We start from the raw sequence: 144,179 nt of genomic DNA on the forward strand, positions 1-144,179 counted from the left end.
GTGACAGAGCCAGGACGGGCTCTGAAGTGTTTTATCCTGTCAAACTGCTCCATCATAGGGGTTTTTAGGCGCTTGAGTAGAATTAACTTCTGAAACTTTGTCTTCCTCATGTTTTCAGTATGTCTGTCTTCACATAAAAAGGATGTCACACAGGGAACACAGATAGACTCTCAGTCAGGGGTGTCAAACTCATTTTCACTGTGGGCCACATCAGCATAATGGTTACCCTCAAAGGGCCAAATGCAACTGTCGTACAGAATAAATGTAACCAAATATAATGTAAACTAAAGGTAACTACTCTGTAACATATTGCTAAATAACTTTCTGTATTTATTACTTATTCAAGTAACAAATATGATGCATTATAGATGTAACCTGGTCCGCGATGGTGTTTCTTGACAAACTAACAGTTTTAAAAGTCTGTATTTGGTCAGGTCAGACCTGCTCACACACCTTCAGCACTGCTTCAAAAACGCACCCTCAGAAAAAGACTTTGAAGCACGGGTGATTTCTTCAGCCACAATAAAGCGAGCTTTCACTGCAGCATCGTTTTTGGTTGTGGCTTTCGTGAACACATTCTGCTGCGATCACAGTCTCAATCTCAAGTTCACTCGTCGCGTGATGCATATACAACGATACACTGCGATCTAGTGTCAGGATGCCGTCACTTTGCGGGTAACGCAATCACCATGCATTATGGGAAATGTAGTTGATGGTCAACGCACGCCTTAAAGCAGCATAGACCTATTTTAACACAGATTTTTAAGACCAATTAATCACTCGCGGGCCACATAAAATGACGTGGCGGGCCACATCTGGCCCTCGGGCCTTGAGTTTGACACGTGCTCTAAGTCTTTCTGATCGGCTTAATTTAGTAGTCAATCAATTTATCGCACCCTGAAACAAATGGATTTCCGCTTTGACTGTTTGCAGTTTTCATTCTGTCTGGACTTTAAAGCTCCAGTCTTTTTATTCCAGATTCAAAGACTGGACGATCTTCTGCCTCAAATCGATCTCAGGCGCAATGAAAAACTTGCCCAGGTATTCCAACTTTGTCTTTGAGTGGACACTCTCGAATTACTTGAGTTTTTTTTTTTTTGTATAGTTTAAGGATTAAACGGATATTTGACACTCATCTCTGTCCCCGTCTCAGGAGATTGAATGTCTCAACCAGAAGCTGAGGTTTCTTCAGAAGAGAATGCAGGTGAGATGATTTAACAGGCACCTTTTATTCCCCTAGTGTTTCCTGGTGTGTTATCGTTTTGGTCACAGTCATTAAGACACTACAGTGAAACACGCGTACAGATGCAGGTACATCTCATTAGAGCTTGAATAGCAGTGAAAGTAAGACTTTCTATTGTATTTATATCACAGTGAAGTGAAAGTAACACTTCTGAAGATGTTACTGTTACTGAATAATGTGGATTTTTAGGTCTTTTAATTTCTTCATGGATCCTGTTGTTTTGTAAATGCTGCTGTCTGTTTTGTTTGAGGCTGTGTAAAGGCTGAGCTAATTGTATTTCAATGCATCTACTGTGTCTGTGACTAACATTCTTTAGTTGCTTAACTCCTTAAATCTAATGAAGATGGCGGTTTTAACTTTTTATCCAACCAACAAACTTTGGATTTTGCCCTTTTATGAAACTTTCACTTCATTATTTATGTGCATGTGGTCTCAGAAACTCTCCCAGGGAATAATCTCAGTCTCTGCGCTGTGTTCAGTTTCATGTTTGTCCCCCTCTGTTGCAGGTAGCAGATTCTCACAGCTGGAAGGGGACACTGACCAGAGCCCCTCTGTGGTAAACCAAGGCTCACATTTACAGCTGCTTTATCCTCAGGACTGGAGGTTCACTCACCACTGCAGGTTTCATTATGTCACTGTGTGAAGAGGGTGTGTGTGTGTGTGTGTGTGTGTGTGTGTGTGTCTGAAGACCTGGCTAATATTGGAATAAAGTGCCACATTTAAGTTTTTTTCGAGACGATATTAGCTCCAGAGACCACATCACGCTCCACTGGCTCCCTGTCCAATACCATATCCAGATCCATATCATCACAGACAAAGCCCTTAATGACCTTGCCCCCCTCTTATGTCACTGACCTTCTCCACCGCCCTTTCCCCACTCCGATCTGCTGACTCCAACCTCCTGACCCACATCACCAGAACCAAGCACAGAGACTTCGTCTGGCACTGGCGCCCCTAACCCTCTGGAATTCCCTTCCGCAACACATCATCATCACATCACTGGCATTCTCATAGCTTTTACACTCGTTATTTAATTTACTTATTTCTTTTCATGCTTGTCTTTTATTTTCTCATTTTGAAAAGTGCTATAGAACATTTAAGTATTATTATTATTATTGTTAGATTGTGCTTTGAATTGTGTCTGTATTTATCAAACTTCCAACACTGACTGAACACACTTCATTTAGTTATATTCATTCAGTTATACAGTACATTTTAACATTTTTAGTCCTTTCATATAGTTTATTCTACAGTCAGTTACTGTACTTATACGATATACTGTACATATTATAAATGTTGTAGTAACATAAATTAAGAACAACCAAATATATTTGTCATGTATAAATTCATTGGAAATTGGAAGAATGTTTTCAAAAAGTAAACAATTATAACTTTTTGGGGTTATATTCTTTAAATATCAAAATCTCTCACATCCAGCCACAAGTCATAAGATAATTCAAGCACTAAACCTATTCCCCCAAACTTTCTGACTGTCTTACAGAGATGTCCCTAACAAAGTATTTTCAGGAGATCCATTTGAATTTAAACCGTAATATTTTTCTGCCTGAAAGTGTATGTGTGTGAATCAATGATCAGAAATGGTCTGTGATGTAGCCTCATGTTGAACTTAGGTAAATAAAGGACAGAGATCAAGTCCCACCTTCTTTCTTTACAACATGTTCACACTGCATACACAGATTCTGAGTTTGTAGTGTAATTAACAAGAAACAGTGACAACATTTTCTGACAGAATACAACGGTATATTATTGCAACATAGCGGCAAAACAGCCATTCACCAAGCACTTCAATATTTGAATACGCTTGGCTCATGCCTCGAAGCACATGATTGAGACATGATTGTTTGTTTAACATGAAACATGTTAAAGAAACAGCAGGAAATGTACAATAAAATGTAAAATACAATACTAAAAATAATGTACACTCTACAGCAGCTAAACAATACTACAAAAAATGTTGGGAAACAGTATTAAATATATTTAAAATGTATTCAGTTACTTTGTATAAATTTTAAACATTGTATATTGATATATATACTAAACGCTGATTATATTGAGGAAAAGTACATTGCCATAATTCGTGTTATTGTTTTATTTCCACCCTTATTTTAACGTCATGTCCTGGTCTGGTTCACCACTAGATGGCAGTGATGCGCCTGCGAGCGGATTCGCTAACCGCGTGAAAATCAAAACACAAGAAGAGAAGAAGCAGTGGTAAACAAACAGAAGAAGTGCAGTCGGATTCTGACCATTTATATAATATACGCTGCCAAAAAGACTTAAGTTTGAATTATAACACACTAGACAGACTGTTGCCTTCATAATGGTCCAAAAACGAGTGTGTGCTTGAGCGGACAATCGTGTGTTTTGATTTGGTGAGAAGTTTCCTGAAGTTAGCTTAGCATGCTAGTTGCAGCAGCCAGGGTGAGTTCAGACTCTCCTGCTCGGTCTACATGTCGGTCAGACGGGCTCTGGTGAGCTGTGCTGTGCTGTGTGTTCAAGATGCCTGCGTGTTTTATCCGTGCTGTAAGGGCTGCTTCTCCAGGATCGATGTGGATCAGCGGGACACGACGAGGTAAAAACTCCAGCTGCTGAAAAGCAAAAACAGTGGCTTCACACAGCAGTAACCACTCAACTACACTGACTAAAGTTCAAATTATGCCAACTTGTCCAAATCAACAACACATTGTCCTATTGTGTGCAGATGTCGATGCTCCAGGTGTGGTTACAGTTGTCTCAGGGAACTGGTCGATTACAGGTACCGTCTCTCACTGAGTGTGACCCGGGACAGATGCATATTTGGAGTCACAGTATTTGGAACCTGCCTAAATCCATTCTTTGGTGTTCATGCAGGTGGATTACAGAGGTGAGCAGAGTCCTTGGAGCCTCCTTTTGTACATTGTGGTTATATTTTTCAACTTAGTTAAATTATTTAATAATTTAAAGATATCTTACACTGTCTGTTCTGCTGAATTTGAAGTACCACATCTTTTTCTGTGTGATAATAATAATAATGCATTTTATTTATATCACACTTTACATAAAAAAACAAAACAAACTAATCCCACAAGAACATAAAAACACACAAAATACTACATAGTAAACGAAATAGAAGAACACAATAAAACACCCATAAAAGCACATTAAGAGTCAATATATTCGCTATTTATGCTTTTGAGTATAGAAAGTTTTCTGTGGTGCTCTCGGTTGGTCAGGCATGGCATTCCACAGCCATGGAGCTGCTGCCTGGAAGACTTTGTCACCCATTGTGCCCTGTGATGATTTGTTTAGTTTAAATAGCTCACCTTGTGCTTTGAGTTTCACATTAACGATGTGCATTTATGTTGTATGTAACTTTGCAGGTTGGTGGAAAACATAGACGGACCAGTCTCACCATCAGTTAGAACTAAACTGCTGATGAAGGCTGTCCAGGACTGTTTCACAGGCAAACATTTCATCTTTGGCATAAAGGTACTATTGCTTCTGAGTGTTGGACATATTATGGTTAATGCAACTAATGTACAAATACTGATATTAGGCACTGAAAACAGCTTTTACTTATTGGTCAATTAGCTAATCAATTTCATGATGATTAGGCATAAGTTATTGTTTGAACTTAACTATCCTCCTCTTTTACTGTAGGTGAATGGAACAGACAGTGGGCTTTGCTTTGGAGAGTCTGGCCTCAGTGATGAAAGAGTCCAGTTTATCGCCAGTCAGATGATTCTCCCCAAAGCTGCTGGCCTGGGAGGCTGCACAGTGCTCGCGTATTATCAGCTCCTTCTTCAGAAAGCTGCACAATATGAACCGGGATCTAATGATGATCCTGGTAAAACCTTCAGAACCCCAGAGACCCCCTTGCTTGTGATTCCTTATCGTTCTCCAGTCAGAGATAATGCCGCGTTTTCTGCCTCAGGTTTTCTTTCACTGTCACCACAAAGGTAATGGAATTATTATAAGTATAAGTACTTATGATTTCTTTTCCCGCTTATTCAGTATTTTACATTAAAGAGTCTGTTGTTTGTTTTCCTAGTGTTATATTTGCTCTTTTAACTTCATATTTCACATCTTTTAGTAATTTTACTTGCTTCATGGTTTATTATTTCTAGATCCCAAGACTGCACCCTCACTCCGACCCCTCCATGGCAACAATCCCTTGGCCTGGTCACTTCATCAGCAGAGCAGGACGAAGGCAGCATCAGCCAGGATAATGGAGACGAAAACAGCCGACAGACAGATGACAACAAAACAGCACATGGTGTCCCGATCAGCTACTGGGAGAAAGAGACAGTGACAGAGGAGAGAAAACTGTCACCTCCTTGTTCTTTAGTGCACAGTCCTCATCATAGTCCATCATTTGCTCGTCACCCATGCACATCTATTGAGGAAGCTGTTGAAAATGACCCTCTTGCAAGTACTTGGTTCAGTCCCTCCCAGCCCAGCCACAAACTGGATTCATCACCCTGCTCAAAGGCAAAGGGTTTTGCTACCACACAATCCCCCAAAATGTCTCAGTCCAGTTCTGTGGTGTGGGAGGATCTGCCTTTTTCTGAGAGTCTTGCAGAGTTTTTATTCGAGGAATACGAACATTTTGACATGGAGCCACATCCAAATGTGCCAAATCAGAGCGAAATGGTGAACAATGACCCAGAAGCAAGATCACAAAACAAGAACTGGTCAATTCAGTCACTTTCTGTTCATCAGAGTAGCACACAAGCAACAGAGAGCCACTCGAGATTGGGAGACATGCATGGTCTGTCCGAGCAGATGTGCAAGAAGTATGTTGTGTGTGTAAATGAGAGTAAAGACTGTAATCAGGAAGACAAAGAAGCCAGTTCTGGGTCTTGTGAAACCAAAGAAGAGCAGCTTGAAGGAGATAACTATGATTGTTCAGTAGACCTCTTCAGTAGTTCACTCGATAAGGACATTATGACGATCGATACTCCTGCTCAAACACCAGGCAAACTGAAAAGGAAAGGTAGGAAATCCTTCAGTAGAGACAGTTTAATTCCACCTGGTATACAAGACATTGACTTTATCCCTCCGGCTCAGTCCACCCCAGTTTTAAAAGTAAATGCTACGTCAGGTTCACCTCCCTCTTTCTTCACCTCACAAGCAGACGGTCAAGTTCTATGTGCTTTTAATAGCGATCTGCTTAAATTGGAGAGTCGAAGTCCAGGCCGAATCACCTCGCCTCTTTCTAAACTTGGTGCTAACCAACTCTGCAGAAGGGAGTCTATAAAAGAAAACTTCAGATGTACCCCAAAAGGAAGGCTCTGGAAACCAATCAATAAAAAAAAACACCCACGAGCCCAGGAGAATGTGGGGGTCCAGACGGGGGTTCTGAACCTGCAGTCGCCAGTGAGGAAGAACCACAAGTGTGACCCGAGTGTCTGTGATGTGACTGCGTGTGGTTGTGAGGACAGCGAAGTAATGGTTCCTCCTACTCCTGTCAGTAAAACAGGGCTGAGTGTAAAGCTCAGGAAAAGAAGCACACAGAATGATCTCAGCAGCAGCAGGTTGGGTTCTACTTGTCGACTTAACTGTAAAAGAAATCTGTTGGAGTTTCATCTGTCATCTGTCACAGCTTCACGGAAACAACTGACACAAACGGGAGACTGTGGCACAAAGTCGGCTGATGAGAGTAGACTGGATGGATCGGACCTCTGTGACGATGAGAACCAGGCGTGTGATTGGTCTAGGGATCTGTTCTCTGACTCGCCCTGACTGATTGGTTTAACACATTTTTTTTATTTTTTATTTCATGCTCGTAACTTAATTTATGTAAGATCTACTTTAGTGTTTAAACAACACCAATACTGTCACTGCTGCTACTGTTAGGATACTTCTGATATGTGACAGTATCTCTTCACATAAACACTTTTTATTGGTACTACTGATACCTGGTATTAAACAGGTTCTGTTTCTTAATTATTTTTAGCTGGTGTATGCAACATATAACTATTTCCATTGATCAATTATGCTATAACAATCTTCAAGGATAATGAAAATCAGTTAATCTGTGAGAGAGAGAACTAGACTTTTGCACCTCCTCCTGTTGTTGTTAACTGTAACTGATCAGAATTGTGAATATTCAAAACACACATGTATCACATGTAATTCACTTCAACATAATTGTATATATTTACAATATTTTAAAGATTATACACAGGGAAAGGTGATTATTTGATTCTTCATTTACAGAATAACCAATATCATTAAACAGACCCAAAATAACTATCTAACACGACTGACTGTTGATTGCTCATACTCTTACTTTTCTGTTTGTGGGCCCTGTGGAAAGCATTTTCCCCACACATCCATGTGCTCGGTATTATTAGAGTCCAGAACTTCTCTTTGCCTCATTTCCAGGATGCTGAAGCCTTGCTCACCGTTGATGTCCACAGATCCTGCAGCAAACTATAGAATATATACTCAACAAAAATATAAACGCACAAACTTGAAATGGTGAACAAAAATAGAATGTCATGACATTTGCTCAGATTCTTGATGCATTCGTTTATGGAATGATTTGTTTTGCTCAAACCCAGTAGTCCAGTGTCACTTGGCCACTCCTATTGACTACAATCTCAGATTGAGTATTTCAACTCACGAGAATCATGGAGCATGGCAGAGTGGTGGTCAATATGCGTGACTGGTACACAGACACTCCTTATGGTCCGGTCAATAAAAGGGCACACCAAAATGTGGACTTTTATCACTTGTCAATATGCCACAGATGTAACAAATCATGAGGGAGCGTGTCATTGGCATGGTGAGTGCTGGGTTGAGCGTTACAGCTGTGGCAACACAACTGAATATGCATCATTCCACGAACATTCCAGGCCACGATCGACAACCTGTTGATACCGCTCTGCGTGAGGCTAATGGTGGACACACGTTAATGAAGTTTGTGAACTTGGATCATCGACCTCCATTGTGTTCTTCCTGACATTACTCCAGGACTTTTGTTTTGAAATTGATCCTAATGCTCGCAAATTAAAGCCACTTTATTGCTAAAGTTGTACTGTTATTTTTGGATAGTTACTCTGTTCTGTCACAAAACAATAACTACACATTTTTCTTCGTGCGTTTATATTTTTGTTGAGTGTAAATACATTATTGCTGATTCCAAATAGTCCTTCCTTGTCTATCTCTCTATTTCTATCTTCTGTCCTGTCGGTCTGTTTTTAGAATTCTCTACATCAGTATAGAGAATACACATTGAGTTTGTTCAAGTAGAGAGTAGGATGACGGACCATAACTCTTCTGTTTAGTCTTGACTGATCTGGCGTTATGTTGATTGTTACACATCAGATGTTCTTCTGTGCCATGACGGGTGCTTGAGAGCATGGATTCATCGGAACTTGATGTAACGTGAACTGCAACGAGTACATTCTGTCACTGCACACGGTGGAACGGGCATCTCAAATTCAGCTTGTGTAAAACTGGACACGTTATCAAGGTCTGGCTGCCTGAAAACTGGAGCTGCAACTGTGTTGGAGTCTACATGTGGCAAAGTGCTCATCTACGCTGGCAGCAGCTCAGATGGAGCCCAAGGGCACGGTACCTAAGATACTGGACGACGTGATAAGCTTTGTTGTATGAAAAGTACCACGACAGCTGGGCCAGTACCATCTGGGCCTTGGGAAAAGCAACTGGGTTGTCCAAAGTGTGGGTGAAAATCACAAAGCTGTATTTTCCTTGCTAGTCATGGAAAACACAGCCATGCACACAGAGCTCATGATCAGCGACGCATAGTTCACCTCTGATGAAGGGCACTGAAGTCCGTTAGCGAGATTCAAGTCGTCTACTGCTCCAGTCCAAGCTGCAAGTGATCCTGATGGCTGTGCCAGCAGTGTGTGAGTGGGTATGAAAGATGAGTGATAGAAAAATATGCTGATGTTAGGGCTTTAAACACAACAAGGAGGACTCATATGCAAAAAGGAGGAAGGCAAAAACGCTTATATGGAGGATCAAAATCTATGCTCAAAAACAGAACTATTTGGTGCCGGGGTTCTTGGACAACAGGACTGTTACAGACATACAAAAAGAACTGACACAAGACAAGGGAAATGAGGACTATTTATACATGAGCTATTGGAACACAGGTGAAACCAATGAGGGGCGGGGTTTGCAATCTCAGTGGAGGGAAAAATCCCACAAAGGGTGGAAGTCATGATCTGAAAACAGAGGGAAAAGACGAGTACAAAATAAAACAGGAAGTGCCTGACAAGACAAGACTGGACATGAAGGACCAACATGAACTAATCAAGACATGATGATGATCAAAACATGACTGCATCACAACATGAACATATTTGACGAGACACAACAGTTGCACATTGATGCAATCTAAGCGCTCTGCAGGTGACCCAACTCATGCAGGACAGAAATGTCAGCGTTACAAGTGCACTGACTGTTCTTGGGTTCACTGTAGTGTATCGGCGATGACTGACGAACATGTGCAACAGGATCATGAGAAAGATCGGCAAAATGTCCCTCTCTGCTGCTTCAACAAGTACCAGTGGTGGATTCTTCACTTCTGTACCTGACGTACTTGCTTAGATACATTTTTAACATTTAATGTATTAAGTCTTTCAAAGTTTGGCTCTCCTCTTAACTTTTTTTAATTAGTCCATGAGTGCCAACGCACATGTTTTCAGTGTTATTTGACCAAGATCAAGTTGCATGCTCAGGAAAATCAAAATAACAGAAAGTCCTTAATGCACACTGTGAAAACAGATCAAACTCAGCACTTTCATTCATTACAAACCAGAACGTCTGTGTTTGACTGAATTAGAAATCCTCCTCTGATTTTGGCTCAGCTGCAGGATGGGGAAAGCTCCTAATTAAAGTCCACGGTTTCATATTTGGGTGTCAATATACTTTTAGGGATTTATTTTTAAAGTCAATGACCTTGTGTTTCTTAACAAGGACGTGCCCATGACACATTAGTAACTTTGCCCTCATAAACACATCACTGGCTCACAACAGTTTGTTTTATAGCTGTTTAAATGATACCAGAGTGACAGTAACAGCAGAGGGATAATATGTGTGTCACTGGGTGGATAAGTGCTGCTACTGCTTCCTGTGAGGAAGTTAAATATTAAATTTTTTTCCCCGACACAGGCCTTGTTTTTAGCAATATACCCCATGTTCATATTAATAGGAAGGAGGAAGACATGTTACAATGTCCCACTGCTGGAACGTCACCAGGGACATCTTGATTTGAGTAAATACACTCGTATATATATCAAGGCCAACAAGACCCTCTGTCACTTTTTAATGCCCTCCTGTCTAATTTGACTGACTCAGTCAGCGCCCTGTTACTCCTGTTGACAGCAGAGTCTTATAGCTGACTTGCATATCTGTTGCTGCTGTGTCTGTTGTTTTTGCAGACATGTTAATAATGCAGGGATCAGAGTGTGGAGGACCATGCCAGAGAGCTAAGTATAGCAGCTGCCAAATATCAGCACTACAGTGTTGTGGATGTGTGGGTAAAACAACAGAGATGATGAGATGAAGATGATGTTGTGAGAAAGTGTGTAAAAATGGAAGTTGGAACAAAATGTAAACAGGAGTTGTACTACTTGCAGTGCATGTGTTGCTGAGGTGGACGGCAATGCAGTCAACTGGTGTCTGGTTTGTGTTCCTGCACAGGAATGTACTCTAGTTTTTGTGTCCATAAATAAATATTATAATAAGCTCATAAGCTGTATTCATATAGCACCTTTTAAAACACAGTTACACCGTGCTATACAGTTTTAATTACAACCCAAAATGTAGAGCTGGGGAAAAACACAAGCCACCTTAGTAAAGTGAGTTTTCACAATATTTAAAAACAGCAATGGAACTTGCAGCCCGATACTACACGCTTAGAAATAAAAGTGCTAAATAGAACCATATAAGGTTCTTCGGCTTGTCCTCATAGGAGAACCCTTTTTGGCTCCAAGTAGAACCTTTTTTTTAAAATAAAGGTTACACATGGAACCCTTTTGGAGGGTTCCACCAATAACCCTTTCAAAAACCTTTATCCAGGGAAGGGGTTTTAAAGGGTTCTCTGGATCAAAATGGTTCTTACTGAAACCTTTAATGTTACCGAGAACCCTAAATGGTTCCAGCCCTTGTAGAAGGACCCTTATATATAAGACCTATCTCTCATCAGTCTGTCATAACAGTCTGACCTTATTGGGGCCGGATTAAAAAGTGGGTACAAAGCTAATTGTTGACCTTTTCAAAGTTTTGAACTCTTTTATCTGTGATATTTCATTCAGTATTGAATTCCAGATGTGACTTACTTTGATGGAGAAAGCTGATCGCCCCAATGTGGTTGTTCGGTGGGATATTATACAGTTGTTATTCAGATTCAGATTCATCCGTGAAAGCAGTGGTGTATTCTATATATTGTCATGTTATCACATAAAAATGTACCACATTATGATACATATCAACACTATTCTTTTGTGCGACAGTAGACTAAACTACACCACTGCATGTGTTGTGGAAATTCTCTGCTGCTGATGAAGAATGAAATAGAGAAACTTCTGCCGGCCGACAAGGTTTTATTTTCTTTGCAAGGGAAAGGTCAATCTACACAGGAGTGATCCTTGCTGGAGAAAGACCCAGAGCAAAGTGAGCCCTTCACATTTATACCTGAGCAACTCCCCTTTCGCATTCCTCCAATAGACAAGGAGTCTGCCTTTCCAGGCCGTGTTTTCATACCTCTTTGTCTACTGTAGGTATCGGGGAGCCGACTCCCTGCAGATGTTGTAGGCAAGTGTAGGCAAGTTCAGGCTAGACATCCTAATTACACAATATAAAATACACAATACACAAAAGGACCTGGTATTCTGTGTTAGGAAAAGGGTGATGGGCGGCTGTAGCACAAAAATGTAATTTGCCATTTCACATGAGATGACTCATGATAAACATGTTTTCAATCCTTTTAATAATACACAAGATCTAAAGCACTTCATAGTTTTTAATCACTTTATCCCCAGGGTGTCCCGAAAATCTGTCAAATGGAAGTGTTGGCATAAACCACTCTGTGATATTTCTACCTGTTTTGCACACATATTCATGTTTTCCAGTCAAGATTGTAGTGGTCCGGCTGCTTCTTTAAGGTCGTCTTTTGCGTTATCTTGTTCACAAGACTGGCCCTGACTGGCTTGTGAAAAAAGATACGTGCTAAAAGGAAGTACAGAACGTGAGCTATGGAAGCGCCGAACAACTTAAGAGCCACCACTGGGACACCAGTTGTGTTGTGTCATGCCTGCAGCTGCATACTGCAGCACTGTCCCTTTGAAGTGGACAGGATGTGCCAGCCAGAGAATCTTGGCTTCAGTAGCTATAATAGAAAAAAAATGGATATAACCTTTAGTGTACCACAAGTCTCCGTTTCAATTCTTCATGAAAACCTGTGGGTATTTCAAAATTTGTATTGACGGCAGTTCAGACTACTCACTCAGTAAAGTCAGACACAATCATGATTATTCAAAAGTTGGCCTTATTTTGTGATGCCTGCAATATAACAATACGTGAGCTATGTCACAGCACCCAGTGAATGGAAACACTTGGCCAGCAAATACATATTTATGTGTGTGTGTGTGATTTGAAAGGTTGTATTTGATTATTCATACATAAGGCTATGCAAGTTAAATATAGCATTCGTTATGTAGTTGTTGTAGATGTGTCTCATGAGGGTTATTTATTATTATTGTTTACTGTATGTTGTTGTTGTATGTTTATGCGTGTCTTTAGTCTGTTGGCTGTTTGATTTTTACCTCGCACACTAACTGTGTTATGCACATTTGCAGTCTACTTTCTTGTAGACTATTATATGTGTTTCAAGGATGGTTGTTTTTCTGTCCTAATCAGCTTTTAAAAATGGCTGGGTCTTCTTTTGCTGGGTTTTTATGACTTCACAAATACTCCATATTACAAAAAAAACCCCGACAACGAATAAAAGTGTGAGTGAATGGTTGTTTGTCTCTATATGTGGCCCTGCGATGGACTGGCGAACTATCCAGTGTGTACCCTGCAGCATTCCCCCACAACCCTCTGGTGGAGGATGAAGTGGTAGATAATGGATGGATGGATGGATGTCCAGTTGGACAGTGAACCTCATGGCAGACCCATAACCCACTGGAGGTTCACTGTGACCTGACTTTGAATAAACAGAGTTGACAGTCTGTCATCCATTCATCAAAGATCTTGTCAAAGATCAAGGTTAATGACTTCAAGTCTTATTACAGCTGGCACAAATGCTAAACTTAAAAAAAAAAACATTAAGTCGCGACAAATACTGTGGTTCTGCGGTATGCAGTTTAACCATCAACGTTATTAAACGAGGATCGACACATTGGTCATTATTTTAAACTTGGCCCTCTGCTTTTAGCAGTTATATGAGGACTGTCCCAGGTTGTGATATGTTTTCCACAGGCCGCAGCTGTGTGTGCGTGTCTGAGTGTGTGCCAAGGGAGACCCTCTCCTCTCCACCACTACAGTACGTGAGCTGTGTCACCACATGCCCAGTGAATGGAAACACTGTTTCCAGGTTAGCCGACTCTCTGTCTAGCGCATCCCATTCTTATGTATTGTCTCAGTGATACTTTCGAGATATTTCTTTGAAACGGGTGCAAATGTTCACTTGTACTCAGAGACCATCTGATTAGATTCTAGTGGTCAAAAGTCACAATACCATGCAGCAGTAGACTTCTCACCCTCTCCAGGTCAAACAAATAGTGACGGCCATGGATGTCAAATGATTGAATGACCTTTTCCAGATCAGGAAACGATTGAGAGTGAACAGTAATGAGCGTTTTATTGGTGAAAAAAAAAAAAGCTTTCAACAGACACAAACATTTTGAATTTTTAGAATGCTGTAAAAGGAACACAAGAGAATATTGTGGCCTTATTTTCCATTGCAGCTTAGCTGGTTGATAATATAATTCTTTCTTAACTTTGGGGGCTAATTATGTTTGTCACAGTAACCAAAAGCACAAGATAAAAACATACATTCAAAATAAGAAGAAATACAGTAGATATCCACCTGTAGATAATATGTATAAAATTATAGAATATATACATTGAGGTACATATTTAAAACTAAATTATTATTATTATTATAATATAATAACAATCATAACCAATAAAACCTAATCAGAGAGAAATTGCATTATCAATATAGTTAGCACTGATTTATATTTTGCAAACTTTACATATTTTCTTCATACTTAAGGTTGGCACCAAAAGTCACAAGGTTATTATTAACTTATAAGTACTGCTACTCGACTTATTTTTAATGTAACTATGTGCTGCTGTGTGGCAGTAGTATTTCCATTGCACAGTTGCCAGGGACAAAGTATGAGTACCCTGTGGACAGCCAGAGAGGTGGCTGTAACATTAGCATGAGAGGAGGAAGCGTGACAAGCACATGGTGTGGAAGGGTGGAGAAATGGCTTAGTATGGAGTTGTCAACAAATCGTCAGCCGGGGGGGGCGGCTCTTACTTTTATTACATGGACGCTTCCCTGTGTAGAATTAAAGCAGATAGAAACGTGTGCGGGTACAAAGATGATTTATTCTTTAGCTCAGTGGCTGGTGTGGCCAACTGAGTTCATGAGTTCACCCAACGATATGATTTTTTGCATTCATTGCCACCAGAATAAAGTAGAGTATGCAGCATTTTCCAAAATCTAATTTAACCCCGAAAGACACTGCTCTGTGCCGGTATAACTGTTCTCGGGACCGTACCTATGTTCCCCCGGTCCTATGTTCCCCGGGTCCTATGTTCCCCGGGTCCTATGTTCCCCGGGTCCTATGTTCCCCGGGTCCTATGTTCCCCGGGTCCTATGTTCCCCGATTTGTATGTGACCGGGGAACATAGGACCCTTTCTCTAAACCTAACCCTAACCCTACCCATTTTCAAAAAAGGGTCCTATGTTCCCCTGTCACATACAAAGTGGGGAACATAGGACCTTTTTTGGAAAAACGGGGAACATAGGACCCGGGGAACATAGGTACGACCCCCTGTTTCTCTCTTTGTTTTGCTTTTTGGGAAAGTTTATGGGCTGGAACCTTATCTAAGAATCACAAGTTGATTGATGCTAACCTCTAAAGAGGACAAAAGCAGTTCAAAAACCAGAGTGAATTGTGGGTTGACATTTATGTCTACCACCATGAACTAGCGGTGTGCTAGCTTGAAGCTAACGTTACGACATTTTGATGACAAATGTAACGTAGCATACATGTCATTTAGCTGATGCTTTTATCCAAAAGCGACTTACATTGATCAATTCACACAGCTGAGAAAGGCAAGTGACTATACCACTGAGCTATACCAGCTACATGCTACATGCTACATGCTATATACATTAGGGATGTGAATCTTTGGGTGGCTCACGGTTCGATTCGATTCCGATTCTTAGGGTCACGATTCGATTCAAAATCAATTCTCGATTCAACCGATTCGATTCGTACGATTCTCTATTCAAACGGTTCTCGATTCAAAAACTGATACAATGCATAGCGTGTTAAGGCAAATTATGGCATCAAAACAATGCCAATGAGTTTGTATAAGATAATGTGATAATGTAATCACACAAAGGCAAACTTAAGACAAAAGTTAACATTTATTCATTCAAAACAAATAAAAACTTACTGTACAAAAAAAATAACCTAAATGAACTTAATATAAATAAAAGCTTAGGCTCGCTGCCGTTTTCTCCCGGAAGTTATAAAAATAAACTGTACAAAAATAACACAAACTGGTGTTTTGTGTGGTTTTTCAAAATAGAAACTTATATATATATATATATATATATATATATATATATATACATATAAAAATTGATTTTTGAAGTTTATGAATCGATTCAGAATCGTGGATGATTAGAATCGTGATTCCTATGTGAATCGATTCCCCCCCCCCCCCCAGTTTTAGGTGGTTACCAGATGGGCATGGACAGAAACACATACATAACAGATGGCCCATAACAATCAATATTCTCCATTAATATTCTTTGCCCATATTGATGCATGTTTTTTTTGCGTTTATTGCCTGCCTGTCTTTCAGTCTCAAGGTTGGCAGCTGCTAGGACAGTGACTTATCCACAGCTGCTTATTACAACAACCGCCAAAAAAGACAGCCACTTCTCATGATGGTGAATTGAATTAGACAATCTATTTGAAATGGTTCTGTGTTGTCCCGCTGGCTCTTGGTGGGCTGGTCTCAGTCTCCCTCCATATCAGGCGGTGGAGACTCTGACGTGCGATGCCAGAACTCCAAATAAGCACCTGCCCACTGGCGTCATGCTGTTCCCAATATGAAAAGCGTGTGATTGTTTTCCGAACAAGACGGTGTGCGTAGATAGTAGACCGGTTCTATATACACTCCATGGAGTTTCTCCTGTCCTTTCAATTGCAAGTCAGACCTGGTAAGACTCACACAAGGCGGATCACACTGCAAACCTCAGGATATTGAAGGTTTGCTGCATCTTTTACAATAAAACATGGAGGTAAGAAGATATTTCTTTATGATTTAAATTCTCCGTGTAGACATTTGGAAAAATATAATGACTTTACTTTGAATAATTCTTTTTAAATACTCAGGCTTTTATTTGTGTTCACTGTAGTTGCAGACAAGATGCAAACTTTTTTTCGCCAAATATTTGTCCATGCTTCATTTAAACTGTGGGATGAGAGATGATGACTTCGTGTGTTGTTTTAGTTTAGTTTTTTCCGTGATAGTCATCTCTTTAATTTAGTCATCTAAGGAAAATGTTTGTAAGCTAAACAGAAATAACCACTGGGCTCTGTCTGCTGCAGGCGTCATCAGCCTGTGCCCAGGTTGTCAGTAGCCACAGATCATCACTGCTGATGAGTCTGAACCTCCAAAGACAACAAGCTCAGTTCTGTGACTGTGTGGTCAGACAGAGACTGAGCCCAGGTCAACTGTACCCAGCACACAGGTGAGCGAGACACTGTACACTTGTTACAACAACCATCCCCGCTAATTTGTCCCCTAAAAGTTAAATTGAACGGCAATCCTTTTTTTTAATGTACGATAGGGAAGAATCAGAGAATATCAGTGTGATTGTGTTTAAATGCCTATGGTGCTTTTAGAGTAACTGAGGGAATGAGGTGATGATAATCCATCCCTTGTTATACACTCTTAGAAATAAAAGTGCTAAGTAGAACCATAAAACGTTCTTCGGCTTGTCCTCATAGGAGAACCCTTTGTGTTACCAAGAACCCTTTTAAACCCCTTTATTCTGGAAAGGGGTTTTAAAGGGTTCTCTGGATCAAAATGGTTCTTACTGGAACCATTAGTGTTACCAAGAACCCTTTCTTCTGGAAAGGATATTTCAGAAGCAAATGGTTCCAGGTAGAACCTCAGCTCTTGTAGAAGAACCCTTTTGGAACCCTTATTTCTAAGAGTGTAAATGGGGCACAGTGAGTAACCTGTGTTTAGGTTTAGGTATAAAAAGCACCTGCTTAGAACTAGTTGAGTTGGTGATCTACTGTTTGGTGAAATATCCTTTGTCTCTCATAACAACAAACAAGTTATTTTCTAACCCTAACCCGTTTGTTGGTGGACACCTTTAAATGCTACTGGTGACAGTTTTGTGTAAAATACATGTATAAAACAAAAGTATTTAGGGAGAAAACTTTAACTGAGGTTGCAGTTTATTTGTATGGGAATATAATTAAGGGCCAGGTTTGCCACACACATGTACGTATTGGTGAAATATATACCAAAAACTAAAGCATTACAGTCATAGTTGCTCTTTGCTCCTGCAGATGTGTCCTTGCAGCTTCGAGTCCAGTGCTAGGGTCTATTTTGTCCTCTAGCGGAGCCCTGGTGGAGCTGCAGGAACCCTGTCTGTCTGGTTCTGTGCTGGCACATCTTATGGACTACATTTATACTGGAACGTTGCCATACGCTCGTACCCAGCAGTGCTATTACAGTCTGCTCACTGCAGCTCACTACCTGCAGATGGACGAGCTACTCGAGGCTCTCAGGGCTTGGCGAGAATCAAATGACTCTGATGTGAACTCTGATATTCGATCGTGTAAAGACAGCGTGCGAACTACAGCAAGTTCGCGGGACAAAGAGCATAATCGACATTCAGACAGATTTGAAATATGTGATGCAGTCCAGGTGCATTCGGTAAGTGTGGACTCCTGCATCAAAGGCAGAGACACAGGTATAAATTGTGCAAATTGCTGTGGTAGAGAGGATGTGAGAAACGAAAGCAGCTGTTCGAGTTCGAGCACCAATAATTTAAACACAGTCAACTGCAGACAAGTGCATTATGTGACACCTCAGGAGTTGATTCAAAACGTCTCTCATACCGCTAAAGTGTATGGAGAGTCTAAAGTGGACAAAGAGGTGCAAAAGAATCTATTTCAATCATCTGGCATTGTAACACCACACACTTGGCAGAGGAGCACAGAAGAGGAGCGAGTGTGCAAAGTTGAGGACAGTAGGTACTCGTCCTCATCCTCATCACCACATCCATGCAGCGGGGCGGTGCCTGTCATCCGACATAGCAGCAGAGCGGCCACGCTCCAGCTGGCACGAGTGTCTCCAGTCCCTACACAGGCCTCAGTACAATCCAGCAGGATCCCAGTCTCAAGATCTGAAAGCACAGGCAATGACAGCACTGTGGCAGGTATTTCGACCAAACACACAAATCCCATACAGCATCAGGAACATCACAGAAATTGGGATAACCTGAATAGTTCAGATCAATGTTCAGCGCAGGATTTTAGTTGCATATCTGCCACGAATCGACCTCACATTCTAAAACAAAGTAGCAGTAGCAACAGTGCAGATTATTTTATGGAAGAGGATGAGAATATCCACCATCGCAGAGACGATTTTGGGTTGCGGAATAATGGTCACAGTCGTTTTATCAGCAGATTGAAGCATAAAACTGAACTCAAGTTTGATGATCTGCCCTCCAAACATCAGCATTTGGTTTGGTCCGACAGCCACGGTGTAGCGGCAGAGAAGCTTTCACAACTCCAGAGAGTTGCACTTCCACTTCCTGTGGAGAAGTCAGAGGCAGAAAGCGACGCTCACTATGAAGATATGTGTTCAGCCGATGAGGAACAAAGCTACTCCAGTAAATGTCCACCTGAAACGGACAGACAAGACAACGGACTGCGGTATAAATGTGAGACAAGCACACGACACACTCACCCCGACAACAGAGACACAGCTCAGGGAGACAAAAGAAGCCATTGTGTTGTTTTCACCACACCCGAGTCAGAGCGTGTTGATAATGACTCTGGGCATCTCTTTGCCTCAAACCACACGTCTGTAGAAGTTGAAAAAATGTCAGAAATCGCAGAGATGTGCTTGTCGTTCCCAGTGTCGACGGAAAGTGAAATGTCTGACCCCATGTATGATGTAGTGGGGCAGTCTTACTTTGGACATCTTCATTATCACTGTGTACCCCAGGAGGACACACACTTACTGCACAGAGACTCCAGAGATCACAAACACTCCCAACCCAGCCATCCTGATTATTCAGACCAGACCAGTGACGAAGAGCAGGATGGGACCTTCGACAGTTCTGGTCCCAGTTCTCACAGGCAACAACATAAAGCGGCAGAGGAGGTTCTCCTGCTGGACATTAGTGCTAAACCCGCAGAGTTGCTTGTGTCCTACAAACACCGAACGGATGATGGGGAGGAAACAAACGACCGAGAGCAAAGGGATGAGGTTCCTCCGGCAAAACTTAGCAGAGAGAGTTTTGTTGAGGGCAAGACTAAACCTTGGGATGCAGAGACAAAAGAAGAAAGAAATGTTGTGAGTAAATACCACAAAGACATAATTCCAGGTGCTGATGTCACACATAATACCGGATTAACGGAGAAGGTTTGCGACCCTGAAACAGTTTGTTCGCGCCCTGGTGTGCCAGACTCTTTACAAGACTTGATGTCATCTCACTCGTCTGTCTGCATACCCTCTGCCCTTTCAGCCAGCATGCCAAGGAATATATCATCTCATCTGTCAACGCCTCTCCACCCTTTCCAATGCTTTCTGTGCGACCGCTCCTTCAGCCAGCGCGGCTCTCTGAATAGACATGTGAGGAGCCACCTTGGTGTCCGGCCCTTCTCCTGCCCCTGCTGCCCTATGACCTTTTCCCGGCAGTACCGTGTCACTGAGCACATGCGTGTTCACCAACGGTGTCCACAGGGCAGTGACTTTCCCAAGCCCTCTGCCTCTTCAATTTGAGGACATATATAAGTTGACTATAAATGCAAATAACAAAATAAGTCCATATTTCAAAATGTTTTTTGTTTTTGTTTTAATTGAGTTTAATGCAAAATCTGCGCATGCAAAACAACTCAGAATGTCTATGGCACATTAATAATTATGACATCATTATTATTATATGATAACAAGACCTGTATTCGTATTATTTATTTTTTGAACAGAAGGCTTCACAGTATAACGAATATTACATTTGAAATAGTTCATATAAAATTATTCCAGTACATAAGGGGGTCTGCAATTTAATTTCATATGGGCTCCTTATCTGAGAATAAAATGCCAGCTTTAATGTAGGTAATGTTATAGCATGGCTACAGTATTTATTATTATTGTTTGTCAAACAATGTGGTTTTCCCCAAAAAATCAAAAGTATCCTTCATGCAGTATGTACAGATGTAAACTGTTATTTGTTCCTAGCGTAACACAACCACAGCAGCTAATGCAGTGACATCATCAGGGATCAAGAGGGTGGGCATAATACTATTTTCATAATTCTATTTTCCGATGTGTGTATAAGTATGTTGGTATAGGTTTTTATATGATATGTATATATAAGTATCAGCAAAGATGTCAACAGAAAGCCTGGTTGATGAACTGAGAAGAACACAAATTAATGCAAAAGATTTGTACAGACAATAGTGTTAATAAGATTTGAATAACATAATAATTCATTTCTCTGGAGTTTACACAGTATAATTTAAACAGTTATAAGCACTTCATTTAATAAGAGTAATAAGAGCAAGTAATTATCCAATGATGAATACATATCTATTTCTTTTGTCTATGCATGTCATTGTTTTCCAGAAATTAACACTAACACCAACAGACAGAGCAATTATTGTATGTGTTATATATTCATTACAGTGTGTATATGACTAAATTAGTTTTTTGGTTATAAATACATCATAAGTGATTTGTGTCATTGTGGATCTAAAGATGTGACTTTTTCCTCTGGTGTTATGACAGTGTTTCACTGAAAGAAACACGCACTGTAATAATAAACGTTATCTGTCCCACTTTTCAACATTGAAATGCTGTACAATCAGAAGAATAGAACAGACGAGTTTGTACATTTGAAAAAATTAATCTATAAAAGCAATAGGCGGCCGACAAAAACCTGGGATTAAACCTGACGTAAAAGATATCAGTTCCATGGAGCATTAGATTTAAGTTGGTTATTCCTAAAGCACAGTAATATTAGATCACAGAAACAAGAAAACACACATCATTTACAATATGTATTTCATAAAGATAAAAAGGTACGATGTATCCTCATAGAAAAATACTTTGATCTTCTGTCTGCTCAGCTCCTCCCAAGTCAGCCATTTTCATGCTCATGATACTCATCATTGAGTCGGAGGTGAAGTCGGATCAGTGGTCATCACTACAATGGCCTGAAGGTGTGAGAAAGAAAAGCGCTGTAATGCTCACAACAAACTATTTTTCAGACATGATCTTAGATGTAATTTCCAGAACATTCAGGTGAGGAATGAAGGCTGGTTTGATCATGCAGAATGAATCCTGTTCTAACCTGGGCTCACTCAAACTGTAGCTGGACATTTGGCTCGGGAGCTGCTAGGTTAACCCTTAGTACACAGCATATCGGCTGCTTTTTTCCATTACTATGTTAAAACATACAGTACACTCTAAGAAATAAGAACAAGGGATCCTTCTACAAGGGCTGAGGTTCTACCTGGAACCATTTGCTTCTGAAAAACCCTTTCTTGAAAAAAGGGTTTGTGGTAACGCTAATAGTTCCAGTAAAAAACATGTTGATCCAGAGAACCCTTTAAAAGCCCTTTCCTGGATAAAGGATTTTAAAAGGGTTCTTGATGGAACCCTCCAAAAGGGTTTCAGGTGGAACCTTTATAAAAAGGTTCTACCTGGAGCCAAAAAGGGTTCTCCTATGAGGACAAGCCAAAGAACCTTATAAAGTTCTACTTAGCACTTTTATTTCTAAGAGTGTGTATACAGAGTCTTATATCCTTTTTTTCTAGCACAACCTAGGCAATCTGACCAACTATATAAACACACCTGAGCAAAAAGTACTCAAAATGTTTAAAATCGGAATTAATTTGTGAAATTTGAAAATACGTCACAGTTCAAAGTTCACTTTTTATGAACAAACAGAAAAGAAAAGCAGTCTATTTTGTGACTTCTGCACAATTATTGTCACGTTATATCACTACTAAAGATGCATTATAAAACAAATCATAACTATGACTTTGACAAATTTTGACCAACTCAGAGGTAGACAAAAAAAAACAACACTTTTTTTCCCAAGCCTGAATAAGTGATCTATAAACACACAGCCCCAGGATGTCCATATAAGGAGTTGTGCATTATTCCCACAGCAATTTACCATGGGTGCACCTGCGGCACAGATCTATGCCACGTGAGCACTAAGGATTAAGTTGCAAAAAAAAGACAGCAGCTTCAGACAATCTCTTATCAGTCTTATGATGTATGTGTTTTTAATGCATGTTGTTTTACCTGGCTCTTTGTGGAACGTAGGGCAATACCTGCCAGTGTTGACATCACAATGAAAATAATTACACCGACCACAGTGTAGACCGCAAAGATTATCCCCAAGACTTTTTCCATGGTCTGGACAAAGGGACAATAAAGGAGCAGGTTGTAATGCAGTCGGACAGATTGGGAAAAATAAAGATGTGTACAAAGGTAGTCAAAACTTGGAATAAAATTGCAAATTCATATTTTGCTTGCTTTTGTGGTTTGATATAAACATTATATGTGTCATGATTTGAGATGAGTGAAAAAAACAGCCCTCACAAATAACCACACAATCAATAATTACCAAGAAATGTGACCTCAACTCTCCATACTCTGTGGCATTGTAATCCAGAGTGTATAAGTGGTAGCTGTGGCTCTTAGTTATGTCAGACAGGATTATCAGGAAACTATAAACTGCCGCCAGCGCAGTCACAATACTCAGAGCCAGCGATGCGGTAACCTGATTTTCAAACACATTGAAAATCAACAATGTTGGTAATACTTTATACAACGTTGTGCAGAGGCAGAGTAATTATGTTTAATGGTTCAATTACAAATGAGAGAGTGAAACTTACGGATTTCTTCGTTGGATTGTGCTCAGTCAGAATGTACAGAATCCCGCATATGATGTACTGTTAGAGGAGAAGGAGGAGGAAAGCTGTTTCATTACCTATCTATCTATACGCCAGTGGTCAGCAATTGATAGTCAAAATTGTAGTGCATCAGATTTAGGGCTGCAACTCATGTTTATTTTCATTGTATTCTGTCAATCAGTTAATTAGTAGTTTCATAAAATCCACTTTTCCCCATTTGAGTTTGGCAATGTCGTCAAATTATCTTTAACTCTTTTACTCTGAGGGTCATGAGTGCTGAAACTGGAAAGACTAAAACTACCATTCTCTCACTCACATTCACACCAATTGTCACTTAATGGCGCTTTTTCACAACATAGTCCTGGCCACGGCCCAACTCAGTTGAGTTGGTTTTCCATTACAGTAAAGTACCTCCTCACTGTGGGCGAAGTCATCAAATGAGACTGCAGTGACTTTGTTTTACTCACACAGACGAGTGACTTGTAAAGCAGTTGTTTTCAGTGTAACTGAATCATTAGACTCAGTTAATTAATAAGAGAAGTGAAGTACTTTCTGCATGACTGGAGCACAGACTCTGTCTGACACAGTCGCTGAACTGAAATACAGTGGCAGGGTTTGTGATGCAAGCTCGCTGCTCACAGTTGCAGGCTTTCAGCAGTGCTGTCGCTAAATACACCAGACTCCTCGGTTAATTATTGAGATTTTAGACATTTCCGTGCTAAAAGTTGGAGATTAAAGGTCCCATATTATGCAAAATCAACTTTTTAATCATTTAAATCCTTATATTTGGGACTCTGGAGGTCCTATCAGACAGCCAAGTGTGAAAAAAAGATGACACTTCCGCTCACTGTTACGTCAAAATGCGCTAACTTCCTGGAATTGTTCTTGTGAAGCTCCTAAAAAACGCAAGAGTGCTGGCGATTGTAACGTTATCCAAAAACTGGAAGTCTGTGAAAAGTTCTATTCTTAGCTCCACAATGCAGCACAGAGTTCTACACAAATGTCCAGCCTCAGAGGATTTATCTGTCCAGTAGATACATGTTATATATGACAGCAATGTGCCTGCTAGAGCCTGCTAATGATCACTTTTTCAAATGCTAACTGCTGTTATCTCCCCATAACCTCGGTGGCTGATGTCATTTCCTGTCCCTTAAGTTTTGTTTTACTTTTTTTGTTTTTTTTTAAGTGGACCTACAGAGATACTACTAAACCTTGCGTTCTGAACAGGGCTGTTTTGGCAGGGTGGTTGAACTGCTGTGGTGCTTCATCCTTATGGTATTTTGACCAAAGCATGTTACAGACATGTTCATTAGGACACCAGGGAACTAGTTTAACTTAGACTTAGTCATGCATAGTATAGTATCGGCTCAGTTTGGAACCTCGCCAGAGCAAGTAGTAAAAAAAAGAAATAGGTACCAGGTACTATCGCTGACGGAAAAGTAAAGTAACTTGTGCTGAGTGGAGCTGTGCCAGTACCATGCAAAGGGCCATTAGGGTCCTATTTAGGGTCGTGCTTTCCACATCCCTGAGTGCAGAGAGGTTGATTAATTGCAGCAGCCCTACATCAGATTTCTTATATACAGGTATTGTTGATGCTTCACTACTCAGTGATCATCAACATCGGCACATTTCGTTTTGACTATTTAGAGGTTTTTCAGGCGCCTATTCAGAAACCATGTGGATATCGGATTGTAATAAACCTCCACCAACCAGTGTTCCCTGCAGGATGCCCGGTGGGAGTTCCATGTACGCAGGCAAATGCAGGTTGTCCCAGATCATTGCGATGGAAACGATAAAGAAAGATGTGCCCAAGACCAAAACAACAATCTGAAAGAAGAACAGACACAAAGATTAACATGACATTCTCAAGTTCTTTTCTATTTTAATGTCCAATTTCATGAATGTGTTTGTGTGTTTGTCTTACACCAACAACCTTGGGCTGCCCTTTAATGAAACGATGCAGAGGTTTGTTGCCTCCGACAGTGGTTCTTGGAAGAGTGGCATCAATCCCCTCTGATCTAGGACCACTCGGTGAGTAAAGCTGCACAGACATCTTACAGACCAATCAGACTGTTGTCACACTATTTACAGGGTAAAATAAAACACAATTTGCATTGTTATGTGGATGACAGTCAAGTTTATGTACCCTTAAAGCACAATTATCAGAGTGTGTCCACCACACTCCAAAGCATGGATGGAATTAACTTCTCTGCACCCCTGTAGATTTTCATGATTTTCCTTTATAAATCATTGAAATTTCAGTTAAATATATCATATAGGAGACAAACACAGTGATATTTGAGAAGTGAAATAAAGTATTAATGATTTACAGAAAGTGTGCACGAATTCCAAAATTAGGCATGTGCATAAATTTAGACACCACAAAAGAACAATTAACTCAATATTTTGTGCATCCTCCTTTTGCTGAAATAACATGCACATGCCTAATTTTGTTTTTAACACAAACACACTCACACACCCGCATAATCATTTCCTCTATTGTTTGGTTTTATTTTTTATAATTATTCTATTCATATTTTAATGTATTTTTATATGATTAATTATTAACAAACCAGTGAACACTAAGCTCATGCCAACGTTCCTCTACAAATACAGCTCCCATGATGCCCTGCTGTAAAAACCACTCGCAGAGACTCATGGGATATGATGTCATAAAAGCTCCGTTGTGTTTAACGTGTTTGAAAGTGTATATTTATATTAAGTATCCATACAACAAAGCGGCACACACTCGATTTTACGTTCGCCAACAAGCGTTTACCTCAAACTAACAAACAATACTAATAATTATGTGAGAAAACTTTCTCCTTTTTGTTTTGTTTTGTTTTTAAACCCCGTTTAGGCTACGATGCAAAACCCCTGACAACAGGAAACGTCTTTGAATGAGACGTTACTTCTAAATAAGCTCATAATAAAATGAGTACATAGACACAACTTAATACACAGTCATTAAAAATAAAAGCGTCAGACCTGGATCTGCAGTGCGCGGACGGAGCTGCTCAGTCACATCTGGGGAGCAGCAGATGTCTCATCACTCTCACGGCTGATCTGTGATCGGTTTGTGAGCGATGGTAAGTCGTTAAAACTGTAGCCGGACCTGCTACATGAACCCCTTCAGTGTATATTTATCGTATAGAAGGACATAACGTGAAGGAAACGATACAAGTCCTTGTGTTTTGAGGGGGACTACGTTATAGCGGCAACGGCGGAGGGATTTGTTATCAAAAGTGTCGTCTTCCAGTGTGAAGTGGCTCAGGTCCACCCACATTATAACAGTCCTGGAGGAAGTTTAAAATATGCTAATGTTTGTTAGCACTGCATTATGTAGTCAGATGTTTCTGGTAGTCAACGTTTATTCACACTCAATGGCCACTTTATGAATTAGTTGTTAATTCATATAACATGGGTGGAGTGGTAAACTCACTCTTCTTCAGCCAGGTGACTTCCACTCACTTTTGAGCAGCGCCACCATGAGGAGACATGAAGTAGTGATGCCCGGTGAGTGAAACTGGCAGGGACTTTCATTTATCCATTAATATATATATTAGTATTATATATTTGCCCTGGCGTATCGATTATTGTGTAAAAACAAAACTGTCAACCAAAACTATCAGACCTGACAAGGGAGCATTTTTGTGTATACACCTCACAAAGGTTTATTAGAGGTGGAATTCACTTTTGAGACTTTTCGTGTGCGTTTGTTTGTGTTTTCAGTTGTCCTCCATCATGCTTGCAGCTGTCTCGCTTTACTAGCACAATCTTGCTGTTGCTTCCGTCCGTCTTTGGCATTAAAACAAATCACTTCCTGTCTGCAGTGGGGGAGAGTCAGTGGGCAACGCGTGATCTAAACACCACTAAAACTGAGAAATACAGAGAGTTGTGTGGATGTTCAATACAATTTACATTTTACTTATATTCACAAGCTGTGCAGTACAGCTTTAAGATCATATGAGCCAAAACCAATGAAACGGACACTTTCTAAACTCCCAACAAGCTCAGGGAATCCCTCAGGAAGTGAGCACTATCTGACATGCTTATATAGCTTCCCAACCAGGTTGATTGTTCTCAGCTGTGTGAAAACACAGGTGCTGTCAATAACTCCTGATTAACAAAGAACTCTGGTTCTCTGTCCATAACAGCTAACATGCATTTCTTACCTTCTTTATTTCTTTATTTCATGTTGACAAAAAAGTATGAACACACAGGATTTTTGCTTTTAGAGTCAAACTTCCGCTTAGGAGGGTTTAGATGAGGATTCTCTCTGTGTGTGTGTGTGTGTGTGTCCAGAGAAGGTCAGGGGTAAAATGGAGAAGTGTAAGGAATGTGCTTCAGTTAAAAAGGAAGAGGAAGAGAGGGGGAACGAGAACAAACGTTCTGTTTTCTGTGGAACTGAGACAATCCAGCGTGTTATCCAGCATGTGTCCACATTCTTGAAAAACACGGATATATGTGTAAAAAAGGAGCTGTGTGAGAAAACAGGAGGAGGATATGTAGAGAAAGAGGGACAGCAGAAATGGAAAGAAAGGCTCTGGGCTTTATGTAAAAGGCTGCTTTGTCTTAAAATGAAAAACAGCTGTTCATTTTGCAGCAAGCCAAGAGAGATGACATGTTTTCTTTTCTCCTGTCATGACATAAACATCCTTGTCTCTTCTCATGTCCTTCCCACCTCAGAGCTGGATAGTAAATGAAGTTATCTTCTTATTCTTCTTTAAATACACTAATATTTATAATTATCACCAGCAACAATATGTTCTGCTGCTGTTAATCTATTGTTTTAACATCGCTACATCTCAATTACCATTTAATAACCAATTGGTACCTGTTTATTTTGGTAAAAATGTTTATTATGTACATTAATGACATTTATATATTTAAATTTGTGATATATTTTCTGTTCTGGTGTTGCTGTGGAATTATAGCAGCTTTTGAAGGTGGTCACATATGAAATAAATACATTAACACAACTTTATGTTGTTTGGGAAACACAAATGTAGAAATATAGAAGTAAAAGTACATACTGATAATGTAAACATAGAAAGAGTCAATTAAATTAGCTTGTTCTGTGTGAATTTAGACCACAAAATCTGTTGGAAACCACACATTGAATATGTTGGGAGGGAAAACGAGGCACATTCTCAATCAGAAAGCGTTATTTACATTATTTTGTTCATTACTACGATGCAGAGAATAATGCATAAATAGCATACGATACATAGAGAGTCCATGGAACGTGAAACAACACAGGAGCAAGAATAACAGGAAGCGTTTAAAACAAAGTAGAAATCAAATTTGACTTTATTGTAAAACGCGTGTCAATGGCACAGATTTGTTCAAAGCTACGTCTGTTGACAGTGTTCTGCGCTGCACGCTGCTCCACAGGCTGCTGTCAGCGGCCCAAAGTGCCGTCTTTACGCAGGACTGCAGACTGGATCCGCATTTGTGCCGACACCGAGGCGGACTCAATAACTCCTCAAGACCTTGTAAAGATCTTTCACAGAAAGAATGAGGTGATGAGCATCGAAAAGATGTTTCACTCCAAAAGAAAACGGGAGCACTGCATTTAGAATTCTGACTTCCACATGTCATAAATAAGCTCTTGCTCTGCACGTGGCCTGATAGAGTAATAAAGTATCATGTATATTATTATAATGAAAACAGGGAAGTCACATTACTTCATCTCTTCTGCTGTTGTTTAAGTGCTTTACTTCCATTTGAAGACATTATACCCACGTAAATATGAAACTCCACATTACAAAAACATGCATTTGTCTTCCCACGTGAATTTCTTCAAATGACATTCAATTAACTCCAGATCCTTTTACACAAAAGTCAATCACAGTAGCACATCAGACAACTGCCACATTCATACACACATTATAATACAGTATTCTCATATTTAGATTTCACCCTCTTTTTTTCCCCAATAATATTGGAAAAAAAAAGTCATACATTATAGGACACGTTGTCAATTTCTAAGATTTTTTTAAAAGTCAGTTCAGATTATTTTTTTGGAACATGTCAAATATCCAAAGGTGAGAAGCTTTTCTTCTTCATGTTCCAAAAACCGGTTTGATGCTGATGTTAAATCAAGATAGAAGAAGTTAAAAATACTGCATGTTCATCTCTTGGTCAGAGGGCGCTTATTATTGGCTGTTCTATGAAGCAGTGGCATGTACGTGTCAGTAGAGGGTGCTATTCCAATACAAGTAACAACTGTCAGTGCTGCAAAACAACCCTGAAAATAGAGTCAAGACAACAAACCCTGTCAAGAGCTTCAATCAAAAAAAAAGTCAGTATTTACACACATGTAGATGAGAATCAACAATCAAAGCCTGTATACAACAGGTTTAACGCAGCTGAGGTTAAAGGTAATGGACGTGTGTGAGTGAATAAGCACCAGTAACAAGGTCTTTTTGACAAGAGCACACAAGTGCTTCTAATTTTTTTTTAAAACTTCACTTCCTATGGTGAGTGTGTTATTTATTATATACAGTGGTTTCCCCCCATTTTATGTTACAGGTAAAAACGGACAGATCAGTTCATAAATAATGTTTGATCAGAGCATAAAAACAAAAACATCTACAGAAGACAAGAGTATTAGGACCACACGTAAAAAAAAGAAATAAGTACAACAGCATGAATTCTGAGATTAAAGTCAGATTTCTGACTTTTTTCCCCAAGAATTTAGAATTTATCCTCTGATTTCTAACTATTTTCTCCCAGAAATTCAGACTTTTTAATCTCAGAATTCATGCTGTTTAATTTGTTTTTACATGTAGCCCTAATAGTCTTCTGTAAACATCAGATTGATTTATAAAATATATATGTATATACTGTATATTTGAACAACAACAATGACATAAATGGTTACATTAGTTCTGTAAAACATACAGATCTGGGCAGTGACTTTACCAAACTGAAATAAACATATATCAACAATATCCTGTGAGCTTGGACAAAGAATTGCATTGATGAGCATTAATCTTTAGAACACAGACTGTGAACCACTTATGTCCTACACAGTGTTAAAAGACGTGTTCACAATAATATAAAAACAGACTGACAGGCTGAGGTTAAAGTTGCATTGTCCTGCATTTGCCTTGAGAATAGTCACGGAACACTTTGTTAGAAAACGGACTGGAGTTGCTCACAGTAGCGCAGTCGAAAAGACCAGACACACCTTTAGGTTCACCCGCGAAGGAGTTTGGCACAGAAACTCTGTCATAGACTGGACACACTAACTGTGTGTGGTTGCATTGTAATATTATATCACATGATGTTTCTGGTGCAAACTGAGTTGAGGGGAAAAAAGGCGACAACCTCATTCCTGGATCAGATAAAATTAAAAAAATTGTGCGTGTAGCTGCATGCAAATGAAAAAAGAAAGCTCTATATAAATTATATAAATAAAAATTGTAGAAGTGATGCATCAAGAAGACGTTTTGAGATCTGAATTTTTCATATTCGTTCATCTCTTCTTGTTTTTAGTTTAAGCTATTTGGAGGGATAGACTTAACTGAGTACAGTATGATTTCTTTACCTAAAGCGGAGAATCTTTTATCATATATCACAACACTCGTGACAAGACTGAAGCCGAACGGAGCGGAATGATATTTGCACCAGTGGACAGGAAGTTGTCCAAAGGCCTGAGATCACTTACAGCAGCTTTAATTTAGTGAATGAGCGTGGGTGTGTACTGACAGCTGATCATTCAAATGTAGATGTCGTAGTTTGTATGATATTAGTTAATTCCCGACATACATTCATATCACCACTGAAAATAACAATGTTTGTGAGTCAATTCAACTGCAAATTATACAATAATATATGAGTCTCGATAAATACAGTTGTATGAAATACATTTGAGTTTTGAACGATCACTCTCTTGTTCATCTTTCACGTTGCCATCCTCAACACCCATATCACTTAATACTATTCTTATTTTTTACTCATTTTTTTTCTTAACAATACAGTTCTAATCTTATTTCTCTTGATTTATGTACATTGATTCTGCTGCTGTGTATGAAAAGTGCACTCTGAATAAAACTTGTCTTAATGTGCTTCCTCACTTGGGGTTCCACAGTGTTCTCACCGTTGTTGTTTTTCATCTTGTATGCATACGACATAAATTTGTGCCCACATGTATATATAAATATCTAGATATTTATCGTTCAAGAATAGCTTATTTGTTTGCAAAAGTTAGGAAGTATCATCAGATACATTGGGGTCTCCACACTAGGATGAGGAAATGAAAAAACACTTTCATCTACTTTGAAACAGTAGCTACAGTTGTTTAGGTCAAGTAACAACTGATCCCAGATCTGTGCTCCCCTCTGTTTTTTTGTGTTTCAGTCTAATTCTATAAAAATCTTCACTCTTCATCTGCACATCTGTGATCTGTGCCATGTCGTGTAAAGAAACTGGACCTTGATGCTAAGGGGACACAGGGTTTCCCTCAGCTCGTCTCAAGGGGCTGTGGATCTTTGTCTTCCTCGTTGGTGCTGTCTGGGATTTGTTCGCTCCAGTAGTCGCACTCACCAAGAGTGTCAGTGCAGCGGACGCCTGAGCTCTCGCCTCCACCCAGGAATGGGAAGACGTGGTCAACCATATCACAGAGACGCCCAAAGCTGAGCGTGAGACACACACACACATACATATGTAGATAATTTAATACACATACACACTAATATGTCTGTGTTCACAACTTGTTACATGGATGAAAACCAAAAGAAAAATGTAGCTTACGAGGAGATATTTGTTTTTGCCTGCTCCTGTATCAGCTCTCCTTTAGGGTTGACCGTGAAGATTCTGTTCAGTGGAACACCCACCTCCTTATAGGAAAACACATCCTGAAATCATAAAATCATAAATCATAAATGATTCCAAAGGTACAAACTATGTGGACGCATGTACGCACATGTGTAGCAGCCTTACTGTTGCTCTGTTACCAAAGGCAGCGTAGAACGGTTCAGTGTTGGGGTAGAAAAGGTTCTTGATGTCTGTCAGACACTCAATCTTAAACTTCTCCGGTTTCTTCTCAATCACCTCCCTACATGACAACACACAATTATTAGCACATTTTGTTGTTGTTTGTCTTTGTCTTGAAAGGCTACAGTTGATAGGTGCACATTTAGTTTTTTACACCAATTTGAATATGTCTTTAAGATGGCAATTGCTGACTTTCCTTAGGACTTTCCGCATGTCAATATATACCCATATTGACATGCGTTTTCTCCCTTTTTGATTCTTTTACCCCTTTTCTGTTGCTTTGAGGCAGCTGTAACCAAAGCTGGAATGTACATGCATGTACATGCAGCTGATTTGTAAAAAGAAGTCAATGTGAGCATCCTTTCTCTATGAACTGCTCTATGATTGATCAACATGTCTTGTCATGATCCAGATTTATTCAGTGATCGATAAGTACCAGTTTATATACACGTTTTTGTGTCTGACCTGTGGAAAGCAGAAAACAGACTACTGGGGCTGAGCAGCACTGGACCCATCGGTAGCATCGTTCCCCTCTCGTTGACCCAGTGAAGGTAACCTCGCGTCATGTCTGCCATGCCAATGGCCCTCGCCGAGCAGTACATGAATTTATATCCATTCCTGTGATACAGTTTGTTATAAATCATGATAATGACCATGTGTTTGTGAGATTTTAAAGGAATTTAGTACAAATAAGATACACTATTCATATCATAATTCTTTATTCAGACCATACAACTACACTATGAACATTAAGAGATATCACTCACTGGCTGACTTTGTGGTAGAGCCGTGCAATACCCTGATGTGTCCAGTCTTTACCCAACGTGGGGAGGATGTGACCCAGAGTGTCCGACCTGCAGCGTCACACAAGAGACGTAACATGAAAAAGACATTTCCCACATCATTATGAACAATCTATTTAACACCACAGCCCCATCTCCTGGTGAAAAGATGAACTGAACTTATCTTACCTGGTGATGGTTCCGTCTATATCGGAGATGATGATCTTGTCATCCCAATTCCAAAGATAGATGGTGCCATGGCAGCGGCAGGTGCCCTGGTACTGGGTGGTCACACTGAACACCACCTCATTAGGACCTTCCTTCAGCTGCAGGCTAGCCTGTCAACACACAGCACATGAAGAAGGCTCGTAAGATTGTGAAGGACTCCATGCTCCCGCTCCAGAAGGAGATTCAGGCGTCTCCACTGTAGAACTAGCAGGCTGAAGAACAGCTTCTTTCTCAAAGCTCTGAAGTCAGGACGATAATGACATCATACACACACTCGACACATAGGCATAGGCATCATTATAAACCCCGAGAACGTAGGTAAGTAAAGCTTTACATAGCACCTTTTAAAGCCACATTTGCTACACATTACATAAAAACAAAAAACAATAAAATGTAGAACAGTGTTTATGTGACCAATGATTTAATGATGCACAAAGCACTCCTGGCTCTGCTTTTCTCCCATGCAGAGATTCATGACCACAGTCTGGTCCAAATTCAAATACTTTAAATGCAAAGCTGCCATAAACTCCACTTGCCTGTATGTTTTTATTTGCATGTCGTAAAAACAATGTGAGAAAACGTACCAGCTGCTCTGATGTCAGCCGTAGAGTCTTCTTATAACAGATGCTGCCAGAACTCATGAGGAGCTCTGACTGACAGGATCCTGACATCTGATTGGAGGATCTATGGTCCTCGTCACTCGAAGATGACTCATCTTTCATTCTGAAAAAAATCAAAGGTAAGAAGAGCATCAACTATGCATTATCAGTCTGAAGTGTTTTGCTTTGTGCTTTCTTGATTCTCAATTTTATTAGCACCACTGTGTATATTTCTGTTGTATTCTTATCAGTTTTTAAACTTCTGCATTGTGTATATTTTATTACACTTTGTGTGAGTGTTTCATTTCATGTACTATAAAGCACTTAGAAAGCGTTATACAGTTGTATTATTATTTAGAAAGGGAAACAATCCCACTGTGACCCACGTGGGTTTCACAGCTGTAACTGCTGTAACGTTTCCATGGTAACAGCAATCATAGAAGTTTCTATTATAGGATATATAGTGGTTAGAGTAGTACGTCTTCACATATTAGTCTTAAAATGCAGTTTTAAGACTATTTTTTTTCTACAGGAGCATGTATCATCGTTTCACAGTTTTGAGGTGAATCGACAATAATCAGAAAACTGGGAATGGGGTTTTCACTTCCAGAACCACACTGTTCAGCTCTGTAAGATGATGCTGCGAATCTTATGAGAAAATATCACAATCAAAAATTCACCTGTCCACTGTGGCCATAGCGAGCGAGTTCCCTCCTTTGTCGTCTCCAGGCTCTGACACCGATTCCTGAGGAGCACAAATGTCACAACTGATGCCACCCATCCTCTCTGACACAAATTACTTTGTTGAATACTCCTTATACTCAAATCTAAGGACAATACGTACTGATTTGGAGTCACTGTTTCTGCTCCTCCATGAGAACCACCAGCGTCCTCCTTTCTTTGGCATCTTGTCCTTCATGATGTTCTCCACTGAGGCCTGAAGACAACATGCAAATACAACTCAAAACTGACAGGAAAAAAACCAACTAAAAAAAACCACAGATAAAAACCTGCAATCAAATAAATCAAAAACATAAAAAAATGTACAATCCAAATGCAATGTTTAACAAATCAAAGAGTCAATTTCAAGCCACAGTGAATGTAGTTACAAGGACATGCAGACAAAGAACAAGACAGAAGGTGAGACATGCGAAACAAATGGACAGGATGGAAAAAAGATGGAATTCAGACAGAGGACAACATCATGCTCTGACAGACACACTGTAACACGAAGCCAGAAAACATCATACAGGCTGTGGAGGGCTGGAGCCAAACAGACCAGGGAGGCAGTATGAGAACAGGCTGAAAACAGAAAACGCGGAACTCAAACACCAGCACTTAGTGCACATGAACATGGGACGGAAGGCGGGAGAAAATGTGTGAATGAAAGGGAAGAAAATAAGGAGGAGGACATAATTAAAGTGTTAGGAAAGCAGTTAGAGTTGAAGAAATATGGATTTCACTATGGTACAACACTGGCAGCTTTAGTATGAGCTTCCCCTGTATTAAATAGCTGTTATTTTAGACCGTTCATCCATTCATATTGAGCGATGTGTTTGGTTAGTAGACATTTATCTAATATTGTATAGATACGATTCACCACTGAACATGAAAGTGTCTGTAGTGCACAGGGGTATGATGTAAGGGAGAGCAAAACACTAGAAAGTTATCACATACCACCTTCAACACATAATAATAATATATTCAAATTACAAATAATATACAATAACACGATTATTTACAAAGATGATATTGTAAAAAAAATAATAATGTTGACGCTAACTAGGAGACCACACGTCTAACATCTACTTCATATTCCTATAAATCCCCTCCCACCTCTCTCCTTCTTGTATTCTGCCTCCCCTCCACTTCCCACCTCTAGGTCCTGAGGGTCAGAGTCAACATGTGACTATACCTGTGTCTCACTGCAGTGGTCTTACCTGCGGCAGGGGCTTCTGGTAGACCTGCATGGCCAACATGACAGGAGCCGCCGTGTTCCAGTTGTAGTATCTACATTATGTGGCAAGAAGAGAGAGAGAGACAGTCTTAGAATGTATCTGTAAAAACTGATACCATATTTGTTTCATTTTAAAACACCCATCACTACCTAGATAACCTCAAGGCACTTTATCAAGACCTTAAACAAATTGATAGCAGGAATTGTGACTACAACACTAAAGGAGCAGTTTGGAAGATGTTGTATTACTTTCTTTTCAAAAGTTTGATGGAAATATTTCACTGTCCTAATGTGAGAGATGAAATGATGCCCTTTACCTATAGGCAAAGTTGGCTAACACCTCTAAATACAGGGGCCTCAAACTCAAACAACCTTAGGGCCAATGAGTGTCCAGCCTGGTCATGAGGGGGCCTTGTCATGTGAAAAAAAGTTCAATTACGAGGGAAATTTGCTTAAAATCACATCACAATATTCCATTATGATAACACAATAATGATGTTCATGATGGTATTTCAGAATTTCAAAGTAAAAGTGTTTGTCACGATATAGTACAACATATTTATGACGCAAATTGCAATTTAATAAATAATAACAGACAACTGTAATAATAAAAAAAAACGTAATATGCTCTTAAAAATATACATAGAATTTTACTTCAAATTTAAATATTATTATAAAAAATATTGCGAACTGTTCATGACAATAGCTAAGAATCATATTTAGTATTATATTTTGTCTATAATCTAGCTACAGGTGGAGAAGGTCCTGGGCCAGTTCTCATTATAACTTGATATTAAGGGGCAGGCCACACAAAATCAGTTTGAGACCTCTGTCTTAATATCTGTGTGTATCATGTGTATATCGTCCTTCAACGCAACACAATTCGACTTTGTTAATTAAAAATAATCGCTTCAAAATCCCTGTGATGGCTCGCTCACTTGTAGTAGGGAGAATGGAGCCTTTTACACTCTCACTCTGACTGAGAGAGCAGTAATGAGAGAAATGTGTACCTCAATGATAGTCGGACACTCAAACTGCCAGAATCAACCAGCAAGTTCATTGTTTCAGTGTGTAACAGTCTGAGTTATTAAATATAGTCATACATACTTGTTTCCTATCTTCACCACCAGGTTAGGGTCATCAATTATAGAAGGGTTTTCAGAGAACTGCTGGTAGGAAACTGCCCTTTCCTGGAACTGCTCTGTGTCAGGAGACATACACACAAGGACATGGATGTTAAACATAAATATTAAATAGCACTTTTGCGTTTTTTTTTGGAGATGTGAGACCCTAAAATCAACAATGACAGGACAATGCTCCATTGCCTCTGCACTGCCCCTACTGTTCATGTGAGTGTTGCAAATGTGTCTGAGAATGTGAACAGCTGACGCACCAAAGTTACACAGGATACGCAAGTAGTTAACAGCAAGTATCATCACTGGCCTACCTCTTGTGATCTCCCTGTTGTCAGTGAGTCCTCCACACAGAGATATTGAGACATGTGCAAGGTCCCCCGACTGGTCAGAAAAACTGTCCACACCACTGTCCATCCCACTGCTGCCCACTGACTGTGGGGACTGATTAGCACTCCGCACTCCCACCATCACCATGTCTGAGTCTCCTCTCACCGAGCTGCTGCCTCCATCACTGTGGAGAGAAACAAACACTGCTGAGCACTGACGAGGGCCCTCATCATCACTCATACCCAGAGACTGGATCAGGACTGATTTTCATATGTGAATATGTTTTACATAACACAAAGTTACAGATTCAAAAGAAAATGTGTTTTCAGCCAGAAACAAAATAGTATTACCAAACCACAATGACAGCCTCAGAGACACTGTTCACAAACACATTTCCAGTACCTTTTGGGGAAGTAGAGAGCAGCCACTTCAGGCTCTAGCTCTGTAATATCATCCAGGTATATGCCATCTGCGCCCAGGTGTTGGCTTCTCTTTTCTAAGTGGGACAAGAATGCACATCACTACACATCAGTAGCAGAAATAATACATGCATAGACATGTTATATTTCTATTGCTTACACATACCTTTCTTTTTGGATGGTGAATCGGTTATTTTGATATTTCCATCTTCCTCCGCATGATCAGTAAGCATCCTGGAAGACACTGAACAAGCACTTAGGCCCTCCATATCTGCATATGATGGCCCTGTGTTTTCAGTCAATGTCACTAAGGACAGAAAAGACAAAACAGAAAATCAGTTAATGCATTATATCAACAGCATTGGTCACACACTGCACAGAGTTAAGTTTTGGAGCACCCTGAGCCATGCTCATCCATGGAGAAAAACATCATGCACCATGCACCCATCCTTTATCTTTACCACTTTATCCTTTCTGGGTTGGGGAGGAGCTGAAGTGAATCCCAGCTAACATTGGGTGAGTGACAGGGTAAAACCCTTCACACATGCATTCAAATTAAAATGCAGACAAAGGGAGAACATGCAAACTCCACAAAGAAAGGCCCCAGATGTAACACAATTCAAACTGAGAACTGTCTTTGGTTACTATTTTGCATCTTTTACTTTGGTCTCTCCTACGATCATAATCATTTAGATAATTTGATCGATGCAATAAATGACACTAAAGTAAAGATTGCGAGAAACATTAATCCTAATGGGAGGCACAAATCTAACAACACCAGCATGATACCCTCAACCATTCAGGAGATGTGTTTGCAAAATATGAACTTTCAAAAAATGACCTCTGGAGGTCACTCAAGCACAGTTTCTGAGTTTTGTTTTCAATACCTTGCTCTTTTCCCGCCTCGTCTCCAGTCTTAGCACCGAGTCCGTCTCTGTTTCCATTTTTGCATTCTTCTTCATTCTTGCGTCCACCATGAGCAGTGCTCTCCCCTGGCTGGGAGGAATAAATGGTAATAGAGGGAGGTCCATTGTCACTGATTGCTCTGAAGTGAGTGCTGGTTGACACTGGAATGGAGACGGTGTTGGCAGAATCCTGCCTCTGGTGATAAGTCAGGAAGTCTGGCTGTAAGTGACAAGACAAAAGACAGACAGACAATGATTCCTGTGCCACCAAATCACAACATCAACACCCGCTGGCCACTTTGATTAGGTACATTTGTTCAACTGCTCCGTGCAAATATGTATATGTATATGTTTGAATCACTTCACAGCAGCTCAAAAGTACCTAAACTAACTATATATGTATAACATAAAATAAATGATCCCACTTTCTGTACAATAAATTAGTTTTGTGCATAATTCTTATCATTTTGATATTCAAAATCCCTGAGTTTGCTCTCCTTAAAATACAGGGAACAGCCTCACCCTGGAATGTGCTGTCCCTCACACACTGGGTTGATGCATGCACGCCTGTTGCTGTCTCTCTATATACGTCACCAATATAAAGTTTGCAGACATGCTAATGCTGTGTTTGTGTGTGTGATACCTGGGCAGCTTGCGGCAGCTCTCCCCACGTCCACAGCATTTCAGGGTTTTCTTTATTCTGATTATGCAGCTCTGAGTCACTCTTTGGTGTTGATGACTGTGAATCATCAGTGCTGCCGGGAGAGAGAGAGAGAGAAAGTTATACATCCATTATTCACATTCACGGCTGAAATAATGTAAGTAGCAGAAGTCAAAATATCCCAAATTCAGTATTGCGGAAGAGTAAAACTGAAGGTGATACCTAACAAGAGAGGAGAAGTGAGAAGTCGGCTGAGGACAAGAAATGGACAGACCACAGGGTGAAGGGATGGAGAGAGTGTCCTTTGTCACTTTACTACAGGAAGATAAAAAAAGACTTAGAGTGAGAAACAGAGAGGTTATTATTTGCTCGTTGTTATGATGACATAACAGATAAGACATTAACAGAGTGAAAGCAAGTTTACAAGACAGATAAAGTGTGCTTTATGTGCCTACAATACCTCTGTGAGTGTGACCAATCAGTGCCAGGGTGAGCGTGTGTCATGGCTTTTGTCCCCTGGTCACCGTACATAGACCTGACGACAAACAGAAATGCAGTAAGGTGTCAGTCATTAATGCAATCAATCAAACACATATGCTATTTAAGAACATCATCCATCATACTGTTAAAAACCCCAGAGTAATTTATCCCGCAAAGCCCCGACATGAAGCAGTCACATATTTGTCATGATTGTAAGGGTCTCAGGAATGTTCCCATCATCATCATCGAAGGAGCCTAAAAAGTTTGGAGCTGTTCAGCGAGGACAGAGGTTTGAGACACTGTTTCAGAGTTATTACAGAGATCACTGTGGGAAACAGGACAAATCCTTGGCACACGTCCAGAACACAGCGCTGCCTCTCACAAGACACTCCACACATAAACATGCTCACACATGCAGACTCATGGAAGTAATAATAGTTTTACAGGCCTTAATGGTATATTGTTTAATAACAGGAATTATAATTACAGGTCTTTTGATCATAAATGTCTCTTGCCTCTGAATACTAATTAAAGGAAAACAGTAAGAGATAATGATATTGAGGTGTAAATGTAAATGTGATATCCAAGTAATCCTGTGAGTGCACATTTGTGAAAGATGCCAATGTCAGTGCATTCTATAGGCATTTAAAAACATTTTTTATTTCATATTTATAGGACAGTGAGCCTCTATTCCACAGTATTAGTATTTAACAACCTTGGAATGAGACTCAATGAGTTAAGTGATCAGTCTGGACAGTCATGTTGAGAACATTAACATAGTGTTCTCAGTTTATAATGCTTTCCCAGTCTTTAGAATCCAGTGGTTCACTTCTCTCTCTCTCTCACTCACGCACACACACACACAAGTTCACCAGGTTCAGGATAATGTTATTATATAATCTTAACCAGTTGCTCAGAAATGAGGTTCTGCCTCATTAGGATCAGGTTTTGGTCTCCACGAGGACTACTGGTCCTGACAAGGATAGTGTTTATGCCAGAAAATGTCCTCAAAAGGTAAGTACAAACATTCTCCATAAGCACTGCAGCACTGTTGACACAGGTTGTTTATAACAGCAATAGACAAGATTGACTGGAATTTTGTGAATGTTTCTCCCTCTCTGCCTCACTCACTCACTCACTCACTCACTCACTCACACACGCACACACACAGGAAAATGTGTGTTTTTTTTACGACGAGCAACACACACACACACACACACACACACACACACACACACACCTGCTGTCGTCAGCCTCTTTCTCGTCATCCGAGCTCAGGTCAATTGTAAACATGTCCTCGTCCTCAGAGAACTCTTCGCCACTCTCCTCTCTCCTCCCTCCCGCACTGCCTCCCTCTGGTCGTGCTTTCCTCCTCCTCTTCCTCCTCTTCTTGGTCGCCCCTCCGTCACTTTGCTGTGGCCCCAGGTTCTGGACAGGAAGTGAGGTGCAGGGGATGGCGTCTGTGTGATGACGTGAGACATGATTATAAAAACTGAGCACAGTGACATTTTTCATTTTACACATTTTATCATTAGGACCTACCATGGTGACGAGAACTGCGTCTGCCCAGCTGGGACTCCATTAACTCCTCCCCGGTGGACATGATGGGTGATGTTGCCAGGTAGGCTGGAACCACTTCCTGTCAACAGAGAAACAAGAGATTATTACACCAGCATGATTCCCATTCGGACTATAGTTTCGCTCAGAAAACTTGAACGTGATATGACTAAAACAGTCTGCGTTCACATCAGTTAAGCAGCATCTAACTTCCACCACCCTACGTGATTAATGACGGCCGTTCCTCCTGCAAGTTTTCTACAAGAACAACTACATGTTCATCATGTTCTTCATCATTTTCACTGGTTTGTTGTCCTTCCTTCTTCCTTTTCTTTCGTCTATAGCTTACATTGACACACTGATGGTGTAATAGTTTGCCAGTATATAGTTTAATAATAGTTTTTTGATTCCCACACTATTTATTTTTAGTGTGAATGTGCCAGTCGTTTCAAAACTGTGCTTGGGACCTGGGACCTTGCTGGTGTGAAAGCCTTAAAAATCACGCCACGTCATATTTCATGTAAAATATTGGTAGCACTGAGCTATGCAAATAGATGAGGTGTTATTGACATTTCAAGAATAAACAATGTGGTTACAGTTCGCACAACTTTCTTGTAGACTTCTAGATCATGGACAAAAAAGCAAATACAATGTTAAAGAAAAACATGTTTTGTGAGGCTAACTTAACCTTTGGCCACCAAAATATAAACAGTAAATCTCTTATTCTAAGTTAACGTATGTGGCAAATTTATTTCTAAAAATGTTCTTAGTCTAATGGGTTTGCCAAAATCTAAGCAATACACCCTGTGCGTTCAGGTGAACATATCTATACCAAATTTGCAAAAAAAAATCTTACAGGTGTTCTTAAGATATTGCGTTAATGGGAAAGAAACAGACGGGCAGTATAATAAAATATAATAAAATGCCTCCGACTTTCATCTATTAACCAGGAGGAGACGCAGAGAATTTTCGGTTTGAGCTCTGTTTAGCAAAATGTCTCACTACAAAGAGAACCCACCCCCTACACAGAGTGCAATAAGTAAGTAAGATAAAGAGATGAATGAGACACATTTTTTGCACTGCACGTCATGACACAGTCCAACAAAGTCAGCATTCATTTGCTGCGAGAGGAAAAAGGGCGTGCATGATGTCAGGTCACAGCCCACCTGCTCCGTGCATTCACAGCGCAAAACCACAACATTTTTAATTCATGTACATATGTTTCCCTCTAAGCTATACTTTCTATTTTTAAATGGATGACATGATGTCACATCTGAGACTTTAACACCACAGTTCCAACATCCCACGTCAGGTCTGCAGTGTAACCCACAGTGCGATTAGATACATGGTCCATGACACGTCTACAGCTATTCTGTGATTATCGGTACAGTGTAAGACAATCATTTAATTATGTGACATTGGTTAATCAACGCTGGCAGGTTTAACTGTTAAGAATGACATGTATTTTGAGCTTTTACTCTATACATGTTTTGATTATCCATCTGTGTGTAATTGTGTTAGGACAAAAATAAATACCAGTACCAGTATCAAAAGCAAACACATCATTTGCGTTTTTCTTTCAGGCGTCCCTGATGCTCTAGCCTTAAGATTAATGTCTGCTGGAACAAATGGTTAATGTGTCATGTGCAGGATCCGTTTGCCAAACACACAAGTCACAACAAGCACTACACCCTGAGGAACAGAGAGGGGCGACGGAGGGAAAGGGATCGGTTCAGGGACTCGCCTCCATGCCAAATAGTTCCAAAGAAATGTCGTTAATCTTTTTTTTTCATTCATTCAGATCAGTGAAATGAACATTAATGTGCACCAGTACAACTTGTGTCTCCTCCCGGCCTTTACTCTTTGTCCAGCTCTCACTGTGTGGACGCTACACAGATTTGTGTATTTGTGTTTCTGACAGCAGACTGTGTGAGACAGTGGATTCAACCAAGCTAATAATAGCCCTCTGGTGGTTTTCCACTTTGTGCAAGAAGAACTACGATTGGGGGCAGGATTTGACACAAACCCCAACAGTTGAACACACAATAACAGACACAGTCCCAAAGAGCCCTATCCATATTCATTAAACCTACAGACTTCCTCAGATTAGGAATTACATGGATTATTACACTTAATAATTACACTTATCATACACCCTAGTCATTGCTAAAGAAAAAAAAAAAAAGTACAAACAAAAGGAAATGACTCGACATAATGATTTCCTGCAACAGTTGTACTATATTTGTGCTGCCCACTGTCTCCTTTCTGCTGATTTATTTCCAGAAAGGTGAATTTCACCCGGGCCAACAGGATGCCACAAAGGGACAGAGGTTCCTGTTCCTTGTTTTTGCCCAGCTTAAATTTCAGAGTCTATATTTGAAGTCGTTTGTGCAAGCAGAGTCTGAGATAAACAAACAGCAACAGACAAACGCAACTTGTTCATACAGTATTGAATTTCGACTATTTTAATATTGCATTTAAACATCTTTGTTTCTTCCTTTATTTCTTCTTATTATTAGTTTTCACCCATAAACTTTCTGCCTTGTCCTTTTTCCGTTCTTACTTTTTGCCAATAACATTGAATTGTTAAATATGTAACTATCAATCTGCCTAAAGAAGTCTGGTGAATCTGGCTGTATGTTACTTTTTCTAACATGCATTCATTATACTTTGAGATAATTAAATCTTGGATTATGGTTTACGCTTGACATTTCCTTCCCTAAAACAAAAAAAGTGAGCAGGGGTGTTTAAAAGGCAAAGAGGGTGGGATGAATTAGAATTACAGGGGAATAGGATGCTATGTGACAAAAAAAGACAATATCAGTTTGATGTCATTATGTAAGAGTAAGATTTTTAAACTTAATTTGTGGTTCATTTTGTGTCAGCTGTTGTTTCCGGCTGTGACTCAAATAGCAATCAATGAATTAAAATAGCAATATGTCTTTGTGGGTGAAGAACTACAAACAACAAAGCAAGAGTTGAAAGCACTTACTGTCTCCGGCCGCAAGACCTTTGTGTCACTATGTTCTGTACTATATTTGTTTACTGACTCACACTAATGACCCTGTCGGTCAAACAGTATCTCACCAGCATGCTCTCTGTCTCCTTGACGAAGAAGGCCTCTCCATTTTCTCCCAGCTTCATGTGCAAACTCACTGGCTCGCCATTGATCTCAATGTCCACCTGTAGGACAGATTTGGGGGGCATTTAGCACCTTTTTTAAACAACAGATTGTCAAGATATTCACTTTTTTTCTTTAAGCTCTGTTTATCAAATATCACGTGTAAAGCCTTTGCTGACTAACTTAATCTGCAAATTTCTCTCTTTTGTTTGCCACCTGTCACTTTGAATTTACTCACAAAGATGTCGGACCAGTTTGCAGTTTGCCATGTATCATTCCTTTTTTATGTGGCATGATGCAGTTCTGCATGAGTTTATGGCTGGACTCTACATAAATAATAGGGATGGGAATTGGTCCGATACCAGTCAAAATATTCACTATAATGTTGTGACAAAGTAATGCTAGGAGAATTTTCTGGAAATCAAAAGGGAACGTTCTCTAAAGGTTGTATGAAGTATGTATTGCAGAAACGTAACATTCTAGGAACCAAAAGACAACATTCTCTAAAGGTTGTGAGAAAGTAACGTTCTGGGAACCGACTGTGCAACCAAAATTTTCAAGGAATGTTCCCACAAACAAAAGGTAACGTTCTGGGAACCAAACATTGTTAGCTGGGCATGCGCAGACTATAAAAATGTAAACAAAAGTCAGCAAAACCCTCTGAGTCATGTTCGGGCCGTTAATTTATTATTTATCGGAATAATATCGGTATCGGTAGATACTCCAGTTTTTGATATCAGTATCGGAACACAAAAAACATTGTATCTTCCCATTCCTAATAAATGATGGTCACAGTCTCTGGGTTGAGGCTTCAAAACGGGTCATTTGTAAAGCATATTTTTACACTTATGTTCTCCAATATTTCCTTCAGGTCATGGGAATACTTTATACTTTATGTGTACCCACAAATACACTGGACATGAAAGAAGAGCAAACACTCACCACTTTCTCACGTGACCGCAGAACACCCATCTTGCCGAAGCGGACATGGAAGGGCGAGCAATGCAGCGAGCCATCAGGCTGCCGCACCACGATGACATCTATACATCCAGACAGCGTCGCAGGGTTGAGTCCTCTGTACAGCTCCTTGACTTGCACAAACACCTGTCCCGCCAACTGACCCACATAGTTCATGGTCTGCAACTGGAGACAGACAGGGAGAAATTGAAAGGGGGTTGTTTCTTCTTCTTTTTATCCATCCATTAAACATAGTATGCATCTCACATCAGCGTGTAGAATGACCTTTAATGGACCACAAAGGCTCCCTGTCTTCCCACTACATTAAAATACATTATTGCTCCACTGAGTCCCATCCATTAAAGCAAACTCAGAGCAATCGATCTCAGGTTGAAGCAACCAAACAAGTGAGAGTTTTCATATTTATGTTCTATATTCCCTGGGGTGTTGCCAAACTTGTGTTGTATTTTTTCTGCATTTGTACAAGAAAGGTTTGTTTGTTTTCTAGGTGTTTCTCGGTGTGTCATCAGACCAGCATTTCTAATCCACAGAATCTAATTCTCTCTGTTTAGAATGCCAAGCATGGAGGAAGGCACAGGGAAACACATTCACGAGGCTGAGAGACGGATGGTTCTTGATTCAGCCAGGAAACAAAGAGAGGCAGAGAGAACACATTTATTTTCCAAGAGAACTTAATAATTTCACTTTATTTCCTCGTCTCTGCTCATTCTTTTAATTTACAGGAACCGCTTTGCTCATTAATCCTGAGCCTTCTTTAATCTCATTAATAACATTTCAGCAGACCATGTAAAAACACACAGCTGACGAGGGTGATTTGATTAAACCCTTCAGTTCCTGTGAATGACAGTTTTGTTCTCTTCCAGTGAAAACAATATAATAAACATTGTCACAACTTGTCCTGACTTACAACATAACACAGTATTTAACACTGTGGCTTAGGTAATAGACCTACAGAGGCAGAGGTCACATCTAATGTCTGCAAACTTCTTTTTTCTCTTCTTCATAAGGATCATTTCTTCAGGGGAGATTAGGTCTATGGACTAATGGAACAAAAACACATTATTTTATTAATAATTTCTTGCAATTTGAGCAAACTTATCATTTAATCCTTCAGTGTGACTTATTGCTCAACTACTGGGAGTGGATTTGCTTGACAATGATTACATAACTAGATGACCCTTTTGTCTTACTCGCACTCTCACTCCCTTATCTTTTTATCTTCTGTCTCTTATGAAGACACACGGGTACATGCATGAGCACAGACCTGATATCACTGTCAACACAGGCCACGTGCACTGGGAACCATTCACATGTTTATGCTTCATTCATAGTGAGGACCCTCATAGACATAATCATTCCCTAGCCCCTTACCCTAACCATAACCATCACCATCACAACTAGATGCCTGACCCCAACCTTTATCCTAAACCCAATTCTAACCCGAACCCTAAAACCACATCTTAACCCTGAAAAAGAACTTTAAAGACGTGAGGACCAGACAAAATCTCCTCACTCCTTTGGTCCTCACAAAGCCACAAATACAAGAGCACACAAACTCGGGGTGAGGACACATCATAGACATAATGTCTTACCTTAACCTCATCCTTCACAACTAAGTGCCCAATCCTGACCCTAAATCCAATTCTAATCCTGAAAAAGCACTTTAAAGTTGTGGGGCCAGGACAAAAATGTCCCCACGAGGTCAAAATGTCCTCACAAAGGTTTGTAAGTTTTTTGGACCTCACAGAGATATAAGTACAAGCACACAGTGCTCCTCCAATTATGTAAGGAGAAAACTCATAAGGTCACCACTCATGGTCATTCAATAGTGTTCCTGTAGTGTTTTACAGAGCAAAACAAATGAAATACAAGCCACACAGACAGAGAGAGTAAGTCAAGAGTGAGTCAAAGCATTACATATAAAGAGAGGTGCTGAGGCATTTGCAGACAAGATAATGATGATGAAGGTTTATCCACTGACTGTCACATCTGGCAAAACACACACACAGTGCACAGCTATTTAGCAATGACATGCATTTATTTGTACAGCCTAACCAAAGCCCTAATATCCAAAACCTTAACCACAAGCAGGTTAATACCAAATCCAAACACTTACATAACCACCATGTATACCACATTTGACCAGAGCCTCTAAAATTAGGTTCTGCCTCATTAGGACCAGGCTGTAGTCCATATGAGGGCATGGTGGTCCTGACAAGGTCAATGTTTATGCCAGAAAACAAACAAACACACACACACCACAATACAACAACAACAACAACAACAACAACAACATGTGTAAGATATGATATCATGATATTTTCTGAATGTAAATCACGGTGAACATTTGCTGCATCATGTAAACATGTGCGCACTGATCACAGGGTGAGGCTCTGCAGTGTGTGTGTGAGTGAGTGTGTGTGTGTGTGTGTGTGTGTGTGTGTGTGTGTGTGTGTGTGTGTGTAGCTCTGCGCCCATTCAAACAGCCGCACATTTAAAAAACAAACCCACGCACATGTAATATATTAAAATAACGACAATAATATTAAAAACTAACAACAATAATGGTATAATATGATGGCTACGGCCTCAGTGGCAGCAGGTCACTGTCGTGTTTCCGTCTTCACTTACATTATTTAGTGTCTCGTCTGTGTCGTGGGTGTTTTTTCCGCCATTTAAACGTTATTCCTCGTCACGTGTTCTCTCTGCGGGTTAATTCTGGTCATTATTGTTATTATTCACATGTTGTTGCTCTCTAACAGAGTCGCCTTTCGCCGTTTCACTCACAACTGATGTTCACACACTCAGAGCTGCTGCTTTGCTATTTACGCCGCGGTGAAACGGTTCCCGCCCACAGCGTCACCTGATTGGCCGAGAGGGCGATGACGTCACGTGCTATTGAAATACTATCCACGTCATGGCAGTTTTATCACATGTCTGTGTTTACTACACATACCTCTTTTATTGTGAGTTTATTCTGTGGCCCTGTGCTGTAGCTCTGCCGTCTTTCAAAGGAATTTTTTTTTTTTTTAAGATTTATTTCATTTATGAAAATGGAAATTACAGTTATATGTAAATATTAACAGTGTTGTACAGTACTTTCACTCCTATTTGCTAAAGAACATGGGTACTTTTACTCCACCGCATTTTCTCTTACTATCTTTGTTACTTGTTACTACCAAATAAAATCATATATAGCACTCTGCCCGACAGTTTGGCCATTCACTCATTCACATGCTTCAACATGGGGTTAAGTGTCTTGCTCAAGGACACATAAAGACCAGCAGAGCCAGAAATTGAACCCACAACCTCCCTATTGAAGGAACAACTCGCTCTACCACTGAGTACATTTTATATCAGAGAATTACTTTTGATACAATAAATGTCACATACTTTAAGACCTTTACTTAAGTAATTTTATAGACAGTGACTTCTACCAAAGTCATTTTCTGGTAAGATACTTGTACTTTTACGCTCAAGTATCCCGTTTAGGTACTTTATACAAGACTGAATATTATGTACACAAACTCAAAACATTTCCAAGAATGTACACTTCAAATGTTTGCTGGAAACTCTCTGTTTTGAGCACTTTTATAGTGTCGACTAACCTTTCATTCATTCATTCATTCATTTGTTCATTCATCTCCTACCACTTAACATGAGGGTTGTGGGAGGTGCTGGTGCCACAGGGCAACATAGAGACACACAACCATGCACTCACATATTCACACCTACAGTCAAAATCAATTCATGCATCAATAACGTATTGACACACATTCACACACTTTGACTCTGTTGTAAGAACCCTTCATTAATGATCTGAGCAAGGATAGGCCATATTTAATAGAATGGCAAAGTTTCATGAGTGAAGTATTTATGAAATGTGCCATTGAATGCATTAGTTAGGCTACACATTCTTATTTAAGACTTATCTATTTCAAATAAACATTCATATTTATTACGTAATTCTATAGCATATAGATTTTAAATCTAGATGTCACCTTGATTTTGCACATAATAGACAACTGTCCAGTCTACACACATGAACTACATAGTCAGTATAAAACTAATATAAGTGAACTCTTTGTTAATCGTACACATACTGTATATTATTAATTGTGCGTATGACTGAGAAGAAAGCAACCCTCAGTTGAAACAGCCTTGTTTATATCCTGAAACAAGTAGAGATAAGAATAGAAGAGTGACATTCAGACGTTTTAAGGCATCTGGATTTTGCAATGCACCGACTGTGTCTCAGCTGTCAACATGTGACTCCGCCCACCTGCACTGATGCGGTCAGGAGTCCAGACCTGGACACGGCCTTTAATGGCTGTTTCAGTGTAAAATTATCACTTCCCACAAGTATAATGCCACCCCAAACATAGCACACCAAGTCTATGTACAATGCATCACAAGAGCAACCAGGTCATAATTAAGAATAGGACACTGCAATGGGACTGATTTTAGCCATGTAAGATACAAGCTATCACTCTTACAACTGTATGGTAAATACACATCATGCTATAGGAACAGGTAACGCAATCGCCATGCATTGTGGGAAATGTAGTATATGGTTAACCCACGCCTTAAAGCAGCATAGACCTATTTTAACACAGCTTTTGAGGCCAATTAATCACTCGCGGGCCACTTAAAATTACGTGGCAGGCCACATCTGGCCCCCGGACCTTGAGTTTGACACATGTGGCCTAGGACAACAATGTCCTCATTGGGGATTCGTGAGTGTTTAAACCAAAGACCCAATGACCAATGAATTACAATACAACAATCAACAACATTAATTATTTTTTTGTCAGTGTAACAAGCTGGATTCTTTAATATATATAGTACTGACACTTTTGGGTTATAGATGCAGAATAAAGAAGCCTGAGATGAAAGTTTAGCTGTTCTGCTGTACATTAAAATGTATGTACATGCATGTATATTATATTATTGCCCAGTGGAGAAACAGGAGAATGTAAACCTGCAAATCATCAGAACATTAGTTCTATTGTAAGGACCTGAGCATAAACTGTGCAGGACAGTTTATTTATTATATGACTTTAAACAGAGAGACAGTCAAAAAACATGTTTGCATGCATTACAAATTAAGTTTTCATTGGGGGTAACAAACACGAAAAAAAGCTGATTTGTTAAAGCAAAAGTTATTCATGTTGCTTTTGACTCTTTGACTCAGGTTATATAAGGAGGTTCCCTAATGTGGCTCTCGTGGCTTCTTGTTTTTCTTTTCCTTTTTTTTCATTGTTCAGCGATTCTTAGAAACCATTTTGGAGTTGCACACACATCCAAATACTCCTGACCTCTTAACACACACCCTCTTAACGCACACCCTCTTAACACACACACACACACACACACACACACACACACACACACACACACACACACACACACACACACACACACACACACACACACACACACACACACACACACACACACACACACACACACACACACACACACACACACACAGATCAGGCCACCATGGCGGGAACAAGGAAGCACGTGTGAGGTTTTCTAAGAACTGACTCAATCGTCAGGGAGCAACAAGACGCCAACTGGGTGAGAGAGGGAGGGAGGAGAGAGGGAGGGAGGAGAGAGGGAGGAGAGAGGGTAGAGGGAGGGAGGACGCAGAGAAAGATAACATGTGGAGAGGAGAGAGGAAGAGAGAATTTGCAGAATGTTAATGTGTGCATGGACCTATGAGACATGTGACAGACTTCCTTTCATGTGCATGTTGGACTCATGGTTGCAAAAAAAAGTCATAGCACGATTATACACTTTTTTTTTTTAAACTATCTCTTACTTTGCTCCTTACTATATGTATATGTTAAGATAAGTTAAGCTGGACCTATTTTAATTCTTCACAGGAAAACCAAAATGTACCTTCGCTTAAATGTAATCTATTATAATCTATATTTCTTCTATGTAAAGCATCTTTGAGCATTGTTGTTGTTGTTTGTCATGCCTTTCTGTTTCTGGATTTCCACGTGCAAGGCTTAGTCATCATTGAAGTCTGGCTCCAAACAAATTTCTGCTATAGGAATAACAACGTGTGATAATGATGACGATGAAGCATTCCAACCACCACAGCACACGTGTGGCCATACACGAGCCCCGTCTGTTTATGTGGTTTGGGTTAATATTTGCTCTTTGCCACTGTGTGTTTCTGCATTGACATGTACAGTTCAACTGTATCTGTTTACTGTGGGTGTGGGGTGGGTCGATGCTGGCTGATAAACTCTGGTTGTTGCAGCTGCTGTCCTCATATCAGACATGTGAGAGCAAAAGAGAGAGAGAGAGAGAGGGGGGACAAAAAGGAAGGAAGAAGTTAGTTCGCTGAGAAGGGGCTCGACCAGCTCTCTGAGGTCAAGAATGCGGTTATTCATCACCACGGAGACGGGGGGGATGGGCCGAGGGAGCCAATCGGAAGGCGACATGAGCCACACACACCACAAATGAACCACTGGAACTCGGCTTCGAATGTGGAGTCCTCGTGTGTGTGCTCTGCTGTAAGCTGTAACCCCAATCATCCGCAATAATATTCTGATTATTAGAACATATTGTAAAGACAGTTTGGGTTAATATGTCATCTTTTACCCAGCTTAGTGAACCCCCCCCCCCTACCCACTGTGGTGTCTCTATGTGCAATATTAACTAATGCAGCTGGAATTAACCAATTTTATATACTATTTATAGTATTTTGAAGGTTCATCTCTCATTCATGCATTTGTGCATCTATCATAAAAACTAACGGTTAAGTGGCTTATTCCAAATGAAGTAAAAATCCAACATTACATGAGGACAGGCACACTGTAACACTGTTCAGTGGAACAACACAATGGCAAAAAAGAAGTGTAAATGCTGTGTGAGTCCACATGGCTTCTCTTCCCCAGCATGGTGTGACTGTTATGTAACAGCTTAGCTAACTGTGGTGCACTATGCTGTAATAAAGAGAAATGCAGGCCTGGGGTCATGCATGGAAACTTTGTCCCACTCGTGTGTGTGTGTGTGTGTGTGGGAACTGGTTGTTCAAACCAAACCATTGTACATCAGCACAGACAAACAAACACACACAGCACAAACACTCGAGGGCAGAGTGAGTTATTTGATCACAGTGTTTCATGGAAACGTGTTTCCTCGGGCCTCAGGTACAATTTTAAGTATAACCTTGCAAACAGTTTAAGGAGGACGTCGATAGTGTGCAGAAGTCTGGTTGTTTGCCCTTATTTTTAGTGCATTATTTCCCGTTGAGACCATAATATGACTTCCAGCATCAGTCCTGCCACAAAAATTGTGATTTATGGCTTGGTGAAAAAGGCTATCGCTTCAGAATGTGTCTTAAATCCCATTTTTTTACATACCGGCTTTCGACCCAGTATAAGACACTTTACTTGTTTTATCATTTTTTTATTGTTTTTTATTGTTTACACAAATATCTATCTACTATTCATTAATATCAGATCAGTGGGTTGATAACAATCTCAATAAATGGATTTAGGGATAGGGTCAACGAACCTCTTCGACTTCTTCACAGGCAGAAAACAACAAACAGGAACATAAACATTATATAAGTGAGGCCAGGGTTCGTGAGTGTGGAGAACTTATTTTGCTTTAGAACTTTTATTGGATGTAATGATTACCAAGCATTGCATATGTTATCAGACACACATCATTCTCTGTTATCTCTTCATTCCTGCTTTCACATGCACATTCTGAACATTATTCCCTTACTAATTGATCACGTTTTAGTGCAACAGTGGTTGTTATGCAATATAATAGCATGTTGATAATTCATTTGAAGAGATTAATTTTCCACAGTGAATCACTGCAGACTCTATGTCTTGAATTCCACCCAAAGCATGACACAATTCACCTTAAAATGACCAATGAACCCAAAATGAACCTCTCATGCATTTATACAGTACATGTATTATGTTTTAATTCTGTTACCCAGGACCAGGAGTCATTGGGGCCGTCGTTCTCACTGTGGCTGCAGAACTCTCTGTCACTCTCCTGTGAGTGGATCATCGCACCATAGCTGCTCTGGAAACTCATGTTGTTGTTGTTGTTGTTGCTGTTTACAGTCTCAGAACATGTCAAACAGAAATCTTGTTCTGGAAGATGAAGCCGATCAGTGTAAAAAAGCAAAAAAAACAAAACTGAATTGTTGACTTTCCTGGTCTGTTTCCTACTAAAACTTTATTTTCAGTCTTTGGCAAATACAAACTCTTCTGGACAGTCGTAGTTCACTCCTTTCACCTTGTTTCTCTTCATCATCATAGGGTAAGAACTCTTCTGGATGATTCTGGATGAATCCAGTGGGTCTTGAGACGTGGTTTGAGTGAGAAGATGGTGCTTGTTTGACATGCAGTGACTTTTTTAGGCTAAGATTATCAACAAGTGTGTTCTGGGAATGGAGTATACTTGGAGGAAATCTGAGAGGGCACACACGCGCATGCACACACACATGTATGCACACACACACACACACACACACACACACACACACACACACACACACACACACACACACACACACCAATACACACTGTGCAGCTCTGAGAAAATAAAAAGTGAAACATGAATTAAGACGGTGATTAAAATACAATTAGATTTGCCCTTTTAACCTGATCTGATTTGCTTCATCTTTCCACCATGTTTGCACCATGTAGTCCTGCTGGCAGACACATGTGTGTGTACACTTTACACACAAATACACACACTTCCATGTTGAGGACATGGAGTGCATTTGAGGCCTCTAAACACAGGGCTAATTTTGCCTCATGCCTCTGACAACTTGTTATGCTTTAGTTTGCTGACGCATCCAACTTTTTTTAGTGTAAAATATCCCCTGCACATGTAGAATATTGTTGTTGTAAATGGCTACTGTTTTACTGTCCATTTGTTTCATGTCTCATTTCTCAGTGGGAGATTTTAAGTTTTAGTAAGTAGTAGATTTTACAAAATTACTTTAAAGTATACTTTTTTGTAATACCCTTACAAAATATAACAAGCAAACTAAAATTCACTACTATGTCTTTTTTTGGTCTTTGTTTCAAGAAAAACAAACAATGTTTAAAAAGTGTTATAACGTCACACATTTTGTACTTGTTTTCAAAATTAGATGGATAAATACTCTATAATGTCCCAATTGTTTTCATTGTTTGTGTTACTCCTTGGTTCATAGTCGCCATAAACATAACGCACACAACAAATTCAAAATGTCTGTACATTTATACATTTTAAAACAAACATACAAAACTATACAGGGTAAAAAAAAAAGCTGCCAACACACAGCAAATACAATCATCACTGAGCTTGAAAAAAAAAAAATGCTTTTCATCCAAACAGAGAAAAATCTTCCTTTCTTGTACACAATGAAAATAAGTACTTATTTTTTCAACATAAAACAAAATATGTTTAAAAATATTTATATGTAAAACATACAAGCGAAACAAGCATCTACAAACACTGCGCTATGAAAACGTCTGTGGCCAAAAATACGGCTACGACTGCACACACATGACCTGTGCAGGGGAGTTTAACAAGAACCTTTAAACTGTGAAATATCATCTAAAAAAACTACAAAATGAGAGTCAGCGATAACTGAATGACTGAGGAGTGTTTTCATTTCCATCTTTGATTGAGTTGCTCAGCTTCTCATAATATTTTTTGTAAACAAACGACACTGAGTGTGTTCCTCAGAGTCATGGAACTGTGTCTTCACACGAAAGTTGTCTTTTGTCCCTTTAATACGGACATTAAAAGGATTTCAACATATATAATAAAAGGAGTTTCAGAAATAATTTACAGCAGCTTTAACAAATACTGTGTTTTATGGAGTTTGATTAGAGATTTATGCAAATGTGCAGATTACCAAAACTTTTACTGTGACTTTAATGTTAATGTCCACGTTAGTCTGCAAACCACTGACGTGTAAAATCGACTGTCTTTTGAATACCCTGAATTGTCCAGCATGTCTTCTCTTTGGCATTCAAAGCATTTTCTAACACTCGACTGTGACTCTATTTGTCACTTCCTGTGTCCGGTCAGTCATATGTGTTTCCCCGTCAAGAAGAACAGCGGTCGGTCCTCTTTGGCGTTGGCCGTCTGGAATTCGTCGCTCAGCCGGAACCTCCACTCCTCCTCAAGCTCCAGCCTGCTCACCGTCTGCCTCAGTGAGCTACGATCTGCACTGATGACACACAGAGTCGCACCTGCAGGGAGGCAGACAGGACAGAGAGACACAGAGACTTTACCTGCCGCGCAGAAATTACAACGATTGAAGGAGTCGTCATCCATCCACCCACTGTCTACCGCTTTATCCACGTTATTCACCGGTGGAGGATTTTGTAAGACTCGGCTGTCGGAATAATGACAAAAAAGTGCATCCTTCCATTCCTTAAACATATAGATCCTTCCTGGCAAAGTCGAACTGTGAATTCGCTGTGCGCTGGACCCAAATGTTTACAGAGGATAATGGTGGCCAACAACAATACGATCAGAAGAACACACTTTTAAATCTAAACACCAGACCCAATGGCAAAAATGATGAACTAAAATGATGAAGACTATTTTAGTTATGGCCATCGTACTGTTATACTACGGTTATACTATGGTGGTGTGGTCCATATTCATTCAAGTGAAAGTGGATTTACATTGAATGGCCTAATAATCAATGTAGTTCATTCGTTTTTGTTGTTTTTTTTTATCTAAAAATACCGCTTTTCTGACTTCTGCAAATAATGTTATTGATAGTGCTAAAAACTAAGCGCAAGCTCAAAGGGGACCATATGTTTGCCTCTTCCCTGTCTGTTTTAAAATCTCCTCTTAAAACTCTTAAAATCTCTTTTCATTGGTATCTTATCGCCTCGAGCTTCTATGCCTTTTATTTATTCTTCTATAGCACTTTGGTTTACAAACAAAGGTGGATTGGGTTGAATATCCCTAATGGAAGTGGAGTAGAGCTAGACATGTATAATGGAAAAGCCCTTTTTGCATTTAGGGATTTTTAATGGTGACAAAAATTAAAAAAGTAGAACCAGATTCAAAAAGCTCCCAGTTCCAAAGAAAAGTTGCCTCATTTGTCTCACGCACGGCAAACACAGGAGAGTCCTTATATTCGTAAATACAGAATATTTTCTAATGTATGTGTTTGACCTGCCCCTCTTCTTACCTTTGAGGAAGGTGAACTTCTTGAGGAACCCGGCTGTCACAAAGGAATCCGTGAAACAGAGGAGGAGGCCACTGAACAGCATTCCCGTGGTGCTGATGTTGACAGAGTGAGGTCTGGAACTCACAAAGCACACCGTCACCTGCAGTAAGGAAAACACAGAGTTGAATTTAATCATCTGCAGGTTAATTACCCGTTAAATAACATTATTGTGTGTGGAAATGTATGTGCTGTGTACCTCAGGCCCCAGGTTGAAGTAACAGTCCACAGACAACACGGGGTGTGTGTAGTTCTTGGTGCTGTGTGGGAACAGTTTCTGACTGGTGTGGTGGAGGTATTTCTCCAGGAGAAGCTGAGCTGGCGTAGCTAAGAAAAGGTGCTTGCTGTCTGGGGCGCAGACGTACTGCGAGGGCCCCACCGAGGTGGGAACATCCGTCATCTGGAGAGAATATGGTTTTTCAATAAGATGATGCATAGCACGAGCTTATCAATGTGTGATTTCTTCAATCTACCTTGGTCTTGATAATAAATGTCCTGTATCCTCCGATGGCGATCTGCTTCTTCATGACACTGAAGCTGTTGAACCTGCACACGAGCATTCCGGCGCTGTGCAGCCTCAGGGTGAAGTCCACGTCGTGACACGTGAAGCGGTTTTGGTCGTACTGGATGTTCTGACTCTGGTCCACATTGAGGAGGAGGAAGTCGTGGAGGTGACCTCTGGAGAAGGGCTCCCTCTGTCTGATACCTGGTGAAAGCACAAAAAGCACAAGCACGGCCACGAGAACGTCAAACGATTTGACTCAACGCAAACCAGAAAAGTTTGTTTTAAAATAGTTTACATGCTTGTGTTGAAGATTTATGAGGATGTTTTTTCCTGTCTGCATGTTTCATGTTAGTGGTTGTAAAAGGTTGCGCAGGGTGTCAAGGCTTTAAAAGGGAATTCCCTGTTCAGTCTCAATGCTTCCTGGATACAGCTTCTGAGCTCATCACAAAGACCACATTTGGAGGTGGTTTCCACTTGTTTTTGTCCCTATGATGCATTAGAGACCACCTCCTAGTTACATGCTCTCAAACCAGTAGTTTGCAAACTTTTTATACCAAGTACCAGCTGAGAAACTATTGAGCTCTCGAAGTAACACCATTATCGCCAACGTTAAAATACAGTGATGTAAACAGGCCGATGAAGTCAGCGACAGACTTTTCACAGGGGGCAGATTTATTCCCAATAAGATAATTTGCTCTCTCATCATCCTCCTCTTCCTCATATACTTCTGACACTGTTATAGTGAAATTAGATTAAGATGGAATGAGAAATAAGGTGACTTAAATTTTTATTTTTTTAAGTACTATTATGTTTTGATTATCACATACCCTGGTATATACAGTAGAACAGTAATTCTGATTTCCACAAGTACCACAACTGGAGAACCATGTCTCTAAACCATTATTTTATACAAAGATCTGATGACACACAAGAATGATCTCCACTGGATGTGGTTTACAGAAAGTAAACAAAAGCAGAAGTGTTAACTACATGATTTCATTTTGTCGTAATAAAGACTTTGTGATTTCTGTGACCCCTGACCTGTGATTCCACGGCCGCTCCACTTCCTGATCCCGCACAGCCCGAACTGGGCCAGATCTGGACAAGCCTCCATGTGCTGTAAGACCTGCTTCAGTGACACAGCATGCTCTGTGGGGCCACTAAAAACAACAACAACAACGACCAACAAGAGAATTCAATATCAATATCAGCTCATAAAGCAACATGCATCATTTCTTAAACATTTCTTACGTCGGTGCATCGAGGTCCACTGCGTTAAACATCACACACGAATCGTCAGACAGAATAACGAAGGGCCAGACGTCGCCCGCTGGGCCGCCTCCTTCCGACCGCCGACTGCGCTCCAGTTCCAAGTTGTGATACGAAAGCTCTTTAATCAGGAAGTGAGCGGCACCTGCAACAGAGGTCGTGTTAAAACAGTGGGCTACGAAATCAACAGCGAAATGACATTCGAATTAGTTGCAGCAGTTTGTACCTATTCCTGCTCCATTGAAAATGGTGGGCAGCACCAGCATGATGTGGTTGGGCCAGTACTTTTTATAGACGGCCATCTCATACTCTTTGATCACCAGGATATGTAGGTGTGAGGCGCCGTCCATCGCATGGTACAGGTTAAACAGACCGTGCTCATGTCGGCCAGTGGTTGGAGTGAAGATTGGACTCTTGATGGAGTCTGGGCTCTGGAAAAGAGATAAAAAAACAAGTAAATAACTGGTGAGATGATTAAAATCGACATAATCTTCACATAGCAACCTTCGTGATATAATAATCATTTCATAAATCTCCGGTGGAGGATAAAGCGGTAGATAATGGATGGATGGATGGATTGAAGTCTTGGGTTAAGGAGGGTGAATTAGAATTTGAGTCATAATTTGGTCTGCAGCACCACCTTGTGGAAGAACCATATGTTGCACTGTACTGCCAGAGTGCTAGATAAAAACTGTTATAAACATGAGCTGAATATTTCCTAAAATTATTGTTTCATTCTGGATTGAATTGAGCTGAAAACGGATGAACATTTCTCCTTTTCCATGTCCATAAGTGATATACATTATTTTTATTATCAGACTTTGTACAATTGCCTGTCATAATTGAACCCCCTTTTTAATTATTATTAATTCTTATATTTTAATCAGTTCTATTTTACTGGTAAATCCTCTTATTTTATTGGATTTATTTATTTACTGCATTATCAATTGTATTTATTATTTGCACTATTGCTAATTTATTAAATCGTTAGTATTTTTCATATAATGCTGGTATTTTCTAAATGTACGTTGCAGATTTATGATGCCATTTCCTCAATTCCTTAGTTTATTTTTACTCTCTTGATGGATTAAAGTAGACGGTTTTTAATTAATCATATGAAAAACTCAAGGTTACATCGGGTTGTATTAAATAAAAACTGATCTGACTGACACACTGACTGTCATACATCTCAATAAGACAACAACATGTGGGTTAATGTGACATCTGTTCAGATTCAGTGTCTCATGTTCAGTGACAAACAACTTACCCAATCAGAAGTGAGCGGCAGCCTCATGCTCTCCAGCTGGCCGCCTGGTTGGCTGAAGCTGAAGTAGTGCTCTTTAGACTTTGGGATGATGAAGTAGAGCTGGATCTCTTCCCCGAGCAGCAGATGGGTGAATGTGAAGGCATGCAGCGTTGACTCATACATCTGAATTATGATCAGAGAGGATTGCTGTTTAGAAAGCGGCTGATAAAAGTGCCATTTATCACTGACGCCTGTGTTTACACTGTAGGTGCTATACGCTGACCTGGTATCTGGGGTTGAAGCCCAAATACTGATGACACTGCTCACAGTGATGATAGGTGTTGTATGCGGCATATTTAGAAAGCTTGATCCGAGACGTCCGCCTGCGTAGGTATACATCCTCCTGACGCACAGCATTTCCTTAGGAAGACAAGAGGACAATAAATGGACGATATAGAGGTAGCATTCAAAGGTGGGGTCGGCAGAAAAACAGTTGATTGATGAGTCTCATCGCAAGGTGGTTTTAAGACGGATGTTTTGGATCATCTGTCCCTCCCAGCAGATGAGCATGGACAGACACATGTTACAGATGACCTAAGGTTAACTATCTACATCAGACATACATCACTCATATTAACACAGGTTTTATTGTGTTTATCAGGGTAGTTTCACTTATATTCCATATTAAATGAACCAAACTCCGTCCTCCTAAAGCAGGGGTTCTCAAAGTTTTGATACCTGAGGGCCAATTTAGGAACCCAACATTGGACTGAGGGTCGCCAAAGGAAAAATGAAGCATTAATGTAATTTAAGCATTAATATAATAACTGGGTAATTACCCAGTATTTTGGCCATCGTTCTTACCTTCTAATTACAGGTTAATACCAAGTAACACATTTCTGTTACCATATATTTACTGGGTAAATAGCTAGTAATTGGGGGCTGTAGCTACCTGCTTATTATCAGCTTATAACACAATAATACACTAAAAGTCACCATATAGAAACCAGGTAAATACCCAGTATTTTTGTTTACACTTATTGGTCTGTATCCAGTAATGTCCAATAAACATTTAACAAGCTAAGTCGCTCCTGGATTAAGACTATCAACTGTAATTCATTGCGGGCCGCCAGAAATGTTTCTGCGGGCCACCATTGGCCCCCGGGCCGCACTTTGAGAACCAATGTCCTAAAGTGAACAATTCTAAATAAACTCCTTTGACATTTTCATTTGAAAGTGGACTCAGTTCACCGACTGGTCCACTTCGGCTCTGAAGGGACCTCTTTCTGTTCATAATCTGGACATTTAATGCTTCAGATTATGTGTAGTATTCACTTGGAAAATGAGAATGTATTATGTTGATCCTATTGGTATAACTGCTGTTTATTTATTGCATACATCTGACAATATCTTGAGCATTGTAGGCAGCTGCAATGCTTCTTTATCCAAGAGAACTTTCTTTCTCACACCAAACAAAGCTCCCCGTGAGCTGCAGCTTTTGCACTGCCTTCGAAGCTCTGTGAATATAGCCGCAGTTCTACGGTATGGTCACCGATTGACTTGTGTGTGAAGTGTGTTTCTATGACTACCTTACCTTCAACACTGGGTCTATACCCCGGGCTGTACACAGCACTGATGTCATCATATTTCGGGTCATGGATGGTGTAGTCAAAGGGCATCGTCCTCATTATATCCGGGTTAGGCCACGTGGCATTGGGTGAGTGGTACTGCACCCCCTCCGCCTGGGCACCTGAACACATGAGTTTAAAGCACTAGATTAGAAGTTATTCTGACAAAATCCCAGTGTGGCATTTATGCCATGGTGGCTACTGTTGCAGAAACACTGACTGTAGTTGATGTCCTCTTCATCATAGATATCCACCTCCATCAGCCTTATCAGCATCCGAGACAGAATACCCAGGAAGTGCAGGTATGCTCCTGTCTTACCCACCTGACAAGGGGGGAAAAAAATCACAGAGTATGATAACAAGAGAGATACTGAGGGTCTTTTAGAAACAAAAAGGGAAATAAATACCTGTGGGGGTCCACTGAGCAACAGCCTGCGTGGGTGAAAGTTGTCACTTCGTCCTTCGGTGCGATTGCTGCTGTCCATGTGGTAGGAGTGAGGGAGTGTCCACTGGCGGTAATAAAGTGACTGTTCTGTACATGTCATCATCTTACTCAGCAGGGGCCTGTTAGAATGAAACACGGTTTAATAAGGAAGATAAACAGATTCAGAGTTTGATTATTGCCAAAGATTTTTATTGAAGCTCTTTGTGTGTTCTTCACATTACTAACAACAGAGCAACCTTTTTTTTTTTGGTATAAATATATTAAATCCAGACTCGTTTTATGAGTGCTTGTTGACTTCGAAGGAATTTGAGGTCAAAGAGACCAAAACATTTTGTTTTGTGATTCCACTGTGAATTTGTGAGTCTAAGTCATTTTGTGCCAAATAATGGAAAACATTCTCTCTTTTACACGCAGTGTCGCAATAAGAACTCACACAAGCTAAAAGACAATATTACTTGCTTGCCAAGATGGAGAGGTGCCAGTCAGATGTTTGTAACTGTTGGTATTCTGCCATAATAAGAAATGACATCTATCTACAGTGTTTTATGTGCAGGTTGACAGCTTGCACTTTCTGTTCTTCTCTCATTAATTTCGTCCTCTTTCCTCCTCTTTAGGAATTTTAACTAAAGTGCCAGAGTTTTTCTGTTTGTTTTGCATCCAGGGAAGCCACAAATACATTTCAGCTATTGAGCAAACCAAAAGCAGTAGTTGTAGGAGCAGGTGCATTTACTCTCAAGCGAACGGTAAAATCGTGATAAATCTTTTTATATCATTCCATACATTACATTTTATTTAAGGAAGAGTTATGTTAACTATGGCTCATGTTCATCGTCAAACCATATTTTAGATATGCCTAAAAAATCCTGAACTGAACACTGGAGAGAAATATTTTTTTATTCTATACTCCATCATCAGTTCTCAGTTTGAAGGGCAGAGTCTCTGTATTTGTCTTCTTAATATATAAGCTTTGTAAAACAAGATACCAGGGTACTAAAACGTGCGACTGTTACCTGAAGCTACTCGCCCAGGCGACGGACATGTGCGGCAGGAACGAGGTACACCGTGGAAGCCCGCTGCTGTCACTGGCCGTGATAATGTCGTACAGGGCGCGAGGGAGCAGCACAGACGGTGGGCGGCTCACTCCGCGAGCCCAGGAGCAACTCAGGTGAGGAGAGGAGGACCGGGGCGACAAGGAGCCAGAGGAGGTAGATTTGGAGTGCTGGCGACGAGACTGGGAGGTGGGAAGCGGCTGAGTTTGAGGGTTGGGTGCTTGCATTTGTGAAAGGGACTGAGGTTGGGCTAACGTTTGGGTGTACGGTTGGGTAGTTGTTTGTGACGACGGCTGGGTTTGACTCTGAATTTGAGGTTGCGGATGCAGCTGAGAGGTGGGTTGGGCTTGGGGGTAAGTTTGTGGTACAGGTTGAGGATGGGGAAAAGATTGAGATGACAACTGGGGTTGAAATTGAGCTTGTGACACTTGTGAGGACGACTGCACGGAATCCACGGTCCCTTTCTGGGCATTTGGAACAGTGCTGCTTTGAGCCGAAAGTGCGTCTAAGGCTCCACTGTCTGGACATGACTGAGTCTGCTGACTGGACGACAGCGGGGAGTCGTCTGTAAAAATGAGAGTCAGAAACAAACAATCTATGAGTCTTCTTGAAAACAGCGAGTTCAGTCAGGGACAAATTTCATCATAATCAAACAATTCATCGCAACACATGGAAACGTAGGGAGCTCAATGCAGGAAACCTCGTACAAAAGTAGAGCCCAAACATAAGACATTTGCAACTTCTGAGCCTGTTAGACGCTGATCTGAGGCAGAATTGGTTTTAGTGAGAAATTAGCGAGTGACTGTGTAATGGACCACGTTGGTGTGAGAGTGGCTGTGACGGGAGAGCGATTAATAGACAGTGGTCAGCTGGTTGTCAGAAGGTGCACATGACAGCAGTGTCCTGCAGGGACGAACACAAGGTTTCATTAAACAGTTCACATGGTTAAACTCCATAATAGTGCAATCGCTCCCAACACAACATTAATTGGTTTTATAAAGGGAGATTACATATAAAGTCAAGGCAAAGATGTGAACAGATCATGCAAAAACACTAAATTTGCATTCTTTACTCAAGGAAGGACAAAATTAGTCAATGAGGAAGATGCACGACCTAGTATGAAAATGTCTATTATTGATTCAAGCTCTTGGTCATACGTAACTACAAATCCCGTAAGCTCTAGCACTGGTATTTAAAGGTTGTGTTTACATAAACAGTTCTATGGTGAGTAATGCAACGTGAAAATCTATTAATTTGGACAATACCGGATCATAAGGATCTCATCTCACCATTCTCCTGTCCCTCCTCCTCTTCATTGTCAGTGCTGCTGAGTTTTTCAGCATCGCTCTCCAGCAGGTCGCTGCCTGGGCCAGGGTTGTGCGGCGGTTGTGACTCCTGCCTCACCAAATAAGCAGCCAGCCCCAGCTCTTGTTCGAGTGTAGTTCGCTGGAGGTAGGAGCAGCTTATCACGCGGAGGTCGCAGTACTTCAGCGACCTGTGGGCAGAAGCCGTTCAACATATCCTTATTTGTGACTCGATGTAGAAGATTGAACATTTTTGTCACCCAGAAAAAACCTTTTGCTGTGCAGTCAAATATTGGGAATAAATGTTTGAGAGATATTGTTCAGAGATGTACCGAGGCAGTGACTCCCCCAGTGGCTCTGCTCCAGAGAGGATGAGGATGCACGGAAGGGATTCCAGCTCCAGGTAGGTGTGAGGAATCCAGTTGGAATCCTGTATCTGCAGCCATGTCTGCATGTCACATAAAAATAAAATAAAATTGCTTTTATTCCATTCTAGATTAATTATTCTTTCATTATTTTTTTTTATTCTTATGTCCCGATAATCATTAGTAAATATAGTATAGTAAAGTAAAAAGTATAGTATAGTAAAAGGGCAGTGTCTGTAGCTCTCATGATACTGTTATAATATTAGAATGAGTATTTTTTACAAAAACACGCCAATTAGTGATAGTGACTTTTCAGTGTTTGGGGGAGGGGATGCATTGTATCAGTTGCTTTAAACTCAGTCACATTTATATGATCCGATATTTCATGCTATAATGATCTACTCTGCCACTTTACCTTGATCTGATCAATGAAGATCTGTCCGATTATCAGCGCCTGGTTGGGATTTCCAAGTATGATTTCGAAACTCTCCTCCAGACCCAGTTGTCTCCTCACTCGGGACAGCCGCCGATGGGCCCATGCGGCCAAAGCCAAAGAGGGAATCCGCAGCAGGACCATGTGACCATGGTGGGCGGGACACTGCTGGGCAGCAGTGAGTAGTGCTTGTACAATCTCCAGGGTTTCCACAGAGGTGTGCTTGTGCAGACTGTGGGAGCCACCGATTCTGCCGGATGCAGCCATCAGAGCGACACAGTAGTGCTGGATCAGGACTGTGGTACGGATCACAACGCTGTGCAGCTTAGGGAACCTTGGAGAGAGGGGAAATGGCTTCTTTGAGCATCTCTGTGTAAGTAATGCATCGATGTTTCTCATGCGTTATGTGTAAACAGAAGTATTTGTGAGCTACCTTTCTTCCAAGGCAGACGCCATGCTCTCAAAAGAGGAATCATGGCGCATCAGAGGCAGGCTGCTTCCTGAACGGGTCGACTCTAAAAGCTCTGACACGCCAAAGTACCGTGTCTTCTCATGATACAGGTCCACATCCTGCAGATACGCAGCGTTATGGAAAAATACAAGGGGATTAATATGACGTGTCATGATGTCCAGATATGGGATGCAGAGCATCGGAATGGAATCTTACATTGCTGAACGCAGAGGGCCAGTGGATCTCATTGTAGGGGCTGATGCGGGTGTACTGTGTCTGAAGAGTGAAGGGGAAGGAGGTGACGTGAAGGATCAGGATATTTGGAGCATCTCTGACCTGTCTGGAGTTCAACAGCTGGTCAACCAAACCCAAACCACTATCGGAGCTGCTGTAAGACGCGCTGAGAGACAAGAAGACTGAGTTAACACACAAACAAAAACTGAACATCACATTTTTCTTTTGACTGCTCATACGTACCTGCTAATGTCCCAGTGCGCGTGGTCATGGACCAGGATGTACAGTGTATAAGTATTGCTGTGAGCCTCCTGAATGAGGCTGTCAATACGGGCCTGAGCACTCTGGTCCATCTTAACCACATAATGCTCTGCTTCCCGTTGAGACACACACTCCTGGTCTAAATTCCAGAGGTCCTGAAGGACACCTAAGAGATGCAGACAAGGAGAGCGAACCAAACTCATCGGGTTATAGGGACAACACCTTTCTGTGTGTTTAAAGTACATGTGCAGTACTATGTGACTAACCAGAGTTCCTGAGGTGGAGCACAGTCTGTTGAAATGTGACCTCAGAAGGTGGGACCAGGATGAGGAAGCTGACTCTGTCGAAGGATCCGAGGTCCAGGTTCTGTGTGCTGGAGTCTGCTATGGCACAGACATGGGACAGCAGCTTTCTGGCCACTGCCAGCTGGATGGGACGGACCTCACGCCACTCTACGGAGTATTCTACGTAAAACACAGAATTCACTCAGTCAAACGTTGGTAGAAAAACTGAAACTGATTGTTGAATCTCATCACCAGGTGGTTAAAATACAAATGTGTTGGTATAGAGGATCTCTGCGCTGAGTCCCTTCCACCTTCCAGTGATTCTCAAGACTTGATGTCCACTCAAAGCACTTTACACAACAGTTACACGACATTCAAGCTTTCACACTTTTCCACAGTGGATCTATGTGCAGTGACTCGCTGAGCAGAAGGTGAAACATCTTCAACTAAATACAAACAAGTCCAGTTGCCCAATCCTACATTCATGAGGACACAATGACCTGAAGGACTGAGAACCTTCACAGACATTTTCAATTTCAACAAATATTTATTTCAGCTTTGTTGCTTTTCTGTCTGCCAAATGCTGCGATCACTGGCATTTGTATTGGAAAGAAGTGACTGAAAGTTGGTCTTAAATATGAACAAGCCGTGAATGACTATAACTCATACAACATGTATATGTAATACTCAAGCATGTCTTGAATAAAATTGGCTGTATTAACCTAATTCACATCTTTTTTGCCACGTTATAAGCAGGCCTAGGGGAAAAACCTGATAGCAATAAGAAGGTTTATTAAAAACAAGCGCATGTTTGCTGGCAGTCTGGCTGCAAGTGGCTCAAGGAAGTCCACTGTCTGCAGCTGCGATAATCAGGTCCCAGGATCCACACACAGGTCATTCAACCAAAACACACACCTGCAACTCATCTCACACTCAAATGCAGACTCGACACAAGGAAAGGTATCCATGGCCCTGGCATCGTAATACATGAAATAGTGGACACAGGTTTTACCAGTGACATTAATTTAAAACTGCAAACATGTTTCCCATTTTTTCTGGATGTGTTCCAATAAAGATATTCATAAAATATACTGTATGGTCCAATGGTAGCTTATGAGTTAAGAACATTATCAATACTTCATACAGTATGTCTTACCTGAACAGGTTTCTTTGGGACTTGAAGCTCTCTCTTTCGGACTCTGTGAGTCTTTTGAACTGTGTGTACTTTTCAGATTTCTGTCTTCAGGTGACTCCTGACTGCTGAACACAGGAGACGGCTCACTGCTCTCCACAGTGGCACTATCCAAGATGGAATCCATATCGCCATCTGAGAAACAGACATGAAAAAATTATTACATTAAACACGGAATGTATACTGGACTGCACTCAATTTGATCACACAAGCATAAAGGCAGACGATCAGTTAAACCTTGTCCGAGTGAATTGCAGAAGTGGATGAGTTCCTGGGCACCACCAGTGGAGAGCTGGTGGTTGATTTCTTTTAGGCCCTCGCTGGGAGAAAACATACTCTCTGCCAACGCACGACATTGGTGTTTTCCTGCAGAACACAGTGAATAAAATCTGCGATATAATATCAGAATTTAACAACATTCATACATACCTATAAAAAACAAAATACCACTCTCACCTGTGACGACCACACAAGACTGCGTCTCCTGTCCTGGTGCAGTGACAATAAGGACCACGTAGTTAGTGTTTTCAAGCTGTCCTTCCATCAACCTGGTGAAGGTTTGTTGGAGGCCTTGAGCCAAAGATCTTATGTGCTCCCCTAACACCACCACAGCCTCTCCGCAGGACGACGCAGCGAGCTGGGCGAGCCAGGGAAGCTGGCTGGAGGTCACGGGCTGTTGGCTCTGGTGAGGTAAACAGAGGTGTTGGGGCAGGCCAGGCAGGGTGGAAGGAGTCTGAAAGTAAAGATACATTTTTTTTAATAAATTTATCCAGTTTTAGGATTAAGAACTCCTCACAGAAGTTCTATAAATCTTGAGTTCCTCTTATACCATTCCAACATTGGTTCCTCTGACCTCTATGACGTAGTGCCTGCCCTGGGTGGCTGGTGTTTGAGGCTGCTGGTACTGTCTGATTTCACTCAGGTGAGACTCCCTCCATGACCTCATGAATATCTGCTCCAAATCTTCGATCAAGGGCACTTGGTCCGGGCCTTAGAAAAAAAAAATCACCCTATGAGTCAAATCTGAGGCCAAAGCTTTGGCAACATAACTGTTTTACACTGGAAATAGACAGTTTTTGGCTTAAACTTGCGAGTATGACGTTAAAACAGTGTCATGACTCCAGAAAAAGGACACCATCCCTGCTAAGACCGATCTCCTTTAAGTCTTGGCTTTCATTATGTGATTCTCTTGGCCACCATGATGCAGTTTTTGTGGAAAAATTCCAACTTGATTTCTAGCATAAAGGAAAAAACACCAAGCAAACCTACATTTCTCAATAAACCCATATAATAATGAATTCATGGTTTTGTTGTTTGTCTTCTAGTATCAATTTATCATTACATCAAAAAAAAACCTCTGCAGTCCTACTGAACTGTGTGTAGTTACAGCTTTTACTTTGAAGGATGATTTCAAACTGACCGAGCTGAACAAGGTAGTAAATTGTGAGTAGAATCTGCATCTCGGTGGACAGCGGCTGAATGGGCGACGGTCCGTAGTGCTGGTACACTCTGGGGAGCGCCTGCGAGCTCAGGTAGCAACTCTGCAGCAGAGAACTCACCAGCACTTCGCTGACATTACCGGTCAGCTGGGGCAGCGGGCCGTGACCTGTGTCAATAAGAGTGAGACAGACGAACATATGGTGAAGACAAAGGCAGCACCATGCATATTATATGCATACGATAAATTGGTTGGACATATGGATATATGGAAGAGATTCAAAACAGAGACAGAGAGTTGTTGTGCAGGGTCAGGTGCTGGGAAAACCCAGCGATGTATCTTCCCAAGAGAGAAGGGGGAAATAGCAGGGACTGAAATATATGATGGGAGGAACAAAGAGCAGTCAGAGTGGAGGGAGAGAGTCCGTGAAGAGCTGATAGATAATGAATGGTAGGTCAAATCAGAATGGCAAGCAAGCTTTTTGAAACAATTGTTGTATTATTAAGAAGCCATTACTGATACTGAAAGAACTTTCTCTTTTGACCACCGATTGGGAGTAAAATCTCCCAGTTTTCTCTTTGTCTTGTGTTGTGTTTCTGTTTTGTCTTATCCTGAAATCAAGTGCTTCATTTCAGAAATTGTACATTTAAGTGAAACTAAGATCTCCCACTTTTGATTGACAGTTGATAGAAAAAGGTTTCTCTGATGTATCCATCTATTCTTCCTCTTATAATCTATATCCACCGGTTCATTTGTCAAGTGGCATCACATAAGCTGATTTAGAAATAGTCCAGGATAAAAAGCAGTGAGAAAAGCTGCACCGTGTTATAACACAACTGCAAGATAATTCTCAATGATGGGTTCAGGTCCCAAATTGGGTTAGGGTTATTCTAAATATACTAGTGACCTCTGGCCAAGAAGACGACAAGGAAAATATGTTGACAAGTGACACAAGGGGTTGAAAAGGGTGGAGGAGAGGGAATAAGGGGAGTGCAGAAAGCCTGAGAAACAGCCTTGGGCGTTGGCCGACCTCTAACCTAAGAGAAGAGGCAGCGTACCACAGCCATCTGCTGTATTTTTCCTGATAAACCTCACCTGTTCACCTGCTTGAGAAAGTCTGTTACTGAGGAGCAACTATTTTCACGTGCAGTAGAGCTGATGGGTTACATAAAAGGTGCATTTTATTATTATTGATCACTGATAGAACGGGACGGCTAACCTTTGAAGATGACAGGCTGCAGTCTGCAGGTGTGCAGCAGCTGATTGGGCACGGCGACAGACGGCGCTGGGGAAGAGAGCTGTGTTGAGGAACTCAGCAGTGCTGCAGGCTCTGGAAATAACAGATGTTTTTACAATTAAAAAACGCATGATTGGTGGAAATTGCTGCTACAACATCATCCCTTTATCATTTATCTCCATATGTTGTATGTGGCTCCAGTTTTTACCCGATCTGTTTCCATTTGTGACCGCAGAGGACACGGCCGACGACGATGGCAGAGTTTTTAGCGTGCTCTCTGACAGACTGCTGGCAGATGACTCGGGCGACCAGCCTTTGTGTCTCTTTTTTGGTGGTCCAGCATTTGCATGTATCCCTGGAGTATTGAAAAAAAAAACATGACATCGTGACTCTCTCCCTCCATCCCTCAATCGATCAATAGGTTATACCATTTATCCTTTCAGGCTTGTGGAGGGATCGTTTCAGCCAATTGATCCCAATTGATGTTAGGAGAGAGAACATGAGAATTCAAGTCATAAACAACATTTAGCTCCCCTTATACTAAGCATGCACACCCATGCGAGTGGGTGATGAAGAGAGACCACAGGTGTTTCATAATATTACATTTAGAGGTCACACTGATAAGTCTAGTACAGTGGTTCTCAGATGGGGGTCCTTGGAACCATAAGGGTCCATGGCACACTGCCAGGGGGTCTGAGAAAAGTGACTATATTTTTTTTACTTTTAAAACCTAGGGTAATTCTTTAGATTAGGGAACATATATTCACCATTAACAAGGTTCTTACTACCATGCAGAAAAGTAGCAGACTAGCCCCTAATTAGCAAATATTAAGCATGTATTAACACCTTGTGTAGGAAAAATCTTAATTAATGTCGTAATAGAGGTAGAATAAGGTTATTTAGAATAAGGTGTTAATACGTGCTTAATGATTACTAGGCTAGTATGCAACTTATATATGTTAGTAAGCACCTAGTTAATGGTGAATATATGTTCCCTATTCTAAAGTGTTACTAAACCGAGTAATAACACTTCATAGTCAACTTTTCCCAAGGGAAATACATTGCATTTTTCAATGTTATTCATACAGCCCAACATCAAAAACACAATTTACCTCAAAGAGCGTTAAAGTTTGTACAGCAAGTGACCTACCTCTGTCCTTAGACCCTCACGTTGAGTGAGGAAAAACTCCACAAAAAATATTTTTACAGGGAAAAAAATGGGAGAAACCTCAGGAATCCCTCCGAAAACACTAGAACACCAAGTATTCTCTCAAAAACAAGTAATGCAGTTACTATCATGTATAATTGTAGCTCTCACAGGAACATATTGTATAGTTTCATAATGTCATAGCTTGTGGTAAGGCGACCTCAGATGGTTACAATAATAATGGTTGGTCATTAAATTCTCTTTCCACAGAATTACTTCCAGTACCAAAATTTTGAGCCATATTTCATTTGTGAGTTGATTTTTTTGGATTATTACTTGGTGACGGCATAGTAACGACTGTACCTCAGTCATAAATTGACCTGTCTTATGATCCTCTTCCTCTCAGCGCTCTGTTGTAATGCGACAGCGAGGACACATAAAAGCTCCACTTGTTAAAAGAGCAATGAAAAAAACAACAACATTGACAGGAAGGAAGCTTTTCATTCAGTGAGAAAGCAGGAAAGAAAGGGAATGGGACAGAGAGGGTACTTTTTTTTTACGACACTAGTTTATAGAGGTGAGAGACCAACAGAGAGGGAGGAAGACACAGAGACAGGGAGACATTTAGGACCCCAAAGTGTTGGAAAATGAAAGACGGGAAAACAAAGGACAACCCCCCCAACACACAATGCAGCTGGCTCGCTGCATAGCAGGGATGTTGTAACACACACATAGTGGAGACTTACACTAACATTAACCATAATTATTACTAACCTTAACACTAACCTAGTCACAACTATGTCTTCTTAAAATGTAAAAATGTATGTGTTTTTGTCCCCATGAGGAAGACAAGCATCCACAATGTGACTGTGCAAACAAACAGGTCCCCACAACATGAGTTATACCTGGAACACACACACACACACTGTGAGAGGTGTGAAGAAAGGGGGATGGGCTAACTGACAACAACTGATCTGTTTACACACACACACACACACACACACACACACACACACACACACACACACACACACACACACACACACACACACACACACACACACACACACACACACACACAAACACACAAGGTGAGATAAGAGCAAGAACCTACTTTTAAGGAGGATATTGGATAATGATATAACACACTGTGAACAGTAAGATGTAACTTTCCTCTAAGGATCCAAGGAGCTTAATTCCGTGTGTGAAAACCTCACACCAGAATACGCTGACGTTGTCATGTACAGTATGAACATCTTCATATACAGGACATACCTGTAACCGAGGTTCTCCCAGGCCCTGATTGATTTGGAGGTGGCTGGGTGACGGAGGGAACAGCATGGTTGCCATTTGGCAACGACTGAGGAAGGTCAGCTATTTGTGGCAGGCCAGCAGGGTCCACGTGTGATCCCACTGTAAGCCAAGAGAGACAAGACGAACATGAATATCTGTGACTATTCATGACGCACAAACACACAAAAGCTGTGGTGATCACTTACTATATACATGTTTCATGTTATAACCAAATGCTGAAACCAAAGAAATACTTTTTTTGGGGGTAAAATCCCTGCATTCTTTGCATTCCTGAGTGTGTCCACATTTGCGTGTGCTTTTCATTACCTGTGTAGCTGCCTGGGGTGTGTGTTGCCGGGTTTGGTGGCTGTTCCTCAGCGGCCACTTGGCCTTCTGTGAGAATAGACCCAATGTGTCTCATCCTTCCATCTGAAATTCACCCAGAAAAACACAGAGGATGGACATTTATCTAGGATTAGGATTATTTCTTTGCTACGAATCCACTTTTACACATTTGACAACTGTTGTGAAGAATAATCAGTTATTGTGTTTTATTCAGTCCTACAGTTGAAGGGTATTATATCATCTCTAATTACCGTGATATTTAAACTACTATTTTGATTATTGTACAAAACGTTACAGCCTTTTAAAACAACTTCTGTTAAGATAAATATTTTTTCCCTTTTGGTTAGGAGAACTTTTGATGAATGAGACCCAATGATGTGAGTGAGAGATGCAACTCACTAATAAACAGACTCTAGCTAGCACTTTACCTCACAAGTGCAGGTGCAAGTCCCTCAGAAGTAGCAAATCAAGAAGGGAAGGTAGATGTTGGTATTTATGGGATTGAAACAAGAGATGACTTTTAGCTTCACTACTGTCCAGCTTGAGGCATGGACATGCATGCTTCAACTGTCCTTCCTTTAGTTGTAGATGCTTAAAACAGAGTATTTCATAGCGTACATTGCTAAAGAACACTCACCCCATGCACCAGTAAAAAAAAATAATCTTAAAGCTTGGCATCCCCTTCAATCAAAGAAGTCTAGAACTGGGCCTGATGGTGTTTTATTAACAGATTTAGAGTCTGATATAAAAAGACATTAAACACAAAGGTGGCATCTCTCTACACTATACACTCTTAGAAATAACCATATAAGGTTCTTCGGCTTGTCCTCATAGGAGAACCCTTTTGGAGGGTTCCACCAAGAACCCTGTTAGAACCCTTAATTCAGGAAAGGGGTTTTAAAGGGTTCTCTGGATAAAAATGGTTCTTACTGGAACCATTAGTGTTACCAAGAACCCTTGAAAACCCCTTTCTTCAGGAAAGGGTTTTTCAGAAGCAAATGGTTCCAGGTAGAACCTTGAGCCCTTGTAGAAGGACCCTTTTGGAACCCTTATTTCTAAGAGTGCATGCTCCCAACTTTCCCCTCCCGTTAGGGTTACTTATCTGCTCAGAAATGTACACTGTATATATCCTAAAAATAATACCAGATATCATTGCTCTTGTCCAACAGAAAAGGCAGCCTTATAATTTCTTTGTACTGCTGTTCATCATTTTCTTTTCCAGTGATCAGTCCATCCGCAATCCACTGTAACCTCTTTAAATAAGCATGTAAACACTGCTAAAAAACAACAGGTGGCTGACTAATTTCCCATAGCCAGGCCAGCCTTTCAGATATTTTCCTCCAGTGAGTCATGTTCACCATCACAAATGTGCCAGAAACCAAAGTGTTGCGAGAAGGAAAGACAGCACATGAAAAAACAAGGCAATCAGAGACGGCAGACTTCACCCCACTCACACAACAAGCCTCTGGCGGCCCCTGTTGGTCATACTGGCAAGTGTGGAAGCACAAACAAACAAACATCTAGACTGGTGATGACCTGGGTGTCAATACGATTGTATCTGTTCACATTGCAGACAATATCTAGATGTCAGTGGGTGTTAGTAGACTTTATGCCCAGTAGAAAGGGGGCTTCAGTTTGTTACAATCAAGAAGAAAAAAGCTGCCACAAACATTGTAATCCCAGTAAGCAACTCACCGTGTCCCCTCCAGCTGATAGTCGCTCCTTTGATGAGCACGCCCTGGTTATTTCGGTACAGATGATACCTCAAGTGCTTCTGCTTCTTGGGCTGGGAGCTGAGCTTCAGGTTGATGTGGTTGGAGAACTCGGTAAAGTAGCGGAAGCCTTTCTCTCCACAGCCCATACAGTTCCCCGAGAAGCCTGGAAGAAGCACACACAGAAAAGTGCATGATTACAACAAGTGTTTCGACACACCCAAACATTTAATTCACTAGATAATGTCAGATTATTCGTGTGCATCTCTGCAGCCTCACCCAGCAGTGCGTTACGACCGCGCTCATCGGGGAGAAAGCGGCGGTCGACAGCGCATACGAGCAGGGTCTCAGGGAGGGAGGGTGACTTTATCCCGACCAACATGAACCCAAGAGGAACATCCAGGGAATCTGATGCCAGCGAGGACAGACGCAGATCCCTGCCTGCCTGACAGAAGCCTATGAAGACAATGTTTTATTTCATTTTTTAATGATTGGATAAATAAAATGAGAAATGACACATTAATGCAGACAGCTGACCTGAAACCTGGAGTAAGTTACAATTCCTCCCCTATGACTGTAGCATAGAGCAAATAGAAAACTGTTTTTTTTGTCTGTGTATACAAACCATCTGTAGTGCAGCATCCCTCAGGTGGGGGCTTCATCTGGTAGGGAATTGGGGGACTGTTGGACTCTGAGCCTTCTTCGTCATCCTCATCATCATTCTCTGTACGGCCTGATCCAGACACACAGTTCAGATGGTAAACATGAGGAATTGTAGGTTGATTTAGCTTTTTCCCCCCCACCCAGTCCACTCAAAAAGCAACTAGGGGACACAGAAGACAGAATTTTGCACTCATGCAACCCACCATCATGTGCCAGTGGCTGCTCTGTCTCAAGGTAGAGCTGCGAGAAGACCGGCCTGGGAATGACAGTGTTGGAGCGAAGCGAGGCCTCGATGGAGTTATGGAGAACCTCCTCGAAGCGCGTGGCTTGCAGTTGGCCCGCATAGGAGTTCCCCATTGGTGTCCTGCCAAAAACACATAGATCTTATTTAAGCCTCAAACGACGCATTCCAAACCTCAAGTGTGTTTCTCAGTTTCAGTTCGACCCTATTTAAAGCGTGTGATGTCACGCTCTGCTGTGATAAAAGTCATCCATCCGTGTCTGTGAGGACTAATATAATAGCAGCAATCTGTGCAACACACACAAATATCCACTGTTCATATGCACATGGACACACACAAACACTGAATTGCACAAACACATCTTTCCCCACAGGCCCACACACACACACACACACACACACACACACACACACACACACACACACACACACACACACACACACACACACACACACACACACACACACACACACACACACACACACACTGTAGTTAATAGTAGATGGCATCTGTCCAGACAGCATGCCATAAATTCAGCTTTACTGACAGAGTCAGGACACCCTGACCTAGACGCTCTCCCCTCTCACTGTGATGTTTTTTCACTCTCTCACTCTCTGTATCTCTCTCGCTCTCTAGTTTTCCCCCCTCTGCTTCGCCTCTTTCTGGTCTGGAAATGAAGAGAATTCTCACAGAAAAGCACAGAAACTCTTTCGAGTTATCGGGTCTGATTTATTACCTCCACCGCGGAGGTTTTATTGTCACTGTGTCTGTTTGTTTGTCTGTTTGTGAGCAGCATCACTTGTGAGATAGAGGAGTGTATTGACACAGTAGGAAACCAACGACTAGATGAAACTTAAAGTGAGCGTTACGGTGCTTTTCCATTATACAGTTCGATCGCTACTCGGCTTGGCTCAGCTCGGCTCGGCTTTTGCTTTTCCATTATGTGTAGTACCTGGTATCGGAGGTTCCAAGTGAAGAGTCATGAGTCGATGTCCGACGCAATAATCAGACCTGACATTTTTTAAAAACTGGCGAAGGCGTTCAAGCGTGTTTTGTCTCGTCGCCTGCAGCCTTACGATGACGTAATAGAAAATGTGAAAAGTGCGAGCCGAGTAGAACTGAGAAATGAAAAGTGCCAATAAACCTGTGGCTGATAAGAACCATTCCCTTTCTTAAGGACCCGTGCAGAGTGAGACATTTTTAAACTTCTCTGTGCATGCAGTTTAAGAGCAGTTTCTGTCCGAACCAAAGAGGTTTTGGTTGCACAGGTAACAAACTGGGTCAGTGAGGAAGAACATATAGCAATATGTTACTTTTAAAAAAAAAACAGAGTAATCCAAAAGACCTCAAACTGCCTATATGCTGATAACCACACACAGGAGAGGCATTGTTAGTCAGAATAAGCAGCAGGTCGGCTTCCTGGAAAGACAATCTGTCAGATTAGGGTTAATGGGGCTGTGTCTTCCTCATTGGCAGAGTTTCAAAACAAGTTTTGAATTTCCTCTGTGACTGAGAAAATAAAAACTATTTGACTCAACCATGAAGAAAGTCAGAAAATGTGCACTATTCTCGTTTAATCGCTGTGTGCCACAGATTTGTCACACATTTGTAGTATATTTCAAAAATAATATGAGCCACAAGACTTGTCTGCTGTTCGATATTTTTTGACACTTTGTGCATAGGTTCCGTTCAGCAACCCACTGCAGTGCATGCAGCGTGTAAGGTAAGAACATTAAAATGAACCAGGACTTAAGATGTACTCGACAACAACAACGCCACCACCACTACTACGGCAAATAATAATAATAATAATAATAGTAATAATTATAATTATTACTATTATTTTTATAGAGGACTTTTCAAAATCTAGTCACAAAGTGCTCTTTAAAGCAGCAACACGTGAAAAAATGAATAGACAATAGCTCTAAAAATCAAGCAAGTACACTAATAAATGACATGTGGTTCTGTGATTATGCAACAAAATCAGCACAGCCATCAATCCAAGAGTCAAAGCCTCAACAACAGACCACCAGCAGCAGCAGCAGCAGCAGCAGCAGCAGCAGCAGCAGCAGCAGCAGCAGCAGCAGCAGCAGCAGCAGCAGCAGCAGCAGCAGCAGAAGACAGTTCAGATGGTTCAGCAGCCACCTTCTCCTTCCATGCTTTCATATGTAAAAAACAAAGGAAGTGCAGACATGTAATGATTTGCCCCACTTTGTAGAGAGACAGAGGGTGGAGGACAGGAAAAAAAAAAAGAAGTGCTGTCATAACACAGCCAGGCACTGACAGGAAGTAATCACATCTCCAACCAAAGAGCAGACTGATCGTTTTACAACCACAGGAGGAAAACAAGGAGACAGGGAGGGAAACAGGGAAGAGATGAAAGAAAGAGGTGTGATGCACTTTTTCACTGATACTCCACTTCACATCAAACGAACAAATAACACAATGTATTTGATTATGAAGCTGGTTTAACTGACACAGGTAACAAGAAAAGCAGGTGACTACGTCTGCTCTTGTATCGTATAATACAAACCAACATTTCACCTTTTTCGAATAAAAATTGCAATGTGAACTGCTGCAATTTGTGGATATTTCATATCGTAAATGTTGTCAGATTTACTATTTAATGACTGTAAATGTGACTGTAATTTAGTGTTATTTGTAACCCTGCCTAACATGTGCCTGTTACCCTGTTTCTTGTAAAAGTCTCAAAATCTCAGTCAGACTTTCCTGGTTTAACACAGGTTATAAATGTCACTTCTAATCCTTGCATGAATATAGTTTAATAGTCATTAATCATGTGGTAATGCTACACCTCAGTTTAAAGCTCTAATTTAGCATGGAATTAAAACTTGGCTTAAAGTATATGTATATATATACACACATGCAAAGTTGGACTTTATATATCCTGGATTTTATTCTTTTAAAGAAATGCAGTCCCATAATGCGCAAAAAATAGATCAATAAAATAAAATAAAATAAAAGACACAACGAGCATAGCTGACAGAAGTAAAACTTTTCCGGCAGAAGCTTTTTTTTTTCTCCCCCTCCTCCTCCTCCCTCTCTCCCTGACATAGACGTGGGAGATCCTTTCATCTCCCCCACCTCCTCTCCTTCTCTTTCTGTCTCTCTTTCACCCTGGGGAGAGACACACTATTGTGGTGTTTTATGACCCCTCGGACCCTGCCCCCCCCCCTTCCTCCGATCTCCACCACCGTCACACAAACCCTCAATCAACACAAAGGTGGATCCCTGAACCTCCATCCACAGATCCTGTTAGTGTCAAAACTCTGTTAAGTTCTTCTAAAACAATAAAAAAGTATGACTATTTTTTTTTTTACAAACTCACAGGTTAAAAACTAATCACCGGACGGGGTTATCGTCGTATAAGATCCTATATATAATTACATGTGTGCAGTTGTGTAATGATACATGCAACAAACACACGGATACACTTTTTGTTGAGAAGGCATGAATGTGTGTGGCTGTACCTTTGCAGGGACGTCTCATGACCACAGGGTCAAAGGTGAACTTGTGGTCACAATGTTTAAATAAGACTTTGATGTGGCCTATACTTCTACTACACACACACACACACACACACACACGCACACACACACACACACACACACACACAAACACACACACACACACAAGCTCAAATCTATGCAGATGCACACACACGCTCTCCCATGGCTCCTGCTCCATGGACACAAAGGGCTTGTCTTAAGGGGTGAAAGGTCATCGTAGGAGAGGTCAGATAAGAACCCCAGGCTCTTTCTGAGTTAGCCAGGATCACATACCAGCCGCACACACACACACACACACACACACACACCCACCCGCGCATGCTAATAAACCTGCAAACACACAAAACTGAACTTAACTGTTTTTGTAGTGTGTGGGTCTCAGTGTGTGTGTGTGTGTGTGTGTGTCTCAGAGAGAAAGAGAGAGAGAAGTTAAAGGAATGTCAGTCAGTGTCAGCTGGTCAGTGGTGCAGCATCTTTTTCAGCCCTAAACAGTGGAGTGAATAGAGAAAAAAACTCCTCCAACTCTACAGATGCTGGGGGGGAGCGCTGACCCACACACACACACACACACACACACACACACACACACACACACACACACACACACACACACACACACACACACACACACACACACACACACACACACACACACACACACACACACACACACACAGAAGTGGAGCTATCAGATGGACTCATCACTGACCAGTGACCCACAGCCTGTGCTCTCGTGCTCCGTTTGTTCAACAGACAGCAGAGGGTCGATGGACAGCAGCCAACTGACCAACTGCTCGGGCAAACCCCCTCAACCACGCAATCACACACACACACTGAACATTAATAATGATCCCATATAATGAAAATGTTCTTTGTGATTGTTCTATTATTATTATTATAATAATAATTTGCATTGTCCCTGAAAAAAACACAGAAATAACAAAATGTACTATCCTATACAATTATATAGTTATATAGTATACATTGTGAGGTTCTCTACTTTTTCAAGCCTGTGAGAGCACAACATGTGTGTAATTTATGTATTTTTATACTATATATTAGCAGACATTTGAACATGTTCAAGTTGTCTAGTCTAGTCAGGGATTTCACCTGGAAGAGAAAAGCTGTTTTTCAATCACATGGATCTGAACGTAATATGTTTAAGTACATCTAAAATGCAAGCGTTTGAGCTAATGGAAGCAAATTGTATTATAAATATTTCTTGATCACACGCTGAATTCATCACGCCGTCAATTTTGACTGAATTCCCTGAGCTGCTGCAGCTCACACGTGACCACAACGTCCACAATCTTTCTCTCTCATAGGTTTTTTGCTGACTCACAATATCGTTGTGATCATTAAGTTGAACTTTTGGCCACTCCACTCCTTTACTTTGTCTGGCACGTTTGTAACGGGGCCGTTCGTTGGTGCTGTCATTTTCTGGCAGCTGACGTTTTCCTCAAGCTTCTGAAATCTTGGATCTGGAAAAACAGCTGCACCACATTTTTGCAGCGAGGCCTGAAATCCAAACAAAGCCGCTGCTGCTGGATTAGCGACCAATTTCCTTGACAGTTGTGGCTGGAATACTTCTCGGTATAACTGATCGTGTCTCCTTATATATCAACAGATCTGCTACTTTTTCCTAATCTTTATCAGAGTTTAAATACAACTGATAATCAAGTCTTTGAATATCTACTTTCTGTCATTTATTAGTGTCAACGCCCTTTTCTCACACATCCTTTGACAGCTCAAGAACAAATAAACACACAACTATAGAGACAACAAGCCCCAGAGACACAAACAAACAACTCACAGGAGTAAAAACCTGATCCTGAACAGCCATTTAAACTTGTGCGTTACCACATGTAAACTTTTAAACACGATTTCAGGCATCATTTTGATTTTTAAATCGTATAGTAGTATCAAATAGTAGCTCAATCTGACCACAACACCTAAAGAGAACATGTTACGCCTGCTCAGTCTGTCCCTGCACCTCGTCCTTGAGTGGATTGTTTTAAATTTTTTTTTTTCTTCTTCTTCTACTTCAGCTCTTTCTGTCTCACACAGATCCTGGGGAACTTGTGTCGTCTACAGTCGCACAAATCTGGCTCAATATGTTAGACGATGGGGTTTTAGCAGCAGCAGAGATATCACAAACATAAACCACATCAGGAGCTGAAAGATCCCCCCCACACACACACTGTTTATGGCTGACATTTACATACAGCTCAGCAAGTTTTATATATATATATATGTATATATATATATACATATATATGTATATATCACACGATATGTTCTTCTAGGTGTATTTAAATGTGTATAAGCCCTTCCATAACCCTCACTTCTGCTTTTTAATTTTCTTTTATATTTTTATCTTATTGTACATTTGTTTTCAATGCATATACAAAAGTGTTAAGGTCAAAAACACTGATTAATGTAATAACTATGAGCACAAGAGCTCATGCTCATGCAAAAGTTTATGACCAATTCTTAAAATGTAATAATGAAGTATATTTTAATTATAATTTCCCAGGCACACATTTATATGGTGAAAATGCGATTGTTACGTACAGTATATATAGCATATAATATCTGTACATGCTTGTAACAATGAAGACCTAAATATAAATACATAATATGAGTTAATTGGGAAGTTAGTTTATCAGAACAGGTAATAAACACAGTTAAAACCACAGTTTAAAGCCTCTGTGGAACTGAAGTCTGCTTTTCATCATCATGAAGCCACAGATTCAAACGTAAATGTGCTCAAACTGCAGCAACAGATGTCACCGTAAAACATACATACAGACAAACATACAAATAAACAAACAAACAAACAAACAAAAACACTCGCCTCTAAAATCCAGCAGAAGATCCCGGTAAACTTCTCTTCACATAAATCCTGCGTCTTTATCCGACGCGCTGTCACCATCTCCAGCGCGAGACCTGCGGAAGGAAGTGTGTGTGGCTGCTGTCGCGCGTGTCATCATCGTCTGTGTGTGATGATCCTCAGCCAAAAAGTGGAAGGGTCCTCCTCCTCCTCCCCCCCCCTTCCTACACGATAATGGTATGGTCCAAGCGGTGGTTGACTCCATAGACTCCTTCACGACCATCATTTACCACGTTTTTAACCGTTTGTTTGTTTGCTATTAACCGTCTGTTCGACTGTCACGTCGTCATTGATTATGAAACCATGTTGTTGATACATTTATTTATGCTAAACAAACAGCTCTAAAAATATATTAAAAACAAAAAATTAAATATTATATGACTTATTAATATGGTTTCGATGAGCTCTGGCTCTGTTAATTCAGCTTCAATGAATATGCATTTTTTTAAAGGTAATAAAGAGTGAGATGGTAACTCTCTTCCAAGGTGTGACAGAAAACTTTGGTGGCCTATGCATACCAGAAAGAATGTTGTTCTTCATTCATTCCTTAGTAAACCTCCACTAAAAGCAAAACATTGCACTGGTTTTTATTTTTTATTTGGGCTCCTGTAGAAAGATGGCGCCACAAGATGGTGGCCTCCATAAAGCAAGGCCCCTATTTACCTGAAGTACATGTAATAGGCTTCTTCTTAGGCCATAAATCTAATTATTTTTATTTTAGAGCAATTACACTGTTAAAGCAACATATTTATGGGCAATATATTACATTTTTGACAATAAACCCTTCTAAATATTACATACTGGACCCTTGGGCCTTTATAAACACGAACACAACTTTCATTTCATTCTTTATTTTTTTCCACAATCTGTTTATTGACAATTTCAGATTAAGAACAAATAATTGATCACAATGACAGAGACCACCGACAAAAAGCCGTTTCATTTTATTTAAGTGGATGTTGAATTATCTTTCACACCATTTGCATTTATAAATTTACAAAACTTTCCATGTTAAATGTGAAGATCTGAGAAGAAACCAAAGGATCCCTTTTCTGTAAATCTTAATCTCAAATAAAAAATAAAAATAAATAAATAAAATAAAATATTCAACATTAATCCTGAATAATCTGACATGAATACAGTCACTAAAAAAGATGCCTGCAGAGTCTGATAGATGTGTTATTTCTTGCTGAAATGCATCACCTGAGTTTTTATCTTTATTTATCTTCAGTCTCCATTTCTTACATCATAGTGTTTCTTAGTTCATGGTGTTTTTGAGGAGGACTCGATAATCTGTGTACAGATGAGCGCCAACTATGAGGTCACAACCCACTCTGACACCAATAGCTGCTTGCTTAACTGCTAAGACTAAATCATTTAAGTAAAGCTTAAACAGTGTGGATGAGAGCACGTCACCCATCCGGTTCTATACTCATTGACTTGCATGCATGCATCTGTGGTTTTGGTTAGAGAACTTTTAATTCCTTGTAAAGTTTTTTTCCCCATCTATGTCAGCTTCTATTAATTTAAAACGGAGAAAGTCATGATTTATAATGACATGCTTTGTGGAAAACAGCTAAATATGAGTTTATGTTGTTGTATTCTATCATGGACTATGTAGACAAAGAGCACATGTTGTCAGTAAAAGCCCTTTTTATCAAAGGTAAAAAGTAACGATACGGTCACTGATTCAAAATACTGGAGTCCAGTTTATAAGCACAACTAAGAAGATCTACCTTGCGATCATCTATTATTTAGAGTAGTGTTTATAAATCCTGGTCCTCTGGGACCCTCTGTCCTGAATGTTTCTGATGTTTATGTTTCCCTGCTCCAACACACCTGATTCAAATGAATGGTGTCATTATCAGGTCTCTGCAGAGCTGGTTGACGAGCCGATCATTTGAACCAGGTGTGATGAAGAAGGGAATCATGCAGGACAGGAGTCCCCAAGGACCAGGATTGAGAAACACTGATTTAGAGGAAGTATGATCACTCGTTTTACACTTGGGGACAGACTCTACTATAGGTTTTTACCAAACAGGGACAGATGAACACAAATTATGAATTAAAATAGGAAAAAACAACATTGTGATGACGTAATAACAGAAATGCATATAATGTGGCTTCTATTAAAATACTGATAGGTCATTATTCTAGGTCTATTTTATAAGATATGTATCTCCTCTCATTAACTGCATGTTTAAGAACTCAGTAGATCCTGTGGCGCCCTCTCCTGGTCTTTCACTGACAATGAAATTTCACTTTCAAGGCTGTGGAAGAAAGAGTACATGCTACTGTTTCTCCTGCTGCTGTATTATTTCCAGTTATGAGTGTTAGTTGTTGCAAGTCTTATTTTACAACTCTCACAGTGCAGTATGTGGTGGGTATGTAAGGCTGCTGATCTGTGGATTTATGACCTATTTTATTTCCACACTTTGCATATATTGATAGATTGTGCAACCTCTGCTTGGTTCTTTTGGTTCTGTTGTTTGTCCAAAACACTATAATAATATTAAACTGTATATTATACAGTATAATGATAATAAATACACTCAGACAGTGGTCATTTATTGGTGTATGTTGCCCTCTTCTGGACTAAAAGTGGACCTACAGTGCACAAGCACAGGGAAGGGAATGTAGTTGATCAATAAATTAGTTTTCTGAAACAAACAAACAAAGAAATCAAAAATGATTTTTAATAGTGTATTGGCAATGAAAGACATAAAGGCATAAAAAAGGCAATGACAATAATGAATGTGTTCTGTTCTGAAAAGGCCGCTCCATTGTTTGACCCCTTTCTCTTTGTTTACCAAACAATGAATGTGACTGAGTTTATCCCACATCCAGAAAAAGAACCCACCTACCCATCGACAAAGAAGATAGACTCTCCAACCAACGCTAAATGTCTTAACAGACAAACTGGCAGGCAGCAAAAACCCATACAATTTTACATTTCTATTCTCAAGCAATGTGAAAAACACAGATTGCAGTGTATATTCACGAGGGCCCTCCCTCCTAAATACAGCGTACACTTTGTCACCGGGAAACTCATACTTCATCCTCTCCACTGCCCGAACTGGGCAGTGCCAATCTGTACAGTGGCATAGCCATGCCACGCCAACACAACATCCCCTGATGGGAGAACAGGTGTTGGACAGGGTCCAGTGGAGCAGAGCGGAGCGGGCTGCCATGATGTATCTGATGAACAGGCCAGCACAGTCTCCCCTGGCCCGAGGGAGGGGGACCCAGCCATTTTTAACTGTGTGTGTGTGTGTGTGTGTGTGTGTGTGTGTGTGTGTGTGTGTGTCAGAGAATGAGAGAGAGCAGAGGTTCTGTCGGGGCAGCAGCTGTACAACAATGAGCCCCAACAACAGACGCGGCAGGGAAGTGGGCTAATCTGGGAAATCCCTAAACACAAACTATACAGTATAGGTTTGCTGGAAGAAAACTTCCAATCCACAAAGTCCACACTGATTTTGACTTTTCATATATAACGTGAGACACAATTGGGTTGGAGGTTAAGGGTTAGTGGGCTGAATTTTACTTTTTCTTCTTGTCCTTTAATATATTAGATGTAAATTAGAACAAGTCACCTCTGTTAGAACAATGTGAACAACAGAGACGTCATATAATGTGTAACTCAGGGGTGGAGGGACACATTTGGAGGAGTAAAATGCAGAGGCAGTGCCTGAAATGAAAGTATTGACAGGTCAATATTAGGAATGCACAGATCAAAAATCCCTGGCTCAACAAAGAAGTACAATCCAAAGCAAACCCATTGTACCTTTGTGGACCAAGGATAGGGCAGCAAAATTAAGCAATACAAGATTATTCACCCTGGAGTACATGAGGGAAGACGCCTGAGTGGGTGAGTGGAAAATACAGTGTATAATGAGCTAAAGAGACAACGAGAAACAGGTGAAACTACACCGCACAGGTGATACACAACGAGAAAACAACCAGGGAGAAAGGCACACGCACATGCGAGGTACAAAATATAAGAGTTTGTGTGTGTGTGTGTGTGTTCTTGTACCTGCGTCATACTGAGGACCAGTGAGGGTTTTTAACCAACAAAGTGAGGTCATTTTTACGAAGTGAGGACATTTTGGCCGGGCCTCACTTTGTTTTCATTGAAATCCCCTTCCTTAGGTTGCAAACATGCTACACTCTGTTTTTTGTTTACCCGTTTTCCAGCCCTGGTGTTTCACACACTTTTTGCTCTGGGGCTCCACCTGCAGATATTTTATGGTGCTACACCCAGTAGTTCTTTGTAGATGTCATTCGCAAAGTAGATATTTGTAATTGTGTTGATTTGTAAAATGCTGGTCCTCAGTATGCTGCAAGTACAAAAATGTGTGTGTGTGTGTGTGTTCTTGTACTTGTGGTATACTGAGGACCAGTGAGGGTTTTTAACCAACAAAGTGAGGTCATTTTTACGAAGTGAGGACATTTTAACCAGTCCTCATTTTATTTTCATTGAAATCACTTCCTTAGGTCTTAAACATGCTATAGTCTGTTTTTTCAACAGAGGTCCTCAATTTGGTACAAAACCCGGTTCCACCTACAGACAATTTATGGTACTGCACCCAGTAGTTATTTATAGATGTCATTCATGAAGTAGATATTAATAATTGTGTTGATTTATAAAGTGGAAATGCTCATCCTCAGTTTTCCGCAAGTACAATAATGTGTGTGTGTATGTGTGTGTTTTATGTCAATTATGTACATGATAAAAACAATACAAGTTAATCACAAAAACAAAAAGGTATGGACGATGCAGGGAACTGGAAACGACTGGAAAGTGAAGCCAGAGAAGTGTTGTAATCAGGATGATGGACAACAGGTGCAGCAGCAGGAAGGTTAAGGTGTGTAAGCCAAGCCCAGCCAAACAAACCAGGACTTAACTTTAATAGTTGTGTGCTGTTTTTTGGAACTCACAAAGACATAAATACATATACACACACAAATGGAGAAGTATATAATCAGTAGTCAAATTTAAAACCATTAAAACCCCATCTATCTATCTATACACACACTCATTTTGGATGGCCTTAAAACAGGTCCCAGTAAGCCATATCTACGTCTTGACTCGCATCATAAGAAACCAGTTTATTGGGTTTTAGATGTCCCTTTATTGCTAATTTTACAGCCCAAAATGACACGGCATATGATGATTTGCTAAGTCGCTGCGGAGCCATATTGGCCTAGGCAAGGCTTGTAGTCCCCGTTAATGGGTGGAGTATAATATTTTATGTCCCGTTGCTATAGCCACAGTGCTTAACTTGTGATGTAAAAATAGTCAGGCCCATTCATTTCGGCATAAATACTTCACTGTGCTTCGAGACAGAGAATGAGCTGTATGTGAAAAAAAAAAAAAAAAACGTGTCTGTGTGAATGTGCCCCGGCAGAGAGAGAAGGTATTGCTGCTTTACACATAATGACGGCCCAGGTCGTTTGGCGGAGAATAATGGTGGGTTTTCGCTGTAAAGCGTATCACTCTCATTAGGTTTTTACACGGTGGATATACCTAACTGGAGATGCACTTGTCTGGACACACACACACACACACACACACACACACACGCACGCACGCACGCACGCACATTCTTCTCCAAAGTCATTAAATCCCTTCAAAAAAAAGAGGCCTCATTTGAGAGAAGCAATAAAATTTTTAATCATTTTATTACCAAAAGAGTATTTAACAAGTGGGCAATGAAACGCCAAAGGCAGGTTAGCTGAGTTTAACCTTCAGAGAGGAAGCCATGTATCACATGCTGCCCCGAGGCATGGTGGGACAGAAATGTCATCCTCCATTATCCAACATACCTGAAGTGTGGCGTTGCGCGGCTGGCAGGCAGGCGTCTTGCTCTGCAAGGCGAGGCTGAAGGGAAATTAGGTGGAATTCAATTAATGGATGTTTTTTACGCACCAGGGAGAGGGCACAGCTGCACACACACACACACTCGCGCATACACACACACACACACCTTAATTTGTGATGCACACGTAACTGATGAAACACACTTGTGAATGCACCCACATGCACCTCAAATCATGTCTGCGATGCCTCACAATACTGACGAGACAGCAGAGCAAGGAGAACACATGTTCTTTCCTCTGCTGCTTTTCCGTTACTTCCTCTCTTTTTCTTTGTACCTGCTACTTAACTTTCCACCTCCCTCACTCTGCCATAAGAGAGTGTTTAGTCTCTCCCATTCTCCCTGTGGCAGTACAGCAGAGTCGCACCACTGCTCTCCCTCAGCAGGTCAGTTAAGGAGAAAATGAGGCAGAGGGGGACACTCTCAGGCTGTCACCATAAAAGAACCATACCTACCTACCTACCTGGCTGCCAACTGCTCATAAATATCCGTTAAACTGCAGCACAGTCCGAGCAACGCTGTACGTGTCTATGAATGTGCAAGGAATGTGGATGCATCGTACAGCGAATGTCCCTTTTAGAGAAATAAAACGTGATGTTTCCAGAAAAGCAGGCCCTGAAGGCAAGTGAAACACTACGTCCACCTCTGAAAGCACGAAATACGTGCATTACATTTCACAATTTCTTTGGCACTCAGGTATAATTTATGTTTTGTAACGCAAAAATACTCTATTTTCAATAACAAGCTTCTGTGGTACTTAGAGGGACTGGCCCGCAAAGTTAATTGAAAAGTGTCTGGGTTCTCATTTGCATAAGAAACACATTTAAAGGTGAAAAATTATAAATAAATATGCGGCCACCTGTGAAATATGGCTTTTGGCCTGCTGGTCATTTATAACTTTGCCTTTAATTATGTGACAGACTGGGGTTCTGCAGCTGTAATGAGAGGCTGGAGTGATGGAGAGGAGTGTGTGAGCGACAGAGGGCTATAGGTCATTCACTGTATGAACAGATACACACAGATGGACACACACACAGGTAGGACCATTTACAGATTGTTAAAAGATTAGCGTTTGATTTTTTTTTTATAACTCGAGATAGCAGATCTGACCACAATTTGATTCTAACAGTAATATTTAATCACCATTTTGTCTATTTATTGTATTTTAATGTTTAATGGTCAGGCATTTAGAGGTTTTACTCTTTTACGACACTTTGTTGTTTGCATGTTATTTTGTTTGTTTTAACTTTAAACTTAAACTTTTATTTGGGAAGTTGTATAAAGTTTAATATCAAATGGATTGTTTTCATGTTTATTAATAATACATTCAGGTTTTCCCTAATTTCCCTCAGCTCAGCCATGTATTTTCCCTGATGGGAAACATAGATTACAGACAGGCTTAAAGAGACATATTACAATAATAAAGAAACACTCACATTTATCATACAGTGTTCAAGACGTGAGCCAATTGGACAAAAATAAAAACACCAAAACAAACGAGAAAAACAACACCCATGTGCTTCAAACCCAGTTGCCAGGATAATATGTTGCCATTGTTTGTTCCTGCAAACCACAGATGTGTGGAGCATTTCTATGTTTGTACTTTTCTACGTACTTTTCTACAGTGCTGAACCATTTCTTGGTTGTGAAACACGTGTTTAGGTTTAGGCAAAAAAAAAAAAAGAAAGCACATAGGGCCAAGAAATATGGAGGATTTTCTGCATGATAATGTCCTCTCCATAATAAAACACATAATAAGTCCTCATAAGACTACATTGTTCTTTTTCAGTCAACTCTTCCTCTTCCAGGACACTACACTGATATACTACATTGTCTGACTCTTTGACTCTTTGCATTTTTTCTTTGTTCATTCACATGTTCTGGAAATGATGCATTGGTAGACTCCATAAAGTAAAATGTCAACCCGCCGACCGAGCTTGTGTCGATGACAGACATATTGGCAGTGTAAGTGTCACACAGGAGACAGGCTGTGACAAAAACACAGACACAGACACCCGTATAAGCATTTGCAGAACATCAGACAGACACTTAGACAAAAGACTGGGTGGTGGTGGATATGCTGTGTGTGGCACTTCTCCGTCTCCCCCTCTTTCACCCACTCTCTCTCTCTCTCTCTCTCTCTCTCTCTTTTATGCATAAAGACAACAGCTTGCATTGCCCTGCAGGTACCAGAGCGCTGTGCCGCCACACACCGCTCTCTTTTTCACCTTCACTCCTTCTCTGCGGTCACTTCCCGGTAGAGCTTGCGTCGCCCACTTCCCCGGGTGTTTTCTCTCGCTCTCTCTCTCCCCTCATCTAATTTTTACCTCTCTTTCTCCATCTCTGTGTAGCAGTGGAGGGAGGGGGGAGGGAGGGAGGGAGGGAGGGAGGGAGGCATAGGCAAGGCCTAGCCCAGCCCGTAGTCGTATTAGAAGAAGGCCATATTTCACCATTTCACCCCCCAGAAATATTAGAAGATAGACAAGCAAGCAGGGGCTAATCCCTGGGATGAAATTAGCAGCAGAGGGGTTAGCGGCAGGATGGAAGGATGATAGAGAGGAATGGGAGGGTGGGGGGGAGTCACTGAGCCCAGCTAGAGGCAACTCGTCCACAGGGATAATTACAAGATGCTCCCGGGATCTGTCTGTCTGTAGGCTGTGCTGGGCTGGCCTTCATTTTTGATGGCTCTATTTTCAACAAGGGTGACTATAGTTCTCACCCTCACTCACACACACTCTCTCTCTCTCTGTGTGTGTGTGTGTCTCTGTGTGTGTGTGTGTGTGTTTCTCTTTCTTTTCGCGTCTCCAGTGCTTCACAAAGGCTACATAGTAAAAGCTATTAAAATTGAAATTGTTCTAGGGGCAGTGAGCAAATGGGGGAGAGACGCGACACACTCAACCCCCATGACAGGCTGTTTAATAATGGGTGGAGTGTGTGTGTGTGTGTGTGTGTGTGTGTATGTCAAGTCTATGACCCAACTACCAGGCCTGCCAGAAGAAATATAAACTCCATGGTGTGTATATTTTCTCTTATTCCAAGCTTGTGTGGCTTCTGGAAATGTCTTTTAAATGAATTCTCAAAGGCTTTAACTTGAAATTAACTCAAAATATAAATATTAAAAGTCATACTTTTTTCAGGTGTATCTACCTCTACATGCTAATGTTTCCTTGCTGCCCCGAGGAATCACTTCAATACAAGCGTGTGATTCACAGTAGAAACAGTCAAAGATCTTGTGAGATTATAATTTCCCTACATCACACGTTATAAGTGACTAAGTCTCCTCCTCCCTCCCTCAGTGCGTAGGTGAGGGCGACAGCAGAGCGCTTTGACCAGCACGCTGACCTCTCTCCAGGGAAACAATGACTTTGAGAGTGCTGGAAATCACACACACATTTGCACAGGATTCTTTGTGAGGACATCATAGACAGACACTAGCCCCTTACCCTAACCTTGACCATCACAGCTAAGTGCCTAACCCTTAGCCTAAACCCTAAAACCAAGTCTTAACCCTCAAGAAGCTATTTAAAGTTGTGAGGACCAACCAAAATGTGAATCAAAATTGCTCCTGACAGCCTTCTGGAGACATGAACTCTACACACACACACATTTAAAATATACATAACAACGACTGAGACATAACATTTTTCCATAATATTTATATATGTATAAGTTTATTCACAATAAACAATACATTTTCCAATATATTTCCCTTGTTCCCTTATATCCAATATAATTATAAGGGGATTATAAGGGATAAACAATATTGCATATACTACAGAAAGAAAGTCCTATTATTTAATCTCAATATTTTGTTTCATATTTTATTTTTCTAACAACCCCAGCATTATTATCATGACCAATTTATAATTTATAAGTCTAATGATAAATTATACATTTATATATATATATTAAATATATATATATATATAGTATAAAATTATGTTGTTGCTAATATTTATGTACTGATGAGTGCATAACATAAAACGGTTTGTCTCCTCTGACACCGGTTAATGGGAGTCAGATAATGAAGCTGCAGCTGAGCTGTTCCATGTGCAACCTGTAGATGGCGCTCCAAACCAGGAAATGGTACTGGACTTTGATGGAATGTGGCCCACTGCGCAGAATAAATGTGTGTGAGAGGGAGAAAGTGAGAGGGTGGAAAATAAAATTAGAGCAAGGAAGATGGTGTGTGTGTGTGTGTGTGTGTGTGTTAGAGAGAGATAGCAACAGAGAGAGAGAGGTGTACAGTACCTGATGCTACAGAATAGTCTAATGACCGTCCTTCTTTGTCTTTGAGCAGGCAGACAGAGTCATCGAGCACATTCAGCACCAGAATAGCTACTGAACAACTGCACATAAAGTGAAGTTATAAACAAAAAAAAAGAGAGTGCAGTATAGATCATCGAGACGTGCAGGGGCCACAATGACATTTTCCCTCTGATGACGACAGCCTCTCACATAATTCAAAACAAATTAATCCGAATGGTAACTTCTGTGGTTGCAGTATTGTTGTCTGCAGTTAAAATGTGATGCCGAAGCAAGTTTTCAACGTAGAATAACAGAAAACAGGTCCGGAGACACAGAGGACGTTATAAAAAGAAGCAAGCATGCATGGACACTGAGTTAAATTAAAAGTTCAGGAGGATTTTGATAACACTTAGGCTTTGTTTGACAACTAAACAAAAAAAACTCAGTGAATTATGTCAACCATATGGTATTTTTTTATAATGCTGACCACCCTTTCTCTCTCTCAGTAATAACATTTTTAAACATTACAAATGAAAACCCAGCACAGTGTTATTAGTAAATTCAGTTAACGTCACATCTTCATTGACCTGACGGTCAAAAGCAGCTGCGTCACATTTTTATTACATGCAATGAGGTTGTAATTATGCTGCGGTCATACGGAGGGAATAATGGTGTTCAGTGTTGAAACCAAAACAAATCAAGTGATTTAATTCTTCCTCACGTTGAGTCACATCAGTTATATTAATGTGGGAAAACTGCACCAAACCATTGAATTCACAAAGTTTCATGGTGAAATCCATTAAAAAATATTTTCATCCACATTTCTACTCTGCCTTTCTATCAATAAATAGAACATTTAAGTTATATTAAATATCATTGAGGTGCAAACTGCCTCATAAGACAATGTCTTCAGTAAGTCGTATTAACACAAATGACGTTTTGTTGATATTCATGCAGAGATCACATGAAAAATATTCAAATACAGAAGCTTAAACAAATCCACTTCTTCACATTTGGCTTGAATAAAATATTCACCTATTATGGATGTCAGATATTTGGTTTTCACGTCCTTAATTTAGTGAAGTGTATTTTTTCACCATTAATAGAGAAGATGTAAAGTGGCATTTGTCCTATAACCTTAATATTAATAAAGGTTGAACAAAAAAAATCACAGCCTTTCTTTATTGTTGCTTTCTATCTTTATTTAATTTAACTTTTGCACTGCAGCAATTTAGATGTAAAGTTACACACATGCAAATGTGTGTGTGCGATTAAAAGTCTTTCAAATAATGTGCTTAAAATTTTGATTATTTTTCCAAATAATCAAAATTATTAAAAGACTATTCAGATTAGTATTGTCCATATTACCGATAATATATGCCGCCGTTGATCCTGCAGTTTTGTGTTAAACAGTATAGTCATTAATTATATAATTAATGGAAATGGTTTCTATTTTAACTTTTCATTCCTTTAAAATAAGTTCTGTTATTTGGTGCCTACAGGGAGGTCAGAGGAAAAAAGCTGGCTGTAAAATGACACTCGTGGGAACCAGTGAGGGTCCAGTATTTTTTTTCAAGGACACTTCAGCAGGATTTATATAATATAATATATTATACGACATATTGGATATTTTCTTTTGCATAACATAACATTTTCGATATGTTCAAAAAGGTGTTCTTATGTTATAATAATAATAATAATAATAATAATAATAATAATAAAGTGATGCAAATAATGTTAACATTGTTAAAATTAGCTTCATCCTGTTCATAGTGTAAAATGGCATTAACTTCATCATCATCATCATCATCATCACCATCAGCAGCAGCTACATCATCCCCACAAGGCGTCTCACACATATATGCATCTCCCACTCAGCGATGGACGGAAATAAAGACAGTGTCCTTGACAAAGACACCAGAATGTTTGCGACTCCACTTCCGCTTTCTTTCACATTTTTCCTGATTACATTCTTTGTTCGGGGGAAACTACAATGTTCGCTGTTGATACACCAGCATCTTTCGCCACTGGAAGATTTTCATGTATTTTTTTTTAACATTACAGTAAAAGTAAAACTTAAATTCAACAATTTTGCTGCACACTTACTTATTATATTACCCATATATTATTATATATGGGTTTTAGTTATTACCAAAATTGTCTTATTTTAATTACTATTTTTATTACGATTAGCAGTACTAGTGTATGTCACATATCAAATGTGGTTAGCGTGAGGATTCGCTAAATAATTGATTTTAATGCTAGAAATCTTACAATACATTTAAATATATATCTATTATTTCTATATTTTTTCTGATACATTGTTTGTAGTACTATGTATGAACTATGCTGTTTTACATGTTACTTATATATAAGTAATTTTACTTCATATTCTTACTGTAGAGTTTATTTGATAAAGATTATCTCTCTCTCTCTCTCACACACACACACACACACACACACACACACACACACACACACACACACACACACACACACACACACACACACACACACACACACACACACACACACACACACACACACACACACACACTCTTCCCCTCTGCCTCAGCGCTCTGACTTTGTTGTGGGCGTAATAGTTCATAACGGTTACAACTAATGAATTGACCAGCCTCGGGGAGGTATATATAAACCTATTAGCTTTAATAAAGTCTGAAGGTATAAAATGACTCTCTGAGGTATTTCACTATACACTTAGTACTCTTCCCAACCTAATAATACCAGCTTCTCTTCCAAGCACATTGTCATGCTCTCTGATTGCATTCAGTGGGTCTGTCTGCACAATTATTTTCAATTTAACCACTTAGAGGACAGAGAGTGTGTAAAGGAGAGAGAGAAAGAGAGAGTCTCCATAGAACCTCAGTGTCAAGGAGGAAATGGAGAGTGATTGGAAGCAAAACATAAGGTAAGGAAAAAGACAATGAGAGGCACTGAAGACAGACGGGTGAAGGGAGAACAAGGCAAACGACAAGTGAGACAAACATGAGGAGATTTGACTTACCTCCAGTCAGCTACGTGTGTGTGTGTGTGTGTGTGTGTATGTGTGTGTGTGTGCGCTCATTTCATTGCCACCTAATCCCTGATTCAATTTCTAGCCTTGACGAATTACTTTCCTGTCCTTACCTAATGCTTTTAACACATGCCTATAAGAGGCCTTAATCAGGTGAGATGGGCCACAGAGTCACACACACACACACACGCACGCACGCACGCACGCACGCACGCACGCACGCACACACATTCTCGTATTATTACCGATGCACATTTGCAAACATGTAAAGTGTAATTAACGCACACAGACACACACACACACACAGACAGAGATTAGCCTAGCCAGAGTGCTAACCACCCCGGATAAGCCACCAGGTGGATAATGTGCTACTTTAGTGCCTTAATTACGCCATAATCTGTTCAGTGCCTCAACCCCCTGCACAGAAGGACACAGAAGAAGAAGAAGAGGGGGAGTCAGAGTAGGCGGTGGGGGAAGGACTTCGATGCGAGAGGAGCAGGTGGAAGGAGTGAAGGCTCAGAGTTGGGAGAATGGGAGGGAAAAGGAGCCTGGAGGTGTTCTGCTTCTTAACCTGAACCTCCGTCCTCCTCATCATCACATCTCAAAAACTCTCTGGTCCAGTGGGGTTCTGGCTTCTTTTCCTTCGTGTTCTTATTTTTCCCGTAGATTACCTAATCCACCACCCCCCAAACACACATTCAACCTATTTTATTACTTAAAGCCCCATGAGTTTGTCTCTCAGTCTCACTCTCGTTATGTTGCATGCATCTTGATGCTAAAACGCCCCGTCGCCCTGCTCCCCTCCCCCGGCTGTTCTCTCTCTATCCACCTCTCGCCTTTAGTTGCTGTGAGTCTTGGTATCTCGGGTCTTCCTGTACCCTGTACCTGTCACTGTGCGTAGCCCTTTGACAAATCACATGAAGGGCAGACTGAGTTTTGTAGGACGAGACAAAGCTTAAACATATGGCTGCCGTGTCCCCAGGTGCTCCGCTGTGCTGTAGCGAGTCCCTGTGAGTCCTTATATATAACATTAGCTACCTGTCTTTCTACCTGGCTATAGCTGCATTTCTGTCTGCCTGTTCCGGAGTGTTTGTCCGTCTAGATATTTCTGTGCACGTTATCTGATTCTCTCCTCTCTGTCTTAATGACTTTTCTTTTTCTTTCATCTTTCAAGGTGCAAAATTAATTGCTAAAACAAAATACAAAATTATAAAAGTAAATAGTACAATTGTGATGTTTCCATGCAGGCCGTCCTTCAACCTGAGCTATGTACTGTACATTACATAAACCAGATTATCTTTATTATTATTATTGTTTTGTTGAATTATGTCAGTGAGCTACATAAATATAAAAACAACATTAAATTGTAAATGTATTGCCAGACACAGGTGGAAAACTTTAAGACCTCAAATAACTACTATTTCCTACAAAAGTTCAATACTTTTATTAGTTTTACTGTAGACTCTTAGAATTTTTCAATTCTAATTTACAAAATGATGGTTGCATGTACTGAACTAGACTGATATATACACTATTTATAATGTATGAATAATAATTTATTCAAGCACTCAGAATATAGAGCTATTTCACACAGATTTTCACAAAAATATTTCACTGACTTGTTGATTTTACATAATCTCTTTTTTTATTTCTTTGATCATAACTATACAGACCAAACCATGCATATGCAAAGGCAACAGATTTTGTGACAGATACACATCTATATTAACAAAATAAACACATGCAATGCAGATTATGGGAAATAAAGTCACATTTCCAGGTTGACCACAGCACATGGAGTATAAATGAAACTAATCAATATTTGATGCTACAATAACACAGATGTTTAAAAAAGGCATTGCTCGTTTTGACGAATGTAATTATCACACAACTGCATAGCCCCTTTTAAATGTTAGGGAGCGTCTGAGGCCATTGTTTTGAGAGTGGAATAGTGTTTTTAACGCTGTCATCATTAGAATACAAGCTGAAAAGTGCCACCAAGTCAAGTCATGTCATCTGTATACACCAGTAAACTCACTGTGCTTTAAAATAAAATCATAGACAACATTAACAAACAAGCAAAAATAAAATGGTTCTCGACCGGAAAAAAAATAATAAATAAAATGCACACACTTTATAAGGAGAAACCACTTGCCAGAAAGAAAATTATTAAGTCAAAAAGAGCTAAGCAAGAAAGAAAGAAAGAAAGAAAGAAAGAAAGAGAGACATTGGCAGTGTCCTATACAAAGTTCTCTCCCTCACAAACTTTTTTTTGTGTTTGCTGGCATGCAGAATAATTCTGGGCTTTGCCGGTCTCAGGGGCGATGGCCTCAGGGGCAGGCAGAGCCCCATGGGGGACAGGTGTCAGGCAGGTGTGTACTGTGTAAGCGTGCATTTGTGCATGAGAGTGTGTGTTTGTTTGTCAGTGAGTAATGGCGCTATCAACTGGCCTCCACGATCCATCATGCGCGTCCCTGGCCTATAGCACCTCCAGGGCTGCAGTGCACACTCACACGTGCACTTTTAAATGATGTGCACACGGGCAAACTTTTAAGTACACAGATGTACTTAAAAGACGAGAAAGCAAGAAAACACAATCAGACGGTGGAGCCGCATGCTTTCTCTGTCCTCTGCAAACAGACACACTTGACACACATTGGTGTTGTGTCTCTGTCACACATTACTGTACATAACTGTTTACAAACTGCTGAAAAGTTGAGAAAAAGTTTGATGGCTCAAGTTTGCTGTTTTGCGTTTCATTCGCCTGTACAGAGCTGTTTAAAAGCAATTTAAAAAATACAAAGGTTTAGTATCTCTTATTCTAAGGTTTATGCATTGTGGAAACACATTTTAAGATATAATATATATACTCAGTTGAGCTCTTCTTTCTACCCATAAGTCTAAAAACAGAATGAAATGGTCTCTCAAATTTAGTATTAATATTATCGTCACTGATTAAAATCATAATAAGATAATAAAAAATCTTCATTTATCACATTGCACTGATGCAGTACTGTTATTTTTTTTTAAAGTAGTCTCTAAAAAAACTCTCCCAACCTCAACTTTCTGCTATTTTTTATGACTTTTGTCTCATTTGTTTCCCCCTCCCCTCCTTCTTTAGCTTTTTCTCTCTTCAGTCCATCATCAAAATCTTTCTGAACAAATCACTCTGTTCAGTTATTATCTCAATAGGGGAGGGTGGTATTATAATTAACAAAACAATAAAAGTTTATTAATGAACATTAAAATGCAAAATAGCAGGAAGAAATGATGGCGGGTGTGCTATCAATCTAAAGGAAGTGACTCCCCCGTTTTTTTGAGTCTTAATTAGCCATCCCCTCATTAATGGGATGAGTGTGTTTGTGTGTGTGGGTGTAGGGGAGGTTACAAAGGACTTTAATTGATCAGTGGCCCTTAAATGGGCTATCGGCAAGTTGGAGATGAAAAAACTAAAATTTATAGAATGGTGTCAGTTTTATTTCTACACCCAACTAATTATGAAGGCCAAGGAGTGCAGAGTGTACTTGGTAGAAGGTCTTGTCCAATCAGTGGAATCAAAAAAAATACTCAACCAGAAGTTATTATTACACATTCATTTGCACTTTATTGAAAATTGTGAATAAACAAAGATCATTTTTGATCCATCTAACTATCGCCATCTATATTTTTTCACTGGATCATCCAGCCACTTAAAGGGTAATTCTAACACACATAGAAGGGATTTCAGTTTGAGAGGACTAAATTATTATTATATATTTTTTTTAAATCTGAATGCACACATCGCTGTCAGTGTGCATATGTGTCTGCCCAAGGGACCAGTCAAGAGAAATAGAAAAAGTGCCAGGAGGAGCAGATTTAATCAAAGCACTACTCATGCTGTTGTAACATGAACTTTGATTTCAAACATTTGAATGCGGTGATCAATATTAAAACTAAGTAATATAATAAATTAATGTGAAAATCCAGGGAAACTGCAACAGATCTGAGAACAATGACAGAGGTGGGGTTTTGTGTCTGGATCTTCAAACAATCTCAGGATGCATTGGACACATTTAGACCTGTGCTTAGTGCTGTCCAGGGGCGATCAGATTACTCAGGACATAATGTTTCGACCAGATGTGAAATTGGTCTAAATGTTCTCTCAGAAATGTGGGTAACTTGGAGTCATTATGTGATACTGAAAATGTAAGTGACGTAGTCAAATCCCACATTCCTCTTCGGTGTATTCATAGAAATTAATCTGTCATCATCACATATGTTTCCGGACCTTTCAGAATCACGACATTGCTGCTGTCACCAAAAAGAGGCTTGAGAGTACAGTCATGGCAGAGTTCAGAGTATAAATCAACCTTCATGCACCGTAAACCACTGAGACTTGACATTGCCCTGATGAGGCTATATTTAAAAGTATACTTTGAACCAATAGAAGCTGCCTCCATTCCTTCTCCTATATGCACACACACACACACACACACACACACACACACACACACACACACACACACACACACACACACACACACACACACACACACACACACACACCGACACACACATTCTCACATTACTTCACAGACACACCTGAACATAATATACCAGCACAATTTAAAATAGTTGGCATGACCCTGTGCCCTCTCTCTGGGAGGAACTAAGAGAGTTCAAATTGTGACCTAATTATGCCCGGCTCCGCTTCGCTCCCTCCGCCCAGTGTGCTCAGAAAGTAGAGCGCATGGCTGCATCACACACATACAGTATAGGAACCACTGGGCACACGTGCTCTGCTTTGAGAACAGACGGCCTGTTTCAAAAATAACTCCCCTGCTTCTGTCTCTTTCTCTCTCTCACTTTACTACACACACACACACACACACAGGAAAACAGACAAAACAGTCTTCATACTAAAACTTTTTGCTTTTATGTGTTTTAATTCATTATCTTAAGGCACTGCAGGAAAGACAGAAACCTTCACAACATTGTAGAGAGCAGAGAAACCCAACATTTCACTCAATGAGCAAGCACTAACACTTCCTTTTTAACAGGAATAAATCTCTGACAGAACCAGACTCAAAGATGTGCAGCCATCTGCCTCGACCGGTTGGGGTGAAACAAAAAAAAAACCTGTAAAGAACAAGCTTAATGTGTTGAATGAAGTCATATTCATACATTTACAAACATAATAAATCATGTTCAGTGACGTTTCAAAAGATTATTACATAGTGGTGATAAAAGAGTGTTAAAAAAGGACATGTGTGAATGAGTCATTGAAATCCCTGCTCCAGTCAGCAGGGGCACTGCTGAGTTGTGTTTTTATTTTTCACACACATGCAGGACCCCTATTGGCAAAAAAATTCCCCAGAGGATCTGAGACATCATTTTAGCATGATTTAAAGCATGACCAACAGGGGACCTGGAAAATGTCCCATGTTGCCATGGAGGTCCCCTGTTGAATGGTGAATGTTTAACCACACCAAAGTCCACACACAATATGCTGTGTTTGCGTGTGTTTGATTGAGGGGGAATGAGACATAAACATCTGCTGGCAGAATTTACAATGTTATGCTCCCCAATCCTACAAAGTTTAGACAAGACAATTCTGAATCAATTATGACATGTTTATAGTATACAATGCCATTTATTATAATGTACATTGTACATTCTTTTTTTAAACCTATCTTTATAGTCAGTGTTAATATCTTTATATATTGTATTTCTTTTTGGTAATGCATGTTTATTATTTATTATCCTTATCTTTATTGTCTTGCTGCTGTAACACTAGAAATTTCCCCACTGTGGGACTAATAAAGGACTATCTTATCTTATCTTATCTTATAATACTACTGCTAATGATAATAATAACAGCCTTGAAACTGGACCTGTATCCTGCAGCCTGTAAGATGAGGACAGGCAGAGAAAGAGAGGACAGGAAGGAAAGACAAACTAGTTAAAGAAAGAACAAGGTTAATGGCATATAATGAAGTCATATTCATACATTTACAAACATAATAAATCAATTTTTAAAAGTGGTGATAAAAGAGTGTTAAGAAACGACATGTTTGAATGAATCGTTGAAATCCCTGCTCCGGTCAGCAGGGGCACTGCTGAGTAGGGTCTTTAATTTACACAGGTCCCCTATTGGCAAAAAAAATCACCAGAGGATCTGAGACATCATTTTAGCATGATTTAAAGAATGACCAACAGGGGACCTGGAAAATGTCCCCTGTTGCCATGGAGGTCCCCTGTTGAATGGTGAATGTTTAACCACACCAAAATCCACACACAATGCTCTCTCTCTCTCTCTCTCTCTCTCTCTCTCTCTCTCTCTCTCTCTCTCTCTCTCTCTCTCTCTGTGTGTGTGTGTGTGTCTTGTGTGTTTGATTGAGGGGGAATGAGACATAAACTTCTGTTGGCAGATTTGACAAAGTTATACTCTCCAATCCTCAAATATAGTCAGATGATGTAAACCAAAGCTTTGTGTCTGAAGAGTTGTGACATTGGGAAGTCTGGAACATTTTATGCCTCCAGTGATTTCAACTTCTTTTCTTTTCATGACTGGGAAAATCCTAAGTTAGAACCAGAATATTGTTTTTGTCACCTGGAAACATTGGTCTCTCACTGACCTGTTAAAAGGGCCTCATCGCTTTCAGCTGCCAAACATTTTTCTATTTTTCTGTCTTTATGGTTTAATGACAACTATCTCACTTCATGCATTGAAGCCACAGTAGGCAGGAGCTCAAAAAAGTTAATTGTTCAGTGTCATATTCAGGTCTTTAGGAATTGAGGCTCTTGTCTTGAGCTGCTTCCACCAGATGAATATGAAACTGAGACAATCTCTCCATCTTACCCACTTATATTGACATATTTACTCATATGTTATGAAAGTTCCCTCTCTTTTTGAACTTCTCTTTGATTGGTCAAAACTTTCCTGCCACTAGCCAAATTACCCCAAGCCTGAAAACAGAGTCTTGAGGAGGTTTAGAGGTCTCATTGTAATGATTAGTGGCGTGGACCCGAAAGCAGACGGAGACGGAAGTGGCTATTTCAAAACAATTATACATTTATTTACAAAAAACATATAACACAAAACGACTTCCCAAAAGTGGGAAGTGATAGGGGATAGATGGAGAGATAGGTGGAACAAGAGTGGAAAACAACTCACGAACGTGGCACAGGAGATCCCAGGAGTGTAGGGAGACCGGAACAGCCAAAGAGTTGAAGACCAGCAGGAGACGTGACGACCTGGAGCGGAGACGAACGGGTAAGTATCTTTTTAGGTAAGTACAGCGAGAGAGCTAGCAGCATGTCTTTACCCAGTAGGATTGAAAACGATCTGACACCGGTGAGGAGGAAAGGCTCCGCCTTTAAGCCCCGCTGATTACTCATCTGGAGCAGGTGAGGCGGAGCCGCGCAGGTGTAGTTGATCACCGGTGTCTTGGAGGAACTGGATCAGCCACGCCCCCTGCTGAGTCAGAGTGAGGAAGAGAAAAAAGCAGCAGCAACAAAAACAACACTAATAATAAAATTTGAGGAGAAGGTGCAGGTGAGATCGTAACAGTAAATCCCCCTCAAAGAGCGCCTCCTGGCGCTAGGCCAGGCTTATCCGGATGGGCCCGGTGGAAATCTCTCAGCAGGCTCTTGTCCAGAATGAAGTGGCGTGGGACCCAAGACCTCTCCTCAGGACCGTACCCCTCCCAGTCGACGAGGTACTGGTGACCTCGACCCCTGCGTCGGCTGTCCAGGATACGCCTGGCGGTGTAGGCCTCTCCCCCATCGATGAACCTGGGTGGAGGAGGAGGGTCCAGGTCCGATTCCTCCACCGGTTTTAGGAGGGAGACGTGGAAGTTCGGGTGGATCTTTAACACCTTGGGAAGCCTCAGGCGGGCGGCGGAGTTGTTGACCATCCTCTCGATCATGAAAGGCCCGATGAACCGAGGCGCCAACTTCCGGGACTCGACCTGTAAGGGGAGGTCTTTGGATGAGAGCCATACCTTTTGGCCAGGTCGATAGTCGGGAGCCTGGATACGGTGGCGATTGGCCTGTCTCTGGCTCTGGAGGGAAGATCGTTGTAGGGACGAACGGACCTGTCTCCACACCGCGTGGCACCGGCGAAGGTAAGTCTGGACGGAAGGGACGGCGACCTCTTCCTCCTGGAAGTCGAAGAGGGGTGGTTGATAGCCCAGAGTCGCCATGAATGGAGAGATGCCAGTAGATGCGGAGACCAGGGAGTTGTGCGCGTATTCCACCCAGGGAAGCATGGAGCTCCAGGAAGCGGGGTGGCGGGCGGCGACACAACGGAGGGCACTCTCCATACTTTGATTGGCCCGTTCTGTTTGGCCGTTGGACTGCGGGTGATAGCCGGATGTGAGGCTGGTGGATGCCCCCAACGCCGAGCAGAACGCCTTCCAGGCCTGCGACGCGAACTGTGGCCCTCTGTCGGAGACGATATCCTGCGGGAACCCGTGAAGCCGGAAGACGTGTTCGACTAGGAGGTTCCCCGTCTCGATGGCAGTTGGGAGCTTGGTTAGCGGTATATATACACCGTCAGGACCGTGGTGTTGAGGCGAGACGGTGGTAGACCGGTAACGAAGTCCACCGCTATGTGGGACCAGGGACGACGCGGGATGGAGAGTGGCTGCAGGAGACCAGCTGGAGGACGGTTCGAGGTCTTCCCCCGGGCACAGACGGGGCAGGCTCGAATAAACTCCGCTGTGTCCAGAGGCATGGAAGACCACCAAAACCGCTGGCGAAGGAACCGGAGAGTGCGATTGTTGCCGGGATGACTGGTGAGTTTGGAGCCATGCGCCCATTGTAGCACCTCTGATCGAGCCGCGCCGTGGACGAAGAGACGATTGGGAGGACCGTTCCCTGGGTCCGGTTCCTCTCGTTGGGCCAGTAGGACCCTCTCCTCCACAGGCCAGGAAGCAGCCCCCATAATGCAGGTTGGGGAAATGATTGGCTCAGGAGACAGAGAAGGTGGATCAGGTGAGAATTGTCGAGATAATGCATCCGGTTTAACGTTCCGTAACCCTGGTCGGAAGGTGAGTGTAAAGGTGAAGCGCCCCAGAAACAGGGCCCAACGTGCCTGTCTGGAGTTGAGACGTTTAGCGTCTCGTAAATATGATAAGTTTTTATGATCAGTCCAAATGATAAAAGGAAAAGACGCACCTTCCAACCAATGTCTCCATTCCTGTAGGGCTAGAACGACTGCCAACAGCTCCCTGTTCCCCACGTCGTAGTTCGCCTCGGCAGGAGAAAGGCGTCGGCTGAAGAAGGCGCATGGGTGTAGTTTCTGATCGATTGTGGAGCGTTGCGAGAGAACAGCCCCAACTCCAGTGTCGGAGGCGTCGACTTCGACGACGAACTGTAGGGAGGGATCAGGGTGGGAGAGGATTGGAGCAGTAGTAAAAAGTACCTTGAGTCTTTGGAAGGCCGTCTCGGTGTCGTCGGACCAGCTGAAGGGTTGCAGAGGAGAGGTGAGTCGAGTGAGGGGCCCAGCCACCTTACTGTAGTCCCTAATGAATCGCCTGTAGAAGTTCGCGAACCCCAGGAATCGCTGCAACTGCTTCCGGTTGGAGGGTGTGGGCCAGTCCTTCACCGCGCTGATCTTGGCTGGGTCAGGTGACAGCTTCCCCTGGTCGATGACGAATCCCAGGAAGGGAACTGATGACGCGTGGAAGGTGCACTTCTCTGCCTTGGCGTAGAGCTTGTTCTCCAGCAGCCTTTGCAGCACCATACGGACATGCTGGACGTGTTCCTCCTCGGACTCCGAGAAGATGAGGATGTCGTCCAAAAACACGAACAGGAATTTGTCCAGCATGTCACGTAGAACGTCGTTGACTAGGTGCTGAAAGACTGCTGGAGCGTTCGTTAGTCCGAAAGGCATGACCAGATATTCAAAATGTCCCACCGGCGTGTTGAAGGCAGTCTTCCACTCGTCCCCCTCCTTTATACGAACCAGATGATACGCATCATGAGATCCACAATAGTCAATGCAGGGCCGCAGGGTACCATCCTTCTTTTGTACGAAGAAGAAACCCGCGCCGACAGGGGATGACGAGGGGCGAATGAGTCCAGCGGCCAAAGACTGGTTGATATATTCTTCCATACATGAGCGTTCAGTTTGGGAAAGATTATACAGCCGTCGGGACGGTAACGTGGCCCCTGGAAGCAGGTCGATGCCGCAGTCGTATGGGCGATGGGGAGGTTTGGGTGTCTCGAGCGGAATCGTGGGAATCCCGGCCTGGTGTGCAGTGTCCAGGTCGAGGAAGCAATCGTCCGCACCAGAGTCGACCAGGCAGGAGAGTGGGATCGATCACCTGATTTACAATATGTTGACCAAAAAACAATAACAAAAAAAGAAAGAAAAACAACTGGACTCACAAGTGAGCTTGTCAGGACCAGGAGTCCTCACAGAGACCAACACCTCATCTCTAAGAAACGGTTTAAGTTTAGGGCTAAGAACTGAATTGTGGTTGATTAGGGTTAAGCATTTTCTCAAACCTGTATGCATCTGTGTGTGTGGAGATGGGGAGTGATTTGAATTAGCCCGGAGGAGTCGCAGCAACTCACTGGCTCTCTTCTATTTTTGCCTCTTTTTTTTGTCTCTGGTCAGACCCACAGGCCTTTCCCACAGAGCTGCCACATACTGTACATGCAGAACCTCATGTGTGGCTCACTGTGTGTGTGTGTGTGTGTGTGTGTGTGTGTGTGTGTGTGTGTGCACGCGTGACTTTGACCTGTCCTTGGGAAAATGTGACTTCAGCTGAAACTGCTAAAAGAAAGAAAAAACAGAAAGGAAGCATTAAATTAACACATTTTATTAAATTAAATCTCAGACATGGTCAATGGTACAAAGAAATGAACCTGAACATTCTATAATGTAGTTACACTAACTCTTAGTTTGTTTTTCTTTTGAATGTGTTTCCATGTCTTGTCACTTTCTTCCATGCCATGCAATCAACTCATTTCCCTCACCTGGTTTTCCCCGCCCATCTCCTCACCTGTGATCCATTTGCTCATTAGTCCCTCAGTGTGTATATACCAGCCCAGTTTCATTTGATCGCTGCCACATTGTTCTGTCATGTTCCCTGGTACTGGGGAAATACAAAGTCCAAGAAAGGCAACACATCAGAACAAGCAGGCTTATTAGAAATGCTGGAGAGCTTGGCAAAAAAAAAAAAAAAACTAACACAAGACAATCTGGTAGGGATCAAATGTGTTTCAAAAATTAAATAGAAAATCAAACCAAGCGTTAGTACGTTACACATCCAAATACACCACATGAGTTTGTGGTACTGGCCTCATAGGAAATATGATATCAAAGATGTCAAAATTTCAATGATAGGAACAAGTATAGAATCTGGTAATCAACCTACAGCTCAGTGGTTCACCTAAAACAAATGCTTAACTGTAATACACTATTGCACATTATTACGGATAACAACAGTGTTTTCAGCATCTTTAACTGGTGAATGAATTACCTAATGTTGACTTTCATGCATGTAACTTCATCTTTGGAGGGTTTAACTTCTCAGTGTCAAATACAGTGGATTGTTTTCCATCTTTTGAACGTGTTTGACCAGGGGTCCAGACATTTTGGACACTTGCATACACTCTCTGTTAAGTCATTAGTTGACAGACAGTTTATTTTCTTAATTTTAATATTTTGGGTAAATTTAGATTAGTTCATGAAGCACAGAAGGGCAGTATCAGAGGGTAAGTGTGGAGACTCAGGTTTCAGGAGAGAGACAGACTAATCAGGAGAGTCAGATCACCTGAGGAAGCTTTGATTAGGAGGAATTCTTGGGCAGGTGAGGCCCTTTTTGCCATAGTCAAGCTGGAGAGTTGAGATGCCATTGGTGTGTGTTTGTGTATATATATATATATGTATATATATATATATATGTATATATATATATGTATATATATATGGCAATGTGATGAGATTGTGCCATGTTATCAATTTGAGTTGGGAAAGTATTCTGGGATCTAGTGTTTGCTTAAATTTGGAGTGGTTGATATCACTATTAATACTTATGAATACTTATTAATAATTATTATAGATTTGATTGAATCTGATTTGATTCATTTTCTTTGTTGTTTAAACATGGAAGTAAAAGTGAGGAGGTTAATTCATTGCAAGTACTAAATATATTAAAAGGTTAATAAATCTGTTTTGAACTAGATCCTAAAGATACTGATCATACTTGTTCATACTAGCTCACTTAATAAACATCTTCTTATATAATATTTGACATAACATGAAATTGATTGGTAAAATTAGAGTGATTAATACATATTTTACCCCAATAGTGGGTATATTCTGCAAACAGACAATGCACTGTATGTTATTGAATGACATTATTTTCACTCTTTAGATTTATGATTTCACTTAAGTAATGATCATAGAGGATTTTGGTTCACGTGATTATGCTGATTGCAGTCATTTATTTGATGAACTAACTTAATTTAGTTCCTTTCTAGGTTATCAACCAACATGTATTTTATTCAATGATGTCAATAAACAGATGAAATTGTACAGCGTTGGTCAGTGTCCTCTGTTGCCCTCTATGCCTGGTCGAGTTTAGGCATCGATGTGAAGTCCGGGATAAACTTGACACTCTCTATAGATTGTACTTGCTCTCTTACCCATTCAACATGAATCAAATATAGCAACTTGGGGTTAAGTGTCTTACCCAGGGACACGTTGGCATGTAGACTAACAAAACCAGGCATCAAACACATCAACTGTACCACTGATCCACTGCTGCCCCAAACGTAATGTAAAGAGCATAGATAAGTCTATTTGATGAAAATATGACAGGACAGAAAAATATAATTTGATTCTCTTTTTACAATCCTTCCCGTGATGCCAGCGACAACTGCAAGTGGAGTTGATGATATGACACGTCACTCTGTGTGTGTGTTTTTGCTCTGTGTTGACAGTGCACTTCAAGGAGCACAGAAGACCTGAGTGAGATAAATGAATGTGAGAGGAACAAGAGAGGAAGGAGAGTTCACAAAGAGGGGAGAGAAAATGAAGGCAGTGTTAAAAGCTGATGCAGCCCTGAGTACAGTGCATGTATGCATGGTGAATGCATACTGGGTGACAAAGAAAAAAATCTGATGAATGAGTGTAGGAAGAGGATGAACACCAGAGGATCACTGAAGGGTTTTGGTAGTTATCACACACTATGACCTGATCTGAACCCATTTTGAAGACCTACAGTATATGGACGATTACATCTAACTTCCACCTCATGGCAAACACGGGGGAGATAAAATATCCACGCAGAAATATATTGTTGTTGCAGCACTTTAGTGAAAATGGGATCTCTCGTTTTTTTTATTAGGTTCACATGCTAATTTACGGATCTGTTTCATCTCTCTCTCACAAACACATACACACTACATGGATTCTTTTGGTCATTTGGCATTGATTACAAAAGCACTGCAAATGTCTTTTTAAGATGCTGGGGTAATTACTGTTTGTATAAGTGTGTGTATCGACCCCCACAAGACGATGGTAGCATGTGTAGTGAGCTTTATGCGTGTGCAACCCTGAGGGAATTTTCTCATGTTGAAAATCAACTGTCTGTCTCAGCAGCAGCCAAGTCTGTTGTGTAATTAATTGTTTATTTAATATACTGTGTGTGTGTGTGTGTCTGTGTGGTGTTGGGGGACAACGTTATTGGTAATAATTTGGATGAGGGTGTCCTGTCTGTCCGGCAACAGAAGTTGATCATCTGTGTGGTAGCGGGGGAAAGCAACGCAAGAGTCAACTAGTTTGAAGAAGAAGGTTTCTGAAGGTTTTGTTCTTCTCTTCTGCAGGAACGTTTGGAAACACTAGTTCAGAGGTGGATCCAAAGGCAAAGGGTATATGGCTGAACTCTAAAGCCTTGAGTATACTCGCGCGTGAGTCCGTGGCGCGGGGCTCCGCAGACGGAGTGCAACCATCGATGTATGTAAGTGGCCGTTTATGGGGGCGCGTTCAGCGCATTGGTTGTTGCAGTATTCGCCTCAACAGCAGGGGGCGTACACCCAAAATATTCAACTTGTACTGCCGGTAAACGTCCGCTGCCTAGCAACAGTAGTAAACAACAACTTTCCGTATATCGCGTATGTTGGTCTCAAAATGACTGTCTGTCTCTCGGTGTTTCACGTATTTGGACAAACATCCCATAATCCACCAGAATCACCGGGAGGGCTTTTCCCCCTGGGTCACCATTCTTTCTAGGCTTGTCTTTTGCCTTCCACAAAGTGATCCCCCTCTTTTTTTTCACGTCCCGCGGCGTGAGTTGCCACACACCGTAGCCAACAAAGTTAGAAAAATTCAGCGGTGCGCGCCCTAGCGCCGCGCCACCTTTTGGAGCTCACGCACCCGGTGCTACATAGGATATGACGTCATTTTGGGCGCGCACCCTGGGCGCTACGGAAGGTGTAACACACACTACGGCGAGTATACTGAAGGCTTAACTTGACCAGTGAGGGTGAGACTGACACACAGTATAAAGTACCTCCGATATCCACAGGAGTTAGATTCAAAGGGAAGATTCTGTACCTTACTGTACCAAACTGTTCCACGATATACACGCCACAATATGCAGAAGGCCCCCTTTGGTTTATTATTATTATAATAACATTACATGGATGCTAGTAAAGCAAACTGAATACAAGATGGAAAGGGAGAGTGATGTGACAGAAGGGATTAGCCTGGTGTGGCAACAGTAGCATTGCGTGTGTGTGTGTTTCAGTTAGTAGTGCAGACATAGCTCATGCATTGTCTGCTGATCTCATCTGCCACAAAAGTGGAACGCGTTGGTCTGTCGTGTGTGTGTGTCTGAGAGAGAGAGAGGCGTCAGTCGGAGTGAGGGCCTGCATCACACTACTGATGACCTGTCCGTTGCAGTCAGACCCCAGTGGGTATGTGTGTGTGTGTCTGTTGGTGGGTGTGTGTAAGGGGGGCAAGAGAGGGTCTTAAAATGTCACTTGGTACTTGTGCCTGCAGCTGCATCTTTGACCTAATAGTGACCTCAGCACACACACGTCCACAGACAAACAACTATTCTTCTCAGGACACTGCACTGATTTCCATTCATCTGGAAAGCCCAGTCAAAGCATTATTACCAGTTAATGCCTAACCCTAACCATAAACTAACCACACTTCGAATCTTAGCCCTACACTTAAACCAGTTCCTCAGAAATAAGGTTCTGTCTTGTAGGGATCAGGACATGGTCTCCTTGAGGACCACTGTTCCTGACAAGATCAGTGTCTGTGCCAGAACAGTTCATAAAAAGTCAACAAATACACACAGTGAGGACACATATAGACATAATGCACTCCAGTTATGCAACAATATCTCCATAAATAACTATGAGACGGTGTTATGTATTTTATACACTATCTATAACTGTCAGTGTTATTTGATGACCTGTGTTTTTGCAGTTTAACTGTAAATCATTGACACAGGTTTTAAAGTAAGAGTATTGATGTTGTAAAGGTAGTAATGGGCTAATTGATCAGCTGCATGCTTAATGCTGACATCATTAAGTACATGTTGGAGGTCCATTACTAAGAGTCTCTGAACTGCTTGACAGGAAACATGTGTATACCCACACACACACACATGCTGGTTTTGCATGCTTTGTGTGGACATAATGCATTCCCTAGCCCCTTACCCTATTTGAACCGTAACCCTAAAACCAGGTCTTAACACTCAGAAAGCCTGTTAAAGTTGTGTGCACCAGCCAAAATGTCCTTAGATGGGTTTGCTTGACAATTTGTCCACACTGCCTTCTTAGGACATGTAAACTTTTATAAATGACTCAAGCAGAGTGCAAAAAACACAGGGAAGCAGTTAAATGACTGATGTGGATGATGTGGTCAATATGTATGATATGTGAACATCTGATAATAACAGGAAGTGTACTTTAAGACAATGTTTCAGTGTTTGGTACTGTACACTCTTAGAAATAAAAGTGCTAAGTAGAACCATATGAGCTTCTTTGGCTTGTCCTGATAGGAGAACCCTTTTTGGCTCCAGGTAGAACCTTTTTATAAAGGTTTCACCTGGAACCCTTTTGGAGGGTTCCACCAAGGGGTTCTCTGGATCAAAATGTTTCCTATTGGAACCATTAGAGTTACCAATAACCCTTGCAAATGGTCCAGGTAGAACCTCAGGCCTTGTAGAAGAACCCTTATTTCTAAGAGTGCATAATTTCTCAAAGGAGTCAGCTAAACAAGAATGTTTAACAGTCTGATATCAGGATCAATACAAAAAAACTTTATTCTCTCTTTTTCATCTCTCTGAGATGTTATTACAAGAAAAGTAACACAGTGGTGTTGGTCTGCTGTCAATTCCCTCCTCATCTTTGTCTGTCTTCCTCTTTTACTCTCTTTCTTTCTTTCTTTCTCTCTATCTCTTTCTCTCTCCCCCACCTCCCGCCCTGATGCCAGCCACAATGGCAGTGCCAGGCAGGTGATGGTGATGCCAAGCTGGAATGACACACACACACACATACACACACATGCACAGGCATACAAAACCGTCTCCCTACGGACGCTCTTAATTAGACTCCACCCGTCCCCCACGGTCCTTGTGGCAGGCGAGACAAAGGGAAGCTCACTCGTTTGGACGTGTGACTGTGTGTGTCTCTCTGTGTGCACATTGTGTGCATTGTGTGTTTGTGTCTGAGGGGCCTATCTTTAGCAGATGCTCATACTCTCCTGTCTCTCTCTGTGCAGAGCAGCAGTGCTATCATTAAAGTGTCATTGAGAAGTGGCACCACTTAATTTTAGCTGCTTTCACTGGGGGAGCTGAGGGAGACGCTGGAGACTGAGAGGGAGGGAGGAGAAGAAGGAGAGAGGGAGGAGAAATGGAGACTGAGAGGGGAAGTCGGAAGATGCAAAGGTTAGACATAAGGGATGAGGGGAAGGGTTTGGAGAGTAACGCCAAAGGAACAGAAAATGACAAAAACACACACACAAAAAACTAAATAAGGTGATGTGACATACAAAAGGAATGAATGAAGGGAAAAAGTGAACATTGTGATGAACAAGAGCAACTTACTGCCTTGAGATGAGTTACATCACACACACACACACATACACACAGAACCTTTGTGGCGTCAGGCTCAGTAATGAATCCATGTCTCAGGGACGTTTTTGAGAAGCAGAACTTCCTATGGAGAACCCAAAATAACCAAGTGGTCGACTGTTCAGAAGAGAAAGGAGACAGAGATACTGTCAATCTGTGTTGTGATAGATAACTCGGCCTATTGTCATCACACGATTCAGATTCAGAATCAAAGAGGAACGAGGAAGAGACGAGTCAAAGACACGGTATAGGCAGAGCTGCGTCGTATGAGTGATGTATATTTGCACAAAGACAGCTGACTATGGTCTGTCTGACTCTTCCCATTTATTTATTGACCTTGACCCTGATACGTTGACTCGGCCCCTCCCCCCTGCTCATTTGTCTGTCTGCCCGATGTGTCAGTTAAATGTTTGCACATTGTCGTTGTCTTCGCGAGCAGGTACAGACTTGTTAATACTGCTATTTAGACTTTGTCCGCGAGGCAAATGGGTTTTCATACGGCAATTGCCAACACATGTAGTACATTCATCCCACACCTCCACAAACTGTTAATTTTACCGGAGGGACTTTAAGAAGTTTTTTTGGATTGCCTATTCCCACAAATTCTCCTGCCTGCCATCACGTCCTCCCTTTCTGCCATCACCTACTACTCAAGGACTTTCACTTTTTTAAAGCTTTGTGAGGCTCAACAACTTAGCAGCCACAATATATCGACTTGATCAAACATATCTTTTTTATGATGACTGATATCGGATAAGACAAAAAAGTTGTAAAATTCAAAGCAGAATCCTTGGTTTTTGGTTGGACAAATGTTTGGTGGTTATCAATGCATGGGTGTAATCAATTAAATACATTGGTTGCAAGTGTAATTCCTGTGCAGTACATGTGTCCAAGGCATGTTATTGAAGTACCCTCTTAGAAATAAAAGTTCTGAGTAGAACCATACAAGCTTCTTCTGCTTGTCCTCATAGGAGAACCCTTTTTGAGGGTTCCACCAAGAATCCCTTTAAAACCCTTTATTCAGGAAAATGGTTCTTACTGGAACCTTTAGTGTTACCAAGAACCCTTGAAAAACAATTTTTTCGGGAAAGGGTTTTTCAGAAGCAAATGGTTCCAGGTAGAACCTCAGCCCTTGTAGAAGGACCCTTGTGGAACCCTTATTTCTAAGAGTGCACTGTCAAGATAATTTGGTCCTCATGAGATATTTCTAATCTTGGTACCAGACGAGGGTTATTTTTCAAACCCCCCCGAGACTAATTCTCCAATGATCTGGCCCTCACTATGTTTGATCTTGAAGCCAAATGAACCGGTTTCTGTTTCACCCAATCCAAAATTAAATTTCCAACGATTTGGCTCCTCACAAGACATACACGACACGTGTCTTACCTTTTTGATTGTTTGACTCCCTGGCTGGTCCGTCACCCCTCTCTGGTTGGTCACCGTCACTGTCCCACTCTTCAGGGGACCTGGCCTCCCTGACCAAACGGAGCTTTAAGAGCCCCGAGGTGGAGGTCTTTTCTGGAGAAATGTTTCTTTTCTCCGCCTTGCAAGGTCTTCAGGTCCACCGTTGTGAAGAGAGGGACAGGTATTGGGGCCCCACGTTTGGCGCCAAAATGTCAAGATAATTTGGTAAAAGATGGATGTTGGAGCCAGCTCAGAAATCAAACAAGAGTTTATTTCTGTACAGAAAGAGCAATCACGAAGCAACTTGCAGATTCAGTCACCCCGCGAAGACTGCTGAATCAATGGAAAACCTCTCTAGTTAACCTGTCTGGTGGGTGTGACCCCCCCACACAGACAGAGCAGAACAAAAGGTTTCCTCCCTCCCACGGGAAGAGAGGGAATCAGGTAGACACCCCATAGGGAAAGAGGAAGATAGGGTGTTTACGACTCAAACCCCTGTGTAGCAAATGGTCCCTTGATCTTAGGTCACTAAAGTTCATACTTTTACATTTATACAATATCAATACAAAATTTCCGTAACATGCACTATGAGGCACACACCACAAACCTGGGGAAAAGGACTAAAACAATCCCAACCCGATCTTCAAATGTAGTAAATAGGTTAAGTGCTGTGTTCAGGATTTGTTAGGGAATAACAAACAGGAGTAGCCAACGTATAAAGTATAAATATTAATGTAAATTAGCCTGTAGCCCAACTAATGTGACCCAACCATACCCAAAGCAGAATAAAATTTAAAAAACTTTTTCCAAGTCTGGGCAAATATTGGTTGTATATCCACCCTCTAACATCAGTAAAAGCAAGTATATCCCTGACTAATATGATTCTGCCTGAAAACACTGTCATTGAGTTAACATCTTGAAAATGATGGTTCATCTCAAGGGGCTCATCATAAGGAAATACGTGTTCATGACTTGTTTATTATCTACCAAGACAAACAGAGTTTAAGCATGTGCACTTTTCCTTGACACGCTGTCCTTTCTAACTTTTGAAAATACATTTCCCATGATCGCTTCAAATAACTCTCCTTGCCGCCACCCACTGATCCCTCCACCCCCCACGCTCTCCTTGTTTGACACTCACTGTCACACAGCCTTGGCATCGTCTCCCTGAAACACAGCTCTCACATGTCCTCCTACCCCGTCCCATCCGTTGCACCTCCCGACATTCTTTGACTCACTTTACAGCGCTCCTCCGTCCTTCCCCTTTTTAATCTCTGTCTGCATGCTGTGTCTGTGTCTCCTCTCATACCATGTGGTGTATTCGATAGGGCAGCTCACTCCAGAGTCTTCATACGTATCTCTGTGTGTTGTTGGCAGGGGTTTGATTGTTGTGTCTTTTAGCGCTTTCTTCTCTCAGCATGGGGACCGTTTCTGTCTGAAACCCTCTTGATTAACTTTGTTAAGTCCTGGCAGTGTCGGCATCCACCTTTACATTCAACACTGCAGCACAATCCGGCTGACTACATCACAACATAACATTACATCATTCATTTCAATGGAAATGCCATTATTTGTGATCCATGTTATTAGATTAGATAATAGTAGCACTTCTGTCCTGTAGACTTTTAAATAAAGGTATCAAAGCATTTAGCCAATGCTAAAGTGCCTAATACCTGTATTTTCTTGAATGACCACTGGGGGACGACTCCACTGGTTTATGATAAAAGTCGGTTTCTTGCCTGATTTATAATCTCATTAATTCTCAGGAATTCATGGCCTCATTCACAAGTTTCAGTTCTTCTTTGATGCATCAAGACATTTTGTTACATAGCTCTATCTGAAGTCAAATAGATGATAAAGCAGGGTATGTATTAGGGTGTACCTATGGTGTGATTGTGACAAACTGCAAACTGGCCTCTTACAAACAGACGTCACAGTGGATTGACGCTTGACTAAATCTGAATAGGCTATCAAGGATGTGTTGACCTTGATTCAAAATGATGTCATTGTTTCAGTCAAGACTCTTAAATAAAGTTTCTTAGTTAAGAAAGTTTTAATAAGCACCTATTCATCAGACATCCTGCATCATTATTAGAAGTTAAAGTAAACCCAATAAAGATAACTGACTAAAACCCTTTATGGTCCTTTTGCCAGAAATTCAATGAGCTAAAAGCATCATACCGTTTCAGGTGTTGGTCTGACATAGATAACACAAAAAGTAGTGTGTCCTTTTTAATGTGACAGTCCATATATAACAGTCTTGTATCTGTCATCCAGAACACACCTGACCCTGCTCCTGTTGCATCTTTCATTGAGTGGAAAATGACATTTTCCTCAGTCCATGTCTGATAGACCTGGTTACGGTTGGCTAAATTGTTATACTGCAACACTGATGACATTAAGGAAATGTAATGCAGTGTCTCTTTAGCTGTTGTTTGACTGCTATGGTGGTGCATTTGCGGCGCAAATTAATGGTCCGTCATGTTTCTATATTCTACCCAGAAAAAGCAGCATTTAATCACAGGTGATTTGTCACGGCTGCAACATCTGTCCCTTACAAGTTTTACTTCACTCTTCATCCTCCGAGTGTCATGTACAAAGCTGGATATGGTCACTGGGTTTGTGTTAATGGTAGCTCGAGATCACAGTGAGAGAAGAATGAAAGGGCATTGGACAGAAAAAGGAAAACATGAAGAAAAAGGAAACCTGGAAAAGAGTGAGAAGACATGAGAAACATTCGGAGAAAATTGGAGATCAAGAAAGAAGGACAGGACGAAAAATGAAGAGGGGGGAGGGGTGAGAAAGGAGATGTGAGAGGACCTGAGGAGGGGATGAGAGAGGAGAGGATGAAGAGGAAAAAGGAGTGAGGCCCTCTTCATTTATTGCTCCAGTGGAGAAGAACGTAGAGCTCTCTAATGGCGCTGCCGTGGTAATAACAATAAAAACCAGGAGAACAAGGGAGAAAGAGAAGGAAAAGAGAGAGAGAGAGGTTGCGATAGAGTGGGAAACATCAAACGTGATTGTTCTCTTTCTACATTTCCATATTTCCCCATCTCTTTCTTTTCCCCTCTCTGCCTTCCACTCACACACTCTTTCTTTCTGTCCCCCTCTCCTGTGTTTCTGCTGTTGGCGCTGTGTGTCCTTGCTCTATGCTTTGTTAGGCAGGGCAGTGGCACCGCTGTAGTTGCTGTGTCAGGGCTTTCTATTGGTGGTGATTAATGTATGGAGATGGACTGATCGTCACCAGCCACCAACAATATTTTCACCACCGGTGCAGTGGAGGTGCACATATGCGGGGGGGGGGGGGGGGGGGTAGGTTAGGGGACAAGGAGACACAGCACCGACGTGTGGGTGTCAACTCCAAAATGATTGCTTTATTGGGGACAAGCTCATACATATACAATACTTTAGATTATGATGAGATAGACTTCTCAACTTGATTCATATTATGAGGAAAAATTCAAGAAAAGTTGAAAGGTTTAAATGTTGACGAAACAACGCTCAAAATTGACTGGTTTATTGATGAGAAAAAAAACGTCCAACTTCTAATCAATCAGCAGTCAGTCATTTTGAAACAGCTCATTTCAATGAATTACATTTTCACTGTTTTATATAGAAAAGTGACCAAATGCAGGCAATGTGTCATGGATTATGAACATAAATGTATGGGAAAAAATAAATGGCAGATGAATCAGAAAGTAATTATTTAAGACCAGGTTTGATATTGCTCTGTCCTTTCTGTGTTGGAGAGCTCTACAAGTTCTTGAGAACACAATATCCCGACCATCTTGAGATCACTGTGAGCAATCAAACATTTTTTAATATGATATCGAGAACAAGTTTGTAGTAACATTCCCTTGGACTCAAATTGGGCGCCCAATGTTCACTGTTACCTAATAAATCATGTATTTGTCCTTTTAAAAAGTGTATAAACAAGTTTACAACCACTGGACACTGGAAAACTACAATTACTGTTCAGTCGTGGAGGATTTTTTTTGACCTTGGTGGAAGCACCTGCTCTACTGCGGTGACAGGGTAACTTTGAGACACAAAAATAATACATAGAAAAGAAACATGTTATTTAATGAGTGCATTTACTCAGTGAGATGTGAATATCTGAGTATACCACATGGCAAAGCCACTTTTCTGCCCACACTACATATGTGTGTGCTTTGATTAGGCCACTGAGACGCTAGATAAATTAGCTTTGGGAAGGAATTGAAAGTGCAACATACACTGGATTACCCTGTGAGGGTTCATGTAAGTAACCACTCACACACACACACACATAGGAATACACTAAAGCTCTCCTCCCTCCCTTCCATCCTAACCACCTTCCCATCCATCAGGCCATCTCAGGGAGCTGCCCGCGGTTCCACTGGCTGGTTTAATTGTTAATGCTAATTGCTATTTATTGGCTCAGATGCAAATGATAGGCTGGCCAAAGTGAAATTTTATGAGGAGTGAACTCCCCCTCTCACACAAATTGAAAAAGTGAAACAAGAGGAAGAGGGAAATGAGGCGCGGAGAGAAAAGCTTAATGGCGGCTCTTTAATGGCAGAGAGCAAAAATTAAGACTGATTTAAGATGCGCCGCTAAACCCCCCCCCCCCAAAAAAAAATCCCTCCATGATCCCCCACTCAGGGAGAGTTCCACTTGGCCCAAGAGAAGAGATTTAAAGACTTAATTTCATCTTATATTACATGTTTAAATCTTAAACTCTCTTATAGATAGATAGATAGATAGATAGATAGATAGATAGATAGATAGATAGATAGATAGATAGATAGATAGATAGATAGATAGATAGATAGATAGAATAATTGCATTAGAGGGGAGCATATGGAGAATGACACTGGGCTGAGGTCAAACTTAGCTAGAGGCAGCCTCTCGCTGCCTCCCGATACACCAATCCCAACATCGTCCCCTTTCTAATACACTCTAAAAGGCAAAGCAGTATTTGCACAGTACATTATCTTAATGTAAGCTGTGTGTGTGTGTGTGTGTGTGTGTGTGTATAAAGGCACAGGACGAGTTTCGGGGCCCCTACGTGACTCAACAGTGTCCTTTTTTTTTTTACGCTTGCTCATTTGTTTTCCATCCATCCATTACTCCCTTCCTTCCTTCCTTCCTTCCTCCACTCCATCCCTCCCTCAATCACTTCGCCTGATTGAAGGATCTTCTCTCCATCCTCAAGGTGTGATCCCCCCCAACCTCCGATCCCCCCCATCCCCCCACACACACCCAATTAAACGACAATCCAATTGCGTCTGAGCGTGTGTGTGTGTGTGTGCAGGTATTTGTGCATGTATATGTATGAGAATCCGTGCACACATTTGTGTGTGTGTGTGTGTGTGTGTGTGTGAGATCTGGGAGGTTAATGCAGTTAGGGTTATTTCACAGTCCATTAAGAAGCTTATGTTGACCTCCTGACCCTAAAGCCAACAACACAAAATTCATTATTGTGACAATAGGATTGTGTGTGTGTGTGTGTGTGTCACTATTTGACATGGTTATACCATATGGAAAAAGTGAGATACCGCGTGTGTGTGTGTGTGTGTGTGTGTGCGCGCTAATCAGAAGAAGAGACAGAAATATATTGATAACTTCCATTCTCTGTGTGAGGGTTTGATGTTTGGACCTGTGGAGTAAATCTGTCACTTTATAGTTTACAGAGCAGAGGAGGAAGGACAATCAGTAGAAAGCAAAAAAAGAAAGCTAAGAAAAAAGCTGACACAGGAGACTGGTGTGTGTGTGTGTGTGTGTGTGTGTGTGTGTGTGGTTGACAGATGAAGCCATTGTAAGGAAAAAAATAGAAAACTATGAAAAAACACATTAATACAATGTGTATTTTCCAACTATATACACAGTGCAGTGTTGTCCACTGTATTTAATATAGAATATAATATTCTATATTAAATATTTAAAACATTGTATTAGAACTAGTGCTGTAAAAATGAATGCATTCATTGTTGCAATTATTTTTAAAACTAAAAATATAAATGCAGCAAAGCAAAAGCCTCCGCAACAGCCAAAGAATACAAACAATTTTAATAAATATTCTAAGATTCTAAGAAGAGAAACTGAATGAATGAATGAATGAATGGAGTTGCATGTAAATGTTAATGCGCATGTGAGTGGGAATTTTGTAACTGCAAAATATATAAAATGTTTATTATACTGTACAACTGGAATGCTTCATTATTCTTCTAGTATTTTATAATATCCATAATAAATAAGTACTTCCTGTGTTTGTACCAGTCACTAACAATGTGTTCCATACTGATATTATACTGTATTTTCCATGTACGACAGCATGTGTAGTAGAATTTTTTTGTGTGTGTTAAAACTAACACTGACAAAACTGTAAAAATCAATGATAAATCCACTTCTTTTTTTCGTATTCTCTCCTATAATTCGTTCACTTCACATCTCTCGGACACTCTTTCTCACCTGGTTATCTACGTTCTTCCATAAGACTCGGTGACTAACTCTGACCCTCACTGTCCACACGTGATTATTGATCCACACACGCGCACACACACCCCCACGCATGCACACACACACACACACACACACACACACACACACACACACACACACACACACACACACACACACACACACACACACACACAACAGACGCCTGGCCGCTCTTGTCCACGGGGCTAATAAGACAAACAGGGCCCATCTGGCTCTGGATGTTACAGTGAGGAGACCAATAAATAAACGTAAAATACCTGAGGGAACTGCTAGATTTAATTTATTACACTTTGGTCACAGCTACAGGGGTTTTATTTGTGAAGAACAAGACGAGCGCGTACATGAAGGAAGGGAGAAAAGGAAGAGATTGTTGGTTTTTTTTAATACTATCAGGGAGACAAAAGTGAGAATGAAGGTAGCGAAGCTAAAATTAAATGATGCAAAAGCATTGACCGTTTACACAACTCGACACCATGAAGCGTCACAGAAGACTTTTGGAGGGTGGATATTGAAAACGAAAAGGAAAATAAGACTTTTTAAAGAAAAGTAAACAACCATTTACACACATATGCATATTTTTACTCTTCCCTTTCCTCTTCACGTCCACCCTCTGTTTAGCTGTTTAGACGTGTGTGTGTGTGTGTGTGTTACAGTACGTCTTACACCTCACCTCACCTACATGTACCTGACAGTATGTAGTTGTGTGACAGTGTGTGACAGAGAGACAGTTGAAATTGATATCCTAGCTCGTGTCTTTGTGTCTCAGGCAATATGTTGCCTGTTCAGGGATTTATCAAACTGATGGATGGGGGGGGGGGGGGGCAGAGCCCTCGGGACTCTTGCTTTAATCAAGCACACACACACCTACTGTACACACATGCACGCACAATTTAAACAACCACGTGGCACGTGCATGTTTCTACCTCAGTGTGTTGAGAATAAACAAATTTGAGAGACGATCGTAAAGAAACACACAAAACTTTTTTTAAATTTTCGTTTTCTTTTTTACATTCTTTTCCAAACGCGCAACTTGAGATGTCCTTATGTACAGATATAGAGGCATATTTATTCACACACATGCAGACAAATCCTCTTTGAGAAACGAGCAGAGAAAGAGACAAAACAGAATACAAAAAAAGTGGGTTAAAAAATGTCAGCTAATTTTGAATTTAGTTTATTTCAATTTAAAACTAAATTCAACTGCATCCATGATTTTGGATTACAGTCATCCCCAGATTATAACCGGTTTTATTCCAGCATTATCGCTTATATTGGTTTGCATTACTGTTATATATTAAAAACACACCATGTATATTAAGATGGGACCTTTTTTCATTCAACCAATTTTTCAAAAATGTAGTGCTTTTCATATTCATCTCATCGTGCCACTATATGAACAAATAAGTTCTTTCTTGTAACTCAATATAGAAAATAAAATCTAACTGCACATTAATAAAAAAAAAAAAACCTTTACCTTTTCTAACCTGATGCAGGTTACCCTATCTCCGTCTCACTGTGTGTGTGTGTGTGTGTGTGTGTGTGTGTGAGTGAACTCTGTTTTAATGACTCTCAAAGCTGTTTATCAGTGACGGGTATACAATGCTGTGTTGTCACTGTCCAAAGAAACACCAGGACAAAGAAGACACACACACACACACACACACACACGTACACGTACACACTCACATGTGGATGATGACGCTCTCTAAATTGTCCTTCACATGGCTCTCCCTGTGTATCGACTGCGTGTCTTTCTTCTCGAGCTGATGTTATTGTCAAATTGTTTCTCAAATGAGATACAATTGAAAAAGGTGGACAGTTGTTCAATGGCCTGAGTTTTACCATTGATTCCCAATAGGGGCCGTCTATAGTCTGTCGTCTGCAGGAACAGAGAGAAACTCTGCTCTGCACTCATCCGACGACTGCTCTCTCTCTCCCTCTCTTTTTACTTTCACACACACACACATTCAGTTTCATTTAAATATTGCCCCTGTCCCAACGCATTCTGTTACTTGATACAGTGCGATACCCACAGATCAATGGAAGCCAAGGAGACGCCACACACTAGCGCACGCACACACACACACGCGCGCGCATGCACACACACACACACTTGCAGCCTGCAGGCAGATGGTATCTACAGTAGATGCTTGTTATTCTCAACAACTCTGATATGGAGATCATTAGCACCTGAAAACACTAAAATACGTTAAAGCACCTGAAGCGCAGACACACACGAGATAAATCTTTAAAAGCTAAAAAAAAAAAGAAGAAAAATCACCATATTAAAGCAGATGTGTGTGTGTGTGAGTTCTGGTATGTATATCTTTGTGAGGACCAAAAAACAAAACAAAACAAAAGGAAGCGAGGACATTTCAGGATTTAGAATTAGGTTTATTTTAGGGTTAGGGTTCGGCATTTAGGAGTGAACGAGGGAGTGTATAATTTATATATGTGTCCTCACTGAGACTGCTGAACAAGAACGTGTGTGAGTGTGTGTGTTTCTATCTGCTCTATCTCTCAGGTATTAATGTTGAATCACTAATGCACACATATGCCTCAGCTAAAAACAACAGATATGGAGATTATTAAGATGTGATAAACACATTTAAATTGATGGGGGAGCAGAGACACTCAGGCACTTGTCATTGAAAATATCGAATATTATCATAAAATGGTGGAGACGGAGCACCTTGAGCCCCGTATTACTGCTGCTCAGCACAAGATACGGCTTTAGTCCTCAATTTTGTGTTATTATTATCCTTTAGTGGAATAATATTCAGCAAATATTCATGAAAACTTGCTCCGAAAAGAAGGCGCAATGCGAATAAAAATAAAGAAATTAAAACGCAATGAGATGTCACCGGTGTCTCTAATTATACTGTCTGCCAATTAAGAGATGGTTTAATAGACATGAGGAGAGTTTTATGATGATGTTGACGTTTATGTTCTGTGTTTACTGATGTTGGCTGACACACGGCCTCCTAACTGTATGACCCAATGTGGCTCAAATTTATCACAACCTGCTCAGGTCAAGAGAAAGGATGGATGATACACAGATCCTTTTTTTTTTTTTTCACTTTCTTTGACATTAGACATATGACATTTTTCTTCATGCCTGTGCACTTTTCAGGCAATAATGCAGAGATAATTAAAACGTCAGTTATATGGGGTGTTCGCTACTGTATACAGGTGAAATTGTATTATTGGAGAAGAGAAGATAAGATTATTTTCTCCTAATTTGTCCCTTTCACCTTGGTGGCACTTTGCATCAGTAAATAAATTAGACACGTAGATATGTGTGTGTGTTGTATTTGTTACCTCTTTATGACCTTTACTTGCAAAAACATTGACCTTGTCAGGACCAGTAGTCCACATGGAGACTAAAACCTGGTCCTCAGGAGGCAGAACCTCATTTCTGAGGAGCTGGTCAAGTTTGAATTGTGGTTCAGTTAAGGTTAGGGGTTTGACAACTGGTCATGGTTAAGTTTCTGGACACAAAAGATAGCTGCACGGATGTAGTATGTGTGTACTTGTACGTGCATCTTTATGAGGACCAACAAACTTTTTTAACTGCAGGAATAAAATAGTTTATGAACTTGAGGTCCTCACCTTCTCTGTTTATGGGAAGATTTGGTTTTAGGGTTCGGGTTTAACTAAGATTAATGTTTTGATTAAGGGTCCGTACGGGTGTTAGGCATCTGGTTGTTGTGGTTAAAGTTATGGGTAAGGGGCTAGGGAATACATTATGTCTATGAGTGTCCTCACTAAGAATGCTTTTCAAGAAAGTGTGTGAGTGTGTGAGCGAGAGGCAGTATCTGAGGGAGTGTGTGCGGTGCTAGATTGATGTGTACCGCCAGCATGGTCGTTTCTGCTGAGAATGGCCACACTCCTCTGCCTAATGATGCCACATCCATCCTGGAATGCCGAGCACGATGCGGGAAAGTGTGTGTGTTATTTGTGTGTGTGTGTGTGTCCATGAGGCATCTATCCTGGGGGCTACAATGCAGCAACTTACCCAGCCTCTGATCACTCTTTATTTGGCACTGAGCATGTGTGCGTCCATATGCGTGTGCGAGTGTGAGAGTGAAGGGTCCTCTGCACCCATTAATATTAAATATAGATACCCTTGTCAGTGAATTACATCCTCTGATCCTGTATCCTCCTCTCAGGGAGGAGAGGTGAGAAGGGAACAGACCTGGGACGTGGAGGAAAGGAGAGGAGGAGGACAGAAGTGAAGTGGAGAGACAGAGAGAGAGAGAGGTGGAGAAAGGAAAGGAGAGTCGGCGTAAGAACAGAGGGTGAGGATGTGGAAGGTAGAGGAGAATTTAGAAAACAAGGAAATGCAAGTAAAGCTAAATAAAAAATGGCTAATAAATATTTATCCTTGACCAAAGATAGAAGAAAGAAAGACCAAGAAACTATGGGAAGGTAATTAAGTAAAAAGGAGAAAAATGTGTAAGTGATTACATGGAGTTGAATGAGGAATGGAAGAACTGGAGGAAATCCGGGAAGAGGGATGACAGAAGGGAATAAGGGGTTTCGCGATGGGTGGATGGAGGGAGAGAGGGATGCCAATGCAGCGTTGGAGACTTGAGAAAAGAAGGATGATGAGAGGAGGGGAAAGGGAAAAGAAACAAGAGGACTGAATCCATCACTTTCAAAGGAGGGGAGAAAAAACCACAAAAGACATAGGGGGGGGGGAAAGAATACAAGACATGGGGAAGGAGAGGTAAGATGAAGTCATTTGCAGATTGTTGGATGAAGATGTAGGAGAGCAGGAAGTGATTGAGTGATGACGGATGGAGGAAAAACAACGGAGTGAATGGCAGCAGCTTTGACCTGTCATCTGTCTGTAATGAAGGAGAGAAGGGAGGAAGAGAGGAAAGGAGGAGTGACAGTTTGATTTTCCTAGCCGGGCATTCATTCCCATATTCCCTAGCAAGCTCTCACCTGATGGAAAGATGGCAGAAAATCAATAGTCTATGTGCGTAATGGAGTAATGACTCTGAGTGTGTGTGTGTGCGCGTGTGTGTGTGTGTGTGTGTGTATCTGCATCTGCCCGATCCCTAAGCAATCACACACAGCTTAAGCCAGTCCCAAGGGGGTGGGGGTCACTTTAACTAACAACTTCATTACTGTACCCACTCACACCACAGACACACACACACGCACACAAACTGTTGATCATTTTCTCTCTTTTTTAAATAATTACTACAAATATCATTAAGAGAAAGTTTTACAAATTGACTTATCTAATTCCTGAAAACGGGCAGGTGTTTTTTTTTCAGGTAAAATCATAAATATAAAAGTAAAGAAGAGCTTTAAGCATGTTTGTAACAAGTGTCTAACACAGGTCTTAACAACGTTTTTAGCCTCTGAACCCAAAAACAACTGGACTAGAGTCTCAGGTCCTCTATGATACCAAAAGGACGTAATAATGTAACACATGTTTCCAGTGCTGTGCATTGATCTGCTGCAACGGATGCTGTCAGTATGTGTTAAAATCAATCAATTTATGAAATAAAAAGACCCATTGTATAGTAATGTATATTTTATCTTTTCTAAGAACTATTAACTAAATGTAATATTTCTAGTTGGTTTTAAAATGTCTATGACCTCCCATTGGGTACTGACCACTGCGAGAAGAAGTTGTCCGTTTACAGTTCCTGGGCTTTTCCTTCAAATTGGGCTGTTGGGAAATGTGTTGTCTCACAGGTGCACAACATGTATAAATAGCAAAAAGGGCAGTGACACAAACCTGTTAAATTTGAACGTTATTTATTTAAAATATGACAATTCAAAGAAGTCATAAATCCCACAGGAAACAAACATGGGTTTGTACACAAATGTAGAAGAGATCAATTATGAATTTTGTCACTTTTGGTTGTGAAGGAGCTATAATATATTGCATAATACTTCATTTTTATAAGTTCATGATTTGGTATCAGGTCAATTTGACATGTGAGGTTGTCAAAATTGACACAGGAGTAGGATTAAACACATGCTTTAGACCAGGGGTCTCAAACTTGAGGAGTGTTTAGTTTGGTCTGTAGGCGGTCGGTCCAAATTTGAAAAAAATTTGACATCAAAATAATAATACGTATGATGGTATTTCACATCATTTCAAAATAAAAGTGTTTGAGTTGATATGGAACAATACGTAGTTCGTAACATAAATGTGCGCCGCGAGTTTGAGACCTCTGATTGTGTAGGTTTGCCGTCAGCTGACTACTTCATACCCGCTGATGATTCTGATAGTGAGAAAATTAATTACAATTTCAAACTTAAACATTGCATTAAATGCTGGTTAATACAAACTAGGTATGTCAGCATGGAATCCCTTTCTCCCTCTCTCTCTGTAAGTGTGTCTCCAAACAGCTCTCAAAGTGTCTCCAGTCTGCCAAGTTTTTCTGAGGCTGTGAAAACATTCCCAGCTCTGGGAATGCTAAGCCGCTGGCATGCACACACACACACGCACACGAATGCACGCACACAGACACTCACAAAGATGCACCTCAATCAACCTATTAGGTCATCAAGGGGATCTCTCATCACAAAACAGGCTCGTTGCCATGTCCAAATGATGGGGTGCTCACACACTCACTCACTCTCTCTCTCTCTCTCTCACACACACACACATACACACACCAAACTCAAACATGCACGTGGCCTCTAGTCATTATGGGTCCACTGATCAAAATGAATGATGCTCCCTATAACTATGTACCAGAGGAGGATGGAGAGAAAAGAGGAATTTGGACAAAAGGCGGCCCATTGCGACTCGGCGGCAGCGCAGACCGGCAGCTCATGGCGGCAGCCCCCTCTGTTTACTAGCGGCTAATTAATTCGCCACATATGCTGAGAACATCTGTCGCTAGTGACCTGCCGGGAGAGCAGAGGACGCACTGCTGCGACGGCCTGCTCCCCCCTACTCTCATTAGCACACACACATACAGTTTCATACACACACACACAATGTGACACACACACACACACACACACACACAAACATGTAGATGGAATGTGTGCACATAGCTTTACCCGGTGACACAGAGTCAAACTTTGATTTTTCTTAAGTTTAGGCCTCGTCCTGTTTGTCATGTGTCAGATATGAGATGAATTAGACAAACAAGTGGGCAACACTTACACAGTAATTTGTTGTTGTTTTTTTTGCATTCATTTACATGCTTGCTGTTCATTTTTGTACGTTACAGAACAGAGCAAGGACCCTTTCTTTTCAAGGCAATCATTGTTTTTTGGTAATAATTGCACTATATGGAATTAACAGAGGCTCAAAAAAAATGAAATGTTAAATTTAACCTCCCAAAATAAGCCCAAATGTTAATTGTAGGTATTTATTGTAAAGCCTGATTCAACAAAAATGATCTGAATAAAACAACACAACCAGTGAAGCCACATGTATATCACAACAAAATACAACATAAAGTAAATGAAGTTATTATTAAATGTAATACAAGTATTACTACAATCATGACAAAGGTTATTTGTATTGGTAAAATAATGAAATTAACAAAACAGTAACAGTTTGTCTGTGTTTACTCAGAAGTCAACCTTTCAAACACGTCTTTAACATTTACAGATTACAGTTACACACACATGTACCGAGCGTTTTGTCTGCCGCTGCCCTTCAGACTACACACAAGTGCACAAGTGAAACTTTCAAAATAAAGAATGGGAAGTTCTGTGTGCGAGTGTACAAATCGCAGCACCAGCAGAAAAACTCCCGTCATCCAATCACATTCATTAACCTCCACTATACCACAGTTCCCCCCCGAGGGAACCAACAGAGACAAAGACAAACTCTCTACCCCCTGTGTGCCCACCCAGCCCCCCCCCCCCCCCCCCCCCAGCCCCAATTCTCCTCCTCCCAAATCACCCACCAGTCCTTCTGCCCTCCTGCACACGGTATTCAAGAACCAGGTCTCCATACAGAAATAACTAACAGGGACACAAGTAAGAAATTATAACTACCAAACATATACAACCTGAGAGTCTCAGCGTTAGTCTCATTATTATAATCCAACATTTCTGTTAATGTTATTATCTTTCACATGCACAATCTGCAGATAGAGACGAGTGTGACCCTCACTGTCTAAGCAGGATTTCCCAAATCACTGGTCACTGGCCTGAAAGTATCATTTTTATTTAAGCTTGGCACGGCTCGGAGTCATCATTGCACGGCTGCGTGAAACTGTGTGTAAAGCAGTTGTTTTCAGTTTACTGAATCATTAGAATCAGTTTATTAAAAAAAAAAGATTTGTTCACAGAATCGTTTAGTACTTCCTGCATGACCGAAAGGGGTTGTGATGTGGCTCGCCACTCGCTCACGATAGCGGATTTCAGCAGTGCTATGTACACCAGACCCCTCTGTTAAATATTGAGATGTTAGACATTTCCTTGCTAAATGTTGGAGATTAATGCATATGCTCCTTTTTAACTCATCTACAGTTTGGTTGGATTCTTGTGTCGGACGTCTTGCTCACGACTCTTCCAGTGACGACACTCAGTTGACAGAAGTCTGTCGACGTCACCCATAGTATCAGCTCAGCTCGCTTGGAACCTTGTCGGAGAATATACAAAAAAAAAAGTACCAGGGACAATCACTAAAAAAAAGCAAAACATGCTGAGTCAAGCCGTGCTGGAACTGGGTAGTGGAGAAGCGCCAAATGACTCTGTAGAATTCAAAGTAGGGTACAAATCTGTCTCGTAAAAGTGTGCTATTTGTTTTTGTGTTTAGTCATTTATCTGTTGAGTCATATAGTCACTCGGGCAGCGAGTCAGCGGGTCATTAAGGTTGTCACCTCCACCCGCTCATCTGTTGAGGAATCAATTAAAGCGTTCGAGTTCTCCTTCCAACTCCACCACAGGCCTTTAATCCAGCCGGTCAGTTAACACTCAACTTACGCCTGCTGTAACTCAATCAACAGACCGCTGCACAAGTCAACAAGTTCCGCCACTCGCCGAAGCACCCGACTAAGCACCCAGTCAGTCAAGTAGCCACCCAGCCAGTGAGCCCCCCCACCTGTCCCTGCTAATTTGGTGAGGAATCAATTAAGGCTGTGTTTGCTGAGTTCTCCTTGCCTTCAGCTCATCTGCTCCTCTCTAATGCAATTGTCCTGTGTGCTGCGTGCAGAGCGGCATAATAAAGTGATAAGGCTAATCAGGTTGGCTGCTCCTCTCCTCTCCCCATACGCACACTATACTTATTCTATTAGATGTGTAATGAGATTCTCCACTCCATCAACATGATGCCACTGCGTGCGCGTGTGTGTATGTATGTGTGAAAGTATGAATGTGTGTGTGTGTGTGTGTGTGTGTTAAGTGAGCGAGCTTCTGTTCTTGCAGAGGAAATTTGCTCCATTTACATTCTATCATTAGCTTGAAACAAATGTGCCCTTGAGCTTAGTGCCCCCCTCTCTCTCTCTCTCTCTCTCTCTCTCTCTCGCTCTGCTGCAAACACTTTACTTTGGCAGGCGATCATAGTAACACGCGTGTGCATGTGCGGACTACTACTACAGCATATAATCAAATACCAGAAATGCATAAACACACACTCAGATTAAACTAACAGCATTTAAGTACGACTCAAATGAGTGTAAAACGCTGCGTGTGCGAGATCATGAGCTCAGGAATCATCCATCTTCTCATCTAAAGGTTCCCGCCTTCAATCCCGGTAACATCTTACCTCTCACACACACATGGACCAGTCCACGCAGTGACATACATACACATACACACACACGTTACGCCCCCTACCCATCCAGACAAGTAGAGAGAGCGATGGTCGAGTAGATGTAGAGGACACACGACTCTATGATGTGTGGAACAGTTCTGGTCAATGGGCCAGATAATGAGTTGCCATAAACAGCAGCAGTCTTCCACTGTCCAGCTCAGCTCATTACCATAGCTAGCATATGTAATCAGTGTGTTGCTGGGGCGTGTCTTAATGTACTCCACTCTGCTGTTTCTCAAAGGCAGGGTTGGGCCCACGGGGTGGGTCACAAGAAGGTAAGGATGGCTCATCCACGGGAAAATACTGGTGATTGATATTCAAAGCTGCAGCGCGAAGGTATGACGCACGTTTTGTCAGTTCTTGGGGATATCATTCCGTCTAAGTATGCTATTTAAAAGTACATCATGTTCAAATGCATAATTGTTTAGTATTGAGGGTGCAGCCTGTTTGTATTGCAGTGTCTGTTAGTTTGCTTTGGTGCGTGATGATATGGAGGAGAACATTTTTACAAATGAATTTGTTTGCAGGAATCTGATCATCAAAAAATACTTTCAGTAACCTGCCCTGCAGCCCCCAATCTCTATTTTTCCTCAATAAAAAATATGCTTGAGTAGGCGACCTTGGGTGTCTTGAAAGGCGCCTTAAATATAATGCATTATTATTATTATTAATAAAAAAATATGCTTTTAATTCAAAACAACAATAACATATCATCCTTTTTCCAAAACAATAATAAAAAAGTGCCATGAACAAAATATGTGTGTAAGTGTATCTGTAATTCTGCATCATTCACAATTCAAAGTGCAACATACAGTAAACTAAGAGTGTCGTGGCTTTACTGGTGTGTTTCGTTCACTGCTCCTTCACCACATCCAATTTCTGTAAAAGAAACTTTTCTCAAAACTCTCAGTAGCAAGGTGACATCTGCTGCTGCTGCACTAACAGAGTCTGTGCAGTTAAAACATGGTGGGAACGAGGAAGCATTCAACAGAGACCAAGCTTCTTCTGTTTATAGTTGGATTTATGAAGTCTGTCGCGTAATCTGCGCATGTCACCGACCTCAACCTGCATTTTCTCAGCCAGTGGTATAACGTGCAATTAAGTGTAGAGTGGATAAGAGATGTGGATATGTAAGGACCTATTTGGAAATCAGTTCAGTAGTCTCATATACTGTATATTTAAACTCCATATGTAGTGTATATTTACAACTTTGTTTTGGTAAAAACAAATACAAGTGAAACAGCACTCTAACAGTGTTCTTCCCTTTATGAATCATTAAGACACCAACTTCCAGAAAGAGAAATAAGAAATAAGAGTAGTCTGTTTCAGTCAAATGAGCATTTGAGTTACATCTGCTTTTAAGAACAATGTACATGGAGGGGGAGGGGCTGCAGGAACTAATCCTGAAACTGAGAGCAAAGTTCTTCCTGGTCTGAAAATAATGTGCAAACTTGGCCGTGGTCTGCATAGTGATAATTAAGTTTTTTTTAGCACTTAAGCATTATTATTATTAAAAGTAAAATCAAATAAAACCTGTGTATGTTGAGGTGTGGAGCAACGGCAAAAGTCATTGCGTGACCCTAGAGAGAGTCCTCCAATCATTTATATCAGAGTACAGCAAATGTAGATCACATCCTAAAAGCTTGTTGTAAATGAAATAATATTTATGACTAAAGGCTAACTTCCTGTTGCCAGTAGGTGGCGCAATGACTTTGCAGGTTGACGGATTGGCCCTGAAAAGAAGATTAATAGAGATTGGGTGGAAGCCTGCTGTGTCGCTAGTGGGAAGACAACATTTGAAAATGTGTTTTAAACTATAATTCCTGCTAAATTAATTGGATTGCCCTGAAATTCAAAAGTGCAAAAAAGAAAATGAAAAAGAATAATCAGAGCGGATACAATAGGGCCTTCACGCCAGTCTGCGCGGGGACCCTAATCATATTGTAGCGTTAAATAAAGATTTTTTTTTTCACAGCAATATAGAAAACACAAGATCATATAGACACTCTTTTGTGATGCACTTCATTAACATAAATCGGTGGGATGACAAAATAACAAAGGGTACACAGTGTATGGGTATTTTGGAGGCCAGAAAGCTGTCACAGAGACATAATTAGAAAACACGCGCAGACACCCTCACACACAAACAGAATATCAAGCTGTGCACATCCTCATTAACTCCTCCAGTATGATAAAACACGCTCCTCTCATCCCACCCATGATTCCATAAAGAGGAGATAGTATTTCAAGCTGCCGACACTAAATCTCTAATTATAACTTTATTTGAAGAAAACAAGGGTGCACTTAATAAGCAAATGAGAGTGATGATAACTTGGAGTATGGACCGGACCTAACAGACTAGATTATAGGAGTAAATGAACCCCCGCTGAGAGAGAGAAAGAGAGAGAGAGAGAGAGAGAGAGAGAGAGGGGGAGTTGTAAATAATGTGAGAGAATGAGTAAATTAAGAGGCTAAATACTCAAAGCAGTAATTATGTCTTCCCTTGAATGGACAGAGATGAGTGGCTGGGAGGATGAGTTGGATATAAAGAAGAAAAAAAAACACTCACTGCGTCCCAGATATTTCTCTTATTCTCTAATTTGCTCGCGCACACACACACACACTTTCTTGTACAGCATTCATAGTGAGGACACTCATAGCCCCTTATGCTAACCTTAACCATAAGTTCTAAGGACCCTAATACTAACTTTACCCAAATTTAACCCTAACCCTAAAACCAGGTCTTAATCCCCAAAAAGCCCTTTGAGGATGTGAGGACCAGCCAAAATGTCCCCACTTTGCAAAATGTCCTCACTCCCTTGGTTTTATAACACGTGCACACAGACACACACTGCTTTTCTGTCTCTTGTTGTTCCTGTCTTGAGATGAGTTTCTTTATTATCAAGCCTGTTAATAAACGTAGACAGAGTACAGATAATGATGGTTTACATGTTTTAGTTCAACACAAGGACTCTCTATTGATTTCATATGTAAAGGCTCAATGTTATGAAAATGGCCTTCTTTTCGAGCGCTGTGTTCATTTTTCTTGTATCAGTGTACGACGTCTGAAAGTTTACTTACACAGACACAAAACTCAGAAACAACAAAGTAAGTTTTCACAAGCTGACCCACTTTTGCCATGTTGTTGTTATTAGAAACTCCTTATTAGAAACTCGTGACTCTGCCATACAGATTTATTTGATTATTATTTTTTATTTCACCTTATTTTGTTTTATTTAACAGTTGGGCATTTTCAGAATTACATTTATCTCTTCTCTCTTCTTGCCTAAAAATTACAGCTATATGCAGGGAAGAGCTTTCCAGGCTCTGATCAAAGGGAAAAAAATGTCACATTATTTCAAAATGTCAAACTTTATTTAAAGATTTCTGTTTTACACATTAGCTGTAACGCTTATATTGATGCCGTTGCTTTCTTTTGACATCTATACCTGTTTTGACTTTTTCCCCCCTGTTGTCACTCAAAGTGTTATTAGTTTTGACATCATCATAAAATAATGCTGTGTGTCTGAGTTCCCTAAGCTGGAAGAATAACAATTCTATCTAATTTAGTGGTACAACTAAGGTGTAGTCGTATTTATGAATCAATGTGTTCACTGTCGTGACTTTTCAACCCCAATTTAACACACAATCCCCTGAAGGTTCCCTGTCCCTCTTTGTCTATCACTCTCTCTCTCTCTTTCACTTTCTTCACTTTTCTCTCTCTATTACCCCCTCTTACTCCTTCCTCTCTGCCGTCTGTTTCTGCATCATCTCCAAATCTCTTTAGATTTGTCGTGAGTTACAGGATATGAAATTGACTTGTGAAGAGGAGACAAGTGCTCACCGAGGGTTTTGCCATTCAAGGTTGATTTGATTTTATTCGCTATCAGGGCTGTCTGTCTGTTAGCATGGTTAAGATATGAGCCGAGTGTGTTCATCTATGTGTGTGTCTGATGTGTGTGTGTGTGTTGCTCTGTGCTTTGTGTCTCTGCCATTCAGCCAGCTGTACATATGTCACCCAATCTCAATTTCTTTACATGGTTATATTTGACATATGCTTAACGGGGGCCAGGGGGATAGCTGGCAGCGCTGTGGGCTGTAGGTGTGTGTCTTTGTAACTCTGTGTGTGTGTGTGTGTGTGTGTGTGAGTGCGGGAGGGGGGCGAAGGGGTCCCTGAGCAGCACTCCGTGCCCCTGCACCATTCCAATGAAGTTGTCTGGGAATGACAGCTTCATTATCTTGCATGAAAGTGGGACAAATGTAGGCTCGTCTCTCTATCAGTGCTGTGAGTGTAAGTACGGAGAGCTGAGAAGACAAAAACCTGAGTATGAACACACACACACACACACACACACACACACACACACACACACACACACACACACACACACACACACACACACACACACACACACACACACTACACGGTTATTCACTTTTACCTTCTATGGCCTGTGTCTCTCTCTCTCTCTCTTTCTCCTGATGAGTCTGTGTGTATGTGTTGGCAGCTGGGACCAGTAAATGATGACTGTGTCTAAATGTTGATCACTGGGATATGCTCTGTTGTTCTGAAAGGAAGTGGTAGGGGAGGTACAGTGTGTGTGTGTGTGTGTGTGTGTGGGGGGGGGGGGGGTGTGTGTGTGTGTGTGTGTGTTTTGGGGGTTGCTAGCAGATGTCAAACAGTTGAAGCTTCACACAGACACAACTGACAACTCTCTTAGTAACTGGGCACCTTAGGGGGCCAAGACAGGTGTGTGTGTGTGTGTGTGTGTGTGTGTGTGTGTGTGTGTGTGTGTGTGTGTGTGTGTGTGTGTGTGTGTGTGTGTGTGTGTGGAGTTGGGGGGAGACATGACCTACCCCCCTCCATCCCACTCCATCTGCATCCTGACACCTGACAGGAGCTTCACACCAAGCCAATTCACCAATCTGAGTGTGTGTGTGTGTGTGTGTGTGTGATGCCTCATATCCAAACGAAAGGTAATAGCATGTAAATGACCCCACATATGTCATCCATAACATACACACACACACACACACACACATACACACGGATATGCACACATACTCTGTGTGCCCCTGGGGTTGGGGGTCTTGGCCCCTGTCTGATTTCTTTGGGTCAGTTTCTCACTCTTCTGACAGGGTCACACACCTCTCCTCTCATTATTAACCTGCAGTGAAATGCCACACAGCCAAACACACAGACTGTGCCTTTAGAGTGAATTAGAGGGATATTGTGCAGTGTGTGTGCGTGTGTGTGTGTGTGTGTGTGTGTGTGTGTGTGAAGAGAGAAAAATGACACAGGTGTTCATGTGAGTGAAGGAAAGATTGAGATAGAGAGAGGTGGAGAAAACTGTTGTGCTTGAGAAACAGAGAAAGAGAGTCACTCTGGTGTGTGTGTGCATGCGTGTGTGTATATATGTGTGTGTGTATATGTGTGTCCTCAAGGCATTACCTATCACATTAACGACATGACAGACTGCCCGGCCTCCTCTCTCATTTCCTGTCAATCAAACACTGTACATCACATTCAGCCAACAATAACTCACGTTAAAGAGCAAATTCACTCAATTACAGTCTTTACATGCTGCCATTGTGCACAGTGTAATGTGTCCCCGTGAACACACAGCACCATTTAGTAGCCTTTACCCTCACAGCTCGCGTCTCTAGCCATTCCCCTGCAGTCATTTCCAGTCCAATGTGAGGTCAATTTGTCTGTAATTCGATTATAATATTTTTGTTCAACTGCCACAAAGAAGAAAAATAGTAATAAATATAATATAATATACGACTTTTTATAATAACAGACTGTCATACATCTGAACTAACATTACTAAAGCAAACACAGACTTTGTTAGGACCAGGACCAGTATTAGTAGGGACCAAAGCCCAGTTCTCACCAGGCAAAAACCTCATTTCTTATGGAAAAAAATTAAAAGAAATTATGGAAAATTTTTCAAATATCTATCTATCTATCTATCTATCTATCTATCTATCTATCTATCTATCTATCTATCTATCTATCTATCTATCTATCTATCTATCTATCTATCTATCTATCTATCTATCTATCTATCTATCTATCTATATACATGTTATTGACACTATTTTCATCCAACATTTGCAGGTTTATAATCTGACAAAAATTAGATACTTTTATTTTGTCAGACGTTGATGGGGAAAACTTGGGGAACAAGTTCCAGACGGACTCCAAGCCTGTGACTACTTCCGGTCCATTGAGTTGTCGCTTCAAAACGTAGTAGCAAATCAGCAGGCAGCTTCCTCAGGCCCTCCCATGGTCAGAATCGCAAACAAAAACCATGGCGCAAAGAACAAATTGGGGAATGTAAACAACAAGCGAGGAAACACAAACGCATAAGATTCAGAGCAAACAAAACGTTTTCAGACAATTAAATACAACATTTTTTGATTGATTAAATCAATATTTTATATGCATGTGAAAAGTGCTGTTTGAGAATATTCACACAAATCTAATTCCATAATTTCTGTGATGGTAAAATCATGTGGAAGGCACTGAGGTGTGTGTGAGGTTCCGTCTCTGTCTCATCTAATGTTACTGAGTAACCAAAACCTTGGAGCTGCTGAGTTGACTGGAGTTGCTGCATCTTCACAGACATTCAAGATTAATGGCAATGCAATGAGGACCACTTTTCCCTCACCCCAGCTTTGGTGTTCCATAGTGCATGGAGGAAAAAGTCATGTCTGGGTGCAAATCTGTGTGTTCCCCTAGTTCAAAAGAGTAGATTTGTGTGAGCAAAAGACGCTGCATGATCGGCGAACCCTAACGCTATCAGCTCTACACAACACAGACTGTGTTTCTCAGTGTAGCACTTATTTGTTCTTTGAATAAATACTGATTGCAACTGGGCACTGGAGGCCTGCGGGTGGTGAGATCACCTGGGCATACACCTTGTCGAGGTGCCAGCAGTGTTTTGGTAATTAGTCAAAATTCCTCTGGCGATGACAAATGTTATACACTGAAACTTTATAAGGTTAAAAGTTTGCAAATGAAAGGAAATCAGTGCAGAATACCAATAAGAATAGCAGCACAGACGTGTGTGTATGTGTACTTTTTGCCCCATGATTATTAAAAGAAATGAAATCCACTCGAGATTTCATCAGTTACTGAGAGGATTACAGTGTGTATGGGTGCGTGCATGTGTGAGGTGATGGGCCAGGCCTGTACTGTGGTCACTGATGATACACAATAGGATTAGGACCATCACCTGTATGTGTGTGTGTGTGTGTGTGTGTATAGGCACAGCAGTGACCATCAGGTGAGGTCCCTGAATGATAAACAGTACATGCCTCTGCAGTTTTTCCCTCTTTCTTGACCTTTATATGTCACTTCATTCATCTCCACAGTCACGGAGACCCTTTCCTTTGGTCCTGGAGACTCTCCCTTAGTTCTGTTAAAAATGAACTAGAACCGTATATATAACACTTTTCTTTAAAAAAAACAAAAAAACACCAGGGTCCAAAAAAAGAGTAAAAATAAACACAGGATATATCAAATTTTCATAAACGCTTTCAGATAAGAAACAATTACAAAGACATATGGTTGTATTTATTTATTTACAGCAATACTTTTTTTCAGGGACAGTGCATCATATGAAGGCCCTGACCAGGTGAAAGTTGGAATAACAATATTTCTGACTGCTTTATGGAATTGACTTTATTTTGCAGTTAGCAAAGTTTGTTGGACGAGGAGTGTTGACCTTCAGAAAGATTGAGGTTTCTTAGAAATTTGATTATACAATGGAAACGTAAAGTACTGTTTCAGTCAAATGTTGGTAAAAACAAACATGTATTACATATAAATATCACATGTTCTTACTATGTGGAAAGGGGGGGATTTAGGTGTAGCTCTACAATAATGTAGTACAGTACAAAGCTCATCCCTATACCCAGCCACCCGTCCCCCCCCTGTTTTGGATTGTGAGTGTGTGTCTGTGGACCCCCAGGCTCACTCCATCAACCTCCCTTCACCACCAGCTGTCTCCCCTCATTTACATACTCTCTCCTCCCACTAATGGAATTAGCCACAAGTTTCCTGAGGTGAGGGTGTACGCTATGTGCGCGAATGTACAAGATATTGTGGTGGTGATGTGTGTGTGTGTGTGTGTGTGTGTGTTGAGGATAAGCTGCGAAGGTCAATCAGAAGACACAGATGTCGGCTCAGTCCAAAACTACATCAACATAAAGCCGCAATTATCGAGTTTAGTTTTTTCTTTTTAAAAAAAAAAAAGATGCAGAACAACACACAAACTAGATAAAGTGCAAACCTGCACCAAAGGTGCTCAGTTTTCCCAATGGAACGGTGTCAATACACACACATATTTCGCAAGGTTAACAATTGTTTCAAAAGTAAACAACAACAACAACTCAATTTAGATCTGGAGGTAACTTCAGCTCTTGATGTCCACCAGGTGAAGATTTCAACACATATAATAAAAGCGTGAAGGTAAAGGTTTAGTTATAGAGCATCATCATGATCACTATCTACTAGAAAATTACAGGGAAAACTCATTCCAGGTCCAGTTATTCATACATAAATTCTTACATACATTTTGCAAATGAACATCTACAACAAGGAAACGCCATATTGTACTATAACAGTGTTTTAGTAAGCTGTGTTTTTATTCACAGTGTATTTGTACAAACTGAAATGGCCTATTTCGCAGAGCAATTTACACACTGACCAGTGATTTGTCTACACACTTCCCTTGCAAAATCCACACAGGACTGAGGCAGAAAAGGCTCCGCTGTCATGCATGTTTCTGCAATGCTGTCAATCAAAAACTGGTCCCGCCTTTCGGACAGTTCCTCTAACCATCATGGTGATGCCCAGTGTCCGTGCCTGCCCACTGCTACGTTGACTTCCAGAGAAGCTGAGCTTCCGTGGGAAGGGATGTTTTGTCTAATCACTGTCGAGCGGAGGCTGCTACGGGAATACGTTCTAGTTCACGTTTAGTATCTAAATGTAAATACAACACGGTGCATATTTGACGACATTTTAGAGGGGCTATTACAAAGCCACAGCCTTGTAATAAAAAGTGAAACGGTCCAGGCCCAGGCAGAACTTTTCCCTCCCCACTCATCTCTTCACTCCCTACAACGACCTTGAGGAAGTTTCATAGTCTTCACTCAGCGTACCCGGCCAGTCTTTTTTGCTCTCACTCTACAGTGTCTCCCCTGCCACTCTCTACCAATAGCGCTCTTTTTCATTTTGTTTTGTCCTCCATCTCTCTGTCAGCAGGTCCCGTCCATCAATACAGAACTGTCAGTCAGTGCAGTGACAATCGGCAGCTGTCGATACAGTGTAGAGGGCCACCAGTCTGTACGGAGGCTTCAACTCCTAAAATACTATCGGCTGCCAATACATAAACACACACACAAACACATACACACACACACACACCTTATTCTCTTTGCATCCTCATCACACTTGATCATTGCTGACACGGGGAAATTTGGTTTGGTATCAATGAGATCAGATCAGATGCGGAAACAAAGAACCACCTTCTGAGTATACACACACACACACACACACACACACGCGAACGCACACCATTGTGCTGATCAAGGTCCTTGACACAGACTGAAGTCGCTGACACATGGCTCCCCCTACTGGAGACCTACAAGACCCTTGGCAATGACATTCAGTCCCTGGTTACACTGTCGCACATTAACATTCATTAATTGATTCAATCATCTATCTATTCATTAAATCACTCCTCCCCCCTCTTCCTTTCCCTCTTACTTTATCGCACTCTTCCCTTGTTCCTTCCTGCAACACCTACATATTTATTTACTTGCTTAAGTTATACACACGATATTCAGTTCCCTAACCCCTCGCTGTTACATGTGCTTATTTAAATTTGACTTTTTGTGCCATTAATAATCCTGTGATGCAAACCAATGCATCCTTCCAGTTTTAGCTGCAATGACTGTTCATTGAGTCTCTTTCCATGTCCTATTTTCTCTGGACATACATTATCACACGCATATTTAATAATCTTGGGTTAGTAATTAACAATAATAGTTCTGGACAGGGTTTATTATTGATCTGTGAGAAGTGGTAACGCACACACCATGCAACAAGAAACTCAGACTGAACCAAAATCAGATGTTCAAACTGTGCAGTCGGATTATCTGGAACCAGAAAGTTGGTCCATAACTTGGGTGGAAGTTTGCAATAGATTATTCTGGGAATAAATATCTTTTCTTTTTTATTTGCAGGAACGCATTAAACCTGAAGGCTCATTTCAGACTGATAGCAAGATGAAAATCAAGTAATCTGAGCTAGAACCTGACTTCTGCACCTCCTGTAGCTTTGGGGGAATATGGTGCATGACAAGTGACTTTGACCAATCACAAGGTTAGTTCAGAGAGCTGCTGCTCCTGTTGGCTGTTCCACTGAGCAGCTGGGCATAGTTACGTAAATAAAAGTCAGTGGAATGGAAATGCCTATACTTTAAAGAAGGAACATAAGAATGAAAAGACTCTAAAAGTGAGTTAACACTACAAACAAGTGCCAATATATGGGTCAACCCTTCCAGAGATGGAAGGGTTGAGCCATATATTGGTATGTCTATTTGTGCTGTTCTATCTGTTTTTCCAACCCATTCTTATTTAAATAGGCGCCCCCTAGTGGTAGTATAAATTACAGCAATCTGGTACCTTGGGTGTGTCGTCATCAAGTAACTTCAACAAGGTTTCCACCCACAGTTTGCTTAGTGGTTAAACCAGTGTACTTTGGTGTGATTGACACAGGTTTGACTCGCACGTTAGACTTTCACACACAGTATCACGTGACACATTCATTTTTGTGTCATGTTACACTTAGTTACAACTCAATTAACGCCTAATTGAGTTGAAAAATACTGGTGCCCTAAAAACTTGCCTTATGTTCACACGTGTTTGAAAGAGACGCATTTAGCTTTCTATTGGCACCAATTCAAACCCATTGGTGGTGTATTTTGATGCTCAGACCAGAGCTGCAGTAACCAAAAGTATGGGGTTAGGGTTTCGGGACCAGGATATGACTGAGGTTAAGATCAGGGCCAAGAAAGGAACTGAGGTTAGAGTTAAGTTCGGCTTGGTGGCTTACACGTAGACTTTTATTTTATTGATATAAACATGAACTATGAATAATATTGTTTTTGTCGGTGACTGCTTAGTACCAGCTCGATGCTCACAACGATGTCTAAGTGTGGAAGGTGTGTTTTAAACTAGTGATCCTGCCTACTGCAGCTTTAACACAGCTCCTCCTTTGAGTTGCATTCATAGACCACTGATCACAGTTACCGATGTATTTTAGCATCAAAAATTAGACAGCTATGTAGAATGTGGAAGAGGCCAGTGGCAACAATGGATAGAATGGATAGAACACAGCAGATGAAAAGAGGAGATGGGAGGGTAAATGCCTGTCTGTTTGCTTTCTCTTCCTTACGCACATGGCGTCCATCCATATGAGAAATGTGATTACAAATGAGAGCATGAGTGAGAGAGCGGAGTGCCACAGCTGGCACGGCATCTGGCTTGGCATATCGTTGCCCGGCCTCGCCCGCTGCCTGTGCTCTAATGTGGCTGTCGACAAGCCCATTAAGAAGCCATTACTAAATGCTCTGTCTCTGCTCCTCCTTCCACGCCTTATAGCACAGGCTCAGGGGAATGCCAGCAACATGGACGAGAGGGAGAAGAGAAGAGGAGGGAGAAAGACAGACAGAGAATTAGCCGGGAGATTTAACGATGAAAGTTTTGCGTCGTGTGAGCGAAATAGGGCAATCAAGAACTCACTTAATGCTTCACCATATAAACAGACAACTTGGGCGATGTCACTCAGTGCTGAACTGAATAGTGGATCTTTTTGGCTTAAGAAAAGCGAGAACCAGAGCGTGATGGACCGACCAGGTATATTTAGGCTTGGCAGGTCGGTGGGGTTGAGGCGTTGTCCTGCTCCCATACCCAATTGACCTTGTTCACTTAAGTTTTTTTTTGTTATTGACTGACATTATCTCCTTGTCTCTGGTGAATATGAATATTCAATGGCGCTTGAGGATGAAAACACATTTCTCGGCTGCAATTGAAATGGGATAGCCAAGTTATAGCTACAAATGCAGCCCTTGAAGGAGTTGTCTACAGGTCCCTGGATTTAGACACAGCTCATGAGCTCAGTGTCAATTGAAGAGGCAAAAAAACAAGTTGTCTATCGTGACACGTGTGGCCTTAAGTGAACTGCAGCCTCATCACTGTGTTCCCGCTCACAGGAGTTTGTGACTGCTGCAAGCGAGCTTTTTGGGCTCAGACCTAAACAGTGACCACCACAAATTAAGTCTTTTTTTTTCTCCAATGCATTTTAAAAACACGCACACACACACAAACTGAATAGAATGGATAGAACACAGCTGATTGATCTGCCCATGCTCTCCACACAGAGTGTATGCAGCCTATATCAAACAATGTGAAGAAGCCTGGTATTTGGCATAGAGAAGATGGTCGGTGATATCTGTTTAGTTCACCAAAGGTTAGTATAATGAACACATGCTCTGTCACACCTGTAAGGAGCCCGGGAGGTGACCCCTGTGGAGAAGAAAGAGATCATGTTGTGATCACATGGAAACAAGATACATAACTCGGTGTCATGCATTCATAATGGGTGTGAGGCAGTTGTTATTCAAACTTACGGGATTAACTCTTAAAAATCTAAATATTGTTATGAGAAGCACAGATGAGGGCAAATATGGAGGCTGATGATCAGCCATGATCAAACTTTCTTAAGCTTTTTATGCTTTTTGTGGAGGTTTCTGTTCTGAAAGCTGGTCATTTGTTGACATGAATAATATAAATGGTCTGTATTTCTATAGTGACTTTCTAGTCTTGTTGACCACTCAAAAGCTGCTTTTCACTACAGTTTTTCACCCATTCACATCCACTTTCATTCACTTTGCATTATCTATCACTCATCTTTCATACCCATTCATATGCTGCCAGCACAGCCGTCAGGGGCAACGTGGGGTTAAGTGTTTGCCCTAGGACACATCAGCATGTACTGTAGACCAGGGGAGTCGGGAATGAAACCCACAACCTTCGAGTTGAAAGATGACTCTCTCTGCCACTGAGCTACAGTCGCCCTGAGTAGTGTGACTATACTTCATTCCAATGAATGCATGAATAATATTATCTTTTTTGTTGTTGCTCAATTTGCATCATATATGCTCGATGTATTAAATAAAGTTTCAGTTCACTTTGGTGTGGCGTAATGTGGTGTAACTTTTTGCGCTTTCATAAAATGATGCTAAACATGAACTTTCATCCATTTTGATTACCAAATACACTGAGGAAAGAGTGTGTGTGATTTCCTGAGTGAGTGAGTGAGTGTAAGTGTGAGTGTGTGTGTGAACTGCTCTTTTCATGAGTGACTGTGACAGGTTTCTCATCAGCCCCTGAAGCCTCCTCGCAGGCCACACACACACACAGAACAGCCACCAAACTACAAATCCACACACACACTCTCACATGAACGCACACTGACCTGGGTGACAGTGTAAAAGAGAGTTTTTCTGTAAAAGTAGCGTAGCTGCTAATCCGTACCACACAACTGCATACAGTGTGTATGTACCTGTGCATCTGCAGCGGCTGCTGGAACTAAGCGGGGCTCTTAATCACTGCTGTAACGGGCAACATTACCGGCAGCGGCAGCAGGCTAATGATGAATGCCCGAGTCTCCGTACAAACCCTGACCTCCTTTTCTGCTGTGATGCACAAAAAAAAAAGCTCTGTACTTGCTCACAAATTCTCCACACGGCCGTGCACAAACGCGGGGCTAAGTTTGCATTATTATACTGTGCGTTTCCAACGAAACTGTCGAGTGTGCGTCGCTGTAGCTGTGTGTGTTTTGAAAAGACATATTTTGAAAGATTAAAAAAGAGATACTGAAGGAATGAATGAAGTGTAAAAGCAGTATAACAGAATTAATATTCAAATGTAAATGAGAGCTAAAGAGCAGGGGGAATAAAAATAGAATAGAGATCAGTACATA

General features: G+C 41.0%; 5 protein-coding genes across 7 annotated transcripts; 2 read left to right on the forward strand and 3 right to left on the reverse strand.

Annotated features, from left to right (window-relative positions):
* Positions 1–3,714: 3,714 nt before the first annotated feature.
* Positions 3,715–6,988, forward strand: ddias (DNA damage-induced apoptosis suppressor; the record flags this gene model as incomplete). The annotated part of the gene is made up of 5 exons (XM_083900582.1): positions 3,715–3,836; positions 3,966–4,127; positions 4,624–4,732; positions 4,904–5,202; positions 5,371–6,988. The coding sequence occupies 5 exons, from the start codon at positions 3,715–3,717 to the stop codon at positions 6,986–6,988; spliced, it is 2,310 nt and encodes a 769-aa protein (XP_083756708.1).
* A 10,115-nt stretch (positions 6,989–17,103) lies between these two features.
* On the forward strand, positions 17,104–20,515 carry LOC310936510 (uncharacterized protein; the record flags this gene model as incomplete). Its single annotated transcript, XM_083900583.1, has 3 exons — positions 17,104–17,234; positions 18,067–18,473; positions 18,630–20,515. Exons 1-3 carry the CDS (start codon positions 17,143–17,145, stop codon positions 20,513–20,515), a joined length of 2,385 nt encoding a protein of 794 aa, XP_083756709.1. The 5' UTR covers positions 17,104–17,142.
* Positions 20,516–20,638: 123 nt separating this feature from the next.
* On the reverse strand, positions 20,639–26,680 carry LOC310936785 (uncharacterized protein). 2 transcript variants are annotated; one of them, XM_083900932.1, is made up of 7 exons: positions 26,650–26,680; positions 25,595–25,742; positions 25,372–25,488; positions 23,644–23,700; positions 23,373–23,528; positions 23,048–23,161; positions 20,639–21,948 (listed from the first exon to the last, which is right to left on the reverse strand). In XM_083900932.1, exons 2-7 carry the CDS (start codon positions 25,712–25,714, stop codon positions 21,901–21,903), a joined length of 612 nt encoding a protein of 203 aa, XP_083757058.1. In that variant the 5' UTR covers positions 25,715–25,742; positions 26,650–26,680; the 3' UTR covers positions 20,639–21,900. The 2 variants fall into 2 exon arrangements, with proteins under 2 accessions (XP_083757058.1, XP_083757057.1); XM_083900931.1 differs by having other exon boundaries at positions 25,586–25,742.
* Positions 26,681–29,679: 2,999 nt separating this feature from the next.
* lpin1a (lipin 1a) lies at positions 29,680–53,858 on the reverse strand. Of its 2 annotated transcripts, none has more exons than XM_083900647.1 (23): positions 53,792–53,858; positions 45,782–45,982; positions 44,806–44,901; positions 41,704–41,800; positions 41,402–41,621; positions 40,142–40,216; positions 39,904–39,996; positions 39,664–39,775; positions 39,003–39,240; positions 38,282–38,422; positions 38,099–38,192; positions 37,681–37,880; positions 37,341–37,434; positions 36,217–36,286; positions 35,121–35,213; positions 34,957–35,021; positions 34,262–34,400; positions 33,639–33,787; positions 33,435–33,521; positions 33,133–33,285; positions 32,614–32,728; positions 32,425–32,528; positions 29,680–32,306 (listed from the first exon to the last, which is right to left on the reverse strand). In XM_083900647.1, the coding sequence occupies exons 2-23, from the start codon at positions 45,971–45,973 to the stop codon at positions 32,135–32,137; spliced, it is 2,799 nt and encodes a 932-aa protein (XP_083756773.1). In that variant the 5' UTR covers positions 45,974–45,982; positions 53,792–53,858; the 3' UTR covers positions 29,680–32,134. The 2 variants fall into 2 exon arrangements, with proteins under 2 accessions (XP_083756773.1, XP_083756772.1); XM_083900646.1 differs by lacking the exon at positions 53,792–53,858 and adding an exon at positions 48,449–48,588.
* A 1,280-nt stretch (positions 53,859–55,138) lies between these two features.
* Positions 55,139–75,914, reverse strand: greb1 (growth regulating estrogen receptor binding 1). The gene is made up of 33 exons (XM_083900477.1): positions 75,758–75,914; positions 75,517–75,624; positions 75,171–75,347; positions 74,875–75,057; positions 73,162–73,263; positions 72,817–72,954; positions 70,603–70,749; positions 70,377–70,487; positions 69,140–69,325; positions 68,573–68,709; positions 68,176–68,452; positions 67,957–68,085; positions 67,684–67,854; positions 66,510–66,707; positions 66,226–66,409; positions 65,965–66,148; positions 65,731–65,867; positions 65,280–65,631; positions 64,832–64,947; positions 64,485–64,690; positions 63,157–63,760; positions 62,109–62,265; positions 61,922–62,024; positions 61,668–61,823; positions 60,357–60,493; positions 60,095–60,256; positions 59,054–59,258; positions 58,810–58,972; positions 58,600–58,718; positions 57,527–57,759; positions 57,253–57,453; positions 57,018–57,156; positions 55,139–56,058 (listed from the first exon to the last, which is right to left on the reverse strand). The coding sequence occupies exons 1-33, from the start codon at positions 75,909–75,911 to the stop codon at positions 55,895–55,897; spliced, it is 5,940 nt and encodes a 1,979-aa protein (XP_083756603.1). The 5' UTR covers positions 75,912–75,914; the 3' UTR covers positions 55,139–55,894.
* Positions 75,915–144,179: the final 68,265 nt, after the last annotated feature.

The sequence above is a fragment of the Microchirus variegatus genome (genome assembly GCF_963457635.1).
Source record: "Microchirus variegatus genome assembly, chromosome: 14".
In the NCBI taxonomy this organism is placed as follows: domain Eukaryota; kingdom Metazoa; phylum Chordata; class Actinopteri; order Pleuronectiformes; family Soleidae; genus Microchirus; species Microchirus variegatus.

What these genes read in the sequence shown, in the direction of transcription:
- LOC310936785 (XM_083900931.1), bottom strand. Translation starts at nt 25,714, where the DNA reads ATGTCTGTGCAGCTTTACTCACCGAGTGGTCCTAGATCAGAGGGGATT. An exon ending in GGCAGCCCAAGGTTGTTGGT is followed by an intron (nt 25,489 to 25,585) that starts GTAAGACAAACA and finishes TTCTTCTTTCAG; the next exon opens with ATTGTTGTTTTGGTCTTGGG. An exon ending in AGTTGAGGTCACATTTCTTG is followed by an intron (nt 23,162 to 23,372) that starts GTAATTATTGAT and finishes CCCTTTGTCCAG; the next exon opens with ACCATGGAAAAAGTCTTGGG.
- lpin1a (XM_083900647.1), bottom strand. Translation starts at nt 45,973, where the DNA reads ATGAACTATGTGGGTCAGTTGGCGGGACAGGTGTTTGTGCAAGTCAAG. An exon ending in AAAGAGGCTGACGACAGCAG is followed by an intron (nt 40,217 to 41,401) that starts GTGTGTGTGTGT and finishes GTTTGTCGTCAG; the next exon opens with GTCTATGTACGGTGACCAGG. An exon ending in CTCTACCACAAAGTCAGCCA is followed by an intron (nt 33,286 to 33,434) that starts GTGAGTGATATC and finishes ACTGTATCACAG; the next exon opens with GAATGGATATAAATTCATGT.
- greb1 (XM_083900477.1), bottom strand. Translation starts at nt 75,911, where the DNA reads ATGGGGAACTCCTATGCGGGCCAACTGCAAGCCACGCGCTTCGAGGAG. An exon ending in TTTCAATGGAGCAGGAATAG is followed by an intron (nt 58,973 to 59,053) that starts GTACAAACTGCT and finishes CCTCTGTTGCAG; the next exon opens with GTGCCGCTCACTTCCTGATT. An exon ending in GTGGACCTCGATGCACCGAC is followed by an intron (nt 58,719 to 58,809) that starts GTAAGAAATGTT and finishes TGTTGTTTTTAG; the next exon opens with TGGCCCCACAGAGCATGCTG.